Raw genomic sequence first — 143,438 nt, 5'->3', positions numbered from 1 at the left:
GTGCAAAATGCAAACCAATTTCTGGATTTTAGGATTTATTCATTCTGTCTTTTACTGTAACTATGTCACTGAATTGTGTGTGGAATTTAATGAAATTCATAATTATATTTTCCAAAGTCACAGTTCTATTTGTGCAGAATAACATGTAGATGTACACAGTTACCTTCACAGATGACACCAGCATCCTCAATATGACGACAGTTGTGGGACCCTAATCCCCGGTGTCTACAGTCTCTTATTGACGACTCATTTCCTGTACACTGAAGGTCGTCTAACCAGATTGTTCCACTTCCCCGTCCAAAATGTGCACTTCCTGGTGCTGACAGAGGCCTGTCACAGCCCAGCTGGCGACAAACCACCTGAGCATCATTCAAATCCCAGGAGTCATCACACACTGTTCCCCAAAGTCCATTGTGCAAAATCTCCACTCTGCCAGAGCAGCTGCTGGTAGAGTTGACTAGTTTCACTGGAAGAATTTCTGGTTGAAGAGAAAGCAAAATGTCTGTCATCTCACATGGCAACTGTAGGTTACAGTTGCTGCAGTATTCAGCAAAAGCTTAATTTCTTCAAAGTAACTGTACTCGATCCTTTATTCCTATAATAATTCTGTAGTTATAATTGAAAAGAAAGAATACAAAATGTGTAGATGTACACAGTTACCTTCACAGATTACGCTAGCATCCTCAGTATGACGACAGTTGTGGGACCCTAAATCCCCGGTGTCTACAGTCTCTTATTGATGACTCTCTCCCTGTACACTGAAGGTCGTCTAACCAGATCGGTCCACTTCCCCGTCCAAAACGTGCACTTCCTGGTGCTGACAGAGCCCTGCCGCAGCCCAACTGGCGACAAACCACCTGAGCATCATTCAAATCCCACAAGTCATCACACACTGTCCCCCAACGTCCATTGTGCAAGATCTCCACTCTGCCAGAGCAGCTGCTGGTAGAGTTGACCAGTCTCACTGTGGTGATTTCTGGTTGAAGAGAAAGCAAAATGTATCTTAATCCACATGCCCACTGCAGATTGCTGTTGCTGCAGTATCGAACAAGAGCTACATTTCTTCAGTGTAATGGTACATTCTCATTACATTTTAAGCACCTTATTTAAGGATAAGGATCAGGATTAACATACGCCAATTAAAAAGATTGCATCAAACTAGTTACCTCTACAAAAAGCCAATGTGGTCATTTCCATTTGGATTTGTTTTATTGTAGAAAATAAGCTCTTTGGGAAAATAAAATGAATGATACTAAAGTTACATGTTTTAACCGCTAAACACATCGCATTACTTCACATCACTACCACTAAGGTTGAAGGCCGACGATAGTTTAACCTCATGATGTTCATTAATCCCATTGAGCCCGTTGGTTTTAACAGCCTTTCATAAAATACGTAAAATCTTCAACATTCCCCAGCGGGATATTTATGCTTTAGAACCAAACATTAATTTATCTTTAGCTTGTGTTAACCAATTACTTCAGCGATCAAAGGTAAAACATGTTGACTTCAATATGAGGGAACAGGAAGTGCAAAAATGCAAACTAATTACTGGGTTTCACTTTATTGTAACTATCTGACTGCATTGTTTGAACTTTAATGGAATTAATAATAATGTTCCATTCTGCATTTATATTTGAGCAAACATAACATGTAGATGTGGTCCTACACACTCACCCTCACAGATGACGCTAGCATCCTCAGTATGACGACAGTTGTGGGACCCTAATCCCCGGTGTCTACAGTCTCTTATTGATGACTCATTTCCTGTACACTGAAGGTTGTCTAACCAGATCGGTCCACTTCCCTGTCCAAAACGTGCATTTCCTGGTGCTGACAGAGCCCTACCGCAGCCCAGCTGGCGACAAACCACCTGAGCATCATTCAAATCCCACAAGTCATCACACACTGTTCCCCAACGGCTGTTGTGCAAGATCTCCACTCTGTCAGAGCAGCTGCTGGTAGAGTTGACTAGTCTCACTGAGCGAGGCTCTGGTTGAAGAGAAAGCAAAATGTCTGTTAACTCACTTGGTAACTGTAGGTTGTTGACTTCCAGATGAGTGAACAGGAAGGGCAAAATTGCAATATCATTTCTGGACTTTTTCATGTAATCTATTGTAACTATGTCACTGCAATGTTTGTGGAATTCAATGAAATTCATGATGATTGTTTACAATTTTGCATTTATATTTGAGCAAAAAAGGATGTGTACACAGTTATCTTCACAGATGACACCAGCATCCTCAATATGACAACAGTTGTGGGACCCTAATCCCCGGTGTCTACAGTTACTTATTGACGACTCATTTCCTGTACACTGAAGGTCATCTAACCAGATCCTTCCACTTCCCCGTCCAAAATGAGCACTTCCTGGTGCTGACAGAGGCCTGCCACAGCCCAGCTGGCGACAAACCACCTGAGCTTCATTCAAATCCCAGGAGTCATCACACACTGTTCCCCAAAGTCCATTGTGCAAAATCTCCACTCTGCCAGAGCAGCTGCTGGTAGAGTTGACTAGTCTCACTGGAAGAATTTCTGGTTGAAGAGAAAGCAAAATGTCTGTCATCTCACATGGCAACTGTAGGTTACAGTTGCTGCAGTATTCAGCAAAAGCTTAATTTCTTCAAAGTAACTGTACTCGATCCTTTAATCCTATAATAATTCTGTAGTTATAATTGAAAAGAAAGAATACAAAATGTGTAGATGTACACAGTTACCTTCACAGATTACGCTTGCATCCTCAGTATGACGACAGTTGTGGGACCCTAATCCCCGGTGTCTACAGTCTCTTATTGAAGACTCATTTCCTGTACACTGAAGGTCGTCTAACCAGATTGGTCCACTCCCCCGTCCAAAACGTGCACTTCCTGGTGCTGACAGAGCCCTACCGCAGCCCAGCTGGCGACAAACCACCTGAGCATCATTCAAATCCCAAAAGTCATCACACACTGTTCCCCAACGGCTGTTGTGCAAGATCTCCACTCTGCCAGAGCAGCTGCTGGTAGAGTTGACCAGTCTCACTGTGGTGATTTCTGGTTGAAGAGAAAGCAAAATGTATCTTAATCCACATGGCCACTGCAGATTGCTGTTGCTGCAGTATTGAACAAAAGCTATATTTCTTCAGTGTAATGGTACATTCTCATTACATTTTAAGCACCTTATTTAAGGATAAGGATTAACATAGGCCAATCAGAAAGATTGCATCAAACTAGTTACCTCTAAAAAGCCAATGTGGTCATTTCCATTTGGTTTTGTTTTATTGTAGAAAATAAGCTAGGTGGAGGGCGTGGTCAAGACGCGAACGATTTAGGACGTGTTTTTCGGTCACTCCTCGGGAATGTGATTATAATATAGTTTTAATATAATTTTAAGTTTGTCCACTGTCCGCAACTTTGAGGTGACCAAGTGGGTTTTAGGAGCCCTGCATCTTGAGAGCCAAACCTGCATTTTGCAAAAATGAGTCTACCGATGAGCCTGCGAAACAGGCCGCAACAGGCCTCGGAGCCCGAATTACCTGAGAGGCCGAGTGCTAATGAAGAGATGCTACGCAGCATCAAGCTAATGATGGACGACCATCCATCCATCCATTGTCTACCGCTTATCCTGTATTCAGGGTCACGAGGGGGCTGGAGCCGATCCCAGCTATCATTGGGCGAAGGCAGGGTACACCCTGGACAGGTCGCCAGTCTATCACAGGGCCGACATGTAGAGACAGACAACCATTCACTCTCACATTCACACCTACGGGCAATTTAGAGTCACCAATTAACCTATCCCCATCCTGCATGTTTTTGGACTGTGGGAGGAAGCCGGAGAACTCGGAGAGAACCCACGCTTGCACGGGGAGAACATGCAAACTCCACACAGAAGTAACCCGGGCCGGCCTGGGAATCAAACCCAGGACCCTCTCGCTGTGAGGCGACAGTGCTACCCACTACACCACCGTGCAGCCCGATGGACGACCAACAAACTGAAATTGTGACAAAATTCGAGTCAATCATATCAGAGCTAGTTAAGAAGGAGGTGGCGACTGCTCTTAAACCACTGCAAGAAAAAGTCTCCCTGCAAATTGGAACTATTAATGACCTGGAGCACTGCACTAACAAGCACTCAGACCAGCTAACTAGTATGCAGGTGAATATCACCAAGCTATCTGCTACGGTGGAGTCTCTGGGCAAGAAATGTGAAGAACTGGAGGCACGCTCGAGATGGCATAACATTCGGCTAGTGGGTTTGCCTGAGGGAACCGAGGGTCCTCAACCTACAGAGTTTACTGCCAAACTTTTAATGGACTTGTTGGGACTCGACGGGTTGCCCTGGCTCGACAGGGCCCACCGCACTTTGCGTGCTAAACCAAAGGAGGGAGAACCACCTCGCCCGATGGTCATCAGGGTGACACAATTTCAAACGAGGAACGCCATTCTACGCCGCGCTGGACAGAGCTCACTCCTGCTACACAACAGGAAATGGGTGCACATTTTCCCGGACTTTACACCGACTGTGGCCAAGCGGAGGGCGGCTTTTGTCAAGGTGAAGAGGGAGCTCCATGCCTGTGCTAACGTTAAATTCGGCCTCCGCTACCCGGCTACTCTACAGATCACCATGTCCGACGGCCAGACCTACAGATTTGAAGACCCGGACCAGGCCCTGGAGTTCGTCAACAAGAGACTCAAGAAGAATCCCGGCCCGGAGAGTGACTGACTCTGAAATCCAAAATTTTGTAGGTAACATTTATGCTGCTGTTATCTTATCCGGGACTGACTAAAGTATGGTGAACTGTCTGTAAATTTTTATTGCTCCACTTACAGAGCATATTGGTGCTAATTTTTCTCTCTGTCAGTCTCTACTTATGAGAATGTTTTTGACTGATGCAGTGCTTTAGAATCAGTTTTTTTTTCTTCATTATAATCCATGGCACCTTTTTTTTATTTTTTATTTTTTTTTTCGGGACAGAACATATCCACACTCCCTGAGGTCGTTTAGTAGCACGGTTAAGCTGCAGATAACGACAGGTTTCATTTCAATGTGGGGTGAAGTAGCACACATCACTTTTTGGATGCTGGAGGAAGTGAGGAGGAAGATGGGGTGGTTTGTTCGAATCTGGGGGGGTTGTTCGTGTTTTTTAGGGGTAATGACTGGCACCTACGCTACTTTTCCAGATGTATTGAGAGGTTTTTTTTTTTTTTTTTGTGTGTTTGATGTTTTTTTCTGCTTTTTTCTTTTTACATACTGAATTATTTGTCCTTTAATGGCCCAGGTTAAAAGAACACTATCCAGTGTGGGTGGAGATGTTAGATTTGTAAGTTTAAACTGTAAGGGTCTAAATAATCCAATTAAGCATAGTAAGGTGCTGCACTACTTGCGCCACCTGGATGCTCATATTATATACTTGCAGGAAACCCATTTAAAAGAGATAGATAGTGTTAGACTGAAGAAGAGCTGGGTTGGGAAAATATATCATTCCTCATTTTCCAGTAGATCAAGAGGCGTTGCTATTATTTTACATAGAGATATTCCTTTTGTTCATGTTAAAACGATCTCTGATTCTGATGGCAGGTTTATAGCTGTCATAGGACACATTGGTGGCTTGCTCCCTCCAGGTTGGGGGGGAGTTCCTGCCTCAAGTGGAGGAGTTTAAGTATCTTGGGGTCTTGTTCACGAGTGAGGGAAGGATGGAACGTGAGATTGACAGGCGGATCGGTGCAGCGGCTGCAGTAATGCGGTCGTTGTATCGGTCCGTCGTGGTGAAGAGAGAGCTGAGCCGAAAGGCGAAGCTCTCAATTTACCGGTCAATCTACGTTCCTACCCTCACCTATGGTCATGAACTTTGGGTCATGACCGAAAGAATAAGATCCCGGATACAAGCGGCCGAAATGAGCTTCCTCCGCAGGGTGGCGGGGCGCTCCCTTAGAGATAGGGTGAGGAGCTCCGTCACACGGGAGGAGCTCGGAGTAGAGGCGCTGCTCCTCCACATCGAGAGGAGCCTGTTGAGGTGGCTCGGGCATCTGTATCGGATGCCCCCTGGACGCCTCCCTCGGGAGGTGTTCCAGGCATGCCCCACCGGGAGGAGACCCCGAGGAAGACCCAGGACACGCTGGAGTGACTATGTCACCCGGCTGGCCTGGGAACGCCTTGGGGTCCTCCCGGAGGAGCTGGGGGAAGTGTCCGGTGAGAGGGAAGTCTGGGCGTCCCTGCTCAGGCAGCTGCCCCCGCGACCCGGTCCCGGATAAGCGGAAGAAAATGGATGGATGGATGGATGGATAAAATTACATGTTTTAATCGCTAAACACATCGCATTACTTCACATCACTACCACTAAGGTTGAAGGCGGACGATAGTTCAGACTCATGATGTTCATTAATCCCATTGAGCCCGTTGGTTTTAACAGCCTTTCATTAGATACGTAAAAGCTTCAAAATGCCCCAGCGGGATATTTATGGTTTAGAACCAAACATTAATGTATCTTTAGCTTGTGTTAACCAATTACTTCAGCAATCAAAGGTAAAACATGTTGACTTCAATATGAGGGAACAGGAAGTGCAAAAATGCAAACTAATTTCTGGGTTTCACTTTATTGCAACTATCTGACTGCATTGTTTGAACTTTAATGGAATTAATCATCATTTTCCAAATTTGCATTTATATTTGAGCAAAAAAAAAAAAAAAAACATGTAGATGTACACACACACACGCTAGCATCCTCAGTATGACAACAGTTGTGGGACCCTAATCCCCGGTGTCTACAGTCTCTTATTGACGACTCATTTCCTGTACACTGAAGGTCGTCTAACCAGATTGGTCCTGTGCCCCATCCAAAACGTGCACTTCCTGGTGCTGACAGAGGCCTGCCGCAGCCCAGCTGGCGACAAACCACCTGAGCATCATTCAAATCCCAAAAGTCATCACACACTGTCCCCCAACGTCCATTGTGCAAGATCTCCACTCTGCCAGAGCAGCTGCTGGTAGAGTTGACTAGTCTCACTGAGCGAGGCTCTGGTTGAAGAGAAAGCAAAATGTCTGTTAACTCACTTGGTAACTGTAGGTTGTAATTGCGGCAGTATTGAGCCAAAGCTCCATTTCTTCAATGCAGCTGTACTTGATCATTTAATCTTTGAGCTGTTTTTTACTGTAATGAAATTGTGTATCTCAGCAAGATAATCATCACAAATGAACAGTGTTGGGCAAGTTACTTCAAAAGCGTAATGCATTATTTATTACTTGTTACTGTCATTACAAAGTAATGAGTTACATTACAATATTACTGTATTTGAATTGTAAGGCATTACACTTTTACATTACTTTTGCATTACTTTTCGCCAAAATAAAAGGAAATATGGATTTTTTGTTCTCAATAGATCTTCTTGTGTTCAATGCAGCTCATTACACAGCAGGATGTGATGTTTTTCGCTTCAAAATAAAAGAACGAAAAACGGAAAATGACTCCCGTTTTGATTATCCCGTTATTCGTAAAAACGGAAAACGAGAAACAGAAAACGACTCGTTAACTGATATTAGATATTGTGTTCATGAATGGGATTCGGAAATAACAGTGCCATTTTTCATTCCAGATTTGCCGTACGTCTTTTTTAATGACCCGGAAGGCGCTGTGTTATGCTGCGAAATTACCTGAAAGCCTACCTGAGACATTAAGGGGAGCTCTAAAAAACTGTTCATTAACGCTCTGACAGCGTCTGACGCTCGCGTTTTGAAGTAAACCTACTCTTTTAAACTCACACCAAAAGCGTTATGACGCGGACATAAAAGCGGTTCAAAACCGACGGGGAGAATCGGAGCCTCCGCCTCCTCGCCGCCGCCCCTCAGCTGTTGATCCTCGGTGTGCCGGGTCGGCTGCGCTCTGACCGACCGGGAGCCACTCCATGAGTCGGTGTCCAGCTCATGGAGCCTGCTAACAACAGCGCTTAATTAACATAGTGTAGAGTTACACGGACCAGCTTTCACACTTTTCCAAAAGTGGAGCGTATGCCCATCTCGCGATCGCGAATGTAGAGTCAATTGATTTCGGGTTTAAAATGCATTGTAACGCGCGTTACTGAGATTTGTACCGAGTAAAATATTACCAGTTTTTTTTTTGTAATGCCTTACATTACCGCGTTACAGCAAAACGTAATGCATTACAGTAATGCATTACTTTTGTAACGCGTTACTCCCAACACTGCAAATGAACATCACTTTACTGATTTTTGAAGCTCCTATTCATTTGACAGAAATAAAAAGCTGACCATGGGCTATAAACCAAGTACGCCATGGTCCACTACTTCACTTCACCACCAATAGGCTAACACAGACTATAGTTCAGAGTAACAACGTCTAGGTGTCTCATTGAGTCACTTATTCACAACCGCCTTTTAAATGACACATAGAAGCTTCATATTTCATGAGTGGGGTGTTTACTGATCTATTTAATGTCATAGAATGAAACATCAATAGCTATCCAGCTTGTGTGAACCAATTACTTCAGGCGTCAAACCAAAAACATGTTGACTTCCAGATGAGTGAACAGGAAGGGCAAAAATGCAAAGACATTTCTGGTTTAGTCTATTGTAACTATGTCACTGCAATGTTTGTGGAATTCAATGAAATTCATGATGATTGTTTACAATTTTGCATTTATATTTGAGCAAAAAAGGATGTGTAGATGTACACAGTTACCTTCACAGGTGACACCAGCATCCTCAATATGACGACAGTTGTGGGACCCTAATCCCCGGTGTCTACAGTCTCTTATTGATGACTCTCTCCCTGTACACTGAAGGTCGTCTAACCAGATTGTTCCACTTCCCCGTCCAAAATGAGCACTTCCTGGTGCTGACAGAGGCCTGCCACAGCCCAGCTGGCGACAAACCACCTGAGCTTCATTCAAATCCCAGGAGTCATCACACACTGTTCCCCAAAGTCCATTGTGCAAAATCTCCACTCTGCCAGAGCAGCTGCTGGTAGAGTTGACTAGTCTCACTTGAGGAGCAGGTATGGTTTGACCCTCTGGTGGGATAGAAGGTGTTGAAATAAAAAGGACAATGTATGTTTTGGCAATGTATGAAAACCATTAAAAATATTTTGTCAAATAAACAAACATACTCAGAATTCTTTATGCAGCTCTTAATTGCTTTTTGCATGAATGTTTTGGTTATCAAGCCACTTGATTCCCACTGTACTTGCCCCACCACTATAAAAAAGACCAGAAATACTACTAACATGACTACGTATAGCAAGGATGAGTAATTTGACCGTTATTTGCTTACATGTAGCTATAGCTACTTGATTATATTAGCGATTATATATTTTCTTTGAAATTAATTATGTTTGGTTATTCTTAATGATGACCCCAAAAAGGAAAGGATAGGGTCTGGAGAAAAGTAGCTGTTGTTTTGAGATAAACTGCTTTACGATCTTGATTAATAAAAGATAGATTCAGGGGGGAAAAGACATCTTCCATCAAGCGTGCGCAGGTTGAATATTTGTATCAACAAAGTCAAGTGTGATCCCATGATGACGCCGGCTCTGGTATAACTTCCAAGTCATCCAGAGACCATCCTTCTTCATCTAACATACTCTTTAGGTGACAAGAGGGTTTAAAGAGCCGCTCCCCTCTCATTGTGGCACTGCCTCTGGTGGTCAGTAAGGATGAAATAAAATAGCTTGCGAACCGTATCATATCAGGGGCACACTTGACATTGTTGATATAAATATTCGACCTGCGCATGTGTAGCGTAGTTACATTCGTAACTTTTGATTTAATAGATAAGTAAGTGCAGTGTTACATTGGCATTTCTAGTCATTTTTATCAAATTATTTAGTTCTCAATGGATTCTCAAACATGATGTTTTTTTTATTATTTTTTATTATAATGTTTATCAATGTTATATATCTCCACTTAAATGTACAGATTTTAATATTTGATTGTTGTAGATTTTCTAAGACATTTTACTCATTTGAGATGCTTCTTCACTTCTGACAAGTGGGAAGTTTAGGTATTTAACCTTTTGTGGAGTCGTTAATACTGTGAGAGGCGTGACTCCTTGACCCATCCAGCCCTCAAGTGAAAATAGAGTCCACTTTGGTGGGGGCAAGTGGGTCCCTAACCATCAAGTGAACTATCCACATGGGTGTGAATGGGTGTTGGATGGGTCACATGAGAGTTGTGTCATACGGTTGCATGAGTCCAAGTGTGGACAGTTGTCTATTTGTCTGGGGACTGATCTGAGGACTGTTTTGTATTGTATGTGAGAGAGTGGTTAAAGACGCCCTTATTTCAAACTGGAATGATCATCTCTCAACAGAGGAGTTGGTTTAAGACATAACCTATATCCTAACTCCTTCGCAAAAGGGGTAATGAGTCAAGCTTCACTTGAGGGCTGAGTGGGTCTAGGAGTCACATGCCTCTCACAAATGTCAAAAACTTAAAACAAGTACAGTTTCCTACAATAAAGCTTTCAGGGATCTCCATGACCTGGATGCCTTGAAATGTTCACAGAATTAATCAGAAAGATGTTAAAATGTCCCACAGATCTGGAGAGGACTGCACAGTAGGGTGGTAATTCTCTCTATGGATTTGACACCTCCTGCACCTCCCCTCAGATTACAAGAAATTATTTGAGTTTGATCCATGCATCTTTAAATTAAGAGGACTTTGAGCTTAATTTGTAACCTTATAATATGTCAGACACTATGCACTATGGACTCTACCTGTCCATCCTGTTAAAGTCTGGATTAGCAGGATCAACAGGATCCCCCAAGGCCTCATCATGGGCCAAATCCAGGAGATAAGATACACAATTGCTGAATAGGACAAAAGAAATGTTTTGACAATCTGCATCAAGGTACACTTTACTGGCTTGTTCAATGCATACAAATACAAATTCACAAACTACATCGGAATGCATGAGTTACATGATATAATTTATTGGCAAAGGTGTTTCCATAATCCATTTAGCACATACACTCTCTTCTAATGCGATACTTCATTGAGATCTTGAATGGAAACATGACTTCTGAGTGAAAGTGCTTGTTAGAGATTCCACCTGTATTATGTGACTGTGACATTACAAGTTATTTGTAACCCTCAAAATGTATCTTGTATTTTTCAGTTTGGTCTTATTAATTTGAAAGAATCACTATTTGTGAAAATCATGAAATTGTAATTTAATGTGTATATTTATTTTATTACCACCACCACTGCTCTAAACATTATTGTCATCATCATTCACTTACTTTTTTCAGGTGTGATACAGGTGGTTGTCCTTGGAGGCTGACTGGTAGTGCTGAGTTAGTGCTGTGCCACCTCTACCTGTGCCCTGATGTTTATATAAGAGCCAGGGCTGGGAGTTGACAAAATTATGCTTGGTATGGGTTGAAGCCAAGTTTTGCTGTTGATAAGTTAAAAATGTTGACAATTCTGACAGGTGACCTAGAAAACACTTGTCATTAGGGGTTAGCTTTGGCAAGCTCAACTTATGTGTTTGTGTGTGTTATACTATACTGATAATATGTTCCATAATTTGAAATAAATTTATTTCAAAGAAATTTTTAGGAGAGCTAAAAATACATTTGTCTTCTTCCTGAACCTGGTTAGTTTTCAGCCTTGCCGGGTGTTTGAACAGTTGTATAGCAAATATTTAAATTTTCTATCAAATTTGAGGTGACCTGAATTTTTCACATTCTACAAATGAAGACATTTGGCTTTAATCTTATCTGCATCACCATCCGTCAAAGTCTGTCAACAACAGCTAATTAGATTGTGGGCAATGTAGCCTGAGCCTAATGCCAGGTTCTTACTGGATGCAGAAGCGTCCTCAGCGAAGTGCTGCAAGCCTCTGTTCAGCAGTAAATAAATTGCACAATTACAAATGGGTGCATCATTACTTTGAGTGACAGCTTTGGCATCTGGTCTATTTTCTCTGCGTGCTGTGAGCAAATTTCAAAATCTATCCACTATTAGAAATGACCTAGTGTCACTGCTGCTTGTGATTGTGTGTATTTTTCATTATGTAATCATTGCAAGAATTCAAGCAAGCGCCATGAGCAGAAAAAACATACACACACACACACACACACACACACACACACACACACACACACACATACACACACAAAGACACAAACAAGCAGACAGACAGCAATTATCTCTTAAGAAAACAGCAGAGGAGGGGGGGGGGGGGCAGATGTATAAACGATGTGTAGGCCTACACACAAAAGTCATGTGTGATCTAAGCACTTTAGTTTATGGGAATAGTGTGAGGAGAATGAGAGGAGGATGATCCAATGTTACGCATGACAACTTATTGTTATTTTTTTGCTACAAGAACGCCTAGCTTGCTTTTTGGACATCATTTGTTCACCATGTAGTCATAGCTTTCAGGGCAACTGTGGCTCAGGTGGTAGAGCGTGTTGGCCAATGTTCGGAGGGTTGGCGGTTCGATCCCCGACCTTGTCACTGTGTCATGGTTGTTCTGTCATTGGGCAAGATTGGGCACTTTACCCAGCTTGCCTCGTGTGAATGTGTATGACTGCTGTATGTTTGAGGTGGTGGTGGTTGGAGGGGCCATAGGCACAGAATGGCAGCTACGCTTCTGTCAACTACTATCGTAGTTAACTACCACCTGTATGACTGTGTGAATGAATGGAACCTGGGACCCTGTCAGAGCGTCTTTTGAGAGCTTTCTGAGTGTCTTGAAAAGCGCCATACAAATCCAATCAAGTATTAAAGGTCACCAACATAACAGGTTATTATTGTCGAGTTATTGAATTAATTTCCACTGCCTGAGGCCAATAAACTGATAACTGTACGCCAATGATACGATACGATGTGTTTTTATTCATATCTTGCAATCATACATGTATAAATATACATCTCATATGTAATCAGGATATGAACTAGGAAAAGGCCCCAAAAAGCTGCTTGTCAGCGGGGAAACCTGAGCAAGACAAGAAACATAACAAAAACATAAACAAAAAATATACAGTACATAAACCCCAGATATTGCAGCAGTATCCAAAAGGATACTGCCACGCCATCGCCCACCCCTCAGATCACAATAGGAACACACTAGAGATTACAATCAACAGTAATCAGACCAGGCGGCCTTAAGTTAGTATAGCATGATTGACCAGTGGGACCTTAGACATAATTGGACAAAATTGCTTTTTTACTTTTTTTCTTGAAGAGATAGAACGATTTAGACATCTTTTCATTCTCCAAGTTATTCCATAACTGGAATCCCCGGCAAGTGACACTAAAGTTTGTGTTTTTGCGTTTCTGTGTTTTCCCCTTAAACAGGAGTTTATTTCTGGTGTTGTGTCTATGCAGGGGACTGCAGATGGGAACAAGTGCACACAGACAAGCATTGGATTGGTTTAAAACCTGATAAACAGTACATACGTTTAGAAAGATATTCAGGTTGGCAAGCTTTAATACACCTGAGCTCTCAAAGAGAGGACCAGTGTGGTCTCTGAAATGTGACCAAAAGATGGTGCGAATGACTTTCTTTTGAAGTGATTGTAATTTATAAAGATAGCTCGGAAAGGTGTTACACCAAATTATATTACAGTAAAGTAAATGTGGTTCGAATAAAGATCTGTACAGGGTGAGTAGTGCTGAGAGAGGAAGGTAATCTCTTAACTTAAAAAATAGACCTGAGTACATAGATAATTTCTTGGTGAGTTGCTCAATATGATGTTTAAAATGTAAGTATTCATCAATGTGGACCCCCAGGAATTTTGTGTTTTTTACTCTTTTTATTTCATGTCCGTCAATGTTAAGGCACATGTTCTCTACCTGTTGATGATATAATTCGTTTTTTTTGCATTCAGAGAAAGTTTGTTGCATTTAAGCCATAAGTTCACTTTCTCAATTTCTTTATTCGTAATAGATTGTAATGCAAGCGGATCTTTGTGCGATAAGAGCAAGTTAGTGTCATCCGCAAAAAGTACTTTTTTGAAAAGATTGGTCGAGTGGACAAAATCGTTCATATAGATAATGTAGAGTAACGGCCCCAAAATTGATCCCTGGGGGACCCCATGGTTTATGATTTTTTTACTGGATTCTTTACCATTTATACGTACATATTGTTTTCTCTCATAAAGATTGTTTTATAACCAATCCAATGCAACACCTCTAATACCATAAAAAGACAGTTTCTGAAGCAAAATTTCATGATCGATGGTGTCAAAGGCTTTTGACAAGTCTAAGAAGATGCTGACAGAGAGATCACCTTTTTCAATAGCATCATATACAGTTAGATCAAGAACCGCCATACATGTAGTTCTTTTTTTCCTAAAGCCATACTAAGAAGAGTCAAGAATATTAAATCTGTCTACGTACTTAGTCTGGTGTATACAATTTTTTCAAAAATTTTAGAAAGGGAGGGTAAAATTGAAATGGGTCTGTAATGGGTCACCAGACTTGTAGACCGGAACAATTTTTGCTATCTTGGCCATTTTTGGGACAGACCCCAGTGATAGTGACAGATTGATGCAGTGGGCCAAAGGATCCGCGATTTCGTTAATAATGGCTTTTAGGATAGTACTGCAGATATTGTCGGTTCCTGATGACTGAGATCTTTTCATGCTCCTGATAGTTTCAGATACTTCAATACAATTTGTTGGCATGAAGTAAACGGAATTCTGTTTACCATCTTGTAAAAACTGGCTAAAAGAGGTATTCAAAGGTTGGACTATGTTCTGGGCAAGATTTTCCCCAATAGAGACAAAATGAGAGTTTAGAACATCTGTAAGATCAGCATCACCTGCCGCCACGTTTCTCTCACAGTTCAAGTCATCAGGTAACACAGGACTCTTTGGGCCCCTCCCTAGAACGTTGTTGAGCACCTGCCAGGTTTTTTTCCCATTGCCCTGTGATTTAGCCAGGAGTTCAGAGAAATGGTTTCGTTTGGCCTTTCTAATCATTTGTGTAAGTTTGTTTCTAAATTGTGTAAATATTATTTTATTTTCATGTAATGGATTTTTAATGTGACGTTTATATAAATAATTTTTATGAGTAATAGATTTTTTGATGTCCCTCGTGATCCAGGCATTTTTATTTGTAGTGCCATTTGCAACAACTTTCTCAGGGATGGTGCTCTGCATGGAGTCCGTTATTTCATATATCAATAAGTTATAAGCGATGTCAGGATCACGGCAGCTGTAAATATTATCCCATGCTTTGCTTTGCATGTTTTCACGTTTGTTAGTGTTTTTAAGTTTAGAACCTTGGCTTTTTCTTTATATAGTAAAAATTTAAATTTGTTCGACAGATGCATGAAAAGAACAATAGGTAGATGGTTAGAAATCTCCCTATTGAAAATCATTCATTTTAAGTTGCAATATACCAAAAGGTAATTATAGATTTTTACCTAATGTCATACAAAAACAACTGCCCACCCCAGCTTAAAACAATATGCAATTATAGAAGTAAATACTCATCCAATGTAATCAGAGATGTCTGAGAGGAAAAATTTAATTCATGGGAAATGGTTGAATATTTTGGCAGAATGTAGAAAGCTAATCAGATTTGCGACGCTCATTGAATACGCCACACGGCCGATGAGTCCATAGACGGCACCGCGGCCGCGCTGTGGGACGTCTCACTCATTCCGCAAAGCTTGGGTACCATCTAAACTCGGACACCATTCCGGCGTTAAGCCGCAAACAAAGTTCTATCTTTTTCTCTCTTCGAGGACATCAGGAACTGGATAAACAGAAGCTTTCTCAAGCTAAATGGCAGTGAAACCGAGGCCTTGCTCATCGGCTCTAAAACCACCCTCTCCAAAGCCCATAACATTACTGCTCCGAACATCATCATCGATGGATTACCTGTACCCCTCTCCAGCCAAGTGAAAAGCCTCTATGTTACTCTCGACAGCACTCTCTCCTTCACATATAACATAAAAAACATCACCCAAACTGTTTTCTTCCACGTCCGCAGCGCAGGGTGGTGGAGCCGGCGTAATGCAAGTTTCGACCAGCGCAGCCTTGCGCACGGTCAGTTTGGCAGTTTGGTGGATCGCCTGCGCCAAGATGGGTGTGGCGGCACAGCAGGGGGAGGCGTCACAGATTTAGCTTGGCGCAGCAGAAGTTTCGTGGCAAAAAGCCTCGCCGACACTGCGCCGAAAGCCCGCCAGCTCCAATCTGGTCTACTCTTGGCGTAAGGCGAATTACAGCTGGCAGAGTGGCAGTTTGGCTGACCTGCGCGCAGTGCGCACACGTCATCAAGACCTAACAGGCAGGTTTCCACAGTTCCAGGCACATTTAAATGCAATAAATAATTACAACAAACACTATTTAATGCAACTAATTGAATCAACACGTGAATTTATATCTATATAGATTGTCCCGTCACATCTGACGTCAGATCAAAGGCGGATGGCACGCATAACGGAAACTCAGCCTGACTGAATTAACACAGCTGAAACTTGGACCTCTCGGACCAAAACATCTCCCTCTCTCTCTCCTGTTTTTCATATCTATCCACTGCTAATAAAATGTCTATGCCTGAAAAAAAATACAACAGCTCGTGCCTGGTCTCGTGCCTCGGCAGCCTGTTGTGTCCGTGGAGAGATGCGCAACTTTGCCGCGAGCTGGAATCGGAGTTGGGGCTGCAGCTGGTCTGAGCGGCCCGTGAGGTCCCGGTGTCCCGCCGTTCTGGTGTTGGACGGGGAATCCGGTGCAGCTGTGGAGCGCAGATGATGAAGACAGTGATGATGATGATGAATGGCCCGGCCGGCACCGGGTTCTCCACTATTATGTCTATGCTGTGCGCCCTGACCCTGTTTTGTGATAGACATGCCTAAAATGTGCCTACAATTTCTATAGTGATATAATATCGGCATTCTAATTATTATGACTATACGCACGCACTGCTTCTGTCATTGGGTTGTCAAGTGACGAAACTTGCACTGCACCTCGCCTGGCGCATTAAAGGTGAGGAGAGGAGCTAATTTGATTGGTGAAGATCTGAATCGGCTGTGTTAATCCCAGTCCACGCCTTGTCTCCTCCTCATCTCCCACTCATGCCTTGTTCTCCTCCCTCTTTCCCACTTGCGCGTGTGGGAGTGACGGGAGGAGTGCCTGCGCTAGCCTGCGCTGTGCACAAAACTTGCAAAGTCCAGGCGGACACACCCCGTCGGCGTGGCGCAGGTGCGCGCCGACTATGCCTGGTCTACGAAACTAGGGCCCCTTGTCTCAATTCAGCACTGAAATCCTGGTTCACACATTCGTCTCATTACATCTGGACTACTAAAATGCTGTTCTGCTCAACAGGCTTCAAATTGTTCAGAACTCAGCTGCCCGGATTATCACCCTTACCAAAACAACTGACCACATCACCCCAATTCTCACCCAATTACACTGGCTCCCTGTTCAATACAGAATTGACGATACAAACCTACTCACATTCAAAGCCCTCCACAACCCAGCCCTGACTTACCTCTCTGATCTCCTCCAGGAGTACAACCCATCCCGCTCCCCACAGCCGGTCTTCTCACTATACCCTCCTAAAAGCTCAGCACCATGGATCCTAAGGCCTTCAGCTGCACTGCTCCCTGGCTTTGGAACTCGGAGACGTCCACCTCCATCTCCTGTGCACCCGGGTGCTCGTCCTCCTCGTCAGTGTAGGAGCAACAGCTCCACGATTCTTGGATTTAATTCAATTGATTTATTTCAAAAGATGAACTATTCCCTCTAGATGAGAAAACACTCAGGTCCAAATAACTCGACTGAGGATGGAATGTGAGTCCTCTTTATGGCCTTAAAAACAACATGTCCACGCATCTTCAAAGGTCTGGGGAACGCAGAGACACCAGACTTTGTGATACCTAAATGGCTGGAAACTGATTTAGTTTCGACCAGCGCAGCCTTGCGCACGGTCAGTTTGGCTGTTTGGTGGATTGCCTGCGCAGAGATGGGTGTGGCGGCGCAGCAGGGGGAGGCGTCACAGATTCAGCTTGGCGCAGTGGAAGTTTTGTGCCAAAAATCCGCGCCGAAAGCCCGCCAGCTCTCCTCCTCGTCTCCCACTCACCCCCTTCCTCCCCTCTTGGAGTCATAAACTAATGACCTGGTCTGTGAAAACGACCTGGTCTGCTGACATGCAGAGAGAGGTCACATGAACTCTGTAGGAAATCATACCAAACCAAGAAAAGGATGAGATACATGTTCAACGTTAGTTTAAAACCATCCATAATAATCATTAAGGAATTATAAGCATACTGGCGAACTTAGAAGGAGCCAACTTTGACCATAAGGGCGAGATTGTGTGTGATCAGCATATTGTATACATTTAGGGAATCACATTAAGAGTGGTTCTGTTGGAGGCCCTACTGGACTGGCCCCTCCTCAGGATCGGGTTCAACTAAAATCACGCCCCCTGCATGTAGCATAAACACAGAGCATTTCCAATAGCTCGTGGAGTAGGGTTGACGAGGGGACTTGAAGTCAAAACTGACGCTTAGCTGGCTCCCCCCCTCTTTGCTTAATTTTCTTTCCTTTTTCCCTTTTTCGCCGTTAATTCTTCTTTTTGCATTTTTCGGGTATTGTTACTATCAGTAACATTTTTACTCTTAACAAGTAAGAGTCCCTACGAAGACTAACACTTAGTATTACGAGTAAGCTATATAATTAGTTATCCAAGAATCAACGTCACACCACAAGGTCACTTCCCGCAGCAGCAACCCGAGACAGAGACGGCCTCCGAACCAGACGACATCAACTAGGAAACCACCGCAGAGCGGCGCTCTTGGTCCTGAACCATCCCTCAGCAGACTGCCTGCAAACTGCAATGCCCAAATTCACGACGGGAAGAGTGACTGCTTGGGGTTTCCGAAGAAAAGCTGGGACCACGCTGCATGACGTAAGACCGACACAGTTTACACTGACCAGAGTTGAAGCAAATGGTGTAACTAATTAATAGCGTTCTCTAATATTTTATATCCGTTGAGGTATTATGCTATATTACCAAATTCTTAGGAGAAACATGCACTTGTCCTTATCGTCAAACTCCCTATCTTCATGGTTAATCAGTTTCTTTCAGTAATACTTCTTGTGTTTTATGTGTTTATTTTGATTCCACTTATACTCTTTGATTCCCTTTGTTTAATCCTTAGTTAGTCAATAAATTCCCCTAAAGCATAAAGTCGTTGTCCGTTGATATTTCTTCTGAGCAGAATACAACGATCCCTATTTCAAGAGCTTATGATCTAAGGAAATGAGACTGATTTATTAAATGATATTGATTAATTGTAAATTAATTAATAAGTGGTCATTAGAGTCATTAAAGTGAACTTTATAAAGTTCTGTCTGACCAACAGATGGTGCCCCTTTTACGAGAGCAGGTATTAAAATTGTATATTAATACACATTCATATACATATTTTATTATCGTCCTTAGTTTCCTTACATACGTAGTGTAGGTACTTTACCTTGCTACAGTAATATTTTGGAACCATTGCCTTACTCTCCTACATCAGAGGAGGGGTCCTCAGAGCTGACGCCATTGACCTCGGAATCATCGCTAGACGGGTCCTCAGGAGGAGGTGGCCGAGGAGGTCCTGGTGGGCTGATCTGGATGCTCCTGATGGAACCTTCTGATGAGGGCCCAATCCAGTACGTCTCTTGCTGGGACCCAGGACCTGGTCTCGGAACCGTAGTCCTCCTAGTCAACCAGGTATTGAATCCCTCTGCCGCGCCAACGGGATAGAAGGAGTCGGCGTAACGTGTAGGCGAGACCCCCTTCGATGAGGCGAGGGGGAGGAGGCGTCACGGGAAGCAAGGCACTCTCTCGAACCGGTTTGACCTTGGAGACATGAAAGGTGGGATGAACACGCATGGACTGGGGGAGCTTGAGCCGCACGGCTGCCAGGTTGGTGACCTTTCTCACGTCTCAGAAGAGTTAGCTAGGTCAGTTAGCTTCTTTTGGCTGATTTGTTCAAGGTTTCACGTGAAGAATTAATTAGAGAACAGTTGGTTGACTCTTCTCTTAAAACTTTTATTCAAGCATCTCAAGAGAAACCTGAGGATGCATTCTCCCACTTTGTACAAGATGGCTTGTTGTGTAGAAGGTATGTGTTCCAAAAAGAGACTTTTACCAACTCTTTTTTACAAGTAGTAGTTCCTTGTAAGTTAAGGAAAGCCGTGCTAGACCTAGCTCACAATGAGGTAGCTGGACACACTGGGGTACGAAGACTTATGACAGGATTGTGTGTCGGTTTTGTTGGCCTAGGTTAAGGAGAGATGTTTCCTCTTATATAAAACATGTCATGTGTGCCAGTTAACCGGCAAACCTAACCAACAGATTCCTGTGGCACCATTGCAGCCCATCCCTTGACTACTCCTAGCAATTATGGAGGTTGTTCAGGAGAGCACGGGCTTTAGCCCTAATGAACTAGTATTTTGACATGCAGTCAGAGGGCCAACCACTGTCTTAGCTGATGAGTTGTGTACAGCTGAGACCCCTATGAACGCTTTGGACTATGTCCAATACTACAAGGATGTGATGCGTATCTTAATGATGTGGTTCTTTAGAGTAATAGCTGGACTCATCATTTAGACCGGAAAAATGAGCTCTTTAGTCGTCTTGCTACTGCTAATTTAACTGTAAACCTTGCCAAGTGTGACTTTGGTGAGGCTAGTGTCACTTATCTTGGTAAGATAGTGGGTGGAGGACAAGTTCGTCCTGTAGAAGCAAAGATTGAAGCCATATGCAACTTTACTGTACCTGAGAACCGCCAGAAACTCCGTAGGTTTGTTGGTGTGGCAGGCTACTATAGGGCATTTTGCAAGAACTTTTCTACTGTTGTTACACCTTTGACCAACCTCCTTAGCCCTAAAGTTCCGTTTCATTGGTCTCACAGATGTCAAGAAGCATTTGACAATGTTAAAACTTTTACATGCTTCCTCTCCTGTGCTGTCTGCCCCAAACTTTGACCGTCCTTTCAGTGTTGCTGTTGATGCCAGTGAGAGTGGTGCTGGAGCAGTGCTGTTACAGGTAGGGTTAGATGGAGTCGAACACCCAGTAGGATATTTTTCTGAGAAATGTAATCATCATCAGCAAGTCTACTCCACAGTGGAGAGAGAAGCGCTAGCTTAAATTCTTGCTGTACAACACTTTGAAGTCTACTTGGGCTCATCTTCGACTCCAATAGACATTTTCACTGACCACAACCTATTGGTCTTTATCAGCGCATTATGCGTTGGAGTTTAATTCTTCAGCAATATCTGTTAAAACTTCAGCATATCAGAGGTAAGCACGGACGTAATTTGGTGAGGGGACACAGGGGACATGTCCCCTGCACTTTTTCAAAAGGCCATTTTGATCCCCTGCACTTTTTACCATCCAAAAACAATGTTACGCTATAGTAAACAGAGGCACGTCAAGCACTAGGACGAAGCGGAAAACGGCCGCTCAAGCTGACGCCTGTTTCCCTTAGTTTAGACTGCCCACAAGTTCCTCGATTGGCTCTGCCGTTTCTTGTGTGATTGGCCGTCCCTGCTGTCACTCCATCTTGCTTGCACACCGGTCTGCTAGTCTGCGGTCAGGTGTCCTACAGGAGTCCGCTACTGGAAGTTGGGAGTTTGTTAGAAAGATATTAATATCAGAGGTTTCATTTACATTAACGTTTGAATCGGTGTCCGTGTGCATACGTGCATGTGTGTGTATGTGTGTTTGTTAATTAGACGCAGCCAGGATGTCTAAAAAAAGAAAAGGACATAAGAGACTTCTTTAGAAGTGAAAGTCTAAGTTACTCAAAGAAATGCGTTACGCCCATCCTGCAACACCTTCACTGGCTCCCAATAAAGCAGCATATCCACTTCAAGATCCTCAACATTACAAAGCTCTCAATAATCTGATAAATCAAATGTATTATTATTAGGGAGGCAGTGCTAAGCACAGCCACCTACCTGGCACTTGACAATACATAGACAATACATAGTATCTAGTAGTACTCAGTACTTGAGTCTCAGTAGTATTCGGTAGTACTCGGTAGTACTCGGTAGTCAACTGTTTGACAATACATTGTACCTAGTAGTTCTCAGTACTTGAGTCTCAGTAGTACTCGGTAGTACTCGGTAGTACTTGAGTGACAGCTGAGCTCGGTGACAAAGTACCTAGTAGTAAGCCGAAATGGAGCGATAGAGAGAGGCTTGAAGGCATTCATACACACGCGGCGAGGGCCGTTGCTATGGTGACGGCACTCTGTGGCTCTGATCTTGAGAAGTGACAGCAGGTGTGCTCTGATTGGTGGACAGGAAGGAGCAGTCAGTGGGAAATGTAGTTTTTTTAGTCAAACGTCTTCTGCTCAGGCATACTTTCACCTAGAAACTCCATTTAAACTTTAAAATGGAGACACGAGTGGTGTGCTCTGATTGGTGGACAGGAAGGAGCAGTCAGTGGGAAATTTAGTTTTTTTAGTCAAACGTCTTCTGCTCAGGCATAAGGCGAATTCGACTTGATGTAGCCGCCTGCAGCGTGCTACCTAACGTGATGTATTGTGGGTTGAAGCAATGCATAATGGCTAGAATTGTGTCCGACTTAGCAGCCAACTGCAAAGACGTCAAAGGGTCGCGACCATATCACGTGACCCAAAACATCGCAGGAACAAGTTTTTAAGAGCCGCTTCTTGCAGCGCGGTCTACGACGGCTGCAACCGGCTTGTCCACACCTCCGCTACAGTGGAATGGTTCTCATTGGTTAAAAGTTCAATGACGTGTGTTCAGGTCTGCACTCGGCGGCCACCTTGTGGTGAAATGATTTAATGATTTGCCTTTTTATTTTGGTCGCATTGATCTCATGGCCTGATTTAAAGTTATGTGCATTGTCAAGTCAAGTCAAGCCAAGACCATCCTGAACAAGCCTATACTTTCACCTAGAAACTCCATTTAAACTTTAAAATGGAGACACGAGTTGTGTGCTCTGATTGGTGGACAGGAAGGAGCAGTCAGTGGGAAATGTAGTTTTTTTAGTCAAACATCTTCTGCTCAGGCATACTTTCACCTAGAAACTCCATTTAAACTTTAAAATGGAGACACGTGTGGTGTGCTCTGATTGGTGGACAGGAAGGAGCAGTCAGTGGGAAATGTAGTTTTTTTTGTCAAACGTCTTCTGCTCAGGCATACTTTCACCTAGAAACTCTGTTTAAACTTTAAACTTTTACAGACACACCCCCGGGCGGCGGCCCACTGCCTCCCTCTCAAAATTTCCCGGCGGGGGAATTTTCTAGTTATTATTGTTGTTGTTATTACTATTGGATTAGAATTGGGTGATAATGTTTTGCTACATGCTTTACAACCATCCATCCATCCATTGTCTACTTGTTGACAAACAACCATTCACGCTCACATTCACAACTACGGCCAAGTTCCATCCATCCATCCATTGTCTACCGCTTATCCTATATTCAGGGTTGCGGGGGTGCTGGAGCCGATCCCAGCTGTCATTGGGCGAAGGCTGGGTACACCCTGGACAGGTCGCCAGTCCATCGCAGGGCCAACATGTAGAGACAAACAACCAAATACGCTCACATTCACACCTACGGGCAATTAAGAGTCACCAATTAACCTATCCCCATCCTGCATGTCTTTGGACTGTGGAAGGAAGCCGGAGAACCCGGAGAGAACCCACGCTTACACGGGGAGAACATGCAAACTCCACACAGAAGAAAACCCTGTGAGGCGAGAGTGCTACCCACTACACCACCGTGCAGCCCTGCTTTACAACCAGTCAAACCAAAAAAGGGAACAGTAAACTTAAACTTAAGTAGCAATAGAAAACTAGAAGAACTACTAAAAACCACAGTGAACTGAAAGAGTTTGAGTTTTATTAAAAATACTTCTGAAATCAAAATTTCGTCCTTGGAGGTAAGGATAACAGTGGCAGATACGTTGTCCAGAGTAAAAAAAAAAAAAAAGAATTAACAGTTGTCTTCACTGTGGTTCTATAGATATGTGTTACATTTCCTAGTCTTAGGGGGCCCCAGGATTTAAGAAGTTGTGGCACAGGAGGTCTTTCTTTTTGCGTTAGTTAGGTTGTTTTAGGTTTACTTCGAGCAAACCTCTTAGTGAGGGAGGTGTGACGCCCACTTGCGCGCCTTCAGGCTTGGCCCTGCCAGTGCACGGGCAGGGACTGAACCTGAGCCTAAGTGCTTTATTGTTTGCACGTGTATTTAGGGTGGGGCTATAAAAGGGTTTCTGTCCATCTCTCATGAGGCACTTCTTTTCAGTTCTTGTAGGCACTATTTTGATATTCTCTCTCACACGGGCACTTTTGACGATTCTCTCAATCTGTCCCCATTTCTATTTCTTTAGCACTCATATTCTCATTTATTTACCAAACATACTGATGCATTCATTCACCCATTCATGCACAACATTGAACATTACATTTTCATACCCCTATTTTGATTGCTGAATTTTTTTTGCTGTTGGTAATAATAATAAATTCTAATTGTTGAATTTGAACCATTTTGTGTCTTGTCCCTCATTATGTGATGGTAAACGAGCGACCGTTACACCTGGTTAAATATAGGTTAAATAAAATAAAAATAAAAACTGCCCGGGGCCAATAAACTGATAACTGTACGCCAATGCTTGTCTAGTGGAAAGAATTCAGACAGACTACAGCTACAGGATGAAGGCTGTATGGATGTTTTACCTTTTCCAAAAAAACTGCCTTTCCCTTTAGCCTATCATTTTAAGTCAAATTACAGAGCAAATTCACAGAACATCAGAACATCAACATCAATACATCATCCGTGTGTGTGTGTGTGTGTGTGTGTGTGTGTGTGTGTGTGTGTGTGTGTGTGTGTGTGTGTGTATGTGTGTGGGTTCACACACAGGAGTGGCATTTTGCAATCAGGTCGGAGTGTGCCTTGCAAACGTAGGCATCACATTAGAAACATGTAAGACTTGTTTTATTGTCTCGATGGGTACAGAGCTTGCATCTCTTCCGTTTGCCCCTGTTTTGGGGGGAGAGCGGCCAGGGCAGTGGCTGGGGCTTGTAGACTCCTCACCAGACTGGCAGAAGCACGAGGAAGGTGCTTGCGCCGTTGAATTAGAGGAGTCACTAAAGCTTTCCCAAACTCTGCCAGGAAGAGTCTCCTCCTGAAACATTTCCCTTGATTCCAGGCTGGTTTGATTGCCGTCCACTCCACATGTGCATTACATGCAGACACATCCAGGATGTTGTGGAACACTGCCACAGGCCAACGAGCTGTCAATCGCTTGCAGGTGTATCAATATGACAGATGAAAGTATACATTACCTTATCAAGTAAACGCCTCCTTTATTTCTATTGTAGTCCAGGATGATACGGGGCTTCCTGTGCTTTGCTGTGCTGACAGCGGCGTCTTTGTGTAGCGTGCTCATCAGGGTGATATTCTTATTCTTCTTGGGCAAATATGACACAAGACTGTGTGTGTCAGTGAAAGCAAATTTTGATTGAGTGCTTCTCTCCCTCTGGTCGACACCAGTGCAGGGGGAAGTTGAGGCTTATTCTTCTTCACTTTCCCCACCATGGTGAGCTTTCTTCTAAGCAGCTCCTTATCAAGCCCATGTGATGTGAAAAAGTAATCACATGTGATATTATGCCCTTTGAGACCGGCTGTCATCTTCAACACAACATGCATGCCCTGTTTTTTTTCTGGCCTTCCAGTAACAGGTTTTCCCGTGTAAACCTGCATATTCCAGGCGTAGCTGCTCCTGGCACGCTGCCCAGATCTTGATCCCATACTTGCCTGGTTTGCTTGGGATGTACTGTTTGAACGGACAGTGACTTCTCAAAGGGACCTGCGCTCGTCCACTGTCACCTCAGAGCTTGGATTGTACATCAGTGGTAGGCGCTCCACCCACCTGTCCCAACCGTTCCTGATGGCAAGTTGGTCATCATGCCAGCGGAAAAGTCTTGTAGTTCTGTCATCAAATTGGATAACTCGTGAGAGGACATGAAAGTGTTGCAGGGACATAGTTGATGGGAGTAAAGGCCTCCCTGACTGCATCCCACAGACCTTTCTATAGCCTCATTGTTGGACCGATATACTCCTGCTAAAATCAACAGACCCATGTAGGCTTGGAGGTCTTCCTGGTCCAATGCTTTCCATGTGTCTGCAAACACAGGCCTCCCCTCCAGGTTTGTCATCTCCAGTATAATTTCCACAATGAATGGAATTTTCACACGAGATGATGCATACCGTGTTGGCCCTGGCATCATCGTAAAAATATTTTAGTAAAAAAAACGAGTAGTAGTAAAATGAGAGCATTGCACAAATAAAGCTCAGGGGGGTCTGTGAGATGATCGGTAAGTGTAGTTCACGTGGGGGGATAGGCACATAAGCACGGGAAAGAGGTGGGAAGAGGAGACACCTAATTGTTCATTCAGAAAGGGGTTCACATGGGGTGGAGTGTGTAGGTGTGTGTGTGTGTGTGTGTGTGTGTGTGTGGTGGTGTACTATCTGATGGATGAACAAAATCTAGGGTCATCCATTAATTTCCTATGGTGGTCATTTTTGACCGGGAACAGCACAGGTATTTCAAAGTTGACTAAACCACTCAAAATTCAATTAAAGTAAGTGGTGATCAGCAATTGTATATGTTCAAATGCCTAGTGTGGAGGATATCATAAGGCCTTGAGACAATCAAATGTAAAACACAATATTTATGATTGATGAAAGTAGGAAATCGGTCAGATTTGACCTGAACATGACAGAAAGGTTAAAATAATAACGATTGTAGGAGTAAAAACTCATCCAATGTAAAACTATTGCATCAGAGATTTCTGAGAGGAGAAATTCAATTAGAATCAGAATGTGGAAAGAATAATTAAGTACAGCAAAGCAAAGTCACTATAAGATATAACATGGATATTAACATTTATAAACTTTATTACAGGCTCTAGGCCCAATAGACAACAACAGATACATAAACACATACAAACATACTCTTATTCATGAAAGTCTTAAAAGGCACCCATACCAATGTTTCCACCGATATGATTGATATCTGACCGAGCTGCACCTGGGGCTTGTGAGCATCATTATAATACAGTTTTGTGACTCATCAAGTCGAGACATAAACTTAACCATCAGGTTCCTCAAGAGAGCCTGTAAAGTGCTTAGCCCTGAGTCACAAAAGAGCTTACTAGCACTGCTACTCCTGGGCTTTTTCAGTAGTATCCTCAGACAGTCATTGTATGCTACCTGAAGTTTGTGCAGGGTCTCCTTTTTGTAGCATATACTCCAGTGAGACTCAGAAACTGGAAATGACAAAGGCTAGTTTGATGTTGGAATGGCAGAATAGGAAAGTAGGGACTTTCCAACATTGTACTTATCTGGGAATCCATGTGTAAGACCACTCTGGGTTGGAGTTATGGGACAGTTGTTTGTTTGGCTAAGAATCCTTTTGACACCTGTTATGTGTTTATTAGGGAGCAGATGTCAAATGCAAATGTATCAAATGCAAATATATCGTCCCACATGTGGGGAAATTTCCGACTTCCCTTCAAAGCTCTTCATGGCTGTGTGCCATTTCAGGAATGCCATTTGACAAAACTGAATTCACCACCAGCGGTTAATTAATGGGTGTGCCATAAAATAATGAACAGTTCAGTATGTACTTTATGCTTGAAGTAGTATAGGTGTGGTGTGTGGAGTTGGGGGTGTGTTCTCTTGGCAGAGGCTGGGCGTGGGTCTCAAGATTGCTGCTGGCTGCTACACACCTGGGACGAATCATCCTCATCAGGAGCAGTATAAAGAGGCTGGCTTCCTGTGGGCTCACTGCCAGATTGTCACCGCTACGTGGTAGTTCAGCCTGTGCTACTAGAACTTATCAGTGTTACCAGTGATATCGCTTGTACCTACTCACCTGCGTTTCCCATTCTGCCTCCAGGATCCTGCGCCTACGCTGCTGCTGTACCCAGACTATCCACGTCCCCTGCCTCTCTGCTCCCAGGCCTGCCTGCCCCCTGCCACACAATCTACCTTCATCTAGTCCCTCTGTCCCAATAAACCGACTGTTTGACTCACACCCACGTCTGGTCTTCTGCATTTGGGTCCAGAGCTCTAACGCAACACGACAGAACAATCTGGCCAACACCATGGACCCAGCGGACCCGGACGCTCTCCGGCAAGCCCTCTCAACTCAAGGAGTCATGCTAGGAAGGCACGACAGTTTACTGGCGGACATCATGGGTTCCCTTCAGGAGATGAGTGCCAACCTGGCTTCTGTTACTTCTCAGTTATCTTCCCAGGCTGCTCCTGCACAACCCCCAGCAGCAGTGAGTAGACAAGATTACCCTCAAGTGCAACCCCTCCCCCCTCCACCTGCAAGGGAACCTTTTGTTCCTCCCCCGGAGCATTATTCTGGTGATGTTGGTTCCTGTGGCCGTTTCCTGTTACAGTGCAGTTTGGTTTTTGATCAACAGCCCTCTAGTTATACTTCAGATCGCTCACGTATAGCCTACATCATTAATTTACTCAGAGGAAAAGCAAGTCAGTGGGCTACAGCTTTGTGGGAGGGAAGGTCCTGGGTTCTCGAGTCTTATGAAGGTTTTACCTCTGAGTTACGCAAGATTTTTGACCATCCAGTTCAGGGTCAGGAGGCCGATAAACGGCTGCTGTCCCTACGTCAGGGGTCCTCCTCTGTAGCTTCTTTTTCCATTGACTTTCGTATCCTAGCCGCAGAGAGTGGGTGGGATGACAGGGCTCTAAGAGCAGTGTTTCTTAAGGGGCTCGGTGAGGAGATGAAGGATGAATTGGCTACTCGAGAAGAACCAGATTCTTTAGATGAATTAATTTCGCTTGCCATAAAGATTGATAATCGAGTGAGGGAGAGAAATAGGGAGAGGACAGGCAGGGCCCGAGCGACTGCCAGTCTCCCTCCCCCTCCTGCCCAGTTTCAGCCCCCTTCAAGCTCTGCAGTCAACCTTCCAAGGTCCAGTGGAGCGCCACCTGTCTTGGTGGACGAGCCCATGCAGGTGGGACGAGCTCGCCTAACTCCTGGAGAACGCCAACGACGTATGCTGGCTAAGCTCTGCCTCTACTGCGGCCAGATGGGACACTTTATTGCCTCCTGCCCCCAGACGCCAAAAGATCAGGCTCACCAGTGAGGGAGAGCACCCTGGTGAGCCAGACTACTTCTCAGCCCAGCTCTCCTCCTCGAGTAAGTGTGTCTGCCTCACTTACCTGTTCTGGTGTTACACTTCCGGTTCTAGCTCTTGTGGATTCTGGAGCAGATGACAATTTCATTGATGTTGAACTTGTGAAACAATTGCAAATCCCCCTCAAGTCTCTTGCTGAACCACTGAATGCTAATGCTCTAGATGGCAGGCTGATAGCTACAGTAACCCACCGCACAGTGCCAGTGTCCCTAGTGATTTCTGGTAACCACCATGAAAAGATCCAGCTGTGTGTTCTCCCCTCTCCTATCTGTCCAGTGGTGCTGGGCCTCCCATGGTTACGGATTCATAACCCCCATATAGATTGGCAAGCCTCCTCAATTACCAGTTGGAGTGTCCACTGTCACTCATGCTGTCTCCACACTGCCCTACCTGCCTCCGGTACTCCACAACCCCCTCCACCAGCTCCTCCTGATTTGTCCCTAGTTCCGTCAGCTTATCATGACCTGGCAGCTGTTTTCAGTAAAGATTTAGCCTTGTCCCTGCCTCCTCATCGACCCTATGATTGTGCCATAGACCTCCTACCTGGTGCTAAGTACCCAGGTAGCCGCCTCTATAACTTGTCCCGTCCTGAAAGAGAGGTTATGGAGCAGTATATCAACACCTCTCTGGCAGCTGGCCTAATCCGTCCCTCTTCATCACCACTAGGGGCTGGGTTTTTCTTCGTTGAAAAGAAGGATAAGACACTGCGCCCATGCACTGATTATCGGGGCTTAAACAATATCACTGTGAAAAACAAGTATCCCCTTCCCCTGATTGACCCCCCTTTTGAACCTTTATGTCATGCCCAACTTTTCACCAAGCTGGATCTCCGCAATGCATATCATTTGGTCCGGATTCGACATGGAGATGAATGGAAGACAGCATTTAACACCCCGTTAGGCCATTTTGAGTACCTGGTGATGCCCTTTGGCCTCACCAATGCACCTGCCGTTTTCCAAGCCCTCATCAATGACGTTCTTCGTGACATGCTGAACCATTTTGTGTTTGTGTACATTGATGATATACTGATCTTCTCTCGTACTCCTGAGGAGCATGTTCAGCATGTCCGCCTGGTTCTGCAGCGCCTCCTGGAGAACAAGTTATACGTTAAACCGGAGAAATGTGAATTTCACTTACCTTCAGTCAGTTTCCTGGGTTACATTGTGGCACGAGGACAGCTTCAGCCTGATCCTGTCAAGATAAGAGCTGTGGCAGAGTGGCCAACCCCCATCTCTCGCAAACAATTGCAGCGTTTTCTTGGTTTTGCCAATTTCTACTGCAGGTTTATCAGAGACTTTAGCAAAGTAGCTACCCCCCTGACCCGACTCACCTCTATTAATGTCCCCTTTGCATGGCCTGTTGAGGCTGAGCAGGCTTTCCAGAGACTTAAGAGATTATTCACCAGTGCTCCAGTGCTCCTCCATCCTGACCCAGACAGACAGTTTGTGGTTGAAGTAGATGCTTCAGAGTCAGGAGTTGGTGCAGTCCTCTCTCAGCGTCACCCACAGACCCATAAGCTGCATCCCTGTGCCTTTTTCTCCAGGCGTCTCTCCGGGGCTGAACAGAGGTATGATGTTGGTAACCGGGAGTTGTTGGCTGTTGTGTGGGCATTACAAGAATGGAGGCACTGGCTGGAAGGATCAAAACACCCCTTTGTCATCTGGACAGACCATAAGAATCTAGCTTATTTGCAGACTGCAAAACGCCTCAATTCTCGTCAAGCTCGCTGGTCTCTGTTCCTGAGCCGCTTTAACTTTTCACTCTCCTATCGTCCAGGCTCACGCAATCTCAAGCCCGATGCCCTCTCTCGACTGTTTTCCCCGGATTCTGCTACATCTGAGCCAGTGCCCATTCTACCCCCCACTTGTTTCGTGGGAGCAGCATTATGGGAGATTGAGTCTGTGGTGAAGGCGGCTCAGCAGACTCAGCCAGATCCAGTTGGTGGCCCGCCTGATCGCCTCTACGTCCCTGAGGCTGCTCGCTCCCAAGTGTTGCAATGGGGTCACACCTCCATACTCACCTGCCATCCTGGGTTTCAACGGACTCTTCAGTTCCTCCAGCAGCGTTTCTGGTGGCCAGGCATGACACGGGACACGAGGGAGTTTGTGACTGCCTGCTCTGTCTGTGCCCGTGGAAAGGCATCTCATCGTCCACCAGCCGGCTTATTGCAACCTCTACCCATCCCCAGCCGCCCCTGGTCACACATTGCAGTTGACTTCATCACTGGTCTGCCGCCATCTACAGGGAACACTGTCATCCTCACCATAGTTGATCGTTTCTCCAAGTCTGTTCATTTTGGGCCTCTCCCTAAATTACCCTCAGCTCTCGAGACAGCGGACCTACTTGTGTCACATGTTTTCAGAATTCATGGTATCCCTATGGACATTGTTTCAGACAGAGGCCCCCAGTTTTCTTCTCGAGTGTGGAGGGCCTTTTGCAGAGCTATCGGCGCCACCCCCAGTTTAACTTCTGGGTACCACCCACAATCCAATGGCCAGACTGAGCGGGCCAATCAGGACTTGGAGGCAGCGCTCCGGTGTGTCTCAGCCAAGCATCCCGCTTCCTGGAGCACCCAGCTGCCATGGATTGAATATGCTCACAACTCCCTCACCAGTTCAGCCACAGGTATGTCCCCATTCATGGCTGCTAACGGCTTTCAACCACCTCTGTTCCCCACTCAGGAGCGCGAGGCCGCAGTACCCTCGGTCCAAGCACACCTTCGTCGAGTCCAAGATGTATGGAGGGCCACTCGAGCAGCACTCTGTCGTTCTGCCCAGCGCAACCAGCGACTGGCAGACAAACATCGTTGTCCCGCTCCACAGTACCAGCCTGGACAGAGGGTTTGGTTATCCACACGAGATCTCCCTCTACAGGTGGAGTCACGAAAGCTTGCCCCCCGCTATGTTGCCCCGTTTGTGGTTGAGAGAATCATTAACCCATCCGCTGTGAGACTGAAACTGCCTGACTCTATGCGCATTCATCCTACTTTCCATGTGTCTCTTTTGAAGCCTGTTTCCTCCAGTGCCCTTCTATGTGTGTGCTAACCACTTCACATCGGGCTGCTTGAGTAACGAGGGTCAGTACAAAGCTGGCTTTCCTCTTAAAAGAATCTGTCCCCACAATACGGGACCAGCAACTTCACCTGAGCACAATAGGTGAGCCATAGCGATACATCCACGTAAACGTAAACAGGCATTGACAGACGGAGCTCATTAGCATTTAAAGGTGCAGACACAGAAGCAGCATGTTTTCAGTAGAGCTCATTTGAGCAACTTATAGACAGCTGAAATTCAGGAACATAGATGGGTTTGGGGCAATGCATATCGAATACAGTGTTGTTGGACAACTGACAGCTGTGTGAAATTGACGAAAACAGTATAATATGGGAACTTTAATATTCTGATTTTGAGGGGTGGGTCACCCAAAAAGTTTTAGTCTGAGGATCCTCAATCCGGTTGACCAGCTGTATAAATGTAAACATACAGTGGACTTCCATGTTATACATTTCAAACTGCTGTGATTGGCACTTTGCAGTACAAGGATAAACCAAGGTATATTTAAACAAAATGTAATATAATCAATATTTTGATTTATACTCAAGTCTGTTTAATTAAGTACCTTGTGTTAGCTCTCTTCTGTATTTTTCTTGTCTAGTTAATGCAAGTGTCAATCTAATGTTCTCGAAAAACATCATAAATCTTGCAAATCTTCTGTTTTGGTCTTTAAAAGATCCTGTGGAGCTCGGTGCGCGAATAAAAAAAAATTGTCTGAGAGGGTCTCTTAGGAGAGCTAGTGTTCAGAGACCGGCAAAACCCTTTTTCTTTCCCTGATGATGTTTTATATGAGAGATACAGATTCTCATTGGAGGGAATGCTTTATCTGTGTCAGCAGCAGTGTTGGTCATCTTACTTTAAAAAAGTAATTAGTTACAGTTACAAATTGCTTCTCCTAAAAAGTAATTGAGTTAGTAACTTAGTTAGCACATTGTAAAAGTAATTAGTTACTCAGCAAAGTAACTGACATTATTTTTTATGTTCTATAACGCTATAACATTGTTGGGGAACTAGCAGGAGCACATTTGGCTATCAACAGATAATTATTAAAGTCAATATAATTATCAATATTTATAATTATATTTAATATATTATTGCGATATAATCATAAATATACGGGGCACCACCCTGGAATCTGGGAAAAGATAACCGAAAACTCTACTCAGTCTCAATATAAAGGGGTTTTATACTCACATGCCAATCATTGTGATCATTAGCATACAAGTAAAAAACAAAAGAACAAGTGAAAGGCGTGAAATCCGAACACTAGCCTCCACAACCTGCTGTTATCCAGTGACAGGCACAAGAGACTGCTAGTTATAATATAATAAGATGTATTAAATCAGTAATAATGATAACAATCAATAACTCTGCAATTAACAAAGCCTTTTTACCTAACTACCTAAATGCACACAAAGCTAAGCTAAACAAAGGAGAGGCACACATGAAGTGTGTGTGTGTGTGTGTGTGGAGCTATTCCACCTACCGCTCAGAGACGGGACAGCTGACGTAGAATAGAATAGAATAGAATAGAGAGAGAGATGAGGGATGGCCTGGCGCAGCCACTGGGTGGAGCTATTTCACCTAGCATTCACTGGCGGGACAGCTGAAAATAGGATACGTGTGGGGGTGGTGTGTGTGTGTATGTGTCAGGGCCTGAAGTTAACTTTTTTGGATACCAGCCACTGTGGCAGGTGGATTTTGAATCCACCTGCCACCAGCCAAAATAGTTTGTGCCTACCTTGTCCCGATTACAAATGGGTTTGCAGTGTTTCCCACAGGATTTTTGGAGACTATGGTGGGAGGGCTCGTGATCCTCTAGGGGGGTCCGGGGGCATGACCCCCCCCCCCCCCTCCAGGAGAACATTTTGACATTTTGAATAATTTCATTGTAATGCATCAATTTGGTGAATTCTGAGAACCAAAATATCACATATCAATTACTGACCAATATCTTACAAACTGCTGGTACTGATACAAATGTTGATATATTAAATGGGGTTGAGGAGTTTAAGCATTCAAGAAAAGATGAAAACAAAAATGACTAAAACAGTGCTGAGCCTTTATACTATTAGTTTATCATGACTATTATTATTATTAAAGGGGCCCTATTATGAAAAATCGACTTTTCCATGTTTTTCAACCCTAAAATGGGTCCCTGGGGTGTCAATAAGTCCCCACAGTATCAGAAAAGACCACCATCTCCCTGTTTCACTTTCTCAGTTTGAAAGAAATCCTCCCGATAAACGAACGGTTTGCAGAATGTCCACTAAATGACGTCAGCACCGAATTTTGCTGTGCCTTATATGGGTCATCTCGGCTCATTAGAATCGCTCCACCTGTGTGGTCCCGCCCACATAATCCCCATACCTGTTGGCTGTCAGTGTGATGTACATACAAACCAGTGGACCAAAATGCCAAAATCAACGGAAAGCGAGTTGGCAGTCCAATTGCTGATATTTACTGGCATCGTCGGAGCATCTACGATGGAAATGTGCGCACACGCGTCCGTAAATGTGTTTGTGTGTGCGACGCAATTCACCGACAGGAGCTTTGACAACATGGGTCGCTACAGCTCAGGATATGCCTCTAACCTGAGGCTAAAGTTTGGATCAGTACCGACAGTCCGAGAGCCAACCACAGACACAGAAGCGGTAAGCAGGGGTGGAAAGTAGCGAGTTACATTTACTCGCGTTCCTGTAATTGAGTAGTTTTTTTGTGTGGTTTTTAAAATCGATACTTTTACTTTTACTTTGAGTATGTTTATTTTGAAGTATTGTAATTCGCTACATTTTATATCACCCGCGTTACTGAGTAAAAAGTAAAGGAAATAAAATAAAATAAAAATCGCGGACAGCTTTTATTTTTCCGGGACAACCCCGGAAATACTGCAGTGGAAGAGAGGAGAACGAACTTGCGCCAAAGTCAAATGACAACGACGACGACGACGACATGGCGAGTACTAGTACAGCTAACGTTGAAACCGAAGTGATCCCCTGGCCCTACTTAAAGGACCACTTTGTTTACAAGAGACAAAAGGGAAACAGCATCATTATGGAATGCAAGATGTGTTTGCCGAAATTAGTGGAAATTGCATCGTATAAAAACTCCACATCCAACCTGCGCAAGCATGTAGAGGTAAGTGAAATAATACTTGCACCGATGCATTGTTGTTAAAAAGATTTAGTTTAGTAAGAGACGTTGCTCAAATTATTCAAAGACATTTCACGCATGGCATTGCTAACGTTGGTTGCCAGTGCACGAGCAAGCTAGGTAATGCAACACGAGGCGTCCAGTTATCAGGAATCCACGGCGGTTCAAGCAACCGCGTCGTCTCCACGGCGCCCATTAAACACAGTTATTATAACCTTTTTTAAATTAAACAGGGGTCTTACTCACCTTTTAATGAGATAACCATTGAAGTTTAACCAGAGGACATTTAGTTTAGCCACTTGATTTTACTAATATCGTTATTACAGCTCTTGTGTTACGAGCGCCATCCTGTGGTGGCTGTTTCATGGCAGGATATTTTAGGCTTTATAAATCACATATCGACACTGTTAAAGAATGACGTCCCATTCAAATGGCAACCTGTTTGAATGTAAATAGGGATATGACTCCATACAGTTACATCAAAATTAACAACTGTGTGAATGTTAAAGTCATACTACACTTGAAATGGGGTTGTATGAGGTATGCTTTCCTATGCAGAGTCAATGTATTACCATATTGGACAGCGCTCAGTACTGTAAAATTATTTAATTTAAATGTGATTTGAATTTAAGCTATGAATAGTAATATTTTAAATGCTATGTGTTTAATGAACACAACGTTGATTTACATACTGATTAAAACATTTGTTTACAGAGGAAACATCCATCACAGCTAAAGGCATTCAATGACTGTGTGGCAACCCGAAAGCGAACCCTTGAACCACCAGAAACACCAAACAAGCAAGCAAAATTAAGTGAGGTGATATGCACTGGGTGCAAACAGACGTGTGCCACAGTCAAAGGTTGACAAGCTCCTGATTAACTTCATTTGTGAGGGTCTTCATCCATTTTCTGTGGTTGAACAACCTGCATTTAAAGAACTTTTATTGACACTTAATCCTCAATGCAAGGTAATTTCCAGACCCACTCTCAAGACCAGAATAGAGGGAGCTGCCAGTCAGATGAAGAAGACTTTGATGTCGCACCTGACTGGAGTCAGCTATGTTGCCACCACTACAGACTGTTGGACAGCGCACCAGCAAAGTTACATAGGGGTCACATCTCATTGGATAGATGAGGACACTTTGGAGAGGAGATCCGCTGCACTTGCTTGCCAGAGATTAAAAGGGTCTCACACCTTTGATGTCATAGCAGGTGCTCTTGATGACATTCACTGTCAATACAGAATAAGGGGGAAAGTGGTAAGAACCACGACAGACAATGGGTCAAACTTCATCAAAGCATTCAGTGTGTTTGGTGAGCAGGGCCAGTCTGAGGAAGCAGAGTCAGAGTCCGAACAAGACTCCTCTGAAGAGCCCCAAGCTGACCACCTGGACACATTCACCATCCTGGAACAAGATAGCGGGCTGGAGTACCAGCTTCCTCCACATCAAAGGTGTGCATGCCACCTGTTAAACTTAGTCGCCACAACAGATGCTGCCAAGGCCGAAGAGAGGCATGATGCATTCAAGCGGCTATCACGTTCAGCCTTTGGAAAATGCCAAGCAGTCTGGAACAAGTCAGGTCGGTCATACGTGGCAGCAGAATTTGTGGAACAAGAATGCACGCTTCAGCTCATCCGGCCAAATCAAACTAGATGGAACTCAACATATATGGCTGTTGAGAGAATAATACGGATCATACAAGAGAAGGGGGATGATGCTATCAGAAATGTCTGTGAAGAATTCAAAGTGAAAATGTGAGTTTTAATTCTAATTTCTAAAGTGTAACATGTGAATTACACAAATGGAAAACAGTGCCCAAGGCTACCTTGCTTATTTATTTGTTTTTCCATACTTATGAAATTGTTAAAATACTTGGCTACACATTTCACACGTTTTTTTGCAGGACATTTGCTAAAAGTTGTATACATTTGCTTTATGTCTTACAGGCTGACTGCAGCAGAAATTGCTTTCCTGACTGAGTACTGCTCTGTGATGAATCCTCTGGTGAAGGCTTTAAACATTCTTCAGTCTGAGACAAACACACACATGGGTTGGCTCCTTCTGGTGATCTTCGAGCTACAAGCAAAACTCAGCAGACTGGAGTTATCCTCCAAGATGTGTCTGCCGCTAATCAGAGCCATCCAGGATGGTGTGAAAAAGCGCTTTGGTGGGATGATGGAAGACGCTGAACTGATTGCTGCAGCAATCCTTCTGCCAAAGTTCAAGACCTCCTGGACTGAGAGGACTGACATTATAGAAGCAGGTATGGTTTTATTACTTAATATCATAATCTAATCAATAAACTTAATATCCAACTTGAAACTAACTTCACAGTGGTGTAAGCCCTGTTTTCCTTCCGGTATGTATTTGATTATAAAATTACATAAAATGGAAAAAATATAGAGCGCAAGATCACGTGGTAAAAAAACTACAAGTTCCAACAAGCACACAGGAAAAGCATTTTGTGATTCTGTCAAGTTTATCTTCTTGCTGTCAGTGGAGGCACACTAATACTTCCCATGATTATAGCTGGTAGAGCACGCAGAGTAAAAAAAAAGAAGGGAAAAAAGGGTTTTGTCGCCTTGTCTTGGAAAAATATCGAACTGTTCCTTTTAATAACGAATCCCTGTTCTTTCAACTTTTTCTTTTACTAAATATCATGAGTGCAATAACATGTCTTTCTACACAAATTGTAGTTAGTGAATTTGATGTTTTTTTGTTGCATTAATCAAAGCTTAATTGCCAGAAATATTCAATAAGCATTGTTGTGTGTTTTTCACTCAAAACAGGTCTGGCCTTTGTGAGAGAACACCTTCACCAGATCGCAGAGGCTGGGGTGGAGCAAGTGAGGCACCACTCATCAGATGAAGAAGACTTCTTCTCCTCAATGAAGCGCGTGAGGCCACAAGGTACAGGGGGCCTAGATAGCTACCTTGCATGTGTTTCCAACCAAATGGATTTGCTTCACACATTCCCTCACATCAAAAAACTCTCCCTGAAACTCAACACTGGCCTGCCTGCCTCAGCCGCTTGTGAGCGCCTCTTCAGCTGTGCTGGACTGCTCTTCACTGCAAAGCGAGCAAGGATGATCTCTTCCAACTTCGAAAACCAGCTGCTGCTTAAAATGAACAAGGAGTTCAGAGATTAGAGCTCAAAAGATGGATGCACAAATAAAGGCACTGTAATACAGGTGCATCTCAAAAAATTGGAATACAATTTAAAATGCATTGAAAAAGTGAAAGTTTCATACTGTATATTTTAGATTCATTACACAAGGTGAAATATTTCAAGCCTTTTTTTTCATTTAGATGAAAATGGCTTACAGCTCATGATATTCCAAAATCCAGTATCTCAAGATATTAAGAGGAATCCAAAAATTCAATATTCAATACAGTTCAATACAGTATTCAATACAGTTAACAGTTTTGTTCCTGTTTTATACGTTTGAAAACCTTGATAATGGTGGTTGACAATTGTAAAATTCCTAGTTGCACTTTTGTTGTAATAAACACACTATTTTTAAGTTGTCACAATGCAGCGTATTTAGCAAGGAAGGGCAATTGTATATATATATTCCACACAGTTAATGCTTAAAAAGCATTTTGTTCCTGTTTAACAAGGTTGAAAACTTGATAGTGGTGGTTGACAGTTGTAAACTTCCTAGTTGCACTTTAGTAGTAATATACACACAATTTTTAAGTTGGCAAACTGTTTCATTGCAATTTGCAAAGTTTTTGCTAGAGAAATAAAACTATTTTCAGACACAAATAATTGTCTTCTTGTTTAATACGTCCATGTTGCTGAAACGGGTGCTTAAGGCTAGCCTACTTATCTCTTGAAAATGTATCATTAAGACCAAGGTTTCTGTATCGATGCTGTTGTCTTCTGATGTGATGTGAAATCTTTGCTCCAAAGTGTTTTTTAAAAACTTATCTAAAGTATAATGACACAGTATACATCCATTAATGTGTGGCGACATGATTTTTTTAATTTTTACACTTTAATTTGCAAAGGTGTTGCAGCAATTAGTAGTAAACTAGTTTGAGATTATATCCCCTTGTCTATATCCCCTTGTCTATAATGCCCTACACAGAAGAAACCCCCGCCCCCTCCCGCTGTTTAAAAGTAACTAGTAACTTGTACTTTAAGTACATTTTAAATCGGCTACTTTTTACTTTTACTTAAGTAGATTTTTTAGATCAGTACTTTTACTTTTACTTGAGTAAAATTTCATCCAAGTAATCATACTTTTACTTGAGTAGAATATTTTTGTACTCTTTCCACCTCTGGCGGTAAGTTACTAAATATTATGTAATATGCCGTGTTACAGTTTACCGTTTCTTTCTTAGCATTGGTGTGTTAGCATTGGCGTGTTGCGCTAAAGTTAGCATTGGCGTGTTGCGTTAAAAGCTTCCATTGTATTGATATTGAGGACCGTTAACGATACGTAGTACTGCGGGGGCCCCAACCTGTAAAATAACGCTAGACATCAGTTTGCTTGGGAACGTTTTGTAGCTTGAATGCGGCAGCAAGAGCAGCTGATCTGTGTTTGTTTACACGCCGATGCAAAGACGACGTCACCAAACGTTTGTTTTTGCACCGCTAACGAAGGGATTTTACGAGCTATTGGTGCGTCACCACATCAGTTATAGTGAAATAGTAACGTGTTCCACATTTCAGATGTAGTGGTAAACTCTGACTGTCTGTCTGACTGTCTGTCTGCTTACAGAGCAGCAGCTCACATCAGCGTCCCACACCGACCCAACACAGCTACTGTTGGCAGTCACCTGTCTAGGAGGACAGGTAAAGGTGTGTAGCCTGACATGTAGCCTACTTGAGATCAGGTTTAACAGCAACTACTAGTAGTTGTGCAGATGTGTATTTCTATTATGTGATATCATGGGTTTCATTCCTCCATACAACTCTGTTACAGCTACTGTGTCCTGCAAGGACTTTGGTGTTGGCACAGCCATGGTTCCAGACCCGTTTCACAACCACTCCAATAAGGAGACCATCACAGAGAGCTCGCCTGGACCCGGTAGAGGAGGAGGATACTTTGGAGGGTAGCTCTTCCTTGACTTCAGAAGAGCTTGATATGACCCTGCAGAGTCGGCCACAAACAGTTTGCATTTGTGTTCTGAGATAACTGTGAATTTCAACTGCTGATTAATTTGACAATAAAGTCTTTACAGTAATTGTAAAATGTGTCATGGTTAATATTACTGAAGTAATGGTCAGGAAGACTGCATATTATGTTGCATAGAGGGATTTATTTTTTATAAAACACAATTGATAAACAAACAGACTGCTGTATTCCTCTTACGTGTAAACAGTGTTGTATAGTAACGAAGTAAAAATACTTTGTTACTTTACTTAAGTAGTATTTTTTTATATTTGTACTTTACTTTACTACTTCTATTTCTGACGACTTTTACTTTTACTTCACTACATTTTCCGAAAAAAATCAGTACTTTTACTCCGTTACATTTACCTGAGCATCCTCGTTACTCGTTACAAAATAAGAAGGAACGTGACAGCCAATGGACAATCTTTGTTTTGTTGTAGTGGGACTAGTAGCCAATGATGTTGGGAGATACAGACCGCAAGACGTTATCATTGGTTTACCCCGTTGTGCGGCGGATGAAATCAGCGGCCAAATTTCAAATTAATGGTCGCATTGTCATGCTAGTAGTAGTCTCAGACAAGTCGGGTCTCTAATGTTAGCCTACTTGAAGAGAAGGAGGAAGACAGAGAAGCAAAATGTCAGAGATGGAGGAGGTGACTGAATCGGTGACTGAACCTGCTGCTGAAACAACCAGCATCAGACGACGACGACGACGACGAACACCCATGGCCATACCTGCGGGGAATGTTCCGCTACATCGGAGTGAAAGATTCCTCCTACTGGATGAAATGTCTGCTGTGCCTACCTAAAAACAGCGAGATATTGGCTTACAAAAACTCTCCATCCAATCTTAGGAAACATGTTGAGGTAAGTTATAAAAGACTAATCCTGTGAACTGCAACATTTATTTTTATTAGTTAACGTCAACTTACTGTATTTTTCATAGTGTTACTGTCAATAGACTTTAATGGTGAAGCAAAGAGTGTGTTGTTCCACGCAGTGAAACTATACAGTCGAGGATTACGTTTTTGTTTGTTTGTTTGTTTTTGTTTTTTACTGCCCCTCAGCCCCTGAGCTTCTCCGTGGTCTAACGTGAGTGGGCTTGGCCTCTGCTAGCCAAAAACTGAACTCCTGGGTTATTGAATGATCTGTCTGTCTTTTTCTGGTGTTATTGGAGACTGTACCTGTGTTTGGAGAGTCCGAGTTTTGATATAGCAAACCAGCTGATGATGGCAGTCAGACTAATTTACATAGTGGTAGTGTTATTAATAAGTTAGCTTTTAAATCATGCAGCTGAAATCGCTATGTTTAGTATTACCTGTGGCCACGAAGGAGTGTGTGAGTGGGCGTGTGTGTCTCTCCCTCTCCACTGCCTCCCCTGGTCAGCTCAACTGGGACTAATCAGGTAATCAGGGGGAGCTGATTCTTTATAGGAATTATTTTATTGAATGCGTGTGGGTATGAATGTTGGTAGGCATGCATGCATGCGGGTCTGTAAGGGTATTTTTGTTTATGTAAGGAGGTATTGAAGCTCCTTTATTTTGAGTGTTAAGTGTCTTGTGACACCTTGCAAATTAAACAAAACTTAAAAACTAAACAGGAATAAAGAAAATCTTAAACTCAAATTTCTGATTGCGTTTTATTAACAGTACTTTTTACTTTTGATACTTAAGTACAGTAAATACGAGCTACTTTTTTACTTTTACTCAAGTAATATTCTAGCAGGCAACTTTCACTTTTACTTGAGTAATTTTCCAGTAAGGTACTTTTACTTTTACTCAAGTATGGCTTTTGGGTACTTTATACAACACTGCGTGTAAAGCACCATAACCAGCTGTATATATATTTCATGCGTTTTGGAGAGAGAACATTCAGACAGACAGTTCCAACCAGGATGTCCCTCCATGCAAGCCTCTTCCTCCTCCAGCTGCTGCATCGGTCTTCTTACCTAGTGTGAATCATGATCATCGTCATGTTATATGAATAATAATCTCAACAGACAACTTGGTGTAACAAAGTAACATTACCTGTGGTGTCTCCATGCAGCAGACGTGTTCAGTGTCTGAAGGACCACATGGTCACCTAGATGAATATAGTACAGAATTTGAGCATTTCAACAACACATCTTGTTAATATGGTAACCTGACTGACTTTGCTGACAAGCTGAGGTGTAAACCTCATGTTTGAATTTTGTAACAGTAAGTTTAGCACATAATGTTGAGATGGAGCACAATCACGTTTAAAAAACACATCACACAGCCTATAATTCACAATTCAGCACATAATTCTGGAGGACGACATGATACTGACCAAATCCTGTTGCTTGTATATCTTTATGTGTAGAGGATGACGTTTTTAATCCCGTTAATGTGATGTAAACAAACTGCCCGCATACAGGACGCTGTTTTCAGCGGGTTTTCATCCGTTTAAATATAATGTTGCGTCCCCATTTGGAAAACATGCAACAATGAACTGTCAACAACAAGGCACTACTAACGATATTAATTGTTGCCGAAATAGCTCACAGATACGTTACTTATAGAGCAAAGAACGCAGCATTAGCATCATTGTGGCTAGCGCTAGCTACGCTAACACACATCGAGTTACCGTCCAAAACGTTACACAGACATGTTAACTAACCATCCAGGTTCGTCCTGCTGCATCCGCGGCGTCGGAACATCTACAGGAGCCGGTCCTGGTTCTGGGTCGGAGTCCGGTTCGAAGCGGTACGGCTGGACCGCTGTTAGTTTGTAGCATAGAACCATAACCATGGCAACAAGCTGGACGCGGACAGCACGGGGCGGAGAGACACAACCACTTCCTCAGTAGGAGCGGGGTCAGGGGTCATCTCATTAGCATAAGGCTACACCCCGACAGAATCACCCGTTTGAAAAAGTGGGGTAAAAAAGCTGAAAATGAGGACTGTGATCCACTCCGAAATACATGTTCCGATTGTTTTTTCCAGTTGAGGAATTCAAAGACCAGGTTTGGAGACATCAATAACTTATATTAACTTGTGGAAAAATAGCATAATTGGGCCCCTTTAATAATAATAAAAGTGGGTGAATATTCCTCAGCCTTCCCTGGTGTTTTGGTTTTGACTAAAACCCCGTTCACATACGTCGCTACTCGCCCATCTCTGAGAGACAGCTGTCAATGAATGTGAATGTGTTCTAGTGGAATGTGGCCAGCACAGGCCATGCGATGTGGGTGGGTACGGAGGGAAAATCATTTAAACTTTCTGCGATGCGAGTGAAGCGAGCAGGCACGTGCAGAGGGGGGGGCGGAGGGTGCTGGAGCACCTGCCCCTTTGCCCCTTGATGCCCAAAGTGCCCTTTTGTCAAAGTGATTTTTCCCCCCAAAGAGTGTGTGTGTGTGTGTCTGTGTGGCCCAAAATAATAATAAATAAAACAAAATAATAATAATTTAGATCTACCTTGGTCAGTCGCCCTCACTCTGCTGTCACTGCCCTGACGTGCCCAGACATGCCCTGCTGCTGAACGCTAAGCTGCTGGAGACGGCCACAGCTCGTCTCGCGAAACCTCACTTTTTGACAGACAGGGAGTAAACAACTTGTCTGGTAAGTAGGTTTTGCAGCGGTATTCGTTTGTGCACGGCAGGGGCGTCAATTGGGTATGGCAAGGTATGGCAGCTGCCACACCTTGGCTCCAGGGGAAAATGTAAATATTCATATTTTTTTATAAATTTATGGAATTACTCTGTGTCAATTTGTATTGATTAATCTATTATTTAATACATATAAATTAACTACAAGTGAAAATCAGAACAACACAATCGATTTTTCTAGATATTATCTTTCCCAACACTTGTTATACCACATTTCATACACTTGAGATACCACATTTCATATCTTGAAATGTGGTATCTCCCAGCCCCCCCTGACGAGACGATGGAGGTCAGAGCTGGGGCCTGTACTACGAAGCGAGTTCAACATACCCAGGGTATCTTTCAGAGATCCAGCTTAAGTAACCCTAACAAAGGCAATCGGAGATAAGCGGTCACACGAAGCTGGTTATCAACTCGTTAAGTCAACCCAGGGTTTACCCGTCCAGCTATGAGCGCGTGCACATGAAAGAAGCGGCGTTTGCAGCATTTGACCAATCACATACATGGATCAGTCTACGGCAACGGAGCGGCGTATTTCACGTACAAGGAGCGAACCATAATCATACAGAAATACGAAGAAGTTAAACATATAATACAGGCAAAAGGCAACCGTTTCATCTGCCAAATGCAGGAAGGACAGCTGGCAAAAACTCGCTGACTGTGTGAATGCGGAAGTCGTATTAATAGTATTAGTAGTATAATATGACTGCCCCATCATAAGGACACTACAAGATCTGACTGATTAAATGGTAATTTTAACTTCGCTGATAGCTTAGTGGTCGATTTACCGCCCTATGAACCAACACTCCTTTCCGCGGCGCCTGTTCGAATCCGCCCTGAGGCCTTCTTTTAAATCATGTCGTCGCTCTCTCTCGTCCCTTTAACTCTTACGATGTCCTTCCGCAATAAAAGGCCAAACATATAACTTTAAAATTATGAAATAAGCTACATAGCAGACTTGTCACTTTTGTTATGATTATTTGCTGGGCATGTATATTGATTGATACTGTAGTTAAGTCATGTGACTAGTAACCTTGCCATACCTTAGCTTTGGCTGAATTGACGCCACTGGTGCACGGTCTATTCTTGCAAGATGACTGACGAAGTGAAGTGAGCAATGAGCATCCTCTGTGTCGTCCAACTATGCACACACACCTCTCACAAGTTATAGCCATTAACCACACACAGCGTGCTGTGGGGGAAAAGTATGTCGGGCTTAGGGCTTTTTTTTTAGTTTCTGTACGTTTCTCTTGTCACGGGCAAAGTGCATTAGAGAGATAATATGTGTTATTTTACTGTCAAGCTGTTTTTTCCTATGTTTCTAGAGGCAATGAGGCAAAGACTATGTTATTTCACTAAAACTATGCGATATACATATTCACATAATTTTGGACTATAACAGTATAAATACAACAATAATAGAAGAATTAGAATTTTGATTTTCTCAACCTCTCATTTAACAAATTAAATATAATATGCATACAAATGATATAACTTTTAGAACCTTGCTGTCTTGCGCAAAGTCGATAGTCAAACTGAGTAAAAGCACAAAAATATTTAAGTACATGATTTCAATATCATTTAATTATTTTTTACTTTAATAATTTAGCACTAGGAATAATAAATGGCAGATTATGAATGGATTAAATTTGTGGCTATACAGTACAATTTTTGAAAAGGTATGAAATGTCACTGTGTGTGTGTGTGTGTGTGTGTGTGTGTGTGTGTGTGTGTGTGTGCACACTGGCCATATATGAGGTGTGGACAATGACATGGTGTGTTGTGATTCCATGTTACATTCTTTATGAATATGGGTTTCTACAATTCAACCGGTTATATTGCAAGGTATGTTTCTGTATGGGGTTTCAAATTCGTGCTCCATGTGCCCCCTTTTAACTTTGAGCACCTGCCCCTCCAAAGGTCTCTGCACGGCCCTGGAAGCAAGTACCAAGCGAGTACCAATCAGAATGTAGAATAGAGATGATTGACAGTTGACGTCAACAGAGAGTTCCACAGAGTTGCCGCTTGAACTCGCCAATGGCGGAAGTGAATGTTTTTTGCCAGCGAGTAGAATTCAGCGAGAAAGTGAGTGACGGGCGAGTAGCGGCGTATGTGAACGGGGCTATACGCGCACGCACTGTCAAACTCGCCAGCTGAGGGGAGGTGGGGGGCGGGTGCTTAACAACACACAACAACACACATTGGCTACCTGATTGGTCAACAACACAAGTGTTGTGTTGTCTTAATGGCTACTCGCCAATGTGGCAGGTAGATTGACAGTTTCACCCGCCACAGCCACCCACATTTGGCGTGCGGGCGGGTGCCAATTTCATGCCCTGGAGTGTGTTAGCAGTAACAAAGAGGGGAGCAGGGAATGCGCGCGCACGCGGGTCCTCACAATACACCAAGGGTCAGTAAGTGTGTTACCATCACACGGGAGATCGTGAATGAACTGGCGTTCGTTCGGCGGGACCCCGGTCTTTTATCTGATAGTAGATTGCTTACTGAGCTCGTGCATGTGTCCGAGGTTAGATGAAACACTGTTACAGAAATAAACCCAGCGGCGTGGGTACACAATCAGCATTCGAGTACAACTATACAGAAAGCAACGGACTCTGCGGTCCGTGGTCAAAACTTAAAACACAAGACAACAAGAATTACAAGCATATCCTACACTATCGCACCTATGCCTCTGCCCAGACAACAGCCTCTTACTTTTGTAAGTCCGTCCTATGTGGTGGCGCATGCTGTGGTTTGCGAGTCCTCGTGCGGCAGCGGAGGGTGCGACGAGTCAGTTGAATCCAGACTAGAGCGGGTCTTAGCAGTTATCCTTCTCGCTGATCAATTTGGCTGAAGAAAACAGTTTGTGTTTCTTCTTTCTGCAGGCAAACAAAAACATCGCGCGGTGCAGCGATTTGGTCAGCTGGCTCCAGCTGAGAGCGGGTCATAGCCATTCTCCTTCTCGCTGGTAGCTTGAATGAAGAAACACTTTGTGTTCTTCCTTCTGCATGCAAAGTCGCATGGTGCGGCAATCTTCTCAGGATCCAAAATAATAAAAAAAGACAAAGGCGAGTAGAGAAAAAGGAGGGAAAACAGTCTGTCTCTTGTCCAGCGAGTTTGGGGGAAAGACTGCGGCCTAGGACAAAGGAAACGCTGCGGACGTTAAAAGTTCACCTCCTGTTGTAACGGCATGTTACAGTGGAGAGAGGGCGTTTAAAGGTGGACGCTGGTTTTTATACCCCACGGCTGATCCCAGGGACCCCTCTGTGCAGGTTGCTCTTTGTTCTCTTTGGTGAGGTCCCAACAACGTTATATAACATCTTTAACGTTAAAGATGTTTTCATTAACTGATTGAAGAATAAAAACACTATATACAGTATTTTAGAACATTTGGTATTTTATTTGAACTCAATAGATTGCAGCCTGCCATATGATATGCATAAAAATAAAAATATATAACAAATATTAAATAAATAAATATATAAATAAAAAATAAATTTGAGTGCAAATTTTACTCTAAACAAATTTTGGGGTAAAACTTGGGTAAAAAGAAACAAAGGAATATCTGCCCATTAAGTAGTGCAAATCTCTGTAACTATATATTAGGCCTACTGCACAATAAACAGAACACTATCCTACTCATACATATTCCGTAAAGTAACAATATTAAATATTGAAAATAAAATAATATTCACACACTTTGCATTCAAGCATACTTCGCATGTGTTAATGTGAGGTGCTTCATAAGATTGGAGTTGCTTGAGGCAGATGTGGATAAAGCCTTTTTTCCTGGGCATACCGTTACATAAACATTCTTGCCTTTAAGTTCAATGAGCGAGACGTAGTGCCGGTACTTCCAGTTTGAGAACGCTACTTTTGCATTTCCCTGGCTCGTCGCCATTGTCGCTTTCTTGTTGTGTCTGGTAAGGTAAGGTAAGGTAACTTTATTCATACCCAAGGGTAGATTTGGTTGCAAGTAAAAAGAGTGGGCTGCATACACACATTACACATAGGCAACATTGACGACATTGACAGAAGACAGTGACATAGCAGAACATTGACAAAAGACAGTGACATAACCGCAAGGTGCTCCAGACATGAAGATATAGATAAAAAGAATACAATATTTGTGTTAAAATACAGGGGATGAAATACAGAATACAAACCACCATGTAAAATTCAAGAAAGTTGAGTCAATAAATAAATATAGGTCTCATTTGTCTCATTTTCCTGTAGCAGGCTGACAATGACAGAATCATCTGCATACTTTCAAATGAATCTGTCCTCCCTGCTGCTGCGACACATATTGGTGTAAAGAATGAACAGAAGAGGGGACAGAACACAGCCCTGAGGGGAGCCAGTGGAGGAACAGGAGCCTGTACTTCCAAGGAGGATTTGGGCTTAGCGAGGTAACTTAAGCATTTACCATGGGTTTTCCGTCCTATGACGCTGGTTCACGGTGTTTTATATGAGAGATACAGATTCTCATCAGAGGGCATGACTTATCTGTGTCAGCATACAGCCTACTTACCACTTTGAATTATGTTTTTATATTTATTTTATTTGCTCCCAAGTCCGTTTTACACAGCCGGGATTGCAGCTGAAAGAATTAGGCTGATATTGTCAAACACCACGTAATAAGAATACATCTCAGCAACACATTAATTTGTTTAAAGTTATTTTTTCTGCCTTTTATTGCGGGAGGACAGCGTAATAGTTAAAGGGATGAGAGAGAGCGACGACACGCTGTAAAAAAGGGCCGGGGGCAGAATCAAACCCGTGATCGCTGCAGGGAGCCTCGGTACATGGGGCGGTAACTCTACCACTGAGCTATCAGCGCCATTAATGAGTCCAATTAATTAATCAGATCAACTAGTGTCCTTATGATGGGGCCGTCATATTGTACGACTATTAATACAATTAATACAACTTACGAATTCACACTGTCAGTGAGTTTTTGCCAGCTGTCCTTCCTGTATTTGGCAGATGAAACTGTTGCTTTTTGCCTGTATTATATTAACTTCGTATTTCTGTTTTCCGTAAGATTATGGTTCGCTCCTTGTACGTAAAATATGCCACTTCGCTGCCCGTAACTGATCCATGTTTGCGGTTGGTCAAATGCTGCAAACGCCGTCTCTTTCATGTGCACGCGCTCATAGCTCGAGAGGGAAACCCTGGGTTGACTTAACGAGTTGATAACCAGCTTCTGTGACCTCTTATCTCCGATTGCCTTTGTTAGGGTTACTTAAGCTGGATAACTGAAAGATACCCTGGGTATGTTGAACTCGCTTCGTAGTACAGGCCCCAGATTTGGTCAGACAGTACACCATTAACTAGTACTCATTGTGTCCTATTAGTTAAAAAATCTAAAACCCAGCCCACAAGTTTTTTGCTCAAATCAAATTGCTCTAATAGTCTTTCTATTAAAATATGGGTTGAATTGTGTTAAAAGCAAAGGAGAAATCTACAAATAAAAGCTGATCATGTGTTCCCTTACCTTCCAAATATTTACAAAGCCTGTTTATCATAGCGACTGTGGCATCCTCAACGCCTCTGTGTGGCCTATAGGCAAACTGGAGTTGGTCAATATCGGACTGTGTCTTCTTTAATATTTCATTCCTCACTAGGAAGTTCCTGTATTTCTGTACTGAAATCATAAGTGTTAAATCTGGCAAATAATTTATTAAGAGCATTTGCAAGGTCAGAATCTGAATCAAAATTCTCTAAGATGACAGTTCTTATATTTTTTTAATTACTGATGCCTGCATTGGCTTTCATACTTGACCAGGCTGAGCCCAAGTTGTTAGCAGCCATTTTATTTTCCAGAATTGTTTTGTAGTCCTGTTTGGCTCTTAGAATTTCAATTTTCAGATATTTTTGGCTGAATACAATTCAGAGGCAGTCCCATGTTTAAAGGCACGTTTCTTAGCCTGTGTGCAGGCTTTGACCGATTTTGTGACCCATGGCTTGTGAATACATTTTTACCCTTTTGCATGGTATGATCATGTCTCTACAAAATGATGCATAAGAACATATTACATCAACTAACTGATCTAGGTCTTCCCCAAATACCTATATGAACATGTCCCAGTCAGTACAGTCAAAACAGGCCTTTAGACACTGCACAGACTCTTTGGTCCAGTTTTTAATGTCCTTTGTAGCAACCTTTTCCCTCTTCAAAACCGTTCTGTATGTGGGCATGAGATACACACAGTTGTGGTCTCCATGGCCCAGAGAAACTTCATCCTAGAGGGCTTTGATACGTCGACCTTCACGGCCTTACCTTTTCTGCTTCTCCTCCGTGTCTGTGGCACTGCATGTAGAGGCTTCAGTGTTGATTGATTGGCTGTCACTGACACGCTTGTGCCAAATAACCAATCAGTGAGGGCTGTGGGCGGGACATTGTTACACAACCAAGAGAGTGGTGACTTCAGGCAGAGACGGCTGCATCAGAGCCAAAAGAGCGCATTTCAAAATACATTAATTAATTATATCGGTTATCGGTGAAAAAAACGGCTGATGCCGATGATCGCAAAAATGCCGAATATCGGCCGATATTATCGGCTAGGCCGATAATTGGTCGATCCCTAATGGCGACACTGGCTCGAAGGGACTAAACTGCCGTTTCTGGTTTGGACAGACCACAAAAACCTGGAATACATCCAGTCCACCAGACATCTGAACTCCCGGCAGGCTCACTGGTCGCTGTTCCTCACCAGATTCAACTTTACCCTCTCGTATCGACTGGGGTCCCGCAACGTCAAGCCCGACGCCCTGTCCCAGCAGTTCCAGGAAGAAGAGGAGGAGGATTCTGCTGGCCCGAAAACTATCCTTCCACCCTCCCGCGTGGTCGCCACACTCACCTGGGAGGTCAAAGAGAGAGTCAGGGCCGCCGTCCAGAACCAACCCGGCCCCAGCACCTGTCCTCCCAATCGTCTGTTTGTGCCACCCAACCTTCGATCCGAGGTCCTGCAAGTGGGCCCACAGCTTCCAACTCACCTGCCACCCTGGGATCCTGAGGACCAAGGAGGTCATCCAGCGCCGCTTCTGGTGGGCCTCCCTGGGAGAAGACACCAGGCTCCTGCTGGTCTCCTACACCCTCTGCCAGTTCCTCATCATCCGTGGCCCTACATTTTAGTGGACTTTGTCACTGGTCTGCCACCGTCCAGTGGCAACACCACCATTCTGATGGTGGTGGACTGATTCAGTAAGATGGCCCACTTTGTGCCCCTACCTAAGCTCCAAAGAAACTGCCCAGCTTCTGCTTAACCATGTCATCCGAATCCACGGCATTCCGGTTGACGTAGTTTCTGACCGGGGTCCCCAGTTCGCTCACTGCTGGGGTCACCGTCAGCCTTTTCTCTGGATATCACCTACAGTCCAATGGCCAGACGGAGCGAAAGAACCAGGAGATGGCGCTTCGCTGCATGACATCCCAGCACCTGTCATCCTGGTACGAGAGACTCCTGTGGGTGGAGTACGCCCACAGGACCAACACCCTGACCAGCTCTGCCACGGGTCTCTCCCCTTTCCAATGCTCCTATAGCTTTCAGGCCCCCCTGTTCCCGTCTCTGGAGAGAGAAGCTTCCTGCCCGTCTGTCCAAGCCTTCACCACCGGTGTTGTCGGACCTGGGTCCAGGCCCGCACCGCTCTCCTTCGAGCTGCCGGCCGCTACGCATCTGCCGCCAACCGTCGTCGCTCCCAGGCCCCGGGATATCAGCCAGGGGATAAGGTCTGGCTCTCTACCCGAGACCTCCCCCTGAAAGTGGAGTCTAAATAGCTGGCCCCACGGTTCATCGGGCCCTTTGAGATTGAGGAAGTCATCAACCCGGTGGCTGTGCGGCTCAAGCTCCCCCAGTCCATGTGGGTCCCTGAGGAGCCGTCCCTTGAGGAGGGGATTCTGTCATGGTCTTCCCGCTCAGCACACCTCACCCTCCTGCCAATCACCGGTCCACCACACCCCTAATCAGCCCAAACTCCACTCACCTGGTCTCCACAGCTGCAGCTGATCACCAATCAGTCCGGTATATATACTCCCCTTCATCCTGCAATCAATGTCATTTGCACTAGTCTCTCCAGCGTACCTCGGACGGATTTCCCGGTTGTGGCTCTGCCTGTAGTGATGGTGAGAAGAAGCCTCATAAATCATCAAAGCCTCTCAGCCAGATGAACCACCAAAGTGGTTCGACCCCAAAGCTTCAAATATGTACGCTAGGGACACCTAGTGGTGAATGAAATTATGAAGAAAGTAAAAGAGTTTCCAGTCAACCTAACATGAAATGTTTGCTATATGTGCCAATTCAACATCAAATCATTTGAGAATTAAGGTCATCTTGGTGATACATGTGTGTGAGTGTGCCTTTCATAAATAGTTCGAACTCAAGGGAGAAAATAAGTAATTTGGTAGCTTACAACTAGTAACGTGCCGGGCGCTCGTCCGTCCCAGTCACCGCAGAAACAAAAACGTTTTCCTCGTAGTTTTGATTTTGTATCCATAAAGAATTGATCAAGCAGTGCAGTCGTCATGTCCGTAATAAATCCATGAAGCTGTTACGTCCATATGTATGACTGTTACAACATAGCAACGATAGCTTCAGCTAGTAACGTGCCGGGCGCTCGTCCGTCCCAGTCACCGCAGAAACGAAAACGTTTTCCTCGTAGTTTTGATTTTGTATCCATAAAGAAACGACCGAGCAGTGCAGTCGTCCTGTTCGTAATAAATCCATGGATACAAAATCAAAACTACGAGGAAAACGTTTTCGTTTCTGCGGTGACTGGGACGGACGAGCGCCCGGCACGTTACTAGCTGAAGCTATCGTTGCTATGTTGTAACATAGTCATACATATGGACATAACAGCTTCCTGGATTTATTACGGACAGGACGACTGCACTGCTCGGTCGTTTCTTTATGGATACAAAATCAAAACTACGAGGAAAACGTTTTCGTTTCTGCGGTGACTGGGAGGGACGACAGGCGCTCGGCTATCTACTGCTAATGTCTATGGGGTGATTTGAGGTGAGTAACTTCATGCTAAAACACACATATTTATGTCGTTTTGCAACACTATTTGAGCTAAACGAGCACCGTGGTGTCTCGTACGGACCCAACCTGTGTTGCATAGGTCTTGGAATTGTTTTCTGAGGCCCAGGAAAGCAGATATAACGTGCCCCAATGGGTTAGCATTGGAGCGAGTCTGGAAGGCTGCCAGGCAGGTACAGATCTCGGGCTAGGCAACGTCAATTTTTGTTGGGTTTTTTGCTTCTAATAAGTCGGGATGACCCTGGGGACAACGGAAATGGGGTCAAAAATGACCAAATTTCTCCTTTAAGGAGGTGTTCCAGGAGTAAAACAACTTACCCACCACACATGCTCACGGCAATCGGCAATCACTCCAGACATCACTGCAAACTGTGTCCCGGTGAACTTTAACACTACACTTGTTGTTAGTGGGTCATGCTATACAGTCGAGGTGAAGTCTGAACAAGTGAGTCTTGAGCCTTTTTCGGAAGATGGCAAGGGACTGCTGTCCTGAAATTGGTCAGGAGTTCGTTTCACCACTGAGGCGCCAGAACAGAGAAGAGTCGGGACTTTGCTGATTGACATCTGTTTGATTTCAGCGATGGTGGTACTAGCCGGCCAGCTGAAGTAGCGGAGCGAAGTGCTCGCGTCGGGGGGTGTGGTTTGACCAGTGTTTGGAGGTAGATGGTTGCCGTTCCATTGATTGCCTTGAAGGTCAGTGCCATCGTCTTGAATTGGATGCATGCTACAACAGGGAGCCAGTGGAGGTCACAGAGGAGGGCGGTCACATGGGAGACTTTGGGTAGATTGAAGACAAGGCGTGCTGCAGCGTTCTGGATACACTGCAATGGTTTAGTTGCTGAGGCTGGGAGTCCAGCCAGGAGAGAGTTGCAGTATTCAAAGGCGGGAGATGACCAGTGCTTAGACCAGGAGTTGCGTTGCGTCCTTTGTGAGGAAAGTCAGAATCCTGCAGATATTGTAGGGGGCAAATCTGCAGCAGTGATGTTTGGGATGCAGGATAGTTGGTCATCGAGGATTACACCCAGGTTACTCACAGTTGACGAAGGCAATACTATGATGTCCTCGACAGTGACCGACAGGTCCATGTGAGGGCAGTCTTTCCCCGGGATGAAGAGGAGTTCGGTTTTATGCAGGTTAAGCTTGAGGTGATGCGCAGTTGTCCAGACGGAGATGTCTGCCAGACATTCTGAGATGCAAGTTGCAATGTGGGTGTCGGAGGTTGGGGAAAACAGAGGAACATCTGGGTGTCATCTGTGTAACAATGGTAGGAGAATCCATGTGATTACAGAGCCTAGTGATCAGGTGTTGTTACGGCCCTAGGGCCGGTGGCTCCTGCCCTTGAGGCTCCAATCCTTTGTTCGCTCCAGTCCTGGTTTTCTCCTCCTCCTCTCCTGTAGTCCAGGTGCTGCTGCAGGACCAATCAGCGAAGGTGGAGTCCGCTATTTAGGCTGGACCGGTTGCAGTCTTTCGAGCTCTCTCTCTCCGTCTGGATCGCAGTCTATGGTAGACTGCTGGTGTGGCGTTCATTGCAGGGGCACTTGGTAGATGTTGGCCAGGGTAAAGCTTCAAACACTGATCCTGCTTCACACACTCACACTCGAGGAAAACCTTTGTTAGCTTCATTAGGCTAAGTGGGGGACTGCCTTTTGTATTTCTGCTTTTTTGTTTAGAGTCAGTGTGAGCCTTTGTATTCAGTTTACTGTGCAGGTTGTGCTTTGTTCGATTTATTGACGAGGGTCTAGTTTAGTCTATTTAAGTTTAGCTCTTTTGTTTTGCGTTCGACAGCTCCCCCTCCAGTCCACCGTCTAACTGACGTGTTTTTCTTTTGGGTCACCTTTTGTTCAAACTGTACAAATAAAACAGCAGTTGACCTAAACCAATTCCATCTGGTTTGTTTTATGTATGTCCCCTTTCCCCAAACGAGCTGGGACGTAACAGGTGTATAATGAGAGCAGAAGCGGTCCTAGTACTGAGCTTTGACGGACACCCGTTTCCAGAGAACAGGGTTTGGACATAAAGACTGAGTGCTAGAACCAAGCATAGTATTGTTTCTAGACACAATTAGTTTAGTTAAGTTGTAACTATTTAACTAGAATGTCTGTGAGGTTACAATGAAAATAGAGACCTAAAAGTCCACAAGTTACCACTAAAGACTCCAAATCATCAACGGCGCTTATAAATGGTTCTCATTATAGCGCTTTTATCCAAAGTGCTTTACAGTAATGACTGACATTCACCCATTCATACACACATTCACACACCGATGGCAGAGTCAACCATGCAGGGCGACAGCCAGCTTGTCAGGAGCAATTAGGATGAGGCGTCTTGCTCAGGGACACCAGGCACTCAGCTAGGAGGAGCCGGGGATCGAACCGGCAATCTTGCGGTTGCCAGCCAACCCGTTCTACCTCCTGAGCTAAACCCCCCCCCCATCTTATCTCATTCTACAATTATAAAACATTTCAGATATCAGATATTGAATCATCCAATGTTGAATCAGACTACTTTGGATAATAACATCACTGTAAACAACTAATGATATGCTGTAGTTGGTCAGTCAGTTGCCAAGGTTAACACACATATATTCCCTAGTTAGCATTCCATATGTGAGAAAAAAAACTCTGTATGTATGTAATTGTTGTAGCATTGAACAAATGTGAACATATGAGCGTGTGTGTTTTTGCGTGTTGGTGTGTGTGTGTATTTAAAGAGTTTGTGGATAAACTCGCACCAGCCTTGACAAATTTGACGTGGGATGCACAGGCAGATGGCCCCGGAGTACGCAACAGGTGCCCAGTGATTCTCGTCCGTCCCCTGGTAGACCGTAGGTGCTATGCTCTCTCTCAGACTCTCGCATCCCAGGTAGAGAGAAAGAAAAACACAAATGGCAAGATACATGGTTTGATGTCACATCAAGTCAGCTATAAATCAGAGACCGACTGTTATTTCGTCCATACTAAGAGCAAGCCAAAAAATTGTCACTTTTTAATCACCATCCACGTAATATAAACATTACACAGTTTCAGCGTCAAATAATTATTATTTCATTAATGCAGATCCGCTTTTAATTTAAATTACCTAAACCTGAAATACTTTAAGCTTTAAACAGCTTATATTGATTATCTGTACATGTGAGTGTGGAAGGGGGAGTATATGTGGAGTTGGCATAATGATTCAAAAAATCTTATTGTGCTTAGTGCTTAGGCTCCCACACAACATTAACATGTTATGGTTTGAACAGCTGATTACACCTCAGAAAGTGGGACCACTCCTCCTTACATGTTGGGTAGTCCGGGCGCTTCATCAAGCATTTTTCCTACTTTCTTTCTCTTAAAAGGACATACACCCTGATTACTCCACATGTAGTCAACGATAAGGCCAATTACGCAATAAATTCGTCCAAACGCCAGTCATGCGCATGCATATCGAGTAGAATTAACGTAATGACACAGCAATATAACAACACAGTACAAACTGGAGGCGATCACTCTGTGTCCGATCGTCTTTGGCTCCCAGAGGGTTAACAGACCCGAGTACAAATACTTAAATTTCAGTACTTGCCGATTACTGTTATGAGTACTTAAAAATACCATTACAGTTCTAACAATAACTTTGAAAACATTCAACTTTGTGTTTTCCAGATACAAACCAAGCATTGTTTTCATTACGGATATTCATTCTAAACTGTTTAACCTGTTATCAGTTACACAGTTAAAAGAAATATTAAAGATTAAAAAAGCTCAAAGACTCAGAGGAGCAGTTTGGCACTGAAAGGAGAATAGTGCTGGTCCACCTTAAAGGTCATCCCAGCCTTACAAGATCAGCCCACCTTAAAGTGGCAGTCTGTAAGATTTGAGATACTTTGCTTCTAGCGGCCTCTTTGGCAGCAGATGTAGGCGAGCCTCTGGGACCTCATTTCCCTCACCGAACAGTGTTGACTGTCTCTCATCTGCGTGATGCCTTCAAATGCTCAACACTGAAAGGAGATCCGTGGTTTTTCCTCGTTCAAGGCCACTTTGCTTCTTGATTATTTTCCTTCTTCACTTCATTAGTTTTTGTTTCTTCTTCTTCAGACTGGAAGTTGAATGGTCTTCTTTCTCTGCCTGTTGATCCTCCATTGTGAGTCAGCAGTAATGAAATCTACCTGGCTGCGCCAGTCAAACACTTTAGACTAGGAAGCCTGACTCAGCAGTTGGAAGTTACCGATTTACGTTTACAATGAAACGCAGCATACTGTCACACTGCGGTGAGGTTTGTCTTGTCTTGGGTTTTGTCTTGTGAATTTTATTTTGAAAAGTAACTCCCCTCTCATTTCAGGTCACTTGCCCTTCCTCATGTGTCCCCGGTCTGATGTGATCCCTGATTCCTGATTGTTTCCACCTGTTGCCCATTACCCTCAGGTGTTAAATAGTCTGTGTCTCCCTTTGTCCTGGGTCTGAGTATATCGTCTGTCCATGTTTCTCCAGCCTGTTTTGTCATCTACAGCCCACGCCAAGAATCCCATGCATTTGTATTATCTTGATTTCTCACTTTCCTCTTTAAGAGTGATTTTTTGTTGTAATTTCTGGTCATTAATAGGTTCATTGAATGTGTTCATTGAATTGTTGAGATAAATGAGTTGGTCAATGTAGATGCATTTACTAGGCCTATCTAAAAAAAAAAGAGAGAGAGAGAGAGAGAGAGAGTGAGAGAGAGAGTTCCGGCCAAAGAAAGAAGTTTCACAAACTTCCATAGTCGGGGATTGAACCGTTCCCGGCCGCATGCAAAGCCGACACGTTACCTCTACACTATCCTCATGTTTGAGAAGTCGTAGTCAGTGTTATATTAGAACATGTTACTCTTAACGGTACTTCCGTATTTAATCGCTCGGTAATTCTTGCCCAAGCAGCCTTGCGATTTTTATTTATCACTACAGCAGTGACGGCGCGAGGGGGGGGCAAGCAGGGTCTCAAGACCCTCCTGTCAAAGGCTGCGCCCCCCCTTTTGCCCCTCTCCCCTCGAAATATTTATGGATTAAAAATTATAACAAATATAGAACAAATTAAAACACTGAGACATTAACAATCAATCATCTGAAGAAATATTGTTTATAACGTTCCTATGGTGATTGGGTTTTTTTTTTCCTGTGTCGTGCGATTTGATTGGCTGGTTTGCACGCAGATGGTAGGCTGAATTTGACGTTCACGTTAGCGGTGGTTGATGCATAGCGGCTAGTTAGCGATTGTGTCAACAGAGCGAAATGGACCGATTTGTGATAGCCAAAAAGTGAATAAGAGTGGACGATGGTGGTGGTGATTTATGGACGCAGGACAGAGTGATGACGGACACGGAGGATGAGGATGAAAGCGAGGATGACGATGGGGCGGTAGTAGGTGAGGCGAACAGAGAAAGGAGGAGGAGGGGAGTGGAGAAGAGAGAAAGACAGCATTGGAGAGCGAGTGAAGCAGAGTTTAGAGGACAATAAGGGAGGAAGAGGAGAGGAAGACAGGAGTGGAGTGAGTGAGGAGGAGAAGAAGGGAGGAAGAGGAGAGGAAGACAGGAGTGGGGAGTGAGTGAGGAGGAGAAGAAGGGAGGAAGAGGAGAGGAAGACAGGAGTGGGGAGTGAGTGAGGAGGAGAAAGAGGGAGGGAGAGGAGAGGAAGACAGGAGTGGAGAGTGAGGAGGAGGAGTTTAGAGGAGAGGAAGACAGGAGTGGAGAGAGTGAGGAGGAGAAGAAGGGAGGAAGAGGAGAGGAAGACAGGAGTTGAGAGTGAATGAGGAGGAGTTTAGAGGAGAGGAAGACAGGAGTGGAGAGTGAGGAGGAGGAGTTTAGAGGAGAGGAAGAGGAGGAAGACAGGAGTGGAGAGTGAAGGAGAGGAGAACAGAAGGAGAGAGAAAACATATTTAGTGAGTTAAGAGACAGTTGTAAGAGTATACAACTATACACTGTGCTACAATTCTCAGTTACACTCTTGTAAATCCACAGATGTTCTCTGTGGTGGATTTGTATTGTTTTTTGTGCTTGTTGTTTGGCACTTCATTTCATTAAAAGTAGTTAAATATGCTTGTGTTTGTTTTATGATAAACGTTTAGTAACATGCATTCGACAATATGTAGTGTATCAGCACGGCCACGGGAACAGTACATCTATATCTATTATAGTATTATTTGTTGGTGTCAGAATTCACTAGCACCTCCTATAAACAATCGGACCCCCTCATTGCCCCCCCAATAATAATTTTCTGGTGCCGCCGCTGCACTACAGTATTCCCTTTTTTTGGTTATGATGGGTTTGTACTCCTCGTACAGTTCCATCAATAATTTTTGCTCTGGTCTTTTCTGCCATTTTCTCGATGATTCGACATTCACGGTTCTGGTCTGGCTTCATATCCCGTGAACGGCGTAACACATGACAACGTTAACCTGGCTTGAATTAGCCTCAACAAGGCGCGGCTGAAATGCGTTAATGGAATGGGTTTAGCCGCAAGTGGAAGTTGGCGTTAGTTCTAACCAGGCTTAACCAGGTAAGCACCGCTTTAATTAGCGAGTTTGGTGGAATACCCCTCAGATCATCAACAAGGACAAAACAATAGAAGAAAACAAAGAAATGGCTGAAAACCTGTTTTTCCCAAATGGGGTTTCTAAGAAAAAGAAACTTCTTTCTTCTTATTCTTGAAATTGAATCTTCTCAGATACAAGACATCTGTCTTGACATCTATCATCCATTTGATCCACATCACTGTGGATCAAATGTATGAAGGAAGCAGAGTTAAAATTCTCTTTGTACCAAACTGAGAATAGATGAGCTGTCCTCGGAGGTAGAGGAAGCCTCAAACCCATTTGCAGATCCGACAGAAAGGGAGCCACATTATTCAACTTGTACAAGATTTGGATGGCATTGAAGAGATCGACATCGAGATTATAAATGGGGCTAGAGCAAATGAAGATGTGCAGTTGGATGACACATAGCTATGGAATGACCAACTATCAGAGTCCAGGAGAACAGCAACTCACTTCTTGGAATGAAGACCTACTCTCACAGAGTCCAGGGGAACCCCAATCTGCTCCTGTTACACTGATTATTAGGAGGGGGCATTGCCTCACTGATCTAAACCCACAAACCCAGACAACACTGAAGTGTTAAGATGCGTCTACTAATGGAAAACTCAAAGAAGGAGAGGGTAGCGGTGTGTCAGGACTGCTTAACTGAGTTTTTGGAGGACTTTAATGAAAGGTGCACCTTGGGAGGGGATGTGAAAGTTCCCTTTATTAGTCATGATTATCAGTCTGAAGAGTGGCAGGCACTTGCCAGAATTTTAGTAGTAGGGTGGAGGATTGCACGTTATATCCCAGTGAAACTGGCTGCACCATTACTTGAAGATGTACACCACAACCATGAGTAGCTTAAAGGACATTTACTTGCAGTATGTGTCTGATCAGGAGAGAGAGGTCCTTCTGAAGGCTTTGGAGGACTTCAGCTTTGTTGACAGTGATGCACTGTTTGATTCCCTTGAATGCCCTTGAAGTACACAAGTGCCATCAGGTTCCTACCAAGGACAATCTGATCCCACTGCTGTCACAGATGGGACACAAGGCTCTCATACAAGCACCAATGTATGTAATTGAGTGTTGGCGTCCTATTATGGTGCACTTTGCAAGATGAGTCCAGGGTGTGGGTGGAAGAAGAGCTTGTAGTTTTTATAGATTGTTAATAGACTGCATATTATCCACTCATATCAGAGGAGGCCGTTGAGGTAGAAGAGAAAGCCAGCCATCACTGTTGTACACTAATTGCTCACACTTATTTTTTTACTATTTTACTTTACATTTGTTTACTTCTTTTATCATGCATTTTACTTTGCTGCACTGTCCCTTTTGTTGCTGTATATTTCCCAGATAATAATAAGAAACAAACATTAACCTTTATGCAGCTCCCTATTCCAGTATTTATAGGTGGATGATGTCCCTTATTGTAACATACAGGTCAAGTGCTTCTGACCTGCTCACTGGGAACATCAGGGGCCTGTACTACAAAGCAGGATTTGTGCTTAGCGAGGTAACTTAAGCGTTAACCCTGGGTTTTCCGTCCTACGACGCTGGTTCACTTCTTACCGGGGTAGATCGCCATGGTAACTTACGATGTGGAGCTAACCTGCTCCGGAGCAGGTTATGTTCCTGATAAGAGATCAACGTGGAGAAACACACCGCCGACTGACCAATCAGCTCTCTTGGGGCGGCGATATAAAAAAAAAGAAGCTCGGTGGATCGTGAGAGGGTCTCGTAGGTGAACTATAGAGTGTACTGAGACCGGCAAAACCCTTTTTCTGTCCCTGACGATGTTTTTTATGAGAGATACAGATTCTCATCGGAGGGAAAGACTTTTCTTTGTCAGCGTACAGCCTACTTACCACTTTGAATTATGTTTTTATATTTATTTGATTTGCTCCCAAGTCCGTTTTACACCGCCGGGATTGCAGCTGAAAGAATGAGGCTGATATTGTCATAAACCACGTTATAAGAATACATCCAAGCAACACATTAATCATTTTAAAGTTATATGTTTGGCCTTTTATTGCGGAAGGACATCGTAAGAGTTAAAGGGACGAGAGAGAGCGACGACATGATTTAAAAGACGCTCATAGCTGGACAGGTAAACCCTGGGTTGAGTTAACGAGTTGATAACCAGCTTCGTGTGACTGCTTATCTCCGATTGCCTTTGTTAGGGTTACTTAAAGGAGAAATCCGGTCATTTTTGACCCCATGTCCGTTGTCCTCAGGGTCATCCCGACTTATTAGAAGCAAAAAACCCAACAAAAATTGACGTTGCTTAGCCCGAGATCTGTACCTGCCTGGCAGCCTTCCAGACTCGCTACAATGCTAACCCATTGGGGCACCGTTGTATCTGCTTTCCTGGGCCCCAGAAAACAATTCCAAGACCTATGCAACACAGGTTGGGTCCGTACGAGACACCACGGCGCTCGTTTAGCACAAATAGTGTGGCAAAAGGACATAAATATGTGTGTTTTAGCATGAAATTACTCACCTCAAATCACCCCGTAGAGTAGACATTAGCAGTAGACAGCCGAGTGCCTGTCGTCCCTCCCAGTCACCGCAGAAACGAAAACGTTTTTCACGTAGTTTTGATTTTGTATCCATAAAGAAACGACTGAGCAGTGCAGTCGTCCTGTCCGTAATAAATCCATGAAGATGTTACGTCCATATGTATGACTGTTACAACATAGCAACATAGCTTCAGCTAGTAACGTGCCGGGTGCTCGTCCGTCCCAGTCACCGCAGAAACGAAGACGTTTTCCTCGTAGTTTTGATTTTGTATCCATAAAGAAACGACTGAGCAGTGCAGTCGTCCTGTCCGTAATAAATCCATGAAGCCGTTATGTCCATATGTATGACTATGTTACAACATAGCAACGATAGCTTACAGCTAAACAGTAGCCGGGAGCCAAAACAATGCAAGTCTCGCGCAAGTTCCCGTCTGCCGTCCTCACTCTGGAGCTGTTTTCAAGCCAGTACAGTGAAACATCTTGGACAGTCGCGCGAGGGTCACTTTGTTCTCACTCTGTTGATGAGAGACTGCAGTCTGCACGCGCGACACGCTACACGCGACACGCGACTCCCACTCATGCCGTCAACACAACTAGCCTACTGAGACTGCGCGAGATTTGTTGTCGCTGTAGCAGCTTCAACTGTCACAAAGGCTAAGCAATCTTACTATGTAGGCTAGCGCCAGTTACACTCTCATATGGACATGACGGCACTACTCGATGGAAAGAAGTTTGTCACTAGTGGCTTGAAAACAGCTCCAGAGTGAGGACGTCGGGAGACGGGAACTTGCGCGAGTCTTCCATTGTTTTGGCTCCCGGCTACTGTTTAGCTGTAAGCTATCGTTGCTATGTTTCTGCGGTGACTGGGACAGACGAGCGCCCGGAACGTTACTAGCTGAAGCTATGTTGCTATATTGTAACAGTCATACATATGGACGTAACAGCTTCATGGATTTATTACGGACATGACGACTGCACTGCTCGGTCGTTTCTTTATGGATACAAAATCAAAACTACGAGGAAAACGTCTTCGTTTCTGCGGTGACTGGGACGGACGAGCGCCCGGAACGTTACTAGCTGTAAGCTATGTTGCTATGTTGTAACAGTCATACATATGGACGTAACAGCTTCATGGATTTATTACGGACATGACGACTGCACTGCTCGGTCGTTTCTTTATGGATACAAAATCAAAACTACGTGAAAAACGTTTTCGTTTCTGCGGTGACTGGGAGGGACGACAGGCGCTCGGCTGTCTACTGCTAATGTCTACTCTACGGGGTGATTTGAGGTGAGTAACTTCATGCTAAAACACATATTTATGTCGTTTTGCCACACTATTTGTGCTAAACGAGCGCCGTGGTGTCTCGTACGGACACAACCTGTGTTGCATAGGTCTTGGAATTGTTTTCTGTGGCCCAGGAAAGCAGATACAACGGTGCCCCAATGGGTTAGCATTGTAGCGAGTCTGGAAGGCTGCCAGGCAGGTACAGATCTCGGGCTAGGCAACGTCAATTTTTGTCGGGTTTTTTGCTTCTAATAAGTCGGGATGACCCTGAGGACAACGGACATGGGGTCAAAAATGACCGGATTTCTCCTTTAAGCTGGATCTCTGAAAGATACCCTGGGTATGTTGAACTCGCTTCGTAGTACAGGGCCCAGGCCTGATTATTCCATTGTGATTGAGCACAAGTCAAACATGTCCACATCACATGATGTTAAGAACTTGCAGCTCTCTTTGCAAGTGTCCAAATCCACTGAGTGGAACAAGAAGGTCTTCAGCGCCCCACAGGTGAGGTGCCATGTACATGACATTGGGTATCCCTGCAGGGACATTAGTGTTTTTGGGGAGACGTATGCGATGTGCGTTCCAAATGTCCCTTATGCCATTTGAGAAACTAAGCATGTTAGCACTTAAACATGGTTATATTCTTGACACTGCTGTGGGGGGGTCAACACAAATGCACTGTATCAACGATTCATTCACTGAATCCCAATTGATACAAATTGATGAATTTACTCAACAATAAATTACCGCATGTTTGCTATAATAGGCTATAGCCTTATTAATGGCTTATTTGCTTTATGGAGTTCAATCACAGTAATTATTGTAAATCAAAGACCTTGTTATGCAAGGCATGCTTTGCACATCCACATACTTCCGCGCGGATGTAGTGAGCCACCGAGCAACAACTGTAAACTAAAAATAAAGCACTAAACTAGAAAATCAATCTTACCGTAGCATAATTTTCTGCAACATAATAAAGCATATGTGGCTACCAACACTACTCAACACTACTACGGTTAGCTACTTAAGTACCTGCCGTGCGTAAAAACGCACACAAATCATTCACCGTTAGTTGCCCCCTAAATAAAAAAAGAGCTTTCTATCTTTCTAGTTTTACAAGTTAGCCTTAAAGCGGGTGCACTTGGCAGCTCATTGCCATCAATCTGTAAAATGATGTGGATCATTTACATTGTAATAATTCTGAAATAACCCATCACGAAAACAAAGTATTGGAGCGGGGTGGGTTATGGCACGATCTGTGTTTAACTGCAGCTTACAATGGTCAGATTGCCATCATACAGTTTTACCTCAATGACTGCCGTGAAGCACAACTGGACAAGTGCTTTGTCCAGGAAATCGCTGGTGAAGAGCACTTTTCCTTAAATTCTCCCAGTTGTTGGATCCAGTATTCCACCCATTCCCCACCACAAGTCCCCACCAGCTCCCTATTCTCTGGTTAGCTGTGCTTGCCCCTGTTATGAAACTCCTTGCTCTGTCATCTTCATCATTTCGGCACAAATAATGTTGGATGTCTCTAAGCACAACATTCTCCATACCCATGTCGGTGCGTAAAAGCCGCCAGCCTGCTATATTGCTTCAACAAATGTAGCTTCCAATAACTCTTGGGTAATTGCTGGTGAAGGCTGGTATAATCCTACAGCTATATCCGTTGATGCACCCATTGATGCATATTCCATATGGCTTTAGTTTGTCATAGGAATCTACGTTTCATATAAAATTAGGCCCTTTTGAAAAGTACTGCCTCTGGCTGAGACGTTGTTTTAGGCGTGCTTGAGAATTGACTGGGTCGAGCAGAGAAAGAACCTCTCAGGTCTTCTCTCCTGACGTGGATACCTCGCTTCAAACACTTTGTATACATACAGCGGTACCGTGTAGTTTTCCGGGGCCTTTGAGTTGACCAGTTATAAAATCGATAGCATCCCCCAAATCAGAATATTTCCGACGATATACATAGTCCACAAGCTCTCAAAAGCCTCTGGATTATCTTTTACTGACTAATAATCCCTTGCAAAGCAAATGTTGACAAAATGTCATAGTGCATCCCAAAGCCAAAGCACATTTTAATTAAAGAGTCTCTGGGCTCCATGCTACCTAAAGTAGTGTATCTCGTGCCCATCAAAGCAAACAATACACCTACAGATATTCACTGTTGTGCGGCTACATGGAAGCCCTGCAGGGGCGTTATTGCACACCTTTTTGGGAGTGCGTGTGAATCCACTTCCTGTATTTTTCTCTCTCTCTCTCTCTCTCTCTCTCTCTCTCTCTCTCTCTCTCTCTCTTGCTCTTTTGGTTCAGTTTTCATTTTCTATTTTGATAGGGGTGGAGAGCTGGGTTAGTACGGCCCATTGCAAGGTTGACCCAGTATCTTCCCCATCTTTTGTTCTGTTTGGCTGGGGTCCCCAACTGCTTTTGTTTCTCTACTTTGAGTACATTGTTTCGTATTTTTCTTGATCCTGTATAAAATACATTGTTTTTTGATACAAAAGAGTCTGGCAACCTGTATATGTTTCGGTTTTGCCTTTTATTGTTTAGGGAGACCATACACCTATACACAATGTTCTGTTAGAACTAAGACTTATGGATGGCATAAGAGGGTTAAACAGGGAACAAAAATGTGTCACTTTTGCTCTCATTTATATACAGTACCAGTTAAAAGTTTTCACACAGCTTCTCAGTAAATGTTTTTTCTTTGTTTTCATTTTCTACATTGTAGAGTCATATTAAAGACATAAAAACAATAAAGGAACACATGTGGAATTATGTAGTAAACAGAAAAGTGTTAAACAAATATGTTTTATATTTTAGATTCTTTAAAGTAGCCACCTTTTGCTTTGGTGACAGCTTTGGACACAAATTCATGCAGTACTCATCTGGAATGGTATTCCATTACAGGTGTGCCTTTTGTGTAATTTCTTGACTTCTTAATGTGTTTAAGACCATACATTATGTTGCAGAGTTAGGGTTAGTACACAGTTCTTTACAGTGAATAGCCCTGATCGACAGCTGTCCTAATCCAAAGTATGGCCAGAACCACTCAACTTAGTAAAAAGAAATGACAGTCCATCATTATGCAGTGTGACATGAAGGTCAGTCAATCAGAAACATCTGAGTGTATATTTGAGTTTATACTCAAGTGCAGTCGCCAAAACCATCGAACGCTATGATGAAAGTGGCTCTCGTGAGGAACGCCCAGGAAAGGAAGACAACGAGTTACCTTTACTGCAGAGGATAAGTTACCAGCCTCAGAAACCACAAATGAACAGCACCTCAGGTTACATCCAACTAAATGCTTCAGAGTTCAAGTAGCAGACACATATCAACATCACTGAGGAGATTGTGTGAATCAGGCCTTCATGGCTGAATTGCTGCAAAGAAGCCACTACTGAGGAAGAACAAGAAGAAGAGAATTGCTTGAGGTGAGGGGATGGTTTCTACATGTGTGGTTCCCACCGTGAAGCACTGAGGAGGAGGTGTGATGGTGTGGGGGTGTTTTGCTGGTGACAGAGACCTAAACCCAATTGAGATTGTTTGGGATGAGTTAGAACTCAGAGTGAAGGCAAGCCCGCAAGTGCTCAACACCTCTGGGAACTCCTTACAGAGTGTTGGAAACCATTCCAGGTTACTACCGCATGAATCTGATTGATAGAATGCCAAGAGTGTGCAAAACTGTCAATGAAGCAAAAGGTGGCTACTTTGAAGAATCTAAAATATAAAACATTCTGGTTTGTTACACACTTGTTTGTTTACTACATAATTCCATGTGTTCCTTCATAGTTTGTATGTCTTCAATATGAATCTACAATGTAGAAAATAATGAAAATAAAGAAAACCCATGTCCTGAGAAGGTGTGTCCAAACTTTTTACTGGTACTGTACAGTATACTGTATATTAGGGGTGGGACGATACGGGTAACTCACGATTCGATACTGTGACGATATTTGGGCCACGATAACGATAATATCACGATACACGATATCTGCGATATTCGATATATTGCAAGAAATTTCATCAACGATATATCACGATATGTGACTGAAAAAGAAAAAATATGCATAAAAAATAAATTCCACAACTTCGTACGATGTACAAATGAATAAACACTGTCCAGCTGGACACATTAAAGTGCATGAACATTAATAACATGTCTTATGTAAACCAGGACAGTGCTTTCTGATACTGAAAAGTCAGTAGCAACTTGTTTTATGTAAACTTGGGCCCGTTTTAGTTGAACAATAGCTAAACAAGATAAGAATAACATCAGAATTAAATGCAATATTGGGCACATTTCAGTATGCAACCAATTATGTGCAGAGTTATGTTCACCCATCCAGTACCTGGGAAGTCGGGCCTCATGCCCTCAGAGCTGGGTGAAAACCGCTTGGAGCTCACAGCAACACCGGGCAGCACACGGCTCCGCGGATCCACACATGAGGACCCTCCGGCGGACGGTAAACACGCGCCGCCCGGAATCCTGCCCGTAAATAGGCAATCGAGCCCGGCCGAAAAGTGGGTCCTCATGCCCTCAATGCTTAGTGTTGCGCTTGAAGCTCATAACAGCACCGGCCAGCACACGGCCACGCTTATGCGGCGTTCACACCGGACGCGATAGACGCGAATACAATCGCGTGAGACGCGTGTATCGCGCCGCTTGATCATTTTGGACTATTCGCTTCATTCGCGTCATTCGCTTCATTCGCTTCATTCGCGTCATTCGCTTCATTCGCTTCCTTCGAGTCATTCGCGCATGACGCTCATTTTTGAACCGGTGCTGCTCTAGCGGGGGAAACGAGGGCAGCGCCGGCGGGGAGCCGGCGGGTCACGTCGGCGGACCCTCCTCCTCCGCCTCGGGGTACCCGATGCCAGAGTCCGTGAGTCCGTGAGTCCGTGAGCCTCTAAACTCTAGCGCGCTGCTCGGAATCCTGCCCGTAAATAGGCAATCAGACCGGGCAGCGGGCGGCCCCCGCGGATCCGCTCCGGAGAACCGTAAACTCTTAGACGCACCGACGGGAGTCTAAAAAAACCCGTAGACCCAAAATATCTATATTTGCCGTCAGTGTATCGATTTATTTATTGCGACAGAGAGCACAACAATATATTGCAATATCGATTTTTTCCCCACCCCTACTGTATATATACAAAGGTAAAATATGAGTTATTATACTGAAGTGATTTGTTATTATTATATAGTTGATAATGAATGAATTATACAATCATACAATATCTGAAAAATATAACACCAAATTTCTCATTTGGCAGTGGTATCCCGCTCACTCCGTTAACATCTCAGCCCTCGTCTGAAGATAAAGATGGATGAAAGGAAACATGGTTATAACTTCCATACAGTTCAGAGTCCTGAGACATCAGCTCTGATACTAGATTATAGTTTGTACTTACAATTAATTGGTCCGAAGGAGACGACATCGAGATCATCTGGTCCTACAGAGCGATATGTCCTTCTTCTACAAATCTGTGAGGTGAGAGGAAGTAGAATGATTAGACACCTATACCCAGCGTTTGGATACAAACCATCCACTGCTGATTGGTTATTTTGAGTGAGAGTATGAGCGTCTGACTCACTGGAACACAGTTTTGGCTCCTCTTGTCACACAGGCGTAGTCTGCAGTGGAAGAAGATGTCTCGCTGGCCACCAATAAGAGGGAAGAAGAGGGCCGAGAAACGAGCACGGAGAGACAGGCCATTCTCAGTCACTGACACACGCCGCGGGTCAGTAGGACAACTGGCAAAGATGTCAGATTGAGTCATTAGGACCGTTACACATAAACACATCACATTTTCCAGTCCATCTAAATTAGGGGAGACACCTACCCGGAATGAATTAGAAAGTGTCGCATGAGGTCCTCTGGGTTTGAGGTGTAAGTGGTATAGCAGTTCTCCAGAACAACAGCGAAGCTTGGATCACTCTCAGACACAAGCACTTGCATATGCAGGGCAGAGCCCACTGGCAGGGTGATTCTACCCGCTGGGTAGCTAGATGAATAGGTGGCGTCACTGAAAAGACTCATGTAGGCTGAGGCTTGGCGACCTGACCCTGTGATCCCCCTGTGGCTGTTAAGAAAGAGACAATAAGAGATGTATTTCACCATTGCAATATCATTGCAATTCAATTCAATTTTATTTATCGTGTCATATCGCATCAATATCTCAGGACACTTCACATATTGAGCAGGACTAGAATACGCTCATGATTTTCAGAGTTAATACATTTTCAAAGTCCCAACATCAACCAGGAGCAGGCACTACAGCGACAGTGGCTTGTTATAGTCAAGGAATAAAATACAAGACTCACAGATATGGTCTGATTCCAGCAATCAGGCTACTTATAGTTTCCAAGGGATAGACACAGGAGAATGGAACGATCACAGGTTGAACGAAGGAGCCGTTATTTGGAGGGTAGAAAAACAACGAGTTGGAGTACATGGCATGGGTGGTGTTGGTCTGAAAGGGAAAAAAAAGGAATTTATTACCTGTCAGATCTATAATCAGTCACCTTGAGTAAAACCCGGATGACCTTGATTTAAGATCTTAAGTAAAGATATTTACAGTGTAAAATCAGTCACACTCCCTCTCATACCATTAATCTTTGTCAGTGTTGGGAAAAGACAATTGGGTGAGGTCATATCATGGCTGACACTTCTTGATGACTTCCTGATAAAACCAACCTAATACGTTAATTGTCATCTGTGAACCCTCATAAATCCTCATTTATGTATTTCACGATTTATTTCTAAAGCATATTTATTTATGTACTTATGTATGTTTCTGAATTTAATATTGACTTTAATTGCATTCCATAAGTATGCGTATGATGCAGCACACTAGCAGACACAAACTTGGTGAATTATGAACAGGTAATGATTCAATATCTGTGCTTAATACTGATGGTCTAGGATGATGTATTTTTGTAGGCCAAATCGGAAATTAGCATCGTCCTGGTTCCTATCACAAAAAGTCAATGAAATGTTTCCACTGAATTACATACTATTGCAAAAATGTATTGCAAACACATTAATCATACTTAATCATGTGTTGAGCAACACAATCTTCAGAAATGATTACCACTTTTAAGATTTTTTAAGCATTAATTCAATCGGCAGGAGTATACAGCTGATGTTCAGGCATCTAGACAAAAAAAAACGTCTGATAGTGCAAAACAAAATGCCCAGGTTTCAGGACTCATTCCTGCAGCACTGTGTGTTCAGGCCTAACGTGAAGCCAGCTGCAGACAAAGTCTGGAAAGATGGCATAAGATGCGTTCATTCAAATTGAGTGAACTTAAGAGCATGTGTCTGCACCAGTTCAAAACGTTTCAACTTGAATTAGGGGAATTTGCTTCATAATACAGAGATGAGAGGGGAAACGAGGGATACAAAATTATTGTGTGGATGATTACACACTTGAATGGTGGCAGCATTGTACGAAGCAAATGTGGCGTACCACAAAAGAAGGAGATACTCCATTTGCCCGCCCACCAGTGTGGTGTAGGGTGTATGTATGTGCACGCACACCTGCAGTGGTAAACTGGGTACCAAAACGCAGTACCAGTATGGCACCGGTTCCGAAGTAAACAGTAGTAACCATACTGAATAAGAACGAAAATTTCGGTGCCGCCCCCTGGAGATACGGCGTCAACGTTTTGATGTTTTTTGATTAAACCAAAGTTTGCAAACGTGATTGACATAACGAGAGGGCGGAATTATTTTTTAACGTGCGAAGATTTCGGACAAAAAAAACCCAGACTCAGTGTGCAAAGGCCTTTTGCATATACACACACGCACGCACACACACACAATCTCACTCCTCTGCACTAAGTAGAAATTTTGAATTCAATAAATAGTTTTATTTGTACAAATGTATGTCTTATCAGGTTGTATATCCGCTTTACCCATCCCCCATTCCCGCTGCTGCTGTAGCCTCAGCCAAAATCTCACTCTGAACTCAAAACTTGAGAGCCCTGTATTACTTTTAGCTAAAGTTTTAAGATGGAGATTTGATTACCTGGTAGTAATCTCCACATTATTCTCCAGTATTATTATATCGTTTGATACAGTATTTTATATAATGTAAATTGTGTGAATTGTATTTAATAATAGTTTATTCATATGTTTGTGTGTATACTATTGTTTTAAGATAATTACATTCAATTTGGCTCTGGAAATAAAAGGCCAATGTTTTTTGACAAAGTGTGCGCATTATGAAGTTTTTAAGTACCGGTTCAAGTACCGTTTAAGCACCGGGCCATTTAAAAAATACGGAGTAGCCTAGTCACCGGTATCCGAATAACACCCACCCCTAGTTGTAAAAGAGAAGAAAGCGGACTGATGAGATGCTGTAAGGGGAGCACTGTCTTAAATTTCCACAGTGCTGTCAATATACATACTTGCCTGGTACATAGAGTCATTCTTCTTCCATGTTGTGAGGCGCAGTGGTCTGGCACGTTATTTTTATTTAATAAAATTAAAATAACGTTATTAAAATAATTTAATAAAAGACCTGCATTTTGCTTCATTTTTTTTTTCATTCAAATGACTCAAATCCCCAAAGTCTCCATTGTTAATAATTGAATGTTGCAATTATGTTTTTATGCCCAGGCAAAAGTTAGGCATAGGCCCTATACATTTCCCCAGGGCGGAATGTTCATAGTTCAGCTGATGATACAATCACCGTTTTCAAGAATCACACACTTCTCTATCAGAGCCCATCAAAATGTCTATGTTGTCAGTATTAAAAAGTAAATCTCACCATCAATATAGTTCCACAGATGCCAGCCTGACGTGGCACTTGGTACCACAAAGTATTATTACGCACTCTGTAGCTTGAACATTGAGGGCTTGCCAGGTGACCAGAGGCTATGTTCAAACCAGCAGACAGCAGTGTGTCCAACTGCACACCTACTTCAAGCTGGTGACGGGAGCAAATGAGCTGAGAGGCCTGGAGTAGAGGTTGTTGTTCTGAAACACCAAAGAAAATATCAAGAGCAGGATGGATTTCAAGTAACTTTGATTTGCCTGTAAGATGTCAAAACGTTCCAAAAAAAAAAAAATGTAAACGCTATCTGCACTGTGAAATATAAAAATATACCTTCACAGATGACAGCAGCATCCTCAAAATGATGACAATTGTGGAAACCGAATCCCCGGTGAGGACAGTCTCTTATTGATGACTCATTTCCTGTACACTGAAGGTCGTCTAACCAGATTGGTCCACTTCCCTGTCCAAAATGTGCATGTCCTGGTGCCGACAGAGGCCTGCCACAGCCCAGCTGGCGACAAACCACCTGAGCATCATTCAAATCCCAAATGTCATCACACACTGTTCCCCAACGTCCATTGTGCAAGATCTCCACTCTTCCAGAGCAGCTGCTGGTAGAGTTGACTAGTCTCACTTTGGGAGATTCTGGTTGAGAAGAAAGAAATGTCTGTCAACTCACATGGCAACTGCAGGTTGCAATTGCTGCAGCATTAAGGAAAAGCTCCATTTCTTAATGTAATTGTAATCAATTAATTTTTGTCCAGATCTTTTGTCTACCAAAATATACTTCAGATACAATCTTGTGTAGAGTGAAGGGGAAGATATAACTTGCCTGAACTGTAGGGTTCTGTGATACGCTGTGTGCTATAATATTCCTGCAATAGATGTAATCTAGGGGTGAAAGTAATAAGAGGTAAAGAAATATAAAGTATGGCAGGAAACTAAGTATAAACTGTACCAGATGAATCCAGGTACATGAGCAGTTGATACACAGGATACTGGTCAGAGTGCTGCAGGGATAATGTATTTTTGTAGGCACTTCTTCCCTCGACAAAAAGCCAATTTTTTTTTTCACTGAGTTTTGGGATTATTGCAGAAAACTACTAGACTACAGATTTAGTTCAGCAACATAATCTTCACAAATGAACACCAGTTTTAGGACTTTTTCAGCATAAATGCAATTGGTAGAAATATAAAGCTAATGTTAGGCTATAAACAAACTACCAGACATTTGCATGACTTCAACTCACCAAGACTTCAGCGTGATCAGATTAAGTAGTCACACTTAACCGCCTTTATTAAGAATTGTAAATGCTTAAAGATTCACGAGTTGCATATTAACTGATGTTTTTTATGTTGTAGAACAAAATTTGCATTCACCACAATTGCATATCAAGTAAATAGACATATTGAAAATTGCCCTAGATCACACGAATGACGTGGATGACATGTTGAAAATATGTCAACTCAAGCAAATAATTTGTATCTGGGACTTAACAACATGTACAAAGAAACATGGTCAGTGTCTGCATAACGGTAAGGGTAGCTTGGATTGTTTTGGTGATCAAGAGATCAGACATTTTCATGTTGCAAGTTTTTTGGAGGGCAGCATCGTTCCTGCAGCAATTTACTTTGTCACTGTACTGTAGAGTCAATTCGCTGGTTATATTAGAGCAGGCATCACCAAATGGTGAACCCCGGTCTGGAACCCTGGCCAATCTGATAAATTCAAGAGAATTGATCATTTTCATAGAGCCCTTTTTTTTTTTTTTTTATGGTCACGGCTATAGACAGTGGGTGCAGCAACTCCAGTTAATACGACAATGATTTCACTCAATTGAGCCAATTAAATTGTTTGTTTACCCTCAGTGCACCAGAGAGAGCAAGATAAAAGAGAAAGACAGTAATGGCAGGCAGCATGGCTTGCTCCAAGAGAAGGAAGTTTGATGTGGAAAACCGTTGTTTTCAAGATGAAAGGACGGAAAATGTATGTTCAGTCTTCTGGCAGGCAGTTCAAAACCCATGTGCCTCATGTGCTATGAAAACGTGGCAATAATCAAAAGTGGCAATGTGAAGCGCCACTACGAAACAAAGCACAGATCTTTTAAGCAAAGTTATCCACTGAAGAGTGAGCTGAGGACAAGCAAAATAACTGAACTGCAAGCCCATATGACAGATCTACCCGACTCATACGCATTCATTTACAGCCTAGCACATGCAAACAAATGTTCACTGAAGGTATCATGGATCACATGCCCATTTCTCTCATTAAGAAAAGTATATATATATGAAGTGAAAATGCTCAAGGATTTTTCTCTTTTTTTAGAAGAGCCTTTTTTTTATATTTATTGTTTTCTGAATAAGTAGACTTGTTTTTACTTGAAATGTAGGCCTCAACTTATTTAGGCTGGGACTTCTTTGATTTATTTTATACTGAGGTTTCTGTTTTTTTTAACTTGAAATATAGGCCTTAGATGAATTCGACTGGGACTACTTGTTGTTGGTAAATAGCTAGTTGATTACTCTACAAATGTTGAATGTTGAGAATATTGTTGAAACCATATGGAAATGTGGGGTAGGCTAAGACACAAGTTGGACTTTGTGAGGTTCGGACCTTTTACTTAAAGAAAATTTTAGTAACTGGACCTCAGTGACTTTTAATTGAATACCCCTGTATTAGAGCAAAAACAAAACTATATATGTAGATGTGTGCAGTTACCTTCACAGATGACACCGGCATCCTCTCTGTGAATGCAGTTGTGGTCCCCAAACCCTTGATGGGTACAGTCTATTATTGATAACTCATTTCCTGAGCAGCGAACATTGTCCAACCAGATTGGTCCATTGCCTGGTCCGAAATAAGCACTTTGCTTTGCTGACAGAGCCATGCCACAGCCCAGTTGCCGACAGACCACCTGAGCGTCATGAATATCCCAGCTGTCATCACACACAGTCCCCCAACGTCTGTTGTGGAAGATCTCCACTCTGCCAGAGCACCTGCTGTTAGAGTTGACTAGTCTCAGTCGAGAACTTGGTTGTGTTGTTAGAATTGTGGTTGGAGCAGATGTGGTTGGAGCAGGTGTGTTTGGAGCAGGTGTGGTTGGAACAGGTTTGGTTGTTGTGGTTATACCTGGTTGAAGTGAAGGAAAAATATTCGTCAACCCACATGGCACCTGCAGGTTGCAATTGCAGTAGCAAGCAAAATCCCAATTTTTACAATATCACTGTAGTTCATGCTTTATTCCCTCCACTATTCCGTTCTTTTATTTGGAAATAAATGTTCTGAACACAACTAGGGCCCTAGCTTCGTAGACCAGGCGCAGTCGGCGTGCAGCGCACCTGCACCACGCCGACGGGGTGTGTCCGCCTGGACTTTGCAAATTTCGTGCACCGCACAGGCTAGCACAGGCACTCCTCCCGTCACTCCCACCCGCGCAAGTGGGAAGAGGGAGGAGAAGAAGGCGTGAGTGGGAGACGAGGAGGAGACAAGGCGTGGAGTGGGATAGACACAGCCGATTCAGATCTTCACCAATCAAATGAGCTCCTCTCCTCTCCTTTAATGGAGAGGAGAATGGATGAACTTGGAGCTGCAGTGCAAGTTCCGTCACTTGACAACCCAATGACAGAAGCAGCGCTGCCACTCCCACCATGCGCATCACGCGCTGTGCGTGCGTATAGTCATAATAATTATAATGATGATATTATATCACTATAGAAATTGTAGGCACATTTTAGGCATGTCTATCACAAAACAGGGTCAGGGCGCACAGCAGTAGACATAATAGTGGAGAACCCGGTGCCTACACGAGCCGGCGGGGCCATTCATCATCATCATCATCACTGTCTTCATCATCTGCGCTCCACAGCTGCACCAGATTCCCCATCCAACACCAGAACGGCGGGACACCGGGACCTCGCGCGCCGCTCAGACCAGCTGCAGCCCCAACTCCGGTTCCAGCTCGCGGCAAAGTTGCGCATCTCTCCACGGACACGGACAACAGGCTGCCGAGGTGCGAGACCACCGCACAAGCAGAACATGATCCCCAAAAGTGCTGTATTTTTTTTTTACGATTTTTTCAGGCATAGACGCATCTTATTAGCAGTCGATAATTGTGAAAAACAGGAGAGAGAGAGGGCGGTGTGACATGCAGCAAAAGACCTTCGGACGGCATTCGAACCGGGGACGGCGGCGTATGCGTACGTGTTACATACATGGCATGCACTCCGCCACCTGCGCGCCCCTAAATCACTGTTTTTTTGGGTAGGGGGGGCTGAGAGGGATGTGAACTCATTAGTTTGCATCACAGTTTCATCTGTGTTAATTGAGTCAGGCTGAGTTTCCGTTTCGCGTGCCATCCGCCTTTGATCTGAAAATCTATATAGATATAAATTCATGTGTTGATTCAATTAGTTGCATTAAATAGTGTTTGTTGTGATTATTTATTGCATTTAAATGTGTCTGGAACTGTGGAAACCTGCCTGTGAGGTCTTGGTGACATGTGCGCGCTGCGCGCCGGTGAGCCAAACTGGCACTCCGCCAGCTGTAATTCGCCTTGCGCCAAGAGTAGACCAGGTTAGAGCTGGCGGGCTTTCAGCGCAGTCTCCGCGAGGCTTTTTGCCACAAAACTTTTTTCACTTTCACTGCATCAACCTTTTCAACGACTTCAGACCTAACAATAGATATAAAGCTTATTATAATTATTATTATTTTATGTTTTAGGCCCTTTTTTCATACAAAAATGCCTAATTTATTGCAAAAAACTAAATATGCAATATTTTCCAAAAATGTACAGTCAACATCAAAAACAAGTAAAAGATAACACGTCCAAAATAACACTATAACATATTATAACACTGACTTCATAAACACTGGACAACTATTTACACAAAACACATGGAAACAATAACATTCTACCACAGCATATTTATAAACAGAAGTCACATAGTTGATTCAAATGTGCCTGGCACACTGCTCACGCCACTGAGACGGCCCTCCTCACAGTGACTGAGTCCCTGCGAGACGCCAGAGTCTCATCCCACTCCACCAAATCCTCCTCTCCACCCTGGCTGAACTTGGCATCACTGACTCTGCTCTAACCTGGTTCACATCATACCTGACAAAACGCACCTTTCAGGTCACATGGAATGGCTCTATGTCCAAACCCTGTTCTCTGGACACAGGTGTCCCTCAAGGCTCAGTATTAGGACCACTTCTGTTCTCACAATACGCCAGATCACTAGGCTCTGTAATCACATCACATGGATTCTCCTACCATTGTAACGCAGACGACACCCAGCTATTCCTCTCTTTTCCCCCAACCTCTGACCCTCACATTGCCACTCGCATCTTGGAATGTCTGGCAGACATCTGTCTGGACAACTGCACATCACCTCAAGCTTAACCTGAATAAAACCGAACTCCTCTTCATCCCGGGGAAAGACTGCCCTCGCATGGACCTGTCGGTCACTGTCGAGGGCATCACAGTATTGCCTTCCTTGACTGCGAGGAACCTGGGTGTAATCCTTGATGACCAACTATCCTGCACCCCCAACATCACTGCTGTGGCCCCGATCCTGCAGATTTGCCCTCTACAATATCCACAGGATTCGGACTTTCCTCACAAAGGATGCAACGCAACTCCTGGTCCAAGCACTGGTCATCTCCCACCTTGACTACTGCAACTGTCTCCTGGTTGGACTCCTGGCCTCAGCGACTAAACCATTGCAGCGTATCCAGATCGCTGCAGCACGCCTTGTCTTCAATCTACCCAAATTCTCCCATGTGACCCCCCTCCTCCGTGACCTCCACTGGCTCCCCGTTGCAGCACGTATCCAATTCAAGATGATGGCACTGGCCTTCAAGGCCATCATTGGAACGGCACCCATCTACCTTCAAACACTGGTCAAACCACACGCCCCGACGCAAGCACTTCGCTCCTCTACTTCAGCTGGCCGGCTGGTACCACCTTCGCTGAAATCAAACAAATGTCGCTCAGCAAAGTCCAGACTCTTCTCTGTTCTGGTCCTCAGTGGTGACTATTTTTTAGCTCTTACTTTATCGGCAATGATATGTTGTGGTTTCTTTGTTTCTTTCTTTTGACAAATGTACTTATTGTAAGTCACTTTGGACAAAAGCGTCTACTAAATGACCTAAATGTAAATGTAAATGTAATACCACACAGCCAATAGTACAGAGGAGGGTCTCTTTTGATCAAGAAACCAAAACATAAACAAATCCCCACTGGCCTTTCGGATTTGAATTTCACAGACACACACAAACATACACACACACATACACACACACACACTCAATCACATTCACACCACACTTTTATACCAATCCCAACACACCCACACCATATTTGAGCCGTTATGCATTTTGCAGAATACGAACTAGGCTCCTATTGTGACACTGTGCTCTGATCTCAGGCTGCCCCTCATGACTGTCTGCTGGACAAATGACCAGTCTGACCAGGCTGCAAACTATTTGTACTATGCAGGCACCGGGTTCTCGCATTATGAGAAGATCTCATCCCACTCTCGCCTTCTTCTCCTCCCTCTTTCCCACTTAAGCGGGTGGGAGTGACGGGAGGAGTGCCCGCGCTAGCCTGCGCGGTGCACGAAACTTGCAAAGTCCAGGCGGACACACCCCGTCGGCATGGTGCAGGTGCGCTGCACGCCGACTACGCCTGGTCTACGAAACTAGGGCCCTGTGTGTGGTTAGCTCTACTGCCCCCAGTGGTTTGAGGAAGTCAGCACACCTCAAACCTTTTTTTTCTGTTATTTTGAAGGGAGAGGCTTGGGAAGTCACATTGATGCTGGCTTTAGAGAAAATAATTACAGTTTCAAAAACCAAATTTTATGGTTTTATAATGGGAGTTAATGGGCCCGCCACGGTCCCAAAGATAGCACGTGTGTTAGTCTGTTTTATTATATATTCTATACATCTTGCAATCAAGGGGATGAAAAAAAAAGTTTTGAAAATTAAAAGAAAGTCCTTGGAAAAGTTTCACAAAAGTAGGCTTTAAACTGACAGAGATATTGATAATCAAATATCAGTTGTACCACAACGGTCCCGCAAAGTGCGTCTCACTGGAGTGGTCGGAGTAGGTGTGGTTGGAGAAGGTGTGGTCGGAGTAGGTGTGGTTGACGCATGTGTGGTTGGAGCAGATGTGGTTGGAACAGGTGTCGTTGTTGTGGTTATTTCTGGTTGAAGTGAACGAAAAATATTCGTTAACCCACATGGCACATGCAGGTTGCAATTGCAGAAGTAGCAAGCAAAATCCAAATTTTTACAATATCACTGTAGTTCATGCTTTAATCCATCCACTATTCCGTTCTTTTATTTGGAAATAAATGTTCTGAACACAACTAAATGCTGTAGTTGTATATTTTTGCTTATAGCAGTGGAAGAGGATGCCCATTCTCTATTGTATAAATTAGACTTCAGAGACTTCAATTATAGTTGTAAATGTGTCTCATTGTTGTAAACAAAAATGACTATTCTGTATATGAGTATCGGGATATAAGGTTCCTTCTCTATTTTAATATTCCCAATACAAACTGCAGTGTACTGAGAGTGTGCAACACATTTACCTTCACAGGTGACACCAGCATCTTCTGGATGAGAACAATCATGGATCCCAAATCCCCCATGAGCACAGCGTGATATCGATAACTCATTCCCCAAACACCCAACTTCATCTAACCAGATCTGACCCCCGCCCTGTCCAAAACGTGCATTTCCTGGTGCTGTCAGAGCCCTGCCACAGCCCACCTGTCGACACACCACATGGGCATCATTCAAATCCCAATTGTCGTCACACACTGTCCCCCAACGGCCGTTGTGGAAGATCTCAACTGTGCCAGAGCAGCTACCATTAACCTGGCCAAGTCTCACTGGAGAGATTGGAGCAGGAGTGGTTGGAGTAGTTGTGGTTGGAGTAGGTGTGGTTGGAGAAGGTGTGGTCGGAGTAGGGGTGGTTGGAGAAGATGTGGTTGGAGTAGGTGTGGTTGACGCAGGTGTGGTTGGAGCAGATGTGGTTGTTGTGGTTATTTCTGGTTGAAGTGAAGGAAAAAATATTCGTCAACCCACATGGAACCTGCAGGTTACAATGACAGAAGTAGCAAGCAAAATCCAAATTTTTACAATATCACTGTAGTTCATGCTTTAATCCATCCACTATTCCGTTCTCCTATTTATAAAGAAATGTTCTGAACACAACTAAATGCTGTAGTTGTATATTTTTGCTTATAGCAGTGGAAGAGGATGCCCATTCTCTATTGTATAAATTAGACTTCAGAGACTTCAATTATAGTTGTAAATGTGTCTCATTGTTGTAAACAAAAATGACTATTCTGTATATGAGTATCGGGATATAAGGTTCCTTCTGTATTTTAATATTCCCAATACAAACTGCAGTGTACTGAGAGTGTGCAACACATTTACCTTCACAGGTGACACCAGCATCTTCTGAATGAGAACAATCATGGATCCCAAATCCCCCATGAGCACAGCGTGATATCGATAACTCATTTCCCAAACACCCAACTTCATCTAACCAGATCTGACCCCCGCCCTGTCCAAAACGTGCATTTCCTGGTGCTGTCAGAGCCCTGCCACAGCCCACCTGTCGACACACCACATGGGCATCATTCAAATCCCAATTGTCGTCACACACTGTCCCCCAACGGCCGTTGTGGAAGATCTCAACTGTTCCAGAGCAGCTACCATTAACCTGGCCAAGTCTCACTGGAGAGATTGGAGCAGGAGTGGTTGGAGTAGTTGTGGTTGCAGGTGTGGTTGGAGAAGGTGTGGTCGGAGTAGGTGTAGTTGGAGAAGATGTGGTCGGAGTAGGTGTGGTTGACGCAGGTGTGGTTGGAGCAGATGTGGTTGTTGTGGTTATTTCTGGTTGAAGTGAAGGAAAAAATATTCGTCAACCCACATGGAACCTGCAGGTTACAATGACAGAAGTAGCAAGCAAAATCCACATATTTACAATATCACTGTAGTTCATGCTTTAATCCATCCACTATTCCGTTCTCCTATTTATAAAGAAATGTTCTGAACACAACTAAATGCTGTAGTTGTATATTTTTGCTTATAGCAGTGGAAGAGGATGCCCATTCTCTATTGCAGAAATTAAACTTCAGAGACTTCAATTATAGTTGTAAATGTGACACATTGTTGTAAACAAAAATGACTATTCTGTATATGAGTATCGGGAAATAAGGTTCCTTCTCTATTTTAACATTCCCAATACAAACTGCAGTGTACTGAGAGTGTGCAACACATTTACCTTCACAGGTGACACCAGCATCTTCTGAATGAGCACAATCATGGATCCCGAATCCCCCATGAGCACAGCGTGATATCGATAACTCATTTCCCAAACACCCAACTTCATCTAACCAGATCTGACCCCTGCCCTGTCCAAAACGTGCATTTCCTGGTGCTGTCAGAGCCCTGCCACAGCCCACCTGTCGACACACCACATGGGCATCATTCAAATCCCAATTGTCATCACACACTGTCCCCCAACGGCCGTTGTGGAAGATCTCAACTGTGCCAGAGCAGCTACCATTAAGGTGGCCAAGTCTCACTGGAGAGATTGGAGCAGGAGTGGTTGTGGTTGTAGTAGGTGTGGTTGCAGGTGTGGTTGGAGCAGGTGTGGTTGTGGTTGGAGTAGGTGTGGTTGCAGGTGTGGTTGGAGAAGGTGTGGTTGTTGTGGTTATTGCTGGTTCAAGTGAAGGAAAAATATTAATCAAACCACATGGCACATGCAGGTTGCCATTGCAGAAGTAGCAAGCAAAATCCACATTTTACAATATCACTGTACTTCATGCTTTAATCCAGCCACTATTCCGTTTCTTTTATGTGGAAATAAATGTTCTGAACACAACTAGATGCTGTAGTTGTATATTTTTGCTAATAGCAGTGGAAGAGGATGCCCATTCTCTATTGTAGAAATTAAACTTCAGAGACTTCAATTATAGTTGTAAATGTGGCTCATTGTTGTAAACAAAAATGACTATTCTGTATATGAGTATCGGGATATAAGTTTCCTTCTCTATTTTAATATTCCCAATACAAACTGCAGTGTACTGAGAGTGTGCAACACATTTACCTTCACAGGTGACACCAGCATCTTCTGAATGAGCACAATCATGGATCCCGAATCCCCCATGAGCACAGCGTGATATCGATAACTCATTCCCCAAACACCCAACTTCATCTAACCAGATCTGACCCCTGCCCTGTCCAAAACGTGCATTTCCTGGTGCTGTCAGAGCCCTGCCACAGCCCACCTGTCGACACACCACATGGGCATCATTCAAATCCCAATTGTCGTCACACACTGTACCCCAACGGCCGTTGTGGAAGATCTCAACTGTGCCAGAGCAGCTACCATTAAGGTGGCCAAGTCTCACTGGAGAGATTGGAGCAGGTGTGGTTGTGGTTGGAGTAGGTGTGGTCGGAGTAGGTGTGGTTGCAAGTGTGGTTGGAACAAGTGTGGTTGTTGTGGTTATTTCTGGTTGAAGTGAAGGAAAAATATTAATCAACCCACATGGAACCTGCAGGTTACAATTGCAGAAGTAGCAAGCAAAATCCAACCTTTTACAATATCACTGTACTTCATGCTTTAATCCAGCCACTATTCCGTTCTTTTATTTAGAAATAAATGTTCGGAAGGCAACTAAATGCTGTAGTTGTATATTTTTGCTTATAGCAGTGGAGGAGGATCCCCATTCTCTATTGTAGAAATTATACTTCAGAGACTTCAATTATAGTTGTAAATGTGGCTCGACTATTCTGTATATGAGTATCGGGATATAAGGTTCCTTCTTTATTTTAATATTCCCAATACAAACTGCAGTGTTCTGAGAGTGTGCAACACATTTACCTTCACAGGTGACACCAGCATCTTCTGAATGAGAACAATCATGGATCCCGAATCCACCATGTGCACAGTGTGATATTGATAGTTCATTTCCTAAGCATCCGACTTCATCTAACCAGATTGGTCCCCTTCCTTGTCCAAAATGTGCACGTCGTGGTGCCAGCAGAGCCCTTCCACAGCCCACTTGTCGACAAACCACACGGGCATCATTCAAATCCCAACTGTCGTCACACACCGTTCCCCAACGGCCATCATGGAAGATCTCAACTCTGCCAGAGCAGCTACCGTTAACATTGCCAAGTCTCACTAGAGAAGTTGGAGCAGGTGTGGTTGGAGCATCTGTGGTTGGAGCAGGTGTGGTTGAAGCAGGTGTGGTTGAAGGTGTGTTTGTTGTGGCAATTACTGGTTAAAATGAAAGCAAAATCTTTGTCAACCCACATGCAGCTGCAGGTTGCAGTGTAACACCATTAAACAATATGATAAAATAAAACTAATTATGGCAGACCCACTCAGAATTCCTTATGCATCGTTCAACTTTGTTTATACTTTCTATTAGTTATCAAGCCAGTTGAGTTCCACTACCCCCATATAAAACAAGCTCTGACAAGCCAGTGTTAGCTGCAGCTAAAAGGCAAGTTGACTCACACATCTCATGGATGTGTAATTGGGCACTTATTTGCTAACATGTAGCTATAGCTACTTGGCAATAGGGAGACCAGGCTAACAGCCAGGATATATCAATCTTATCCTGTATCTCAGCCACTTCGTTTGGGAAACCAACGTGTTCATTACAGTTACATTTCTGAGTAATTTCTCTCTGGTTATAAATCACCCTCTCCAAGCTCCTTCTGTTCCAGAGAAATCTTTTTCCTCACTCATTCTTGTCCTAAGCTTCACAAACTTCCCATGCACATGCATCCCTCAATCGTTTCCTACCTACATTGGGCACCCCAACTCCCCCCATCTCCATATTGGCCACTACAGCCATACAGACTGCTCACATGACAGTGATCCACAACAGTGCAATCAGCCCAAACCCTTTGTTTCCTCCTGTCCTCCTTTCCTTCTCTTCAGCCCTGCCACGCTCCACCTACATTTTCATATATATATATATATATATGAAGAAAATGTCCATCAATGTCTTATGTCTTTACATAAAGGGACATCATTTTCATATTTTACTGTCTAAAAGTCAACATGAGCATATTCTTCACATTTGTTCCATGCATGTGCAATTTCAAAGTGCCATTTAGTGATCTTTATGGCCACTTGGAGGCAGCAGAGCAAGCTGAGAACACAATGGACATGCATCAACTTTTTTTTGTCCTGGTAGGTTTGTCAGAGCTTTGCCACTGAAAACAACCGCCTCCCAAGGCTGTATACAAGGTTGATGACAGTGGCAAGAGTGAAACTTAATGAAGTTACTGGCTGTAATACCAAAACAATTAGCAGAAAGATGCTAAAATCTGACTGCAAACATGGGGACTGCACAGTAGGGTGGTAATTATCTATGGATAATAATCGACACCTCCTGTGTCTCCCTTTAGATTACAAGAAATTATTTAATTTAGATTCATGCCGTTTTAAGTAGGAATTTTAGCTTGATTTTTAACCTGATAATATTTCAGACACTAATTACTCTACCTGTCCATCCTGTTAAAGTCTGGATTAGCAGAAGCAACAGGATCCCCAGAGACCTCATCATGGGCCACATCCAGGAAATCTGGAAGACACACAATTGCTGAATAAGACAAAAGAGATATTTTGACAATCTGCATCCTACCATTTGTAAGGTTTGAAATTTAATTAGATTATTAGATTTCAAGTGTCTTGACTTTGGCTGGTTGACAATCCAGAAGTAGTAGGCTACCTGTGTTTACATTCAATTGTCAAGCTAATTTTCAGCAACTTTTGAAATGTGGCAAAAGTAAAAGCAATGTGAATTTGCAGTGTTTCCATCAACTGGTTTGGAGCAAATAAACTAGCGTAGTTTGGTTGGAAGTTGGTGCTATGGGCTATGCTGTTATCTACCAAAATTGAGAGGTTGCAAAATCTAACCATCTACAATAGAAAAATGGAGAGAGGTCTTCTGGAATTTGTTTCAGTTGGGGTAGTTAAAATTGTCAATTTATGTCAGCTATACTGTTTGATGTTTTCCAGAGAAAACAGCAGAAAGAGCTGATCAGTCATGTGAGGTAAATGTTTATCACATCAGATGTAAATTATGTTTCCGTAATCCATTTAGGTGGGCTGCATGGTGGTGTAGCTATAGCACTCTGACCATAGCACTGTTGCTCTTATGGTATTTTTTGCTGAACAGCTACTACTTTACTCAGACTAGGATCTAACACTTGTTCTATTTTTAGCTCTTACTTTATCGGCAATGATATGTTGTGGTTTCTTTGTTTCCTTCTTTTGACAAATGTACTTATTGTAAGTCGCTTTGGACAAAAGCGTCTGCTAAATGACTTAAATGTAAATGTAAATGTAGTGGCTACCACAGCGAGAGGGTCCCAGGTTCGATTCTCGGGTTGGGTTTGGGTTCCTTCTCTGTGGAGTTTGCATGTTCTCCCCGTGTAAGCGTGGGTTCTCTCCGGGTTCTCCGGCTTCCTCCCACAGTCCAAAGACATGCAGGATGGGGATAGATTCATTGATGATTCTAAATTGCCCCTAAGTGTGAATGTGAGTGTGAATGGTTGTTTGTCTCTACATCAGCCCTGTGATAGAATGGCGACCTGTCCAGGGTGTACCCTTCGCCCAATGACAGCTGGGATCGGCTCCAGCCCCCCTGCGACCCTGAATACAGGATAAGCGGTAGACGATGGATGGAAAATCCGTTTAGGGCATCAACTCATTTTTGAAAAAGGTAAAAAAAAAACTGTTTTCACAATTGAGGAAGTATTACTGAATATTGCTATTTCCATACAGCTTTTCTTTTGTTTTCTTTATTTTCAATTGTTCATATTATCTCATGAATATCATACATTTTACTTTTGATACAGCATAGCATCATGATATTTTGCGTGGCAAGTTGTATTTATTATATAAACAGTTTTTTCTTGTGCGGCCATAGGTAAAGGCAGCAGGCTTGGCAGGAAGCAGTAGTGTTGGTCAGTCTGCTTGGATATATATTTTGCTGCAATAAAAATTATTGAAGTGAGATGAACCAAGTGAAGACGTTATTATTAGTCATTCTGGGACAAAATACATTGATTTGCATAACGTGCGCGACCCTCCAAAGTGTGGAAGTATTTTTCACAGAAACACATATGCTGCTCTGTAAACTCTGCTAACTGGAAATGGCTTATTACAGTACAGCAACTGTGATGCACGAACGCTTCCAAAAGTGAATGCAAATGGAGCGCTTTGACAGCAGTGGCCACAAGACAACACAATGTTTCTTCATCCCCTCATGTCAAGTCATTTTGGCACCACACATGGTAACACAATGCTGTTTCTGCTTACTGTTATGACTGAGAAAATGTCTTCAACTAACATTACAGACTGTTGTGACAAGCGCTACAAATACTTCCCTTTGCGATGTGCATGTGATTATCTTAACTGCATATTAATCCAGTGACTAAATAAAGCCATGTCATTAAACAGGACTTTAAAAAATGTATCAATAAATCAGTTGTTAGATTAATTTATTTAAAAAAAATAAAATCGTTAGGTGCAGCCCTACTTAAGAGATAAAACACGTTGACAAACGACATAATTTGCAGTTGAAAAAAGGTAATAAATTGCAATATATGGGATTGCAATATTAAGTCTTACTAATTTACCGTAGGGCCTCTGGTGAGACCCACCTGTAGCATATACTATTAATCGCAACCACCACTGCCCCCATCATTATTGTTATCGTCATTCACTTACCTTTCCGGTTGAGGTACAGGCGGTTATCCTCGGAGGCTGACTGGCAGTGCTCAGTCAGTGCTGGGGAAGATATCCCTGTGAGCTACAGGCCTGTGTTGCCTCTGCCTGTGCACTGGAGATTGTATTGGTGCCAGAGGTGGTAAGTGGCACAATGATGCTTGGTATGTTTTTAGACGTCACAGCCAAGTTATACTGGGAAGAGGTTTAAAAATGTTGAATATCCTGACAGGCAACCAAATTAACCACTTGACAAGGTCAAGTTGTCAAACAAGTAAGGCAAGGTCAAGTTTTGTGTTTCTCTTTCGTAACAGTTTGTGTTCTTCTGTCCATTAATTTACAAACTAACAAATATATCCTAATTTCTGTATAGTAAAACATATTTGGAGCTTGCTTTATGCTATTGAAAGTAAGACTTGGAACATTATATCTTATATGTTACCATATTTGTCCCCTAAGTTGCAGTGAATGGAAGAACCTCTCCAGCTTACATTATGGGGAGAAGATCCATTTGGCTTCATCCTGAAACAGAACCAGGTTACAGTCTTCAGCCTTGGTTGGTGTTTGAATAGTGTATAGCACAGATTTTAAATATCTGTGTTCCAAATGTTTTACCTTGTGTCCATCAGGCAGGGGAACACATAGACTACTGGGTCAACAAGATAAAGCCTCGGGCTCTATCATTAGCTTTGTATTCTTATTGTACTGCAGTCAGGTGGTCAAGCACACAGGGTTCCAAGGAGGGAATGGGGACATGGAGACTAGATCAAGCAGGGCCTGGAAGGTGAGCCTCAGGTGGCAGCTGGAAACAGGCACTTAGAACACAGTCTGTCTCTTTGTCCTTCACCTGTTCCAACTGTTCCTGCAGTTAATTGGCCTTCCCCACTCACCTGTCTCAACTTTCCTTGTCTGTCCTTAAGATATTTAACCAGCCCATTTTCCTCCATCCCTTGTCAGGTCCTCGACAAGGACAATGTTTTCTGCTTGTCTGTCTGTAATCTATTTCACCAATAAAATCAATGAAGTCCTCCTGCGTCCTCTTCTGACCGCGTAACTCTATTTGCTATTACAACTGACTGAAATAAGTACAGATCACCTGTAGAACCATTAAAGACAAATGTCAAACAACAATAGGAGTAATGTTACAGAGACATGATGCCCCTGTGCATGCTGGGAGGCTTTCCACTCCATCTACCCATGTGTTAAAATATTATTTGCAGGGGAGGTTATTATGCAACACACATAGTCTGAGGTGATTCATCTGTCAACTATGATGAATTAGAAGTTAAAGCAGCAACTCGTTAATTGTTTGAGGTGGGTGTGGCTACGAATGTTCTTGCAGTTGAGACAGACCTGAACTAAAAATACAGATTAATGAGGTTGCATGTTTCAAGGAATACATTTCTGAGGATTTGCATTATATTACATTAAGACAATGATAAACGGCAAGATGACCTGAGAGTATCCCAAAGTATCCCGGCTTTGTGGAATGAAAGAGACGTCACGAGGCCGGTGGAAGTGAAGTTGCTGTGTAAACATGTCAATGCATACAATGGCAGCCTCATATGAGCAACTACCGGCTTTCTATCCTCTTCGGATCTACACTTTGAGCTTTGAGCTCCATCGGTGGCGCGTCGCCCAGGTAGTCTTCACAACGTCACTGTCATTTCTGCCTCACCGGCTAGCTCTGTTCATACAGAGCTCGGCTCATCTCATTTCGCCTATAATGCATGGATGGATGGAATTCCCCAAGGCATTTACAGCACACTCATTGTCATGACAATACCCCATTCCACAATCCAAGCTTGCCCCATGCGCCATATTGATTTTACTTCCTTTATGGCCATATAAAGCGAGACAGTTGACAGTTTGGACAGTTGTGAATCCTAGCTCATGCATATATTTAAAATACATTGTTCAAACTTGGGCTGCACGGTGGTGTAGTGGGTAGCACTGTTGCCTCACAGCAAGAGGGACCCGGGTTTGATTCCCGGGTCGGTCCTGGGTTCCGGATGGATGGATGTTCAAACTTGTCTTTGGTCAAGACTAAGGCTAGCATCGTGTCGGCTGTTGACCCCTTTAGGTTTCTGGGATCTGCAATCTCCCGGGACTTGAAGTGGGAGTCCAAGATCAACACAGTCATCAAAAAGGCCCAGCAGAGGATCTTCCTGCGCCAGGGGCTACTGATCCAGTTTTACACTGTCTGGTTTGGATCAGCCACCAAACAGGAAAGGAACAGACTACAACAGACAGTCAAGTCTGCAGAAAAGATCATCGGTGCCAGCCTGCCCTCCATTCAGGACCTGTGCACCTCCAGAGTCAGGAAGCAGGACATCACCTGTTCCAACTTCTCCCCTCTTATTGGCCACTAGACACAGGAACAGTTTCCCTTCCTGCTGTCACTATGATGAACAGTTACTATCCATCTATAGCAACCTGTTATATTAATAATTCCATAGTTATTCCAGAACCCTTTGCCCTGTGGACCATTCCACTCATGTCATACTATTTACAGTTCCTGTGCTTTAACGTATACTTGTGTAGGCCCTATTATAGTCAAATGTTTGTGAGTATCTTTATTCATTATGTTATCCTTGTTTTTAGCTGTAGGCTATGTCTATTTCTGTGTGTATGTATACTGAGAGCGACAAAAAGGCAGAGTCAAATTCCTTGTTTGTGTTCACACTTGCTTGGCCATTAAAGCTGATTCTGATTCTGATTCTGATATTGAAATAATCCATTAAGACTCACAAAACTGAAACTGATGGTTCATTTGTGTTGGAACTGCAGAATTTCACCTGGGAATTCAGATGTGAGAACATGTTGGGTCATTATGGACGAGTTGTTAGTATGTCTCAAATCTCTGTGACCCCTGTTTTATATTCATTAGGTCAGCAAATCTGAAATCAACCTATATCAAACAGTGCATTTTTAATTTGACGCCAGATGTGAGCCAAAGGAAACACCTTGAAATGCTCGTCTTCTAGGATAGTTTGCTACCTTAAATCCGTAAGCAACATTTTACTTTGTATGGTGGCCCCGGGAGCTCAAAGCACTGCAAAATAAGAAACCACATATTAATGAAAATACGTCTTCACCAACTTTACCACTCATGCGCAACATTTCAAATACATTCATCTGATGAGTGATGACACACTAACGCATCAATTGGGTGACACATGCACAGAATTTCAAAAAAGCGCTGCAAAAAGCTCACATCACAATGGAAACTGTTTTGAGGGGCAGAAAGAAGTGATTTACAAGGCTGATGTTGTTGCATGCTGTTTTTTAAACCGCTCCTTTAGTTACAGTTAGGTCCTATCACAGTTTACAATCAGCAGATAGCAAAACTGACAATTCACTCATGTACAGAATCAATATCAGTATCTATGTGAAATTTGGTGAATTCAACCGTTCAGTTATATCTTCCTTGTTGTAAATATTGAGTTCATTGTTTGAGTTTTGTAGAAGGAGGTCGGACCATACAAGTGCATTCTTCCTACTCCTTTTCAGACATTTAATATGTATTTCTGCTGATTATGTTGTTCATGTGAATTTGTTTTTGAAAGTTTGGTATAAATACTGTTCAAGTGACTGTCTGTTCTGCAAGACTTTCTGCAAGAGTTTGTTGTCTGACTATCCAGTATGGCTGTTGCTTCCCATCAATAGCTGTGTGTAATGACTTGCGTTGTTGTTTTTGTCATGCAATTTGAAGGGTAACCAATCATCAACAGATGAAACGGAATTCACCACCAGTGACGTAGTATTAACCTCCAGTCATAAGACCAATTAGAGACAATGCATGGGCGTGCCACAAGATAATAACCAGTTCAGTTTGTACTGTGTGTTTATTGGAATGAGAACATGCCACTTTCTTAACAAAAGATAATGACACATTAAGCTTACTTTTTGTAAGCTGTCCTGTTTATCTGTTGTAAGCTGTATATCATCTGGTAAACTGCTGCCATTTTGGACATCAGAGATCCAACATCATCAGAGCCACCTCAGGTGCCATACCAGCCTAATTCTGACTTCTCTCCATGAGCAGACATTTCTCCTGTCTTCAACACACCTTGTGTGCATCAGTGTCTGCAGTGTTTACTTTAGTAGATCTCAGCCTACCTGTTTTAACCGCCGTACACTGCCATTCATGTTAAAAACGGTGTATAAAGACACTCTACAAGACTGTTAAGTCACTGGGTTTATGTAATTTAACCTTGTGAAAATCACATTGTGTTTTTTTTATTTTGTTATTATTATTATTTTTTTTTTTATCTAAAATTACTATTATTCTACTTAAAGCAATTCATTTGTAACAGATTGATTAACCCCTGACCCTAACCCATTGATATCAAATCACCCGTGTTCAAGCAGGTTCTGGGTGCATTTGTTGTTAATGCCCCGCTGCTTCCAGTTTACGTAAGTGGCCCGGAGGGGTATTCCATCAAACTCGCTAAGCGCAAAGCCGGGCTAATTTCGATAAGCCTCGCTACCTTTAGCGAGAGTTGCGTTCCATCAACGTGACTTGAGGGACTCTCCGCTAAGTAACCATGGGAATTTATCCGACCAAACTAGCCTGCTCCGGGGCAGGCTAAACATCAGGCTTACTTTAGCGGGGGTTTCAGAGAAGTCCGTCTGTCGGAAACAACTGTACCAGCAGAAGGTTCCGCCAAGCCTAGTCCTCGTGATTTCATCACGTGAAAGACCAAAAATTACCAAAATGACATATATGAAGTACAAACTATATTTGCATCAAGTGTCTAAGAATACATGCTTGCAATTACAAAAATATGAATAAATCGTTTATTTCCTGAACACCGACTATCTAAATACAATCTATTTCTTGTGTTACTAGTCTCCCAGTTGGGTGAGTGGTGATGCACTTGCCCCCAGGTGCAGGCAGTCTGTGTTCAAATCCTGGCCAGGACGTCTTACAAATAATTTTTTTTGATTGCATAATAATCTGTAGATCAGAGAATTAGGCCAACATTTTACTTTAACTATGATAAATATGTCATACAATTTCCCCAGAGCCCAAATGTAACTTGCAGAAACATGATAGGTGTAAAGATGTTTTTATTAATAGCATGTTGTAGATCCCAATGACAAAGGCATTGCTGCATGCAATTGTAATCCACATAAATTCCTTTCAGGTGAGTTCATTAATAGGTTAATTGAATGTATGAGTTCTGTGGTTGGATGGGCCTTCCAAGCTAAGGTATATAAGCATCACCACTCATGCCCCTGTTAGAGCAAACAAGTAGGCAAGAATGGCATGCCCGTTTACAGATGACGAGCCTGTAGATGTCGGTGCGCAAATATTGCAGAATGCATTCCAGCCACCAGCCAGACGCATATTTCGGGACAGGGCAGACCCACTGGCCTTCACTGAGGAGTACCTGTGGGAGAGGTACCGGTTTTCAAGGGCCAGTATCGTGTACCTGACCAGTTTGCTGGAGCCTCAGATTTGAAAAACGACAACGCAGTAAGGCCCTTACCTCTGTGCAGTCAGTGTGTGTGACCCTCCGGTTCCTAGCATCAGGGACCTTTTTATATACTGTGGGTGACGCAGAGAGTCTCTCCAAAGCCACTGTCTGTAGGGAGGTAAGGCGAGTGTGCCTTGCCTTGAAAACACTGCTCGGTGTTTTTGTCTTTTTCCCTGGCCCTCTACCGCCACAGAGGGTCAAAGAGGAATTTTATTCAATTGCAGGTATGTGATGATTAAAATAATGTATGAAAAATAGTCATGTAATGTTGTAATACATCAGCAGACTAACAGGAACGTTAATCTTCTGCAGGCTTCCCTAATGTTATAGGGGCGATAGACTGCACGCATGTGCGCATCAAGGCCCCACCTGGTCCTGATGAGGCAGACTATGTTAATAGGAAGTCGTTCCATAGTCTCAATGTACAGGTACATATGTATAAGACCAGTTGTGAATATGCAGGATAGTTATTTGTAGGACAAGGACTCTTGTAACTCAAATGCAATTTTTACATTATTGAATATTGAATTTATTGATATAAATATAGAGATAAATCAATTCAGTCTTATGAGCAAAATCTGCTCTCAGGCATGGAGACATCGTAGGACAGGTGCAGCATGGCACAAGGCAACATCAATCGAGAGGAGAAAGCTGGTGGTTGCTCAGATGCGACAGGAAGAGGAGGCAGAAAGATGTGCAAAGGCAGTCTCACAGTCCAAACAGGGCCAGTGGACTAGATGGGAAAACCTGGAGCATCGAAGGCTAACATGGAAGGATCTTTGGGAAATGGAAGGAAGCCAAATCAGTTTCATCATCAGAGCCACCTATGATGTTCTTCCTACGCCCAAGAACCTAAACCAATGGTTTGGAGAAGATCCTGCTTGTGCGCTTTGCCAAAACCCTGCAACACTGAGGCACATCCTCACCGGCTGTAAAACCAGTTTGTCCCAAGGTCGCTATACCTGGAGACACAACCAGGTCCTAAGACAACTGGCAATCACCCTGGAAGGAAGGAGAACTACCCACAATGCCCTCCCTCCCCCAATGCCTAGACATTCAAACACCACCCCTTTTGTAAGAGCAGGACAACTCCCAGCAAAGACACCTGCAAGAGCGGAAGCAACCCTCCTAGACACTGCCCGGGACTGGAGAATGCAGGTTGACTTAGACCAGAAACTCATCTTTCCGCCTGAGATCATTACAACTAACCTCAGGCCGGACTTGGTCTTGTGGTCAACCTCCCAGAAGTCTGTGTTCATTGTAGAACTAACTGTACCATGGGAAGCTGCAGTTGGTGAAGCATATGAACGCAAACGACTAAAGTACACTGACATAGCAGCCGAAGCAGAACAACGCGGCTGGCGTGCCCAGGTGCTTCCGGTTGAGGTTGGTTCTAGAGGATTCGTTGCCACGTCCACAACCAAGCTTCTTAAGGGAATGGGAGCGCGAGGACAGGCCTTCCGAAAAGCCGTCAAATCACTGTCAGAGGCTGCCGAACGAAGCAGCAGATGGCTATGGATCAAGAGAAAGGACCCCAATTGGGCTGCAAAGTGACCATTGAGGGGTAAAAGCTGAGGGGGGCGCACCTGGGACGCCAGGTGTCGCCGTTGAGCCCTGTGGAAGTGTCGTGGGCTCATCAACGAAACGCTAGTGAAACAGGGTGCCCACCTGAAGACCCCAGGGATGCTTTTACTCCTACCCCACTCAACAATGTTACACAAGTTCTGATTATCTAAGGGATTGTAATATCTAGTCCTATAAGCGCAAAAAATAATCTTTTTTCAGATGGTGTGTGCAGCAAACTGCCTAATAACCAACATTGAGGCAAAGTGGCCTGGCTCTGTCCATGATGCCAGGATCTTCAGAGAATCAAGCATGGCAAGAATGTTCATACAAGGTAGGAGTACTGTTTTATTTTTTTTCGGTTATTATTTCAGCTGCTAGAACAACAACATTCAAGGTTGTTGTTCATTATGATTTTATGTTTTCTAGGCCAGTTCAATGGAATTTTGTTGGGGGACAGGGGCTATCCCTCCCTACCTCACCTTTTAACTCCATACTCCGACCCCGCAACACAGCCACAGATGCGCTACAATTCTGCCCACTGCAAGACCAGGGTGCCGACCTTTGGCCTCCTCAAGTCCTGTTTTCAGTGCCTAAAGGGCCTCAGAGTTTCACCCAACAGGGCATGCGATATTGCTGTGGCTTGTGCAGTCCTGCATAATATCGCTATTATTCGCGGTGCGAGGATGCCAGCCATTTCCCCCGACGACAACTGGGAGCAAATTGACCCTGCTGCCTTTCACAATGCAGATGGCAGGGCCGTGAGAGAGCTGTATGCAAATACCTATTTTATGTGATTTCAGTCTTTTTTAGTTTAGTTTTTAGTAGCCTACATTTTTCTGAACATTCTTTTTTTGTGTGTGGGTGCCAAAAGGATATATATATATATATATATATATATATATATATATATATATATATATATATATATATATATATATATATATATATATATATATATATATATATATATATATATATATATATATATATATATATATATATTTTTTTTTTTACACTTGTTTGCAGTAGCCTAAATGCCTTTTCTTTGTTAATCCCCTTGGGGAAATTCCCTTTTGGAAGTATTACGATGACCTTTTCAGTTGTGTGGAGGACCACAGTGACCACATGAGTTTTCACTAAATGATTTTTATTTGATCAGTTATCTTCCCGTAGCTGTGGGAAGAAAAGACAAGAATTAAATACATTCTAAATACATGAACCTGTGCAGTGTTTAAATTTTTACTTACTTCCTTTTCAAGCTTCTTTATTTCAAGCTGAACCTCTCTCATTTTCAGCCTCTTGTATTCTATGTCCAGCAAGAGGTGTCTTTTATAAATTGACTTGACATCCTGTGAAACAAATGTGTCAGAATAACTTGGACAAATGTAGGCCTACTGTTAAAACCAATGTGAATACTCACTTCATTCCGGCCTGCTGCTCGGCTGGTCTCCGGGGTGTTCTACAGAGGGTTGTTTTCATTACACATTTGACATGTAAAAATGGCAAGAAGACCAAACACACATTTTCCTACTTACATCTGGTGTGTCAGTTACAGCAGACAGGATTTCCTCCTCATCTTGCTGTTCCAAGGTTTCTTGCAACTGCAAGAACAACAATTGGTAAACGTGAAGGGTAAAAAATATGCATGTTCATAACTACTTGTTCTGTGTCATCTGGAGGATCCAACAATTGAAGATGGTCACCTGTAACTACAAGGAATCATCAAATTAAAATAGATACAACTGAAAGACAATTGATCGGCTAAGCATGTGATCAGCAATAGCTATACCTTGAATAAATGAGTCGGCAGCTTCATGACGGCCACACTGGGAGGAGGTCCCTCCTTCAATGCCCTCAACCAGGGGGCGTCCCCGGTTGAGGGCCAAAGCTAGGTCCTCTGCTGCAGTAAGGCCTTTTGGTGGATTCCCTCCACCTGTCTCCACCATGCAAACCTTTTTCTTTGTAGCTACAATAAAACACGAAAGATTAACCACAATTTTAACAATTTCCTTGAGTTCAATGTAGGATAGGGTACTTACCACTCTGCAATATATTCTTGTGCTTGACTTTGACCTGTTGCCAGGTCCTTTTGTTTCCTGTTGAGATAAATGTGTTGGTCAATGTAGATGCATTTACTAGGCCAATCTAAAAAAAAGGGGGGAGAGAGAGAGAGAGAGAGAGAGAGAGAGAGAGAGAGAGAGAGAGAGAGAGAGAGAGAGAGAGAGAGAGAGAGAGAGAGAGAGACAGACACTTCACACTAAACCTCAGTTCCGGCAAAAAGAAATCTCACAAATTTCCACAGTCGGGAATCAAACCCTGGCGAGCCACGTGCGAAGCCGGCATATTACCCCTACGCTATCCTCACACTGATGAAATAGTTGTCAGTATTATATTAGAACATGTTACTCTTGACACTACTTACGCATTTAATCGCTCGGCAATTCTTGCCCAAGCAGCCTCGCGATTTTTAGTAATGGTCACAGTATTCCCTTTTTTGGTAATGATGGGTTTGTACTCCTCCTACAGTTCCATCAATAACTTTTGCTCCGCGGGTGAAAAAATCTCTGCTCGTGTCTTTTCGGCCATTTCCTCGATGATTCGACATTCACGGTTCTGGGCTGGCTTTATATCCTGTGAACGTGTGTATCACCCAATAACGTTAGCCTGGCTTGAATAAGCCTCAACAAGGCGCAGCTGAAATGCGTTAATGGAATGGGTTTAGCCGCAAGTGGAAGTTGGCGTTAGTTCTAACCAGGCTTAACCAGGTAAGCGCCGCTTTAATTAGCGGGTTTGGTGGAATACCCCTCGGGTGGAGTGAGCCAGTAATAACAAGCACACTTTCTGCACAAGGAAAACAAGTTCCGTTGGCTGCATCCCATTGGCCAACAGTTCTCTGACTGGATCTGATTGGACCAGCAAGTGGTGAGATAAAAAGCTTGTATGAGATACTGCTCAACGTTTGTTTACGATCCGCAAGTCAATTTCGAGAAGAAAACAAAAGAAAATATGTTTTTCCCCTTACAAGAACTGAATTTTGAACTGGAATTTGAGCAAGGAGGATCATTTCAATGACGGGGTGAGTTTTAACAAATGTTACACCCCACCCTTTGGGGAGCCCTTTGGGGTGAACAACAAACCACCATTGACCCCAATAAATAACAAAAGACACCTTTTAAAACCATCAAACTCCACAGAACTAAAGGATCACAACAAGTAGCCCAGCTACAAAATGTGCTGCCATACTCAGCCAGCAACACACCAGGATCCATCGAAAGTGAACTGCCACAACCACAACACTAAAGGACACCACGTGGTCTTCCAACCACACAAAGGTTACTGTGACGATGCAAGGAATCAGCAACAGACCGACCCGATGACCTCGCACCCACCACTCTAAGATCTACTGATTTTAAGTGATCACATCACAAACGGGCAGTGGTGTGGTGGTAGTTGATGAGGTGGGTGTACTGCTAGGTAGATGGGTAGGTTACAGAGGAGGAAGTGGGTATACTCTCCCATATATTCCAATGGCTTTCTGGCTGATAGGTGGGTATACTGTAAACCACCAGAAAAAGAAGTGGGTATACCCCGTATACCTGCGTATACCCTCCACTACACCACTGCAAACGGGTCACTACAACCCATTTGCTACAATTAAAATACACAGTGTCAGTAACACACAAGTGACCACACTGAAATGGACTGCAACAGCCACAACACAAAATGGTCACAGTAGTCAACCACTACACCAAAATGTTGCCAACTTACACCTAAGCAGCAACCAAAACGTGACCCAACAAACATGGAGAGCAGTTACCACAAACTAAAGGTCACACCACACAAGTTACTGCACACAAGTATTTATCACAGGGACACAAAATATAACCGAACATAGACTTGGGAAAACAAGCTGTAGAGAAGACACCACGACCTTGACCTGCCTACCAAGATGGCTGACTAACCTAGCTAGTCTTCAGTGGCTTCACAGGATTTAATAACAGCCAAATGCAACGTACACATGGCCAGTATTCCACAAGACATGGCAAAAACTGCACACGAAAAAAGGCAGCAAGACTGGCAGCGTCTGCACAAGAGGGCCTTCCTTCTGCTGCCGGCACTGACGCTTTTAAAGATCTTCCTCCCAGGACAGGTGCACCTCGTTGTGGGATTAGGCTCACCTGCAGCCACTGGAGGGGAAGGAGTGACAAGAACACAGGGAAACATACAGCCGTAACACAAACCTTGACAAACATTTTCATTTTCATGTTTATTTAATATGGACAAAATGTAAACAGGCAAACTATCTCACAATATTTCAAAATAAAAATGTTGATAAACATGGTATAGGGTAGGTGGCTGATGTTGTCAATGGACAATGACATGTAGTAACACTGTTATGGTCCTTTAAATGTGGTCACTTGCCTTTTCTAAGGTGCAACATATGACGCAGTGAAATGGGGTGCAGCCACCTGAGAGTGAGGGAGTCCAAGACCTTCAGTTTGAATATACTCGTACGATAATGTGTGCCTTTCTCCCAGGCGGACCTAATCTTTGCTGAAGAAATAAATTCTATCTATCTATCTATCTATCTATCTATCTATCTATCTATCTATCTATCTATCTATCTATCTATCTATCTATCTATCTATCTATCTATCTATCTATCTATCTATATTCTATATGAAACAGGGAACAGTGAAATGGGATGCAGTTTCTGGTTGGACATGTTTCTGTCATATTTATGAAATGCCATTTTTCACAACAAGCATCACAAATTAAATTCTATCACCTCTGATGTACTGGGCTGGAAATGTCAGACATTTTAAATAATCTTTTCTCACTATCTAATGGTCAATTTAACAAGAAACATCATCTTAGAAAAATAAAAACTATGAAGCAATATGACTACTTGTTTTCCCTTACTTTTAACTACCACTGGGCGGGGCGACTGTGGCTCAGTTGGTAGAGCGGGTTGGCCAATGTTCGGAGGGTCGGCGGTTCAATCCCCGCCCTTGTCACTGTGTCATGGTCGTTGTGTCCTTGGGCAAGACACTTCACCCAGCTTGCCTCGTGTGAATGTGTATGACTGCTGTATGTTTGAGGTGGGGGTCGGCGGGGCCGTAGGCGCTGAATGGCAGCCACGCTTCCGTCAGTCTGCCCCAGGGCAGCTGTGGCTACTATCGTAGTTTACTACCACCGGTATGACTGTGTGTGAATGAATGGAACCCTGTCAGAGCGCTTTGAGTATCTTGAAAAGCGCCATATAAATCCAATCCATTATTACCATATACCTACCTTAAACTTTCCCCATTATCTGTCTGTTCCAATGACAGTTTCTTACCATGCCCTGAATACATTATCTCAATTCAATCCAGATCATCCACTTTTAAAACATAATGCCATATTACATAAAGGATATGTGGATATGTACTCTGCTCAAACTAAGATAGACATTAAATATGAAACCAAGCAGTTCATAAACATCAATTAAAAACGAGGCCACCAAAGAAGTATATTCCCATAGGCTTTGGCTGGTGATTTTCATAGTTCCCTTGTAGGTTATTACATATTAGTAGTGGCCTTATGTTATCAATGCAATGCTTCCACAAACACTATAACAAAATACAATTGGAGATGCGTTGCTTCTAGCGGCCTCTTTGGCGGTAGATGTAACTACAGGCGAGCCTCTGGGACCTCATCTCCCTCACTGAACAGTGTCGACCTTCTCTCATCTGCGTGATGCCTTCACATGCTCCACACTTCTTGATTACTTTCCCTTTTTCACTTCGATTAGTTTGTTGTTTCTTTTTCTTTCTTATTATAGGAAAACATGCATCTGGGCAAAGCAGGGTCAAAGATGTGCTTTACAGTGGGGTCATCGTGTAAGGGAGAACGTTGTTAATTGTTTTTTGAAGAACACTGGACTTGTTGCAAGACTGTCAAGGGGTAGACTAATAATCGACGGTTGAGACCAGAAGGAGGCAGTAATGCAACTTGCAGGATGTAAACTGCCGTAAACCACTAGAGGAAAAAGAACAAGAGGAATTCCAGAAGAGGGCAGTAGTAATTTGTAAAACACAACGTGCAACGCTGGAGTCAAACGTCAAAGAAGAAGAAGAAAGCAACATGGCGGAAGAAGAAGTGGATGCTATCCGTGGAGCGAGCGACGCGGCGACGAAGTCACCTGCAGATGAAAGCTCGGGAAGTACAACGTCTCAGCATGACCAGGACCTCAGAAGCGTCCTGGTCACCAGTGTTTTAAACCTAGAGGAGCTCGACGTAGACCTGTACAGGTAACTTCTTCATCGAGTTTGTCACTACCGTAGCATAAGGTGACAATGCGAAAAAACAACTATTTTACATTCAACGCTGACGGTTAAGGTTTTGAAAAGTGGAAAGACTAACCAAGACGGCTTTGGTTATTTTTATTTTGTTTCAACGTTGAATTAAGTGTGTCACCGTGACTTGCGAGCTAGCTAGGTTACGTGTGCTGTTTCACGCACAGATGTTACATTATCTTACCTTATGTTTTATGTAGCAGCTCTTTTTATCAACCGGGAAGAAAAAGAGAGAGCAAGATCAGAGTACAACCCGGTGCCAAACACAGACTATGTGGTCTTTCCATTTACGTCCTTTCACAGTCTTAACTGTTGAAGTATATTATACTACAAAATGCAACTTTTTTTTAAGTGCAAAATTATCTTTTAAGTTGACAAACCTCATGTATATGTGTTCAAACGAGATCAAAATGTATTTGTGTCTAGCTGTTGAACAGGATCTATTGTGTGGCTGCTTAACTTAATACATTTGGGCAAAAAGGGTACAAGCATAAATACATTGCTCACCCCAGTGTCAAATCTACATACAGTGAGCATAATCTATTGAGGCTACATTACGTATATTTCAGTGTCTTCTCGCTTTTTCCCCAGAGGGACGCACCACTGGGTGCCTCGAAGTCGCCGTTTGTTTGGGGGTCAAATAGTCGGTCAGGCCCTTGTAGCTGCTGCCAAATCTGTCAGTGATAATCTGTATGCCCATTCTCTTCACTGCTACTTTGTACGAGCAGGTAAGATCAAACATAATTTAATAGGTGCTGGGCAGGTATTGTGCAACCCAAATATTAAAAGGGGGAGCATAGTTAATGCAAATTATCTTTGAGAGAATGCTTATGGATTGGAGCAGTAGTAAGAGTGACCCACATGTCCAATCACAATCAGTTGAATGATCTGGTAAATAGGCCACAATCAGTCCCAGTCACTGTTTCCCCACTAGTGACTTTCGGGTGTTTTTCAGGGGATCCTAAGGTCCCCGTGCTTTACCAGGTGGATCGCACAAGAGATGGTCGCAGTTTCACAGTACGCTCTGTGAAGGCCATTCAGCATGGGCAGCCTATACTTATCTGTCAAGCGTCCTTCCACATGCTGCAGCCGAGTCCCCTGCAGCACCAGTTCACCATGCCGGTGGTTCCTCAGCCTGAAGACCTCCTCACTGTAGAGGAGCTCATTCATCTTTATCTCAGGTAAAGCTGATGTAGATGCTAATGAATAGACTTGTTGTTGTAGTTTCCAATCCCATTTGCCACAAATGGCCATTAACTACTTTGCAGATGGGAGTTCTCAATCACCATCTGCCTTTCTTTCTATTGTTTCACAGTAAACCCGACCTTGCGGAGAAATCAAAACAAGGCCTTAACAAACTGCTGGCTAACGAGGTCCCCATTGAGATAAAGCCAGTCAACCCTCCGCACTTTTACAGACGTGCTCAAAGTGAGCCAAAGAAGCAGTTCTGGGTGCGAGCACGAGGATACATCGGTAAAATGGAATTAAAAACACACTTGCGTTGAATACATGACAAACGTTAAATGGCCTTAATTATAGATTTTATGTTAACAAGTAGCAAATAATTTCTACACAGGTAAATAATAAAGTAATCACAAAATGTATGCAATATGAAAATAACTGAGACTCTTCATACCATGATTAAGTGTTTGTTTCTGCATTTGATCTGTGTATTTATGTAGGTGAAGGCAACATGAAGCTGCATTGCTGCGTTGCTGCTTATGTATCAGACTTTGCATTCCTGGGCACAGCGCTGCTGCCTCATCCCCACTACAGGGCCCAGTTCTCAGCCTCCCTGGACCACGCCATGTGGTTCCACAGCACCTTCCGCAGTGACGAATGGATGTTGTATGAGTGTGAGAGCCCATGGGCAGGTCAGTATATTGTAAACTTCCTATCGACTGAACTTCATTTGTTGCATCTCTCAATTTGTCACCAAAATTCGACCTCTTCCAACACAGGATCCTAAAGACTCGCAACCTGAAAATTCTCTCTAGAACTCTGCCTTGTCTTGTCTTGCATCATGCATATCTTCCTCCCGCCTAAACAGAAATGTTGATCTTTCTTGGTATCTGAGGTATTAACAACTCTCTAAACAGCATATAGCCTGTTAACCATTTCATCCTTGTCAAGAGCTTGGACACAAATGCCACTCTTCTGTTTTTAAAGTCAAAATGCCTTTTTTACACGTTAAGATCAAATCCCTCATATTTTTGTATCAAATTCCAATTTATTTTTCTTCCTGGAAAACCAAATATGATGTGTGCTTACATTAGTTAGAACCAACCAATAATATGACATCCATCCATCCATTAACCAATCTGCAGCTCCGGCTCTGCACAGAGATAGAGAAGGCTGTGTGCTAATCTTTTCAACAATCCATCAAATTCCTCCAAACATTATGTCCTGCCTGCCTATCCTGTTTCATGTAATGGTGCAGGAGCTACGTAGATATCTTTTTTTAAATGCCTTTTCAGCTCGACTTTAAGCCCAACATGTGGTTTGTGTTGTTTCCTACAGGGAGCAGCAGGGGACTGGTTCAAGGCCGACTGTGGAGAAGAGATGGGGTGCTGGCTGCTTCCTGTTCCCAGGAGGGGGTCCTGAGAGTGAAACCAGTCTCAGAGCCCAGCAAACTTTAAGCACCTTGATAAAATGTATTTTATTTTTGTAACTGATCATGTAAATATTGTTTAAGACTAATATGCAAATTATTTAATATAATAATGAATGTTTTATGAAGAGCATGTAAAATGAAAGGGTTATAATGGAAGTAACAAGTAACTCAACATTGACCACTCAACATTGACAACATTGCACTGCTGTAGTCCTTCATGCTCGTAGGGGAAATTAAACAATGTGAAGATCAAATTTGTAAAAATGTGTATGCCTGCTTTCACATGCAGCTACCAGCTGCTATCCCATGGGTTTCCTGATTGCAAGTTAAAATGTGCCTTTTTCAGAGGAATGGAAAATAATATACGCACTATCATCGAAAAGCAAATGGAAACTGATCGTCGAGTAGGACAGCACGAAACCGTACGATTTGTTACACCTGCACTTGAAATCAGTTCACAAATATATATTTTATTACAAGTTGCAGACTTGAGGTACATAATGCAAAAAGGCTGCACACAAAATGTTAAGCGCTTTTAGGAGTAGTACAATAGAGATAGTATGGCTGATTTTGAGGGCCTGTAGGTTTTACAGGGTTACATATGAAATGACTGAGGATAATGTTAGATGTAAAGATTAGACAGTGTGTGTGTGTGTGTGCAGTTTCTATGCCAAAGTTTATGTCATGTTTGTGCACATAAAACATTTATTTAGAATGATTCGTCCTATAAGTGTGCTTATGTGCTGGGCCCTTGGAATCTGATTGCTATTTCTACTATAATAGCAGTTCAGCTGTTTAAACGTGGAATTTTCAGCAGTAAGCACACATACATTTTCTTTGGAGTGTTGGTTTAAGGGACAAGCTGTAATGCAGTATAGCCAAGAAATAGGTAGAACTGTTCTTCAGTCTATCAACTTACTGACTAGATATGATCACAAGTCCCCTGCAGTCACTTGTCAGACCCTACACCTTGCAAGAAATGTTACATTAATGAATGCCCTTTTCGTTCTTTCAACAAAACGGTATAACGTTAACGATATTATATAATGTTCGGTCTTGCGAATCGTTTCATAAAAGTATATATTAATGGGGATTATTATGTGAATTGATGTTTTTTCACACACCCCTCTTTGGTTGCTATGTGGCTAGCGCCCTTGGTTACCACTCTCCTCCCATCATGCATCACTGCTTGGAGAGTTTATGAGGCAACTTTGGCAACGCCAACCTGTTAATAATATAAGGTAAGGTAACAGCGTCGCAGGTGGCAATTAATACTATAGGTAGATAACATCGAATGCAAACAACCCCTTGCTGCTAACTACGTGGCCAACGTAACGTTACATATTACGAGCTCGCGCTATGTTAGCTATGTTTGCTAACGGTATGCTAGCGTACAACGTTGGGAGCTTACCGCTAACGTTTTTTCACTAGTAATTTAATAGCAAGTTAATATTGTTAAGATAGTAATAACGCTGATGTATTGGGGACATATCACAAGTCATTTGGGTCTAATGTGGAGTTAACACTTTTTTCTAGGTGTATGGATGAAAATAAAAGCCAACATTTGGTGTTTGACTACAGTAAAGAATGGAGAGGGAACAGCACAACACTGTCGTCTTCAGTGTTTCGAAGAGAGAACTGTTTACTGCGAGTAATGGATACAAGTCCATGGAGAAAAAACTAAGGGCACAATGGAAAATCCAAAGGTACGGTATTTTTCCAGTGTAGCGCAAACCATCTCGGACATATAGGGGTACATGCTTTAGTATTGCAGTAATCTTGAAAACCTGAGCAGTGCCGAAATAAATGCTCTCTCCCTTAGTATGAAGGAGGAACTGTCTTTGGAGAAGCTAAAGGGCGTCAAGCTGTGGATAAGTGCGGGACCAAGGGAGAAGTTCACAGCATCAGAGGTGATGAATCAAACGATGGGGAAAAGTTAGCATTTCCAAGTGTAAAATAACATAAGCATGTTTAGTTTCGTTTACATTCCCATTTAACAGGTCTTGGCGTTGGAGATGGTAGAAATGAAGCTTTCCAGCCACATGCAATTTTTTTGCTACTTATAAATTCTGCACAGACCAGGCTGTTTTCACAGCGTTTTCCCTTTGCATTTTAGCTGGAGGTACTGAAGGTGTACCTGGATGGAGGAGGCAATGTCCTGGTCATGCTTGGTGAAGGAGGAGAAATGAAATATGACACCAACATCAACTATCTCCTGGAAGAGTTTGGAATAATGGTCAACAATGGTGCATATTTAAATGTCTTGTAATGACAGTTGACATTATCTATGCAGTTATAGACATTTCTGTTATGATTGTACTGAATTCTGTGGTGTCTTGTTTTCTTCCTCTGCATCACTGCTGCAGATGCTGTTGTGAGGAATGTCTATTACAAATACTTCCATCCTAAGGAGGCGTTGGTATCCAATGGTGTATTGAACAGGTTTGTCATTACATTATATGCTTTTTCTCACACAAACACACTATACTCTATAATAGGTTTGTAGCCTACATGTGTATCCAAATGATGTTGTAAAAATGTACTACTCTTAAATAGATAAGCTTGTAAGCTGCAGTAGATACATGACTTTATTAATCCCTGAAGGGAAATTAAATTGGCACAGGAGCATTGAAGAAAAGGTGCAGAAAAAAATAGTATAAAATAACATTAAATACAATGCAATGTGGTCAAAATAAAATATTATATAAAAATGTATTGCCAGAAACACTTCAAAGTCACAATTTTCTTGTCTTCTTGTTTAGAGAGATTAGTCGGGCTGCTGGCAAAGTGATCACAGGCATCACTGAAGATGAAAACGTTGGAAACGACGCAGAGTAAATGATTAATAATCCTATCTTATACATTGAGTGTTTTTTTTTAGGGGCTTTGAACTTAAGCTTCTCTGTCTTTATTTATGCAGGGCTCTCACATTTGTGTATCCATATGGAGCCACATTGCGTGTGATGAAGCCTGCCGTGGCCGTTCTCTCAACTGGCTCCGTCTGCTTCCCCCTCAACAGACCGGTCATGGCCTTCCATCATGGAAAGGTCAGAGGCACAATCTCAATTCCAAGACCATATAGAACTTGTGTGTACTTGTGAGATGATGTTGAAAAATGTCTTATGTCTCATGAAGGAGGCTGGCAAACTGGTAGTGTTGGGATCCTGCCACATGTTCAGTGACCAATACATAGACAAAGAGGAGAACAGTAAAATTATGGTGAGTCCAGTTGAAATTTTGTCAACTAACACAACTATGAAGGCTCGAACTGTATTCAGCTCTCCAGTGGAATTTGTTATACCTCAATATTTGTGCACAACAGCGTGTCTATTTTCATTCCAGGATGTTGTGCTCCAATGGCTCATGGCTGATAATATTCACCTGAATCAGATCGATGCTGAAGACCCAGAGGTGAGGCAGTATACTTGACAGGAGAATGGCATCACTCATATTGTCTTTTTTAACTAGCCAACAATCCCATTTTATTCCATTCGTCTCCTAGATCACAGATTACACCATGTTGCCAGACACAGGCTGCTTGTCGGAACAGCTCAGGGTGTGCTTACAAGAGGGTGATGAAAACCCCAGGGACTTCACCACACTCTTTGATATGTCTTTGTTCCATTTCTCAACCGACACTTTACCCCAAGTCATCAGGTGAGAATGCAAGATGCACATCCCGAGAAGGCTGTCCTTGCATCACTGCTGTTTTTCTTGATAGCTAAAACAACATGTTTTCTGCAGTGCTTACAAGCAGCTTAATGTCAAAGATGAGCCACTTCAGCTGATCACACCACAGTTTGAGACGCCCCTGCCACAGCTCCAACCTGCTGTAAGTGTCAGTCCTGCATTCTTGTCCCCGTCAGTGTTTTTTCTTATCTTATATGGACTGACAGGCTCACACTGAAAATAAGGCATACACTTGTCATTCATATTTGTGAAAATAAAAAAAAAACTGATCACTGATGTAACCAAGCTTGAAAGCAGCGTAACTTGTTTATAAATAAGGTTGTGTTGGAAATTCACATCTTAGAATTTGATTGGATGGAAATGTAAACAGGTTTACCAAGTGTAACTTTACATACCCCTTGAACCCTTATCGAGCCAGGTTGCAAGCTATTTGTTGGAGACTCCCGTTTGAGAGTTATATACAGCCGAAATGTTCAGGGAACCGAAATTTTGCTTTCAGTCCCGCAAGTTTTATGTGGGTGTCGTTTTGCTTTTTAGGTATTTCCACCTGCCTTCAGCGATCTGCCACCTCCCATGCTGGAGCTGTTTGATCTGGATGAAGCGTTCTCTTCAGAGGCCGTGCGTTTAGCACAGCTCACCAATAAATGTAAGTTCAGTACTTTAACTATTAACTGTTTAATCAATCTGGATAATTACGATTTTTGAGGTGGGGTGGGGTTCCGTTCTATGAGGTAGGTTACTTGTACATAGAAACCAGCTCAACCTTGCTGTCAGACAGCGGTTTCCAATGGAGAACTGAGGCAATTACAGCCATCTATGCAGTCTTCAAAACCACGAGAGTTCATTGACAAAACATTTCATTTTGTCTCACAGAACACTGAAGTTGCTGGTCTACCACTGCCTCAGTGAGTTTGCTGGTTACGTGAGTCTAGTGAATCCAATACGACTCTTTAAAAACACCAGGCAGTCACAATTGAACAGGAAGCTGTACTACAAAACCAGTAATTTTATATTTGTGTCAATGGAGGTCTTGTGGTTTGGAAGAGAGTATAGAGTGATACACCTTCAGTCTCCCCATCTAAAAAGGGCTGTCTAATGGCAAAGTAAAGCAGTACAGTTATTTCCAAGTTAGTGCATATACTTCAAACCGATTGGAATCCAAAATACTTCTGCTGGTGCCCATGTGAAATTATCCCTTCAGATACGGTATATTACTTTTGAACTGGTTCTGTTCAAAAAAGGTACAGACGAGGATCTCGAGTTCTACGTGCGGAAATGTGGGGAAATTCTGGGTGTGACTCCAAAGCTGGATAAAGATCAGAGGGATGCCAAGCACATCTTGGAACACGTTTTCTTCCAGGTTGTAGAGTTCAAGAAACTCAATCGGGTGAGAACTTTAACAATTCTTTACAATTTAGATATGCAATGATGGACTGTATTCAAAATTAATTTTGCCCTTGCAGGACCATGAGACCGACACAGAGGCACTGTGATTGGATTCAAGAAACAGAGTCAAGACTTCTCAACATGCTGAAACATGACACGAGTGCATGTTCTCTAGTGTAAAAACAGGACCTTTACAACAGTTATGGACCGTGCTGTATCAACATGGGTACTATTGTCTTTTAGAAACTTCTTATATTTTATACAGTTCTATTACATTTCACTCAGAGAAGTATGCATAAGTAAATAGTTGATACTTTATTTAAAATGTTTCAGTTTTTAAAGCACAGTTTAAAAAAAAATAAATAAAAAAAAATAAAAAACATGAATCCTCACATCATTCCTGTAAAAAACAAAGTCAAGTGTTAAATAGAGCACAGATTTTAGAGTGATTAAAAATGATATCTAAACCAAGCTTTGTACCTACATTTTTTAAAAATCCACTTTGATGCAAACACTCATATACAGCTGAAGTCATACTTCCCAAGTCGCTGAATTCCCCCCCCCCCCCATGTTAAGTTTAAGTCGTTGTTTAGAGGGATATTATTGGCCACATCAAGGAGAAACTTCAGCTTGTGAGTGTTGTGTAGACTGGGGTTTTGGACTCCATGTTGCTTCCAGAACGCTCAACTCCAGGCAGGGTTTGGGGCTGTTTTCAGATTTAATCAAAGACACATCCCATGACATTTGAGAGGCGGTGAGATCACTATATGACTGGTCAAAACAAGCAGCCTTTTTTTGCTTTGCAAGGAGCATTTGGGGAGTGGAAGACTTTCCTTGTAAAGGCACAGCCAGGTAACAATTGTCAGCCTCTTGAGCATTTAAATTGTTCATTGAAAATGCCTGAGAGGGAGAAATGGGGTCCGATGACAAGCAGAGGGAAGCCAGGATGGACAGCCTCAGGTCAGATCCATCAGCCATTTGGTCATTTGACACTCTAGATGTGGACAGCTCCAGCAACAGAGCAGATGGAAAACTTTGTTCCCCAAAAAACTTCCTGTCAAGCTCCGATGGAGATGAACCCTCAAAGCTTTTCATATCTAGGAGATGAAATGTTAGATTCCTCTTAGAATCGCATCATCAGATCAGACATACATCACAATATCTGTTCTGAAAAAACAGTTTGCTTACCTTTAACCGCTTTCTCCATTGTTCCCTTGGGCGAGTGAGTGTCAACTGAGCTCAGGGTGGGTTTTAAACTGCTTGTTAATTGACACAGCTGGAGGTGTAGCAGGTCATCAGTCTGGAGGAGGTGCACATTTTAGTCAGAATCACATTTTAAATATATTTATCTTACTATATATATATATATATATATATATATATATATATATATATATATATTGTGTTTTAAATTGTTTTATTCTAAAGAAGAAAAATATTAAGAAAAAATGTGACTTTAAAAAAATCTCTTGAGCACTTTCCTTGTGGAAAAGCCAATGAAATAGGGCTCCACATATTAATAATTTACATTATTGATAAATGATTCTATTATTTTCTTCACTTGTATAAATTGTCTGTAGGTGTTATAAAAAAAGTCCCCTTCAATACTTCCCTGAGCCCAAGTTTAAACAACATTGAAACAACAAAGAGAGCAAACAGCAAATCTTTACATTTAGGAGATTGGAACCAGAGAATACTTTTTATTTTTTATTTAAAATGTACTTAAGTGGTTGCTTATTCATTTTTGTCATGATGTCATTTAATTGATTATTTTTTTCAGCTGTAAATAAATCTAACATATTAAATGCTGATAATTAAAACTAATTTGTGCATGTCGCCTTTATTTATTTTCCATTTTTTAAATAAAATAATCATAAGGTTAATACGTGGCAATGTACAGCATCTGGCTCGTCAATATATTGTAAAAGTGTATGTGGAAGGAATATGTTTTTTTTATTTATTGCAACACGCCCTTTTATTTTGAAGCTCCCCCCGGAAGTTTTCTATGCGGCTGATTGACCCTACGCGCACATCTAATGCGCAGTTACGTCACCATCCGGTTCCTACGATAGAGAAGGGCGCGAGATAGAAATCCAGGAGCGCGGACAACCCGGGCGCTCAGCTCCAGCTGGTGAGACGCCTCAACTTTACTGTTCAATACAACATCTCTGGGCCCCGCTATCACCACCACCACCGACCGCCTCAGAGAGACCACAGACGTGGAATACAGCGATATAAAACCAAATATACACGCACATGACGTGCAACGGCAGCAAGAAAACTCGACGACTGAGCGTAAACATCAAAAACAGAGGGAAATGTCTTGGTGGCAGCGCGGGTAAGATGGTGATCTTTGTTTTCCGAATCAACAGTTGCGTTAACAGCACTCTTTTTTAAATCACAGACGGATTCAACCTTTTGGTTTGAGGTTACATTATTCATGGCATTACTTTGGCTTGGCTAAAGTGTGTGCCCTTTCACCTAATCTGTTTACGCATGAGAACTTAACGGGCCATCTATGCCGCCTTTTTACGGAGAATCACGATAAACGGGATTCCGTATTTAATTGACCGTCAGACTCGCTATCTATGATTTCAGCAGCCGCATAAATCTGTGTTATACTGCACGGGCCTTACACAAACACTGGTTCATGCAGATGCTCTCCCGAGTCTCACTTAACCACAGAAATAAACCTGAAAATCAAGTCGTCCCCCCCCTCCATAAGGGCGGGTCAGTGTGGCTACTTTCACTGTCAGCTCTTGTCGCACATCACAGCTCTTGGTTTTGGTTCTCAGTGAGGACGGGGAGGAGGCCATGCATCAAGACACCGACTCCGATGTTGCAGATCCGAAGGATGGTGGGAAAGTGAAGGTGAAATGGACACAAGAGGAGGTGATTGTCACGACATGTCCCAGTAATTTGCAAGTTGGCTCAATGACTTCTGACCCTGTCAAAGTAAATAATGGTGGTGTAGGACAGGGAGCACAAACATGCTTGTTTGCTTTTGTTCCCAGGACGACAAGCTCAAGGCGCTGGTTCAAAAGCTGGGACCGAATGATTGGAAATATATTGCCAACTACATCCCAGTGAGTTTGATTGTCCTTTTTTGTTGTTGATAGTAAACGTTGGGACCTCTTTCCTATTTTATGTCAACAACCAGTGGTTTGAAGCCTCATCTACTTGTTTTTGTTTTTAGAATCACTCTGAACACCAGTGTCAGCACCGTTGGCTTAAAGTTTTGGATCCAGAATTGGTTAAAGGCCCTTGGACCAAAGAGGAGGATGAGAAGGTAAACGACTGGTTATGGGACAGTATGAAAATGTCACCATCATTATCCTGGCCAAAAATAATTGTGATTCACAATATTATCCCGATAATCATCAGAATATGCTTAGAACTCTTACTAATGGCTGGTATCGCTTTATATTTTGTGAAAACAAATCAAATGCAATTGTCTTTGCCTGTATGAATAAATGATAAATACATTTTCATAGTGTCAGTCTATTATATTTACTACATGATACTTTCTGTATTTTTAAATCGGTCTCCATTTCTCACGTTTCTACCATGATAGGGAACTAGATGGCTTTTATAAGTCACTTGTGACGATGTTTATGATTATCCCAATCGGTGATAAAATGTTATACTTACCCTACCTTACTAGTTAGGTAGCAGTGCATGCAGCAGTAACTCAATGTCAACAAAGTATGATAAGTTGTTGCATACCCCATATTCCTCAGGTCATAGAGCTCGTAAACATCTACGGCAACAAACAGTGGGCAATGGTAGCCAAGCATCTGAAGGGCAGACTTGGCAAGCAGTGTCGAGAGCGTTGGCACAACCACCTCAATCCCAACGTCAAGAAGTCCTCGTGGACAGCAGAGGAGGACCTCATCATCTACAAGGCTCACCGCCTGCTCGGAAACCGCTGGGCTGAGATTGCCAAGCTGCTCCCTGGAAGGTAAGTGCTCTCTGTCGACACCTGCATAGACTGTGACATGTTTTTTTGTTTTGTTTTTTTGTATGTGTGGAGATAAAACCTTGACAACGGATTTGTATTGTGATGTTTATCAACAGAACAGATAATGCAGTGAAGAATCACTGGAATTCGACCATCAAACGCAAATTAGAGATGGGTTTCTATGCCGGGGAGGTCTTTCGGCCAAATGAACTTGAAGAGCTGTTGGCTGTTGTTAATGGAGATGTGCAGGTAGGCTATATTTCCATAATGTTCTCCTCAAAGATGGATGAAGAAACAGTATTTAAAATTCAGTTTTGTGATTACACAGATGCCCAGTAGTTCTCAAGACGGCGCAGAAAAGGATTCAGAGCAGAAAATGCATCATCCAGTAAGCATCCATTCACATCATTTAATCTGTCAATAGCTGTATAACACAACAGTAATCATTTTTCATGTAGTACTATGATATATATCTACCTTTTCCACCTGTTGCAGGAAACTCCTGTCTCAGACTTGGACAAAGTCGAACCCAGTGAAGAAGGGCCGTCAAAGACTGCGTCCTCGCCAAAGGACAGTTTAAGCCCCAAGACCGATGCAGACACCACAGGAGAAATGAACGGTACCAGCTGGGTGGTGGACAGCTCTGGCTTTCTCTCCCCTGCTGGCCCTGCACTGAAGGAAGTGCTGGACATGGTGGATGGGGTGAGTATCAGCAATAACCAACAAATAGACTTACTTCAACATGTATCAATAGATGCATTGCAGCCTCTTTCTTCATGGTTCCCAGGTGTCCTGGGAAACTTTTCCACTCTTGGAACACGCATGGAAATGAAATAAGTCTTGGTATATCTTGTGTATTCCTGGAAAAACATTTCCCCCAATTTTCCTTTAGCTGCAAATAAGCTACATTGCCATGTGAAAGGGCTGAAAAAGTTATGTTCAGGATCTTATTGACGGTTGTGTATTGAGTGTGTTGACTAGGCTGCTCTCGGGTAATGTTGGATTACATGGATACATGAAAATGTAGCACTGTGCAGGTTGGATGAGTTTACACAATGTTGCTTTCTCCCAAGCTTTTTCAACGGTTGAATGATGTTAAATTTGTCACCTGTTCAGACTTCACCTCGACTCTACATAGCATGACCCACTAACCCCCCCCCCCCCAAAAAATACCTTACCTATAGCACTCTGATCATAGCACTGTTGCTCTTGAGGTACTACTTTACTCAGATGAGGACCTAACACTTGTTCTCTTTTTAGCTCTTACTTTATCGGCAATGATACGTTGTGGTTTCTTTGTTTCCTTCTTTTGACAAATGTACTTATTGTAAGTCGCTTTGGACAAAAGCGTCTGCTAAATGACCTAAATGTAAATGGTTCAGTTGCTAAATTAATGTGTTTGCTAGCTTGTTTGCCTGCAAAGGTTGAAGGCTTGTGATTTAGCTCTGGCTAGGAGCAGTGGTCTGGTGGTGTTGAGAGAGGATGGAAATAATGAATGGGTAGCTGGGTCAAAAGAATGAATGGGAGTCCAAAACACCAGCTAATACGGTTATTTTTTACTTTGTTAGCATCGTCTCTTCAAAGACTGGGCTGCAAATTATTTCAATGTAGATTTATATGACAATTATTTTCTTGATTAATTGATAAGTTGTGTATAAAATCTCATAACAAAATGTTGACCAGTGTTTCCTCAAAGCCCAATATGTCATTCTCAAATGTCAGTTAATAATAATCCTAGCAATAGATACGTTATACTCAAAGGCTGCATATCTTTTAAATCAGACTTTCAAAGAGAGGAACATAATACTGATGGTATGATCCCTGTCTCTGATAGCAGCTAGATCATCACTGGAAATGTCCTGGAAAGATCTTGGAAATGAATCTCTAGAAAAGAATGGAAACCCTGTTTAGGTCTTTTGTATAACGTTTAGTTATATACAGATAATAAAAAGATTTCTGGATGATTAGTGCTGTTTTAATATGTACATTGTTATTGTACTTCTATGAAATATATGTCTAAATGACATTAATTCTTTTATTTTTAACTTGTATCACCGTTTACCCGTTTTATACCACTATGCATATTTCACAGTTGGGAAATTATAGCATCAAGTAAAAATGTCTCTTCTGCTTCAGGACCTCGATGGCTGGTGCAACCTGGCGGCCTTTGACCTGCCTGAGGACAGTCCGAGCCCAGAGCGCCACCAGTTTCGTCTGGAGGGCAGCGCCTTGCAGGAGTTGAGCAAAGGCAGCAAGGGGGAACTCATCCCCATCTCTCCTGGAGGGGTCACGCCACCCTCCATTCTGAAAAGACGGAGCCGGAGACGCATCGCTTTGTCTCCTGATGCCAATAACTCCATGACTCCTAAAAGCACTCCTGTCAAAATCTTGCCCTTTTCTCCATCTCAAGTAAGTTATTGCATCCTGTAGCGCATGCTTTTGGTGCCGCTTATAACGCAGCCCGAGATACTTAATTAACACCTGTTGTTTCAGTTCCTCAACATGTGGACCAAGCAGGACACCCACGACCTGGAGAACCCGTCCCTCACATCCACGCCAGTGTGCAGCCAGAAGGTCATTGTTACTACACCGCTACAGCGTGACAAGACCCCCCTCACCCAGAAGGAAAACTCAGCGTGAGTTATCGTAGTAGTTTTAAGCTTCAATGCTAACAAATCTCTTATCTCCCCACGCTCTCACTGAAGAGCAATGCAAAACATAATGGTTGTAAGATTAAAGCAGATTAAATTAGCTGCATGTTAAGTTAATTCTGTAACGGCTAAAATGAAAAAACTGTCTGTCATCTGGTGAATGCTATCTCAGAGAGAGAGAGCAAATTCTATGAATACTAGTGGATTGTGTGTGTTTTAAACGCTTTAAAATAAAGCAGGGTTTTTTGCATTAAGGCAGGTAAACATGTTCAGTAACCTGAAATACAAAGGACCAGAAAAGGAGAATAATAAGTCCTCTTTGAGATTCATATCATACCAATATTTTACTCTGATTGACTTTGTAGTTCATAGTATGTTGCTCGTGATGTAGAGCAGAGTACAGCTGCTTGCTGGATGCTTAAAACAGTCAAAAGTCCTTTTGGATTTGAAACTGCTCGTCTCATTTTGAGGTTGTAGTTAGTTTGTGTGCCACTTAATCTATTTCTGCCTTCTCAGTCGATGTAAATCCTGTAATCATTTTAGCCATCAATTACTAGCAAATGTGGAAAAGCAAGCCTGAAAATATTAAATACTGCATTTGAATTTGATTTTGAGTCTTGGTTTTAATATTTTGCTTCATGCAGATTTGTTACACCGAACCACAAGTCTGAGCTCTGCACGACCCCGCGAACTCCAACGCCGTTCAAAAATGCCATGGAGAAGTACGGGCCTCTGCAGCCTCTGGTAAGTATCTGTGATTGTCAGTGAAAAGCCACGAGTTCACCTCATGGTTTTTATCAACGTTGTACTAACAATGTTTTCTGCTGTGCAATCTTAGCCTCAGACGCCAAACCTTGAAGACGACATCAACGAGGTCATCCTGAGAGACTCTGGGATCGACTTGCATGCTGCACGTTCGACTCCACCTGAGCAAAGGCGCAAAACGACGGTAACTGAGTCCACTTTAATGCTTGACCCCTATTATAATCCTTTAAACTCTGTTTAAGGTATAACATTTATAAAGATTAGGACAATTTTCTTCTAAGAAGATAATGAGAGAACCGCATTCCAAATCACATTGACATTGGGATAGTGTTGATATGATAGTTTGTGGTTATGATCAAGTGCTTGCAGCAGCTCAAGTGCATGTCAGTTAAATTAAAACTAGACTGTCATTAAAAAGGTGAATCTTGGAGGGTTTTACTGCTTGGGAACATGGAATCTTTGCTGTTTTTCAGTTCCACACTGCTTCACGTTCACAAAGTCACACCTTGGGGCTATACGTAGCAATGACAGTCTGCCACTGTTGGTCAGCAAACAGTTGCACAGGAGCGACTGAGTGTGAAAACTCCCTTTCATTCACTTCTCCCAAAGCCAGACATTTCTGGGCTTCTATTGGCAGTCATTCACAAATGAACATAAACACATAAACCACTCGATTCTGGCCTCCTTCCACTGTTGCCCGGACCTACTGTTATCACTTTTATTTGAGACCGTATGTACCTAATCATTGTCATTCATTTTTTTCCCCCCCAGCACCGGCCTCCTATGAAGAAAGTGCGGAAATCATTGGCTCTAGATGTCGTGGACTGCAAGGTGACGACTACATCCAAACGCAAAACCATGAAAACTGAGGCCAGACACACAATGGAGGTAAAATAACAGTCAAAATGGGTTATCAGCCAGTCTGTAGATTTGTCGCATCCTAATCCTGATTCTTTTTTCAACCACAGGATGAACCGATGATAGTTTCTCTCACCTCCTCGTCATTTTGCAGTAAACAAAATGACAATATTTTGGATCAGGGTTTTCTTTTGGGACCCAGTGACAGTGCCATATTTCCCAGCACGGTGCCTCCAGTTCTGGTACGTTCCACCCTTTTAATCTTAGAAGGAATGGATCTCCTCATCAATGGAAAAGTATTATAACAAGGCTTTTCCTTTGTTGACCTACTGTGACGTTTTTTTCTCTCTCTCTTCAGATGTCGAAAGAATGGGAGACGGTTGTTTGTGGACAAACTAAAGACCAGCTCATAATGACGGAGAAAGCTAGACGCTACCTTCGCTCACTAAAATCCCATGCTCCCAATCGTGCTCTGATTTTGTCCTGAGACATGTCTTATCTTTACACCAACACCAACATAATGTTGCTGTATTTTCCCTATAGTTTTATAGTGTTGTAGGGGAGAGAAGGAACATGTCTTGTAGATTTTCTACATTTTTTGAACAAGTCATTAGCAATCAATTCACTTGAAAATATATACCCCAATCAATAATTTGAGATAGAAAGGGTGATTTTAGATTCAGTCTCAATTCAATGGCCTTGTACATGGCCTGAAAAACATCACATTTCATTGTATTGTCACTTAAACATGAACATGAATGTAAAATTGAAAAATCACTGCTATACACTTTTGCTATCACTGAAAATACCTGGTTTTACATTGCATAATGTGTCTGTAATAAGTGTTTTTTAAAGTTGAGAAGAGTACAAAGACATGTTGTACCTCCATATCCAATTTTCTGTTGTATAACTTGAATATGGAGTGAATTCAGGGTTGATCACTAATGTGTTTAGCGATGAGGGTTCCATGATGAAAATGTTAAAAGAACATGTCTTGTAAAAATCTGTTTTGCGTGTGTCTAGATCTATGATGCACATCTCGATATGCATATTAAATATAAGCCCCCCAGAGGAAATTAGATGGAAATTCAACAGTGACTGCAGCACACATCTGCAATTCATCAAGGTCACTAATTACTTATTGAGATCCAACAAAGTGATGACAACTCTTGGGGAAGATGTTGCAGTAACCATGTAGTTGCGATGTACAGATGTTGCTGTTTGGTTGTTAATGGAGGCTCAGAAGCTGTACCACCATTGGAGGCAAGAATATTATGTTATTTGGCACTGTTTGTAAATATTTAGAGTTGTATGTTTTACTTTATCGTACAGCATTTTGTTCAGAAATATAATAAAATGCCAATAATATGACTGATACTCACTTCCCTCCTGATTGTGCTGCTACAGCACAGAGCAGCATATTAATGTTTAAACCACTTCAGCTGCATGACATTACATGCTCAACTCCAGTGATTGAAAACTAAGAGTAGTGTGTGGTTTCACAGTTGATCTTAGCAAATGGTAGGACTTGGATTTATTCTTTTACCTGCAGTTTCAAGACAAATCAAAGGATTAGGTTAGTTTTATAACTTGTTGGCCAACTGTAGCCCATGTAAGATCATAAAGACCAGGCTCTGTTTAACCTTTGATTAAATACATTGGTTCACAACCTTCATATTAGGAGTAGGTTTTTCCCCTCATCGCAATGTATGTATTACAAAAGTGTCCCTAAATTGTTGTATTTCAATGTATTACATTATAAATATCCCATCAAATAAAATACATGATATTGCCTGCTAATTAACATTAAATATGACAATGCAATTCTTGTGATGAAATGATTAAATATCACATAGCCATAATGTATTCGATGTGTATTCATGATTCATCAATCATTATTATCGTTAAATGGCGGATGGTCTGAATTCATTCGCCTGTGGCTTTTATTTTGAAATGTCAGATGTACCACCGGATATTATACCTTTGGTGACAGCTCACTCTGAGAAACCGGAAGCTAACGTCGGTTTTGGTGACGCTGCATTAGACTGCAAGACATGGACCGGTCAAGTAAGTGAATTAATTTATCCATTTCGAATGTGTTGTTAGATAAGTATAGTCTTCGTGTCATTTACGTTTTTAATGCTACTATCGAAACGCCAGTTTAAGAGTCGGTGAATAAATAGCTCACCTATCGTGCAGTGAGTTGCTTGCTACTGATGCTAGCTAGCTCGCCGCGTAGCCTAACCTGCAACTGCCGTTATCTCAATGAATGAATACATCACAAAAGAGAGTAAATTATTAAATGAATTTGTCGTTGGTCGTTGGTACCGATAAGTACACCTTTCGACCAGCCGGTAGGTTAACTTGTTTCCGCATTGTGTCCGCAGGGCTATTCGGGTTGCTCTTCTTCAGTCTGGCTCTTGCTGGAGTTCAGGCGCTCACACCGGCGCACTACCTCTCCCTGTCTGATGTGGCCCGACTGCAGAACCTTCTGAGCCAACAATTCACCGATCTGGACTCCGCATACTACTCGGTTCTTGGGCTGACCAAGCTTGGAGCAACTGTTCCTGATCACGAGGTAAGAGAATCCCTCCATAATGGGGTGAGCAGTCCTGATACAAACATTTAGTAATAATGCACATTGGGAACTATATGTTACATCAACCTTCAATGTTCTTTGGCTTACATGTTTTTGTGTTTTTAGGGAGTATGCCAGTTTCTCAAATCCCAGCTGGACCCCATGAGCGTTGACTCCCTCTTCTTTGCTTCTGAGACCAGTCAAGCCATTTCAGGATGTGAGGTATGTTTGCTCTCACTTTTTCTCTGTCAGATTCTTTATATTCAGGAGCATTTTTGGAGTGGATGCATTAGTTAAGCTCAACAAAATGTTCCATATGACAACAGTGGGAGTAATATGAAAGACAATTTTGACATGGTAAATGAGACAATGCTGTGCAATAATGCAACCCCCTAAGAACCAACGGTTTCTTTGTTCGCTTCATAGATCCCTGTGTCCAATGAAACCCGTGACATCCTCCTGGCAGCAGTTAGTGAAGATTCAACCATGACTCAGATTCACAGAGCCGTGAGCGCACTCAGCTCTCTGGGGCTTCCTCTGGCTTCCCAGGAAGTTGTAGGTGCCTTGACAGGTCGCATCAACAAGGAGGACAATGTTGTGGCGTAAGTGTTTGCTGTCTGGGTTTGGGAGATCATCGTCGGTCTTGAAATCCTGGTGAGCAAATGATCTGAGCAATTTATTTATAATGTGTGTTCTCTTTGGACAGTATCACTTCAGCTCTGCAAACCGCAGCCCGCCTTTCCCAGCAGTCAGAACTTGGAGGAATACTGGAGGAAATTGAGGTGAGCTCTTAAACCTCCACCAAGTGGTGCTGTTTCACTGTGACTGCAAGACACACTGGTCTTTTAATTATGCACAGAGATTTTTCTTTTTTTCCCCAAACCAAATTAAGTTGTAACCTTATTTTTCAGGATCTGACAGCTCGTTTGGATGATCTTGGTGGCATCTACCTCCAGTTTGAAGAGGGACTTGAGGCGACTGCCATGTTTGTGACTGCAGCTTACTCCCTATCTGATCATGTGGATGTGGAGCCCCCTCTGAAGGAGGTATGAGTTCTGTCTGTCTGATGTTTGCGCTTCTCTTCATGGGTTTTTCCTCTGAAGCTGATGGAATATGTGTTCTCCCTACAGGACCAGGTCATCCAGCTGGTGAACTCTATCTTCAGCAAGAAATCCTGGGACTCTCTGGCCGAGGCCTTCAGTGTGGCAAGTGCTGCCGCTGCTCTCTCCAGCAACCGCTTCCATGTGCCGGTCGTTGTCAGTGCTCAGGGCCCAGCCACAGTATCCCACAGCCAGCCAACCCTGCAGGTACAGATTATGGATCTCAGTCTAGCTAAAGTCCTCTGGGTGTTTTTCTAATTGGCCCATAGTGATGCTGTTTCTCTGTCTGATTCACAGCTCCTTGTCACTGATGTCATGTCTCAACCTCTGGCCTCGGCCAGTGTGCTGGTGGAATCTGCCTACGCTGTGGCATCCAAGAGCATCATTCTCAGCCAAGCTCCATTCACTCTTAATGAGTATGTATTATTAGAGACATGGGTGTTTACTACATCATACATACACAGGTTCCCCTCTACTTGAAAATGGAAGAAATATACACATACAACCATTATCTCATTGGTCAGCCCAGAAAACATTCTTGGTGTTCACAGATCTGCATTTTGAATGATAATGCAAATAATTAAATAACACAAATGTAATTGTTGATCTTTTTTATTGACTGTATTATGATTATGTTAAACTAAGTACATCCAGTTTCTTTACAAGATGTAAGTACTGCCTGGTTTTGGTAGAACGTAACCCTATTATGCCATTTTTCTTATTTTCAGTGGCGTCTTTGAACTGAACTTCATGTCCAGCCAGCCAGCCAGTGGATATTACCAGTTTACCGTTGCAGTGACCGGGGATACCCGCCTTGTTGCCAATCATGTTGAGGTGAGGTGGTTGTCAGAATTGGCTACAAAACATTTAATTATAGAGGAATGGATTAACAAAATTGTATGCATCAGCTTTTGGCTGCCAAAAACTCAAAAGCTGTCAAATGAAGTTTAATGTTTATGTTAAAAAGTAGAAGCCCCTTAAGTTGGTTGCCAGTTTCTCATAAAGGTTGCCAGTGGCAACCAAGCAACCCTTATTGTCGAGCCCTATTGTGGTTGCAGCCTGTCCTAGGTTAGCGGTCCATCTGAATGTTATTGTCATCATTCTGTGTTTAAGGATTGGTTGCTGCTCTCATGCTCTTTCATGATGTCTCTTTGTGTTTGACTCTGTCCACCTGTAGCTTAAAGTGAAGGTTTCCACTGAGGTGTCTGTCACTAACATGGACCTCTCTGTGGTGGATAAGGACCAGAGCATCGGCACAAAGACCACCAGGTTAGGAAACCAGTTTGATAAGTGAAGCCCTTTTCGCTGACCCATAGGAGCATGGCAATAGAATACTAAATACTTGTCCTTCTTTAAATGACTCAGGGTGGATTATCCTTCCAAAGGCAAGAGCCCCTTCACAGCAGACAGCCACCAAAACTTTGCTATGTCCTTCCAGCTGGTTGATATCAACACTGGAGTGGAGCTTACCCCTCACCAGGTATGTAATCGGGGTGAGACCACAGCAGCAAACCGCTAGCTTGACCATAAAGCCATTATATAGTTGGCTAAAACGGTCATCAAAACCACTGCAAACCGCTCTGTCTTGTTCAAGATTAAGACCTATTTATTTTCCCTGTCACAGACTTTTGTCAAGCTGCACAATCAGAAAACTGGCCAAGAGGTTGTATTTGTCGCTGAACCCGACAGCAAGAATCTGTACAAGTTTGAGTTGGACACAGCAGAGCGAAAATCTGAGTTTGACTCCATGTCCGGTACCTATTCCCTCCACCTCATCGTTGGCGATGCTACCTTGGAGAATCCCATCTTGTGGAATGTGGTGAGTGTCTGTTCAGACTTGATGGTGATGATGCCAATGATTTGCCGATGTTACAAGTGTTCAGTCAGTGAGAGTAAGTTGATATTGAGCTCTAAAGTTGAGTTGTAATCTTTTGAAAGGCTGATGTTGTTCTGAAGTTTGTGGATGAGGAGGCTCCAGCGGTCATTCAGCCCAAGACTCTTTACGTGCCCAAACCAGAGATTCAGGTAATACTGATGCATTCGTTATTTATATTGACTTCACTGCCTGTTTGAAGGTGGAAAAAAGCAGCATGCAGGACTGTTTGAAACTGTTTAAAATCTCCTCGTCTCTGCAGCACTTATTCAGGGAACCAGAGAAGAAGCCTCCCACAGTGGTTTCCAATACCTTCACTGCCCTTATCCTGTCTCCCTTCCTGCTTCTGCTCCTGCTGGTAATATTTCAATCTAAAATGTTTTTTTCTTTTTGTTTTGTTTTTTGAGGTGGGTTTGTATGAGGTACTTATCCATGGTCAGTCTATTGCCTACAAGAGATGGTGGTCGACACACACCCAGTTTGGCAAAACAGACAGGATTAGCAGCACAGGAGTAAATCAATGTACTGTTGTGGATGAGGGCAGCAGAGAAATGTGTTTTAGCCACCTTAAAATAAGGCCCGTAGCCTTAATAAATACTAGTCTACACACATGTATTTTTACAGGTGGCTAAAATATGTTTTTCTGCTCTCCCCATTCAAAGCAGTATTTTTCTTTGCTCCCATGCTGGTTATTCTAGTACAACTAGTCTGTATCAACCGCCATCTACTGTCGGTAATACACTGACTATGGATAAGTATCTCATTTAACCCCACATAAAAAAATCCAAACTATCCCTTTTAACTGTACAGCAATATGGGAATAATTTAGAAATCACGAACCTCATTCCATTATTCATCCAACCCTTTTTAAATGGAGCTTTCACCTTTTTGTTATTGTTTTATGCACAGTGGTCTAGTTTCTTTCCCCGGAAAAGCTCTTCAGTAGGAAGCCTTCATCAATGGTGAATGAGGCTCCAGTACTGCACAGATATAATGCTTGTTTTGATTTAAAATCACAAAAGCTATGGTGTATTATTTTCCTTGGCATTTGCAGTGCTGAGTAATAGTTATTGTTGCAGTGGATCCGCACATTGTGCGTTAGGTGATAAACAATTTTTCCGGCCCCTTTTGTTTGCAGCTCTTGCAGGGGATGAAAATCACATTGTCTTTGTTCTCCCTCTTGTCTGTAGTGGTTTAAGCTCGGAGCAAACATCTCCAACTTCAGCTTCACCCCCAGCACTATTCTGTTCCATGCAGGACACGCAGGTTAGTTCCAATCTTTGTAATGAAGTGTTTATCACAGATCTTATTGGTTTACAGCTTCTTCATCTACTATTCATCTGCTGTTGATCATGGTGATAAGTGCATTGCAGTACTGACTGCGGCTGACAGTGTATTATCATAATTAATTTCAGCGATGCATTATTCATGAAATTTCACGCATTAAAATCGTGGTGCGACACATCCCCCCCCAATCCCTCCCAAAACAGCCCTAGAACAATACATCAGCTTTTTGGATGTCACAGCCAAGGTAAAAATTGTCACAGAATTTCCAGAAAGTTTGCAAAATAAAACAGATGTGTTTCACTTCCATTACATAAAAATTAGGTTCGTCGAGAAACAGTTTGTGGTGCTATTTCTCTAGTAATTCTCTAGCCATTGAACCATTGCAGAAGAAGAAGGTGCGACGAGATGGTGTACTTAAAACAGGAGCGGTTAAACCTCGTGGAACATGGAATGGAAATGTGGCAGTTCTGACTGTCTTCATCGCGCCAGACAGATCTGATGTTTTATCTCTTCAGTGGAGCAGAAACCTGTGTGATGTTCATCATCAAGCCTGGTTCCATTGCACTCAATTGCTGGCACTTCCACATGTTTTCAATTTTTCTAAACAAATTGAAAATACCTATAAAATGCCTATAAAAATTGGTGGAAAGTTGGCAACGCATGGAGTTTTTAAACTTGAACATGCACATGAAACCACCGTTGCAGGCAACATATTCAAATTGTATTACTTGCATAATAAAACTGATTCAATTATTAAAAGGGGATTCAGTTTAAAGTCCATATGAATAGGAATCTGAACATTTTAGGAATAATTGAAAACAGAAACACTATCGTGGTCATTTGAAAGAATGAAAGTTTAAGGCACTTCTGCCTTGGCTTCACTTTTCAGATCAGGATTTTGCTGCCTGGTTCAAAGTGACACACCATAGCAGAACAGCAGACAGCAGAGGAGAGATAAAAAGAACAAGGAATACACTGACATACATAAAAATATGCAGTGATGTAACAAACCACTGGTCGTCAAATACTGCCACTTTGTATCGCTAAATGCTGTCTCATTATGTGAAGAAGAGCGTGACGCCTGCATTTTTTTTGATAACCTGAGAATAAGAACGGGATGCGGCCCCTGGCTCGGTTATTGGCTCGGTTACACACCCACGTGGGTTCAAAAGAGGTTATGGCTAGAAAGGATCTCCCTTGTCTAAATATGACATCACATTCTTGTCATTATGTGTACTTGTAATTGGTGCCACTCAAGGGATCGGGATGCCCTATGCAGGGGAGAGGAGCTCTCACTCTTGATTGGTAAGGCACGCTGTAGGGAAGGGAGACATGGGAGAACCAGGACTGTACAGGACAGACTGTGCTGCCGCAGTAAAATGGGAGCTTTTTTGAAAGGGACGCTGATGCTGACTTTTGTCCACAGGGACCACTAAAATTAACCCAAAATGACACTTGCTCATTGCACCTTGTATAATAGAAAATACCCTGAAACCAGATTCATGACTTAATTACAGGAACTCTAATGTAAAGCAAATTACACACTGCATTCAAATTTGCCCTGTCCCGCAAGTGTTGCGATTTCAGGATTACACCAAAATTAACACATACAAAACTTTTTGAGCGTTTTGAACAAGATGGATCCAGGTCTAGTCATAACTGCCCAAAAGCTCTTTGCTGGACACTTTAAAATAACAAGAAAGGAGACAATGCAGTCAGAAGTACCCAACCCACTTGGGGTACCAGTGACTTGCAGCCATTTTGTTTGGATGTTAATGTTTCAGCCCGCTCTGTTGTTTGATTTCAGCCATGCTGGGCCTGATGTACGTCTACTGGACTCACCTCAACATGTTCCAGACTCTGAAGTACCTGGCGATTATCGGCGGTGTAACTTTCCTTGCCGGGAACCGCATGCTGGCCCAGAAAGCAGTGAAGAGGTACGTCTCCTGATGGTGCCCGGCACAGATGGTTCCTAGAGAGTCCTTGGTCCCAGATAGAAAGCCTGGCCCCTTTCAGATGATGAGGACTCGGGTGCTTTGAGGCCTCTTGGTAGTTCTTAGCCTTAAACCTGAGGACGAGTGCCTATTCCATATCGTAGCTCCTCAGTTGGTCCTCAGAGGCTGATATCAATGCCAGACTCTCTGCCAGGAGCAGAGCTCATGCCTACTTAGACCAGGAGAGAATTGTGGCGGCAAGATCTGCAAGAGCGATTATGTAAGTGGGCAATTTCTGCACCATCATTATGTAGAGCCCTCAAAGTGCCAGCGTGAGCAATTTACCTCCTGACTCCAAACTCACTCTGTTGTTCACTTTCACTACTTGCTCTTCAACAGCAAGTTTAATCCCCTTTTTCTTTTTCTAAGCAAATAGAATTCTGCAATTAATGGTTTCACAAATGTCATTTTTCCACTGAGGACTTTTTGTCTCCCTTCTTTCCTGCTAGACTCTGTCTCCTTGCAGCTGGTGCCTGTGTCTTTTTAACTTTTCTATCCACACCTTGCTGTGTCTTTACTCCTTTTTCAGGATTGCCGCAGAGCAAAGTAGTAGGTTGGCAAAGTATAGGAGCCTACGATAAAGCCCCCCCATTTGTAACAAATGAGTCGGTCGTGCTTCCAGGCTAAAGTAAGGGCATCCTCATTGCCTGCGTCCTCAGTGCATTTCCATAATGGCTGGCAGCGTGCATGGCTGTGTGGTGCTCGATCATTCTAACTCTTGAGTGTTGACATGTACATGCTGCCCTCCCCCCTGGTTTGCCTCTCACTCATCCCGCCATGTTCATTACAACCACAGCCTACCAGCACTTTGGTAATCCTTCCATTATGGTCTAACACCCGTGGTTCTGGTTGTGCCATTACATTTGAGTGACATGTTGTGTGTTCATGAGCCAAGATATGCAGAGTTTCTCTGTGTTCTTTGCCCAAATACATTGTTTGTTGTGCGTTAAAATGCATGACCGAGCCTTTACGTGACTTGTCATAGATCAGGTGTTAAATTAAGACACAAGGAATTGAATTGATCTAATGTTTGTTTATTTCCCCCGTCTCTTCCACAGAATCGAGAAAAAATAAGAGAAGAAAATGAAAAGAAGACAAAGCAAATTTTTTTTTTGTTTCCAAGGAGTCATTCAATGATGAATCAAATCAGACTTTAAACATGGCGTGGCAGTTCTCGAATTCAATCGACAGTTTAAACATGCAGTTTGTCTCTGTTGCCAAATGGAAGAAATTGAGAAATCACAGCGTCTCCAAGGACAAATGCTCACTGACAGATACTCGTACTGAGGGCTGTAAAGCTACTGATCATTGCACTTCATCTTCCTGTGGGATTTATTTTCTTATTGTCCAACATGCCAGTGTTTTCTAAGTGAGCTGGAATTATTATTTGTGGTTTCTTGGTGGATTGTGGGTTGAAATGTGTCTGGTCTTTTTTTGTACATTCCTCTTTTTCGCTCTATGCCCATTTCATCTTGAAACAGAAGCAGTTCGTCAACTTCCAGCTGATTTAAAAACAAAAAAGGAAAGGAAAAATTAAAATTGGCAGTAGCACTGATACATTACTAAATATGCCAGTGTGTTTGCCTGTTTGGTGCAGTAAGTGTGGAGGAGGAGCAGTAGTCCCCTATTTGATACAGCGTTGGCATCCCTAGAAAACATGTTCATAATGAAAAATGGGCAATTTGAGGAAGTGATGTTTTTGTAATGAAGAAGAAAAGAAATAAAGAATTGGAGGAAAAACAGTAACTCAGTGCATTCTTTCTTTTGTTTTAGTAAGTATTTCTTTTGAATGGATTGAAAGAATGAAGGTTGAGTGGAAAAGAAGAGAAGCTGGAGACTCAGAAGTGTGTGTTGCTATTTAATCTTTGGGTATTTAGATTCTTTACTTAAGGCTAGGGTAGTTAATATTGAGAAACTAGCAAGAGTATGCTAGATTTGACAAAAGGTCCACTTGAAAAACCCTGCCCAGTATTGACAACTTGGAAAGAATGGAATTGTCTCGCAGCACTGGCTCAAAGTCCCTCAATCTAGCAACAAAGTCCCTCCAAAGCCCTCAAAATAAAATAAAAATATTAGGAACGTAAACAATAAATTTGACTATTGTAAGTACTCATGGCTGGAAAACGTGCAATAAGTGCACAGGTCATCCAATTACTACATAACCAAGCTTATGTTTTATTTTTTATGAATGTAAGATTGTATTTATAAGAGCAAGAGGGCGTTGTTTCTTCATTAAGGTTTCACAGCTTTACTTTTAACTCTGCATACTGTGAGACTACAAGTACCTTTGTCACAGTAACGGACGTTTTGAACCGTCATAGCAGGAAAAGCACAGGTGTAATTAATAACACAAAGGATGGTTTCATTCCGTTTAGGAAAGCTATTAAAACAGACAAACATCCCAGCATGCATATCAGGAGGGGCCTGAAACCACCTGCATCGAATGCAGCTAATGACGTTAATTTCACCTGTTTTACTGCTATGACATGCCGAATGATCTGGGTTAAAGATGCTATGTGGGCCTTGTTTTCATGGCAGACATTTTAGCTCATCATGGTGGGAAAAACCAGGTGAAGCTAAAGTCAGAGTCAGTTCCATGAAGAGTGCCAGAAACCACAGTGAGCCAGCATGTGCAACTATACTAAATATCAATCAGGCAGATACCACACAGTCCTGAGAAGGTCTAGTTAGGCAATACAGGGGAAACACCTGTGCGTTGGAACTACAAAACCCTTGAAAACGTCTACATACATTTTATGAATTAAATATTAAAAATATTGTTCAAGATTTCATTGATTCAATTATTCCTTATTGGTATTTCAGTAGCCACTTAATTTAGATTGTTTGATTTACTACGTTGTATATTTAGGGCTGTAGATTTCTCCTAAGTGAACAAAAGTATTTCAGAGCCTGATACATTTTATTCCTAAGATTTTTTTCTTATTGAGTGATACCAAGAGATATCGAAAATTCCCTCTGGAAAAACCTTTGTCTGTAATATGTCAACAAAACGTAATAATCATTTTGAACTTGGAGTCATCCAATGTCCACATATCTGTTTTGGAAATGTATGCAAACTAGAACATGTTTGATAAGATAATGCCCAGTTTGCATAGGGAAATTTCAGAAAACTACAAAAGGAATGTCTTAATGTAAGTGGAGATGTTTCATGGTGATGTTAGTTAACCTTTTTATTCAATTCACCTTTTGTGTCTCCCCTTAAACAGAAGCAACACGCCAGTATTTCTGTAAAATCAAGAGTGCACTACTAGAACTTCCTCGGTGCAATTTATTCCACAGTCGTGAGCTGAGCTGTAGGTTTTCTTCACGGCTTTAATGGGAATAAAAAAAAAATGACTATGATTTTCATCTGGAGGTCAACAGGTTGGAGGGAGTACAAGAAAACAAGCAGTGGTGGTTATGAAAAGTGCTGTTGGTGGGGAGAAGTGGCAGCCTTCAATCTGTCCGATCAACCAATCTCAACTCAGCAGTCTGTAAAGAGGAAAGGCAGACATGTCAGTATATCTTTCATAGGAGCTGAGCTGAGTGTGAACCAGGCTTTAATGTTATTTACCTGGGCCTCACGACATCCTCTGGCACTCTATATCTCTGATTGCTCTGGATGGATGTAAGATCTTCTTTATAGGTGCCTTCATAGATATCTGACTGACGTTTCACGTAGCTCTCGCTTTTATCTCTGTGGGGAAAAAATGTGTATCCCTGTTGTTCAGTTATTCCTGGAAACACACAGCATTGCCCCTGATGGCTTTGCACACATTGAAGTGACATCATTCCTCTTATGCTCCACCTACCCCAACCGTTTGCCCATGATTGTCTGAAGAAACTTCCTGGCAGAGATTTGGCCCAAGACTTTCCTGTAACTGTTTGTAAAGATGGCATCAGCGTGGCGTCCTGAGCTAAAATCAGAAAGAGGACAATTCACATCAGTTCAGTTCTAACAGCAGCATTCTTGAATGGTTTTCAGGGAGCAGAGCAATGAAGCAGCAGTCTGTCGATGTACTATTGTCACATTTCAAGGTTCTTAACTATCATAATCACAGCCTTTAAAGAGAAACAGTCCTTGCAATAGGCTCTCTCCAAAAATGATCTTAAGAAAGAAAAAAAAGAATATATATATATATATATATATATATATATATATATATACATATATTAAAAAATCATAAAAGCAAAACGAGAATCTCAGACATAAAATAATGCAATTTAAAATAAAAACATTTAAATACAAATAAAATAAATAAACCTAAAATAAACTGTAGGAATGTAAGTAAATGTGTGAGCAGACAGATTTGCAGATATTTGGGGTTTTATTTACTCTGATGTGAACACACACTGCACTTCCTGGAACTTATTACTAACGAATAAATAGTTCTTGTGAAAAAGGAGGTCTCTAAATTATCCAGAGTAACTGGCATCATTGTTCTCGACATGCTAATGTGGATTTTTTATTTTAAATGTAAATTTACACTGCAGTCGGAAGGAAGTAGTAATACTGAAGTAGTAATTCCATTGACCTCTACTGTATTCAGGCAGAGAGAGAAATGGTAGGCCTTGAATAAAAAAGAGAACCTTTAAACCATATTCTAAATCAAACACTCAGTCTATTAACAAACTGACCGTAGCTCTGCTCGCTCCCTGGGAAGGCTGACGTCTTCCTCCAGCTGCTCTGCTGGATTCTTTATAGAAGATGTCATCAGGATGGATGTATCCCTCCGGCCGAACCTGAGAAATATTCTTGTTAACTAAACGAATGTAGAACATTTCATTCAATTATCTCTACTCGTATTATACCATGCTGATATGTAAATGTGTTCAGTTTTAATGCTGAATATGGATATTAGACAAAGAAAAAAATCCCTAATCTTACAGCAAAATGCTCTAGCTCTTGTAAAATGATATTCTGCTGCTGCGGAACAGGACACTGATTAAAGTGCCGTGTTAATGTAATGTGACGTCTAATCTTGACCCTATTTAGCATAACAAGTGCAGAGGGCACAGCTATGACATGCAAAGTAACCAGGGCAAGGTTTACAGCATCCTATGCTTCGTGCATGGATATGGCCATTCTTGTAGCCCTGACAGTGGTCATTGTCTGTCATCCTTGAGCTCAAAGCAATATCGTTTCAATCTTTTGAAGGACTGTTTTTTGTGTAGTGTAGTGTAAAAACATAATAACAGAAATAATCCTCAACCACTTTTAGTATTCCTGCTGCTGATAGGAATCTACAAATCTGAACAGCTTGGTCGACCAGTCATAAAAAAAGGTTTGAATAAGTAAAAAAAAATACTACTAAAAACTGACAAATCAGTTATCGAGAGAATTTCAGTAAATCTTTCAGGACTTACCGAATGGATGGGTAGAGTGGGGAGCCTGATAAAGACATTACCAGGCAACAAAACAGCAGCAGCGCAGCTTTCTCCATCCTCACAGCTAGTTCCGGAGACGAATGGACAGCTAGAATAAATGACAGGAGTAGAAATTACATTAGAAAAAATGCTGAAACCACAGTTTCCCCTCAACCAGCCTCATCGCTCTGCAGAAGGCACTGAAGTTGCAGGGATGTACACTACGAGGGCAAACAGCAACATGCAATCCAAAATGTTGAAAATTGCCAAAGATTGACATTGCATGAATAATATACGTATTGCATTTTCACATTTGGTGGAAAAGTTACCTCGGTATTTCGTGTCAATTCTGAGCGCCCCTGTGGTTCCTCTTTATTTGGTGCCCTCCACTCTCATCATCTCTCAATGCCAGGAAAGGCTGAACGAAAGGAACACTGGAGCTCTACCGTTTGTTATCCCTGAATCCATGGTCAGTGTATGCTCAACCTGTAGTTCCCAGTCACTCCCACACATCACACATGATCACACCTTCTCTCTCTCTCTCTCTCCCTCTCTCTCTCTCTCTCCCTCTCTCTCTCTGAGCTGTCTCCATGCTCTCTCTTTTTGTCCTCTCCTTGCTCAAATTCGAGTTTGCCTTATTGCCATTATTAAATACAGAAATGCCAAAGTGTGTTATAAATGGTGTACAATATGAATGTAATAAGTGTGTGTAAGAGTGCAGGAAAAAATGACAACAAATGGTTGGCAAGTTACAAAACCAAATGTAACACACAATTAAAAGCAAATAAAAACAAAATAATAGATTGGATAATATGTGGTTCATATATAAAACATTTAATATAATGGTCATTTTGGCAGCTGTTTCAATATAAGTGGTTTTTCTCTGACATAAAATGTTACTCCAACTATCGCCTGTCAAGGAAATATAAATGCATCTATGAACCAAAGGAACCTTGGGGACATAAAATAAAAACAAAAAAACAAAAACAGAAACACCTTTAAAAGCATCTATGTTATTGGGCATGATGAAAACAACAACATGTTGCTACTTCATAATCTGAAATGCATTTGACATACAAACAGCTCTCTGATATATTTCTGAATAGATGACATTGGGGTTATTATGTATTACAAGGCTACATGCTGTATTATTCAAAGCTTGATGTTGTGCACATCCCACTGTTTAACAGTTGGTTCTATGGATTGGACATACATATGGGCAGCGTTCCTTCTTATAAATAGGACATATTAGTCTACATAAGATCATAAGGATAATTTATATGTGGAGAATGTCATAGTAAATTGAACAGTTCTTTTTAATGCTACTCCACTCTTCATCTCATCCTTGGGCATCCTTTGGTGCCATAAGGTGAAAAACAACTGTGTATGAATCACCATTCAGTCTGCAGCTTTTAAGAGAGACTCAAGATGTTGGTGATTTATTAAAAGCTCACTTCGAAGCTTCCGCCAACGAGCGGAACGTTTTGTTTACGCCAAAAAGGTTTTAGACGGACATTGAAGCTGGACGTACCGGGGGACACCTTTGGCAAATGGATTGTCGCGCTGCAAGATAACTCTCTGTCGTTTACTTCCATGTTTGCTAAGCAGGGACGCCGTCGCGTGCTTAACCTCGAGCCGTGTGATTTTTTGAACGGCACTGGCTCAGCCATCCTTTCTTCTGTTTTTTTTTTGTTTTTTTAAGATTTAATATGTGATAATACAAACGCCGGAGCAAGATACTAAATCAGCTTTTCCAGACACTACGCAATGTCAAATCACAAACGAAAAAAAAGCGATGCAGCTATTTTACACGTGTACCGGTGAATGTCAAACTGTTTTTTTTTCATGACAGTTGAGGTAGTTATGTATAAGCCAATATTAGGTAGGATTCCTGCCACCGTTCCCCAAAACGAATGATTTATACCTATTCACCTTGTAATCTTTAAAAGCTCATTGTTTACTCCGGGTTGTCACAACGTGGCTTCGCAATAGGTTGATTCTCTTGATATTCACACATCTTTGGGTCCACAAGATATGTGTGAATGACATATCCAACGTTGCTAGCACTTACGCACTGAGATAAACAAGGGAGAAAATGTTGTCGCGCTGAGTATATAGCTACTACTGTGAGCTAAACACGACCGGTATCAGAGCTACAAAGCCTTTACTCGTGTAGCTAACTTTAGCTAGCTATCGCTAAGTATGGAATACCTCAGGAGACCCTTGTTTACCATTCCCCAGCGCTGGATACCCCTCAGGTGTATTAAACCCAGATATTATTCTGAACTAACTAACACTGGTGTGACTGCAAGAGAGAGGAAGAGTACGACTGTTAGGTTAGACAAGTTCAAGAGTCAGATACCCCCTGGTCCAAGTTTCCAGGATTTCATCAAAGGAGTTTCAGTTAAAAAGACTTATGCTGCAGATGAAGAGTGCTCTGACACCCCTAGTTACCTGTCTGAGGGCTTGGACATGGGCAATTCAAGGAAAGGTCAGTGCATCTGTCTGGAAGCCACACATTTTAAGGGTTTTGGACAATGTTGAACATGTTGTGTTAATGTTACAGTGTATTTTGAAACCTATGGGTGTCAAATGAACGTAAACGACACAGAGATAGCCTGGTCCATACTACAGAGGAAGGGATATCAACGCACGGTTGACTTGAGAGAGGTACAGAAGAGCTCTAAACAATTTTAACTGAATTTACGACAAAACAGTTAATGACCACAAACTGCTGTGCTTACAGGCGGACGTTGTCCTTCTGGTCACATGCTCCATAAGGTGAGATCATGTTATGTTGTCAGGAAAAACTGTTTTGACAGTTTAACCCAAATCACTAATATTTGAATTTCCAAGGCTGCCACGACGCCCCACAATAAGCCTGATCCACCAACTAATGGACACACGTCTCTCCTAACAGAGAAAAAGCTGAACAAACTATTTGGAACAGACTACAACAACTAACAGCGATGAAGAAGAGGCGGCTGAAGACCTGCTCACCAATGAAAATTGGGATTTTAGGTGAGTTAGTTTGTTAACATGCAGACATTTAGCTGTCTTACAGAGGCTACAGAGGACATTTTCACAGTGGTGTTTGTCCAGGGTGCATGGCAGAGAGGCTAAAGACAGAGCTGTTGGAGAAGGAGAAGCTGGTAGATGTTCTTGCTGGTCCAGACGCCTACCGGGACCTTCCCCGCCTCTTGACTGTAGCAGACGGAGGTCATCAGACAAGCAACGTGCTGCTGTCGTTAGAGGAGACCTACGCCGACATCATGCCTGTCCACCATGCTTCTCAGGGAACCAGTGCTTTTGTGTAAGTGTTTTTGGAGGTGCTAATCCAACCTCCACACCACCTCCGGTCATGTTTCTACAGCGCCACCGTGTCTTCATGGTGTAACCTTTGATGATTATGTGCCGGGTGTTTTCTGTGCGACGTGCAGGTCCATCATGCGAGGCTGTGACAACATGTGTAGTTACTGCATCGTTCCCTTCACCCGAGGGAGAGAGAGGAGTCGACCTGTCGTTTCCATACTTGAGGAAGTTCGGATGCTCTCTGACCAGGCAAGTTATAACCTAACAGTAAAGTGCGTCTGTTCAGAAGTTAAAGTTAGTAATACTGGGGCTATTACAGGAAATGTCTCTGATTTGGGAAAACTCACATGAAAGCAGTGAGCCATTTTGTAAAATCTGAGAGAAAACATCAACATAATTAGGAAAATCGAGACATGATTGAATATAAATCAATGTGTTTTGATGAAGCCATGAAACAGAACAGGTTTTTTTTGCACAGAAGTAAAGTAATAAAAACACCAGCCATGCCATCATGATGGCTATCAAAATGCAAAATAAAAGAGACGGAACTGGATATGAAAGGAAAACTGCCTTTCCAACTTTTTTAACATCATGTCCCCAATCATTTTGTGCACCTATTTAACTAAAAAACAAAAACAGTTTTATAAAATCAAATTTTTTCTTCCTGTAAAACAAATGTAATCTACCAATTTCAACCAATTATACCATGACGTCCATGCATTTATCAATTTGAAACTCTTTAGTGACAAGGGAGGAGTGTATGTGGAGCCACAGCCACCTGTAGGTCTGTATCACGCTGCATTCTAAGCCCCGCCGCCCACTTTTAAGTGATCCCTGTAAATGCAAAGGATTTGTTTAAATCCCTCTTTGTAACTGAACACCGCTCAAATATTCAGTTTCACTGGGGAACACTCACAGAACAGAGGCTAAAGATGCTTTAGCTTCCGTTCCACTGGGACTTAAAAATTGATTCAAAATAGCAGCGAAGGCGACGATTAATAGTGATGGGTAAATAATTCCACAGTTTAGAGCCAACAATGTGAAATGCCAGATCAGCCATGCATTTCACCTTGGAGCATGAAATGAAGAGCAGGGGGACTTACGCTGGTCCTAGTCCATGCAGTGCTTTAAAAAGCTAGGTCTGAGCTGGACAGTAATGTTTTCTTTGTGGATAAATAATTCCAGCACCACCCTGACCAGACTGTGTGTGATGTTTTCTTCCAGGGTGTGAAGGAGGTGACTTTGCTGGGTCAGAACGTGAACAGCTACAGAGACACGTCAGAGGAACAGTTCTGTGGTTCAGACCCGACCAAGCTCAGTCAGGGCTTTAAGACCGTCTACAGGGCTAAACAGGGAGGTCTGCGCTTCTCTGACCTGCTGGACCGAGTGTCACGCATCGACCCAGACATGAGGATCAGGTTCACCTCCCCTCATCCGAAGGATTTTCCTGATGAGGTACATGATCCTACGGAAGCCCAATCTCAGTTGTTTTCTCTCCTGTGATTATAACTTAAGAACACGGACAAAGGGGTATAAAAGTTTTAACAGGTATATTTTTGCTGTCGTCAGGATCATTTTTGTGTTTGTTCTTATAATATGTATTTGTGCAACAAGAGGCTGAAGTGCAACACTACCCCATGTTGCAAATGGGACTAAAAGCATTCATGTTTTCTCCCAGCTGCGTTCTAATTTGCATAACTTTCTAACACACAATTATGTACCTGGTGTTTAGAGAGCGTAGAGAAATTAAAACTCACGTGGAAGAAAACATTAAAGCTTTTAGTCCTATTTAGAACATGGGCTAATGATGCACTTCAGCCTCTTGTGATCCAAATGAGTATTGCAACAACAAACACAAAAATTCTCCTTAAAAAAACATTTCAACCAGATTTTTTTTATCTCAGTGTGTGGTGTAGATACAGACGTTCAACAAAGTGCCATCTTTCCTGTTTGATCACATATTTGCAAGAAAACACTGCCGCTTTCAGTGGAGAGTTCCTTGTATTCACAGGCTTCCTGTTTGCAGGTTTTGCATCTGATCGCAGCGCGAGGGAACATTTGTAAGCAGATCCACCTTCCAGCCCAGAGTGGCAGCAACAGGGTCCTAAAAGCAATGCGCCGTGGGTAAGACGCCACTATGCTTTATTCTAGGGTTGTACCGCATAGGAAGTTTCATTCAGAAATTTGACATCAAACTCGAAATCAAAATGCCTATTCATTGTGGTTAAGCCTAATTTTTTCTGCACAGTTGCAGATAAAGTTGAGATTACACCAATATCCTAAGTATTATACTAGTTGTAGAATAAGATTCCAATGGTGGCTGCATAGGATTGTTCCCGTGTGACATTTCCAATACCTCCAGAGCTGAGTCTAAAACATGCATTTAAAAAAAGATAAATGCAATCATTTCCACAATTCAACATGTTTTTCTCCAACTAAATTTTCTGCTTCAAGCCGTATTTGTTGATGTTTAGCTTTTCAAAACCGATGTTCAAAAACTATCACCCCTTGCTGCACGCTATATTAACAGGGCGTATCTAACAACACCATGAAGTACACCGCGTTCCAATATTATGCAAATTATATTTTTCTCCGATTTTCCTAAATAAACGATGCAAATGACAGTCAGTATAATTTTCAAGTCATCAACTGTTAGAGTATAATTCAAATTTGATTGAACAAACCTCTCAATGATCACAGTATTTTGTTTCAAAAATAAAAAACTGAAAATGCACCGTTCAAAATGATTACGCACAACAGACTTTCAAAACATTTTATAGGTTATAAAGAACTGAAAATCATATTTACTGAAATCAAAATCTATTTCAATCAAAAATATCTTAAAAGGCCAGGTTACATGTTAACATAGGACCCCTTCTTTGATATCACCTCCACAATTCTTTCTGCTTGAATATCTTTGCAGGATGTCAGAACAGCCTCCCAGAGCTGCTGTTATGATGTCCACTGCCTCCCACCCTCATAAATCTTTTGTTTGAGGATGCTCCAAAGGTCAATAGGGTTGAGGTCAGGGGAAGATGGGGGCCACACCATGAGTTTCTCTCCTTTTATGCCCATAGCAGCCAATGACACAGAGTTATTCTTTGCAGCATGGGATGGCATTGTCATGCATGAAGATGATTTTTCTATGGAAGGCACAGTTCTTCTTTTTGTACCATGGATGAAAGTGGTCAATCAGAAACTCTACATACTTTACCGAGGTCCTTCCCACACCGGCAGCGACCCATAAGGGGCCTACCAGCTCTCTTCCCATGATTCTGGTCCAAACCATGACTCCGCCACCTCCTTGCTGACCTTGTAGCCTTGTTGGGACATGGTGGCCATGGTGTCTGGCAGAAACCTTCCTCATTATGCCTTTATCTGCACCAACGGTGTGCTCTGTGCTCCGAATCAACCACAAATCTCTTCACAGGACGATGATCACGCTTACATTTTTGGGAAATATCTAATGTTTTCATACCTTTTCCAAGGTTTTGCACTATTTGACTCTTTTCAGCATCTTTCCCATTGTGCTTGAAACCTGCGGCCTGCTTAATAATAATGGCAAACCTGGCGCCTGGCAAACTACACTCAACAAAAATATAAACGCAACACTTTTGTTTTTGCTCCCATTTTTCATGAGATGGACTTAAAGATCTAAAATTCATTCCAGATACACAATATTACCATTTCTCTCAAACATTGTTCACAAATCAGTCTAAATGTGTGATAGTGAGCACTTCTGCTTTGCTGAGATAATCCATCCCACCTCACAGGTGTGCCACATCAAGATGCTGATCTGACATCATGATTAGTGCACAGGTGTGCCTTAGACTGTCCACAATAAAAGGCCACCCTGAAATGTGCATTTTTTTGCTTTATTGGGGGTCTGGGGACTCAGAACTAGTCAGTATCTGGTGTGACCACCATTTGTCTCATGCAGTGCAACACATCTTCTTCGCATAGAGTTTATCAGATTGTCAATTGTGGCCTGTGGAATGTTGGTCCACTCCTCTTCAATGGCTGTGCGAAGTTGCTGGATATTAGTGGGAACTGGTACACGCTGTCGTATACGCCGGTCAAGCACATCCCAAACATGCTCAATGGGTGACATGTCCGGTGAGTATGCTGGCCATGCAAGAACTGGGACATTTTCAGCTTCCAAGAATTGTGTACAGATCCTTGCAACATTGGGCCGTGCATTACCTTGCTGAAACATGAGGTGATGTTCATGGATGTATGGCACAACAATGGGCCTCAGGATCTCATCACGGCATCTCTGTGCATTCAAAATGCCATCAATAAAATGCACCTGTGTTCTTCGTCCATAACAGATGCCTGCCCATACCTTAACCCCACCACCACCATGGGCCACTCGATCCACAACATTGACATCAGCAAAGCGCTCACCCACACGACGCCACACACGCTGTCTGCCATCTGCCCTGAACAATGTAAACCGAGATTAATCCGTGAAGAGAACACCTCTCCAACGTGCCAGACGCCATCGAATGTGAGCATTTGCCCACTCAAGTCTGTTACGGCGACGAGCTGGAGTCAGGTCAAGACCCCGATGAGGACGACGAGCATGCAGTTGAGCTTCCCTGAGACGGTTTCTGACAGTTTGTGCAGAAATTGTTTGGTTATGCAAACCAATTGTTTCAGCAGCTGTCTGAGTGGCTGGTCTCAGACGATCTTGGAGGTGAACCTGCTGGATGTGGAGGTCCTGGGCTGGTGTGGTTACACGTGGTCTGCGGTTGTGAGGCCGGTTGGATGTACTGCCATATTCTCTGAAACGCCTTTGGAGACGGCTTATGGTGGAGTCATGAACATTCAATGCACGAGCAACAGATCTGGTTGACATTCCTGCTGTCAGCATGCCAATTGCACGCTCCCTCAATGCTTGTGGCATCTGTGGCATTTTGCTGTGAGACAAAACTGCACATTTCAGAGTGGCCTTTTATTGTGGGCAGTATAAGGTACACCTGTGCACTAATCATGATGTCAGATCAGCATCTTGATGTGGCACACCTGTGAGGTGGGATGGATTATCTCAGCAAAGCAGAAGTGCTCACTATCACACATTTAGACAGATTTGTGAACAATGTTTGAGAGAAATGGTAATATTGTGTATCTGGAATGAATTTTAGATCTTTAAGTCCATCTCATGAAAAATGGGAGCAAAAACAAAAGTGTTGCGTTTATATTTTTGTTGAGTGTAATTATCACGTGTCTGAGATTTATTTCAATGATCCAAAGAGTCCTGAGACACAATACCATGCATGAGTTTAATTGAAAAACAAATATAAAAATAAATCCAATTAGCATAATTATTTGGAATGCGGTGTATATTCATAGAAACGTTATAGTTATATACATATATTATATGTTTCACCTCACTGACATAAAATCTTGAATGCAAACCGCTTTCTTCCAACTTAACTGTGACTAAACTGACATGAGAATAATTGTCCCTCATTAAAACAATCCACAACTTCAGCCTCAGCTGAAGCCTTCCACTCTGTCACTCTCTCTCTCCCACACATCCGCAACCTCTGAGTCACATTTGGCAGCAACTTCTCCTTTGAACGCCCCATAAATCAAATCACCAAAACTGCCTTTTCCAACTTAAGAACATCGCCTGTCGCCGTCCATCATTCTCCTTCCCTGCCGCAAGCTTTTCATGCTTTTCTCCCCTCCGGACTGGATTATGTACGGCACATCATCCAAACTCCCCAATAAACTCCAGTGCATTCAGAACTCTGCCTCTCTCTCTCCCATGATCACATAAGACCTGTCCTCCAGGACCTCCACTGGCTTGCTGTCTCATGACGCATCCACTTCAAACTCATCCTCCTCCTCACTCACAAACCCTCCACAACCAGGCCACCTCCTACCTCACCGACCTGCTGCACCACCACACTCCTTTCCCGGGGCCTCCGTTCTTCTCATGTTAACCTCCTCTCCCCTCGAACCGAACCCAGGCCGTTAGACCACTCCCTCCCTCTGGACCTCTCTCCCAAAACACACACAGACTGAACTGCTTTTAATGTGTGATTCATGCTGTGTTTTTGTCTGTTAGTTTCTATTTTAACTGTAAAGCGACTTTCAGTGCTATGAAAAGGCCTCTTTAAATTTAATGTATTATTATTAGTAATATTTTACAGTCATTCAGTCCTAAAATTCTTCATTCATAAACCTCAACAGAAGACCTGAAGGCTGTTGAGAAATGACATTCGATACAGCCCTACTTTTTTCTGAATTCTGTTGGTTTAGTTGTTGGTGAAGTCTCTTAAAATGTGTTTTAATAAGATATCCTTTCTTAAAAAATGTACAGCTACACCAGGGAGGCCTACCTTGATCTTGTAAAGAACATCAAGGGAATTATCCCAGGTAAGAAAGTCAGGTTTGATTTTTAAGGAAGTCTAGAGTATTGCAAAAGTATTGTAAATTTAAAGAAAAGCAGTGCCTTGTCCGTGTTTAACGTTAATGCTGCGTCTGTGTGTCAGAGGTGAGTCTCAGCAGTGACTTCATCTCAGGCTTCTGTGGTGAAACAGAGGACGACCACCAGCAGACTCTGTCTCTGATCAGAGAGGTGGGCTACAATGTGGGATTCCTGTTTGCCTACAGTATGAGGAAGGTGAGCTCGTGTGGGATTCTTATGTTGGATTCTGTATTTTTGGAATTGAATCAAAGCTGTAAATTTGAAAAGGAGTTCTCTTCACTTGCACCATAAATGATCTAGTTTTACATTGTTTTTATAAACCGGCCTCCTGGTTCTTTACTCAGAAAACTCACGCCTTCCATCGGCTGCAAGATGATCTGCCAGCTGAGGTGAAGCGGCAGAGGCTGGAGGAGTGTATCGGTGTGTTCAGAGAGGGAGCTGCGAGGGTCAATGCTGCTCTCATCGGCAGCACTCAGGTCGTCCTGGTGGAGGGAGTAAGTACTGCGCACATGCCTGGCACGTCCTTCTTATCTTGGGTGGAAGTGTCGTTATCCTAAACACAGAATAGGAAGTTTGCTCTGTATTTGTAATGTGTAACACGTCTCACCGTGGATGAAAGTAATAGTAGCGTAATCTGTTACCAGGCAACAATGCTCACGTCTCATTTAATTTTTATGCAGGAAAGTAAAAGATCTGCCAAAGACCTGTGTGGGAGAACTGATGGCAATATGAAAGTGATTTTCCCCAAAGAGGATGTTGCCATTCAGCCAACAGAACCCAACACCGCGACGGTCAATGCTGGAGACTATGTGCTGGTGCAGGTAGGGTTCGGTTCATACAGACAGTACATCTTCAAAGAGTCATCACATCTTTACATTTCTTTTCTTTTCAAAATAGAGCCTGGCTGATATAGCAGATCACATTTGTAGATATTTGTTTATTGCAGATATATAAGTATATGTTGGCTGATGAATAAAGAAAAAGAAAGCTGCAGTACAGAAATGCCAGATATGTGTAACTGTCATTGTTACATAGTATTCCGTCAGAGAGCACTTTCAAGGTTTCAACTGTAAACTCACTCACTCTCAGTACACATATATTGGCCCTGAAAACATATTTTCTCAATCAGCTTTGTAGTTTGTGTGTCGGGATCATACATGGACACACTTTTCTGTCAAAGTGAGAACTGCTGTGGTCATTTCACAGGAGAAAGCTCTGAGAGGTTTTTTTGATTTTCTCACTGGTTTAAAGTGAGCTGGGTTCAGTGGGGGAAAAAATGATGTCACATTGATCACGGTCAATCAAATTTGATCAAACCACACACACACACACACAGACCTGATGAAGCAGGTGAACTGAGTTTTTAAGTATTGATGAACTAGGGATGTCATCATCAATCATTATCGGCCAATATTCAGAAAAAAAGAGTATAAAAAAAATCATCTGGTACTTGGAAAGAGCTCACCATTTAGTCATTCATTCTTTGATGTTATTTGTCTTTAACATAGATATTGTCGGCTAGCTCCCAGAGCCTGAGAGGACGAGCCCTCAGTCACAGCTCTCTGAGAGGCCCGGTGAAGCACTACGAGACTCTGCCAAGGCACCAGCTTGATGGTCATGTGGTCTCAGAAACAACCATGATTGGAACGTGCTCCTGATTGACACAGGTGACTCTACAGGAAACAACCTGCTGTTGCAACAATCACACTGTCTTCTCCTCTTGAATGCCTTTGAAGACACATGGATGCTGGTTTAACAGGGATTTGGGATCTTACAGTCACATTGGACTATGTGGATATGTTATTTATAAAGTCAGTGTATGTGTATATTGAACTGCTTCAAGGGATAGTTTAATGTACCACTGTGGACAGGGGCAACAGGAAAACATATTTTTGGCACCTAAAACAATTCAATTCAAGCATACATTGAATTAAAATTATTTTCACTGCTTTACTTTGACTTCAGACAGCTCTTTCTGACGGGAGATCTTATATCTATCTATGCTCTCTTCAAAGCCATGAGTCTCCGTTGACGAAAACAGTTGTTTTACTTTTAGAACAGGATACTGATCTCCCGCTGCCTTGATTGGTTAAGTATAATGCAATAACGCAATAACAAACTAGCCAATATAGGCAGTGACAAACCAGCAACTACTGTGTTCTACGAGGTGAAAACACTGTTTTTAATCAGTCTGGTGGCTTTGAAGAAAGTATAGATAACGGCTTTAGTTCCCATCAGAAAGAGCTGTGTGACGGCAAGGGTTAGCAGTGAAAATATCTGAAATATAGTGTTAAACGGACATGGCTATAATACGATTTGCTGCTTCCTCCATCCAATTTGTTTTGCTCCCGTGCCCGTACTCCTGTCTGCTTCAGGCTCGGGCATCTCCAGGGCTGGTACCCATCTCCATCACCAGGACCCATGGTGGAAACTCGTGTGTTTATCACACTTCCTTATCAATAAATAACATTAAGATGCCACAATATTATATTGCGCAGTGTATTATTTTATCTTACTTATCGTAAATGAATAAAGTAACCTGCTGGGTGAATTTTTGGTTTTATCATGTTCATTTATTTATGGAATGTTACTAAGCACATTTACTCAAATACTGTACTTAAATACAATTTTGACATACTTTGAGTATTTCCATTTTCCAACTTTATACTTTTCAGAGGCAAATGATGTACTTTTTTCTCCACTACATTTATTTACTCACTAGTTACTTTTTATATTGAAAGATATGATTGGCTCATATGATATGATGCACTATTAGTACTATATGTTTAATCTACCCAGTAGTACACATAGTATCTCAAATTGGCTTAGCATTGATAAACTACAACATTAAAGTGTTCTTCTTCTTTTAATATTCTTTAATAATACATAACACTGATAGGGGCCATTCTGCATACAAAGTACTTTTTCCTCTTTATACTTTTAATTAAATTTTAATATTAGTTCTGTACTTTTATTAAAGTAACATTTTGAATTGAGTACTTTTACTGTATTTGAGTATTTTGTGGGAGTACTTCTTCTGTCCTCACGTCCTCCACCGATAACACCAAGTTAAACAATAAAACCATAACATTTCTATAACTAACTTATAGTTGGGTAATGTTA

General features: G+C 42.7%; 9 protein-coding genes across 10 annotated transcripts in view; 5 read left to right on the top strand and 4 right to left on the bottom strand.

The window, feature by feature from the left end:
* The window catches only part of LOC311027178 (uromodulin-like), a gene marked incomplete at its 5' end in the record, with an annotated part of 6,478 nt that extends 4,780 nt beyond the window's left edge, over positions 1–1,698 (bottom strand). The window contains 2 exons of the mRNA XM_084031054.1: positions 661–730; positions 1,678–1,698. Of these exons, the coding sequence (XP_083887180.1) occupies positions 661–730; positions 1,678–1,698 (91 nt within the window). The remainder of the gene's footprint in view (positions 1–660; positions 731–1,677) is intronic.
* Positions 1,699–68,772: 67,074 nt separating this feature from the next.
* LOC311027664 (scavenger receptor cysteine-rich domain-containing protein DMBT1-like) lies at positions 68,773–81,290 on the bottom strand (the record flags this gene model as incomplete). The annotated part of the gene is made up of 11 exons (XM_084031785.1): positions 68,773–68,798; positions 68,899–68,971; positions 69,082–69,241; positions 69,331–69,570; positions 69,812–69,960; positions 72,265–72,473; positions 74,993–75,403; positions 79,339–79,479; positions 79,870–80,331; positions 80,723–81,181; positions 81,281–81,290. 11 exons carry the CDS (start codon positions 81,288–81,290, stop codon positions 68,788–68,790), a joined length of 2,325 nt encoding a protein of 774 aa, XP_083887911.1. The 3' UTR covers positions 68,773–68,787.
* Positions 81,291–81,435: 145 nt separating this feature from the next.
* Positions 81,436–84,891, bottom strand: LOC311027658 (scavenger receptor cysteine-rich domain-containing protein DMBT1-like; the record flags this gene model as incomplete). Its single annotated transcript, XM_084031772.1, has 4 exons — positions 84,819–84,891; positions 83,178–83,576; positions 82,401–82,805; positions 81,436–82,010 (listed from the first exon to the last, which is right to left on the bottom strand). The coding sequence occupies exons 1-4, from the start codon at positions 84,886–84,888 to the stop codon at positions 81,436–81,438; spliced, it is 1,449 nt and encodes a 482-aa protein (XP_083887898.1). The 5' UTR covers positions 84,889–84,891.
* Positions 84,892–100,191: 15,300 nt separating this feature from the next.
* Positions 100,192–103,296, top strand: acot8 (acyl-CoA thioesterase 8). The gene is made up of 6 exons (XM_084021473.1): positions 100,192–100,392; positions 101,029–101,165; positions 101,393–101,618; positions 101,753–101,910; positions 102,120–102,311; positions 102,958–103,296. The coding sequence occupies exons 1-6, from the start codon at positions 100,226–100,228 to the stop codon at positions 103,074–103,076; spliced, it is 999 nt and encodes a 332-aa protein (XP_083877599.1). The 5' UTR covers positions 100,192–100,225; the 3' UTR covers positions 103,077–103,296.
* A 931-nt stretch (positions 103,297–104,227) lies between these two features.
* ift52 (intraflagellar transport 52 homolog (Chlamydomonas)) lies at positions 104,228–109,481 on the top strand. The gene is made up of 14 exons (XM_084029469.1): positions 104,228–104,292; positions 104,588–104,757; positions 104,874–104,961; positions 105,168–105,297; positions 105,418–105,493; positions 105,814–105,885; positions 105,972–106,098; positions 106,187–106,270; positions 106,394–106,462; positions 106,554–106,708; positions 106,796–106,883; positions 107,279–107,387; positions 107,983–108,128; positions 108,205–109,481. Exons 2-14 carry the CDS (start codon positions 104,639–104,641, stop codon positions 108,232–108,234), a joined length of 1,293 nt encoding a protein of 430 aa, XP_083885595.1. The 5' UTR covers positions 104,228–104,292; positions 104,588–104,638; the 3' UTR covers positions 108,235–109,481.
* Positions 109,482–110,220: 739 nt separating this feature from the next.
* On the top strand, positions 110,221–117,739 carry mybl2b (v-myb avian myeloblastosis viral oncogene homolog-like 2b). Its single transcript, XM_084029484.1, has 15 exons — positions 110,221–110,465; positions 110,923–111,019; positions 111,142–111,213; positions 111,324–111,416; positions 111,868–112,088; positions 112,205–112,337; positions 112,417–112,476; positions 112,584–112,790; positions 114,225–114,497; positions 114,582–114,724; positions 115,384–115,483; positions 115,578–115,688; positions 116,276–116,392; positions 116,473–116,604; positions 116,721–117,739. The coding sequence occupies exons 1-15, from the start codon at positions 110,446–110,448 to the stop codon at positions 116,847–116,849; spliced, it is 1,908 nt and encodes a 635-aa protein (XP_083885610.1). The 5' UTR covers positions 110,221–110,445; the 3' UTR covers positions 116,850–117,739.
* Positions 117,740–118,347: 608 nt separating this feature from the next.
* rpn2 (ribophorin II) lies at positions 118,348–126,940 on the top strand. 2 transcript variants are annotated; one of them, XM_084036858.1, is made up of 18 exons: positions 118,348–118,429; positions 118,750–118,940; positions 119,067–119,162; positions 119,367–119,542; positions 119,647–119,722; positions 119,852–119,986; positions 120,071–120,247; positions 120,338–120,456; positions 120,769–120,874; positions 121,218–121,309; positions 121,406–121,520; positions 121,665–121,859; positions 121,979–122,065; positions 122,176–122,271; positions 123,104–123,179; positions 125,008–125,137; positions 125,724–125,822; positions 126,253–126,940. In XM_084036858.1, the coding sequence occupies exons 1-17, from the start codon at positions 118,417–118,419 to the stop codon at positions 125,773–125,775; spliced, it is 1,932 nt and encodes a 643-aa protein (XP_083892984.1). In that variant the 5' UTR covers positions 118,348–118,416; the 3' UTR covers positions 125,776–125,822; positions 126,253–126,940. The 2 variants fall into 2 exon arrangements, with proteins under 2 accessions (XP_083892984.1, XP_083892985.1); XM_084036859.1 differs by lacking the exon at positions 125,724–125,822.
* Positions 126,941–128,417: 1,477 nt separating this feature from the next.
* On the bottom strand, positions 128,418–131,016 carry ghrh (growth hormone releasing hormone). Its single transcript, XM_084022970.1, has 6 exons — positions 130,891–131,016; positions 130,562–130,670; positions 129,833–129,937; positions 129,007–129,111; positions 128,769–128,891; positions 128,418–128,686 (listed from the first exon to the last, which is right to left on the bottom strand). Exons 2-6 carry the CDS (start codon positions 130,636–130,638, stop codon positions 128,674–128,676), a joined length of 423 nt encoding a protein of 140 aa, XP_083879096.1. The 5' UTR covers positions 130,639–130,670; positions 130,891–131,016; the 3' UTR covers positions 128,418–128,673.
* Positions 131,017–132,475: 1,459 nt separating this feature from the next.
* On the top strand, positions 132,476–143,016 carry cdk5rap1 (CDK5 regulatory subunit associated protein 1). Its single transcript, XM_084020693.1, has 13 exons — positions 132,476–133,052; positions 133,128–133,231; positions 133,308–133,342; positions 133,482–133,582; positions 133,664–133,874; positions 134,002–134,122; positions 135,098–135,328; positions 135,900–135,997; positions 140,208–140,263; positions 140,380–140,510; positions 140,660–140,809; positions 140,996–141,136; positions 141,824–143,016. Exons 1-13 carry the CDS (start codon positions 132,764–132,766, stop codon positions 141,971–141,973), a joined length of 1,818 nt encoding a protein of 605 aa, XP_083876819.1. The 5' UTR covers positions 132,476–132,763; the 3' UTR covers positions 141,974–143,016.
* The last annotated feature ends 422 nt before the right edge of the window (positions 143,017–143,438 follow it).

This window comes from Eutrigla gurnardus (genome assembly GCF_963514095.1).
Source record: "Eutrigla gurnardus genome assembly, chromosome: 2".
Lineage (NCBI taxonomy): Eukaryota > Metazoa > Chordata > Actinopteri > Perciformes > Triglidae > Eutrigla > Eutrigla gurnardus.
Note: the sequence above shows the minus strand (reverse complement) of the source record. Positions and strands in the feature narration are given on the sequence as shown.

Excerpts from the sequence above, each read along its gene's own strand:
- cdk5rap1 (XM_084020693.1), top strand. The coding sequence starts at position 132,764 with ATGGAATACCTCAGGAGACCCTTGTTTACCATTCCCCAGCGCTGGATA. Across the intron at positions 133,232-133,307 it reads GCACGGTTGACTTGAGAGAG|GCGGACGTTGTCCTTCTGGT; the intron begins GTACAGAAGAGC and ends CTGTGCTTACAG. Across the intron at positions 140,264-140,379 it reads CATCAAGGGAATTATCCCAG|AGGTGAGTCTCAGCAGTGAC; the intron begins GTAAGAAAGTCA and ends TCTGTGTGTCAG.
- mybl2b (XM_084029484.1), top strand. The coding sequence starts at position 110,446 with ATGTCTTGGTGGCAGCGCGG. Across the intron at positions 111,214-111,323 it reads ATATTGCCAACTACATCCCA|AATCACTCTGAACACCAGTG; the intron begins GTGAGTTTGATT and ends TTTTGTTTTTAG. Across the intron at positions 116,605-116,720 it reads GCACGGTGCCTCCAGTTCTG|ATGTCGAAAGAATGGGAGAC; the intron begins GTACGTTCCACC and ends CTCTCTCTTCAG.
- acot8 (XM_084021473.1), top strand. The coding sequence starts at position 100,226 with ATGGCGGAAGAAGAAGTGGATGCTATCCGTGGAGCGAGCGACGCGGCG. Across the intron at positions 100,393-101,028 it reads CTCGACGTAGACCTGTACAG|AGGGACGCACCACTGGGTGC; the intron begins GTAACTTCTTCA and ends CTTTTTCCCCAG. Across the intron at positions 102,312-102,957 it reads GTGTGAGAGCCCATGGGCAG|GGAGCAGCAGGGGACTGGTT; the intron begins GTCAGTATATTG and ends TGTTTCCTACAG.
- rpn2 (XM_084036858.1), top strand. Across the intron at positions 120,248-120,337 it reads ACAGCCAGCCAACCCTGCAG|CTCCTTGTCACTGATGTCAT; the intron begins GTACAGATTATG and ends TCTGATTCACAG. Across the intron at positions 125,138-125,723 it reads GCCCAGAAAGCAGTGAAGAG|GATTGCCGCAGAGCAAAGTA; the intron begins GTACGTCTCCTG and ends CTCCTTTTTCAG.
- ift52 (XM_084029469.1), top strand. The coding sequence starts at position 104,639 with ATGGAGAGGGAACAGCACAACACTGTCGTCTTCAGTGTTTCGAAGAGA. Across the intron at positions 105,494-105,813 it reads TCCAATGGTGTATTGAACAG|AGAGATTAGTCGGGCTGCTG; the intron begins GTTTGTCATTAC and ends CTTCTTGTTTAG. Across the intron at positions 106,709-106,795 it reads ACTTTACCCCAAGTCATCAG|TGCTTACAAGCAGCTTAATG; the intron begins GTGAGAATGCAA and ends TGTTTTCTGCAG.
- ghrh (XM_084022970.1), bottom strand. The coding sequence starts at position 130,638 with ATGGAGAAAGCTGCGCTGCTGCTGTTTTGTTGCCTGGTAATGTCTTTA. Across the intron at positions 129,938-130,561 it reads CCACTCTACCCATCCATTCG|GTTCGGCCGGAGGGATACAT; the intron begins GTAAGTCCTGAA and ends AATATTTCTCAG. Across the intron at positions 129,112-129,832 it reads AGGGAGCGAGCAGAGCTACG|CTCAGGACGCCACGCTGATG; the intron begins GTCAGTTTGTTA and ends TTCTGATTTTAG.